Below are 144,179 nucleotides of genomic sequence, written 5' to 3' on the forward strand. Positions count from 1 at the left end.
CACACACACACACGCACACACATGCAGGCACGCACGCACGCACACACACACACACACACACGCACACACAGACACACAGACACACACAGGGCATCTGAGGTGCTCTGTATTTGCACTGAAATGATCCTTGAAACATCTGGTTTAAGGGTCTTACCCATCAAGGACTTGATTTGTGGCTGGACTTACTGCGTACTCCCCCCCAAAAAACCCCAGACATTAAGGAGGGAAGCTTGGAACTTAAACTTTATTAGTACTGTGAGGAAAAAAATCAATTCATGAACAAAGAGAAACTAAATATGTATTTCCATGTTTCTTGCAGTACTGTTGTTAATACATGTAAAATTATAGCAAATGTTTCTTTAGCATACCAGCAGAGGATTTCTGGAGATTTCTGGGCGTTACAGCTCCAAACAACCTCTTGTTAATCACCTTGAATCAAACAAATAGAGACAGGTACAAGGAACTAGTTAATACAAAAGGTTTATATAAAATGCACTGTGCCTTTAACTGCACCATCCCATTGACCCAGTGGGGTATTACTCCAAACCCATTACCTGCTTACACAAACGAAAGAAACCATCATTGGCACTATAGGTGGAACGTACATACAGTTTAGATACCATAGAGTTGTATTTGTGTTGACTGTACCAGTCAGAGAACAATGCGAGAGGGAAAATAAATGCATGCAAACCCCTTTCTGTGATCCCATAGAGCTGAACAGTGCTAGGATGTAACACAAAAAATATAACAAAATCCACATAATTGAAGTAAAGTAAATTACAAAAAAAAAACAAAGGTATAAAAAAAATCAAGGTAGAAAACATCTAGAAGGCACTGTTTTTGGTAACTGAGGTTAAATGGAATTTTTTTGGTCATCACATGCATAGTGTCCTGTAATACCAGAGGACACCTTGTCATATTCAAGTACCTTTCTGGTGACTTTGGGTTAATAAATTAGAAGCTGTGAACTGCCCTGCAGTTGCAATGTGTTTGCTGAATCAATTTGTAAAAAAAAGAAACCCATACACATTAAAATATAGCACAGTTGTGGAATACCAGAAATATGTTTTGAGAGACACTGACCTGACCATCTGTGAGTTAAAGTTGGGGGGGGGGGTTCACGTTACAAAAACAAACAAACAAACAAACAATCACATTAACCCATAGCTACTGCATTCAGTTTGCAAAATGTAGTCTTTGTTCCGTAACTTTCTACTTCTCTTAAAAAAAAAATTCACCCAACAAGTTATTCATTTTAAACTTGCTTCCTTTTTTCAGGGTATACCTAAAGCCTCATACATCGCAGCCAAAACATTCTTTAAAACTGTGAAATTTCACAATTACTGTACATACATTTCCTCTATACAATCTTTACTTACACGGGCCTTGATTCTCGGTGACATTTCATAATAGCTGTGGTGTTCTGTGCCCTTTTTTAGCGTAAGGTCAAAAACTAACCTGAGAGTATTAAACAAGGTAGGAGACAGAAAACTGCTTTACTGTATGAGTGTATGCTTAAAGGCTTAAAGATGAAGGCAGCTAGCCTGCAGCTAAAAGCTGCACACAGATCAAATCTGGACAAGGCTAACACCACCAGCTGGCAGGCGCATCCTGGCAGCTGCTGGGTGTTCCACGCCCTCGGCTTTAACTTAGCATCGGATTGGTCTGACGAGCCAAAAAGGACCAAATTACAGAGAACGACTCTACCTTAAAGATGTCGCCGAATGGTTCTACACCTGCTGTCTGGGTCACTTTGATTTTCTGATGGATGTCCCCACACCCTACTGCCAATTTCATATAAGAAGTAGTTCAGAATGACTGCTTTTAGATGCCCCTTTGTTCAGGCAGACAGTAGACTCCTCTCTTGTCATCTTTAGTATGAGGGAATTGAGCCCTTTGCTGCTATTTGTTGGCTGACTGTCAGCAGAAGCGAAAACAGTACTACACTATAGTACACGCTACACCTAAACTTAACTGCGAGGAAAGCCAGGAGGACAATCCCCACCCCTGAAATACAATTCGCTGCCACTTTTTGGGGACGCTCAGTAGTTGCTTTCATGTCCTTTTGAAATGGTAATTATTTCTTTTTTTTTTTGCTTTTTTATTTTTTGTATTTTTTTGCTGTCCAGCAACAAACCGCAAAACTCTTCAATGGAACCCCAATTTCAATAAATACTATTGTTTTTTTTTTTTGGTGTGAAAGATTTTTTTTCTTTTTTTGGGGAAGCCTACTATTCACTCATTGCGGTGGGGGGCTGTTTTGGCTCTCACGGCCTCTGCTCGAGGCAGGGCGGGGGGCGAGAGGGAGGGGGGACCGGGGGGCCCGGTGGGATGCGGGCAGGTGGGGGTCCATGAGGCGGTGGGCTAGTGGAGACTCCTCGAGAGGGCGGACAGCTCTGTGGAGGGGGCACAGTGGGCTTCTGGATCAGTGGCCGGTAGACGGGCGGGGGTGGGGGAGAGTTGGTGCGGGGGGGTGGAGCCCGTGCTGCCTCCTCCTTCACCCGGGTGAAGTTAATGCACCGACCCTGCAGGAGAGAGTCAGACAGCCAGAAAGTCAGAGTGCAAAGCCAATTATGAAAGACCCTTCATCTGACTGTGTGCTAAGAAAGTATAGTGGTTAAGGAGCAGGGTTTGTAACTGAAAGGTTGCTGGTTTGATTCCCAGCTAGGGCACTGTTGCTGTACCCTTTGGCTAGGTATGTAACCCACAACTGCCTCAGTAAATATCCAGCTGTATAAATGCGTAACATGTAGAAAAAAACTGTAACAGATATGAGTCTCTAGATAAGAGTGTCTCCTAAATGCCAACAATGTAATGTTAAAAAAAGGGCACATGCGCTCACTCACACCAGCAAAACTCCACAAATGCATAGAACAAGGAGCAGTGTAGAGTAGTGGTAAGGAGCAGGGCTCGTAACCAAAATGTTGCTGGTTCGATTCCCCACTGAGCACTGCTCTTATACCCTTGGGCAAGATACTTAAGCCACAATTGCCTCAGTGAATATCCATCTGCATAAATGGATACAACTGTAACCTACATGTATGTAAGCTGCTTTGGATAAAAGTGTCTGCTAAATAGCAATAATGTAATGTAATGACAACCACAAGGGCAACCAAAAAACTACCTCTAGATGCTGTAACTGTTTGTGTCTTATAGTGCCTTTTCAAACATTGTCTGCCCACCTCAATCCCAGCTGTTCCTGTGGGGAACTCTACAGGGATAATCCCTCAAGACACCTAGAATCCCAGCTGACACACAGAATCCCAGCTGGCATCAACATGCAGGGATGTTCATTAGATTACAGAGGAAATCGCCTCCTTAAAGGTAACTGTAAAGGTTTGAGAGATTCGGTACGGGGTACCCTGCCCTATGGGCTTTGGACTTTGGGACATTTCTCCCTCCAGCTTTGCCAAAATTTGTCATGTGACACTCTTAATGGAGTTGCATTAATTCCTACATAAGATGTTGCGGCATGACAATGTCATGTACCATACACCATGTATTATTAAGTACTTATGCTGTGCTGCACAGAAGTATCATTGTGTTGCTCATAAAAACACTCATTTTTCTGTGTGTTAATGCTGTGGCAACAAGACTTTTACCCAATCCAAACTCTGGTAAATAAATTACAACACTCTGTGTCCTCCCCTGCAATAGATCATGGTAGTAATGAACACGTCCCAGACTGTGAAGGGCTGTGTCTCTCAGGAGAGAGCTATCTAACGGGGCACTAAATCAGTCCAACAAGTGCAGGCGTCTTCATTCGCCTCCCGAGCTGAACACACACACACATGCACATACACACATACACACATACACACGTGCAGGCATGCACACCCACACACACACACACACACACACATACATGCACACACACCCACACACACACACACACACACACACACATACATGCACACACACACACACACACACACACAAGTATAATGAAATTTCCAGTTGAGCTGGATGCTAGTTTCTAGTTGAACAAATTCCACAGGTGCTTCAACATGGTACTCTGAGAACCTTTTAATATGCAGAACAAAAAACATTTCTCCTTTATCTCAAATAAATTGGAATGCTGTTTGACCTCCTGAGCTAAACACACGCACACACAGACACACAGACACACACACATTCTCTCTCTCTCTCTCTCTCTCTCTCTCTCTCTCTCTCTCTCTATTTCTGTCTGTCTCTCTCTCTCTCTCTCTCTCAAGCCACAGAGGAAGAAAATCAATGAGGAAAGACCGAAGACACATTCCATTTATGCTGACTTGTAAATTATGCAAGAAGAAAATAAAATCAAATCCCTCTGGTGACCATGGTCTTGTCTCTTGGAAACCGCTCCAACATTCCATGAAGTCATTAGAGGAAGGAAAGGAAAAACAGAAAACAAAAAATTCGGAGACACGGGTAACATTCTTCTGCCCTATCCTTCGGAGAAATACACACCCTCAGGACAAAGCAGGTCCTAGCAATAACCCGAGGAGCTTATGAAGTCAGAGACACTGACCAGAGGCTTCCTGTAAAATGACCGGATAAAAGCAAGATGCAGACGGCCCTCAGTTGGAGGGTTCTTTGATCAGCTACAATTAGAACTGGGGTCATAAAACCGACCTGTCACTGCTGTATGGCACTGTGTTTAATTTGTCCTTTTGGTCAACCCTGGTGGCTGTCTCTGTCCCTACAGTACCTCGTCCTGCCAGCAAATGGCGTGTCCTGGCGACCTCATTCTTGTCTCTCAAATTAAAACAACAACAAAAAAGACTGAGAATGCCAGCTGCTCCTCTCTGCATAGCTGAGGAATGGAGGAGTGGCCTAAGACTGAAAAAACAGCTGGGGGGGAGGGGGGCTGAAATGATGACCCTGTGCAAGAATCTGCCAGACCCCCATTTTTTTATTCCCATGTGTCACTCAAATCTGCAATCGCCCTAACTACGGGCACCTTCGCCCTAGATCAAATCTGGCCAGTTTTCCAACACTACCACTCAACACGAGAGCACCCCATCACCACCACTCAATACTGGAGCAGCCCATCACTGCCACTCCACAGGAGAGCACCCCATCACTACCACTCAACACTAGGGTAGCCCGTCACTACCACTCAACACTAGGGTACCCCATCACTACCACTCAACACTGCGGTAGCCCGTCACTACCACTCAACACTGCGGTAGCCCGTCACTACCACTCAACACTGCGGTAGCCCATCACTACCACTCAACACTGCGGTAGCCCGTCACTACCACTCAACACTAGGGTACCCCATCACTACCACTCAACACTGCGGTAGCCCGTCACTACCACTCAACACTGCGGTAGCCCATCACTACCACTCAACACTGCGGTAGCCCGTCACTACCACTCAACACTAGGGTACCCCATCACTACCACTCAACACTGCGGTAGCCCATCACTACCACTCAACACTGCGGTAGCCCATCACTGCTACACCAGAGAGAGACAGTAAGTGGAAGAGGGGTAAAACAGAGAGAGCATAAGAAAGAGGAGAGAGAGGGAAAAAGAGACACAGAGGCAGATGGGGTGAGAAAGACAGATAAAGAATAGAGAGAAAGCGAAATATGGATAAAAAATGAGAGAAAGAGAGAGAGAGAGAGACCCCATTTCTGAGGTGATTCTGCCGCACTTGCACAGCCACACCATTGATAGTGCCAATAAGTAAATCAGATCGCTTTCTCAGCTGCAGAGATGGAAGCAATACTTCTTTTTTATGGAAACAGACTTTCAGCGGTGTTCAGCGCCAGGACAAACTGAATAGTGTCATTCAGACAGTCGCAGACGCGTTACCATGGCGACCTCTGTGGTGATGAAACAACACACTGACACAAAGCGCTTATCTACGATGTGGACGGGAAAGACCAATGGCTGACCAGGCCACAATTCATAGACGACTGGGAGACAGCAAGACGAGGATGAGGAAACTGTACTCGGATCAGCGCAAAGGGAAAAAAACATGGAGTGTGAACTTCTGTAAATGCCCTTCTGTGACATTCCAAGTCTCGGGCTCAAAACAGCTATTGCCAAGTGCATTTGTTTTCTCCCTCTGAGAAACACCACATGTGGGTCAGGGGCATTTTTCTGTGTCGCCCTCCCCAGCCGCAGATTTTTAAGAGCCAGGTCTCATTCCAGACGAGGAGCGAAATGGAGACGTCCCCCCCCCCCCCCCGAAATGAGGCTCAGGGAACAAAGCAAGACAGAGGCATTGCGTCACGTAACCTTCAGCATGTGCGTGTTATTAAAAACTTCTCCCTGGTTAAAAGTTCAACAATTTCCATAAACTCAATCTAGCCGAAACGTTCAGAAACCAGATTTTGGCAATTACGTTCGTGATTTCCACATGCAAATATGTGCGACTGTGTTCATAGTTTGTGACTCGCGACGCTGCGTTTGACAGCACTCGCCTTGCTCGAAGCTGATTTGGCAGCACCCTGCTCTGTTGCTTCCCTTATGCAGAATGCTTCCCTCGTGCAAGGAATGCCAGTAAAAATGTAATTTTTTTCCACAAATTACACATGATTTCGACTGGCACCTGGACCACAGGAAGATGGCAGACGTGAGACTTTTCTCCTAGGAGGTCAGTATTTAAAACTGCGTTTTCTGTATTTCAGACTGCAGGAGTCTCCCATTTCTGCACACAGGGGAGGAAAGAAATAACAGATTATGTAGCCATTTTGTGAGACCGAGGGAGAACATGTTCTGCACTGTGAAGTCGTTACAAGTGCCAGACTGCCCTAACTAAAAAAAGGTGCTGTTGGAAACGCCGCTGATCCGTCTGGAGCACTTCCACTTCTCTCTTTCAGTTCAGCTTTCACTGCTTCTGATTGAGCAGTGAATAACATGGCTTACTTTGGCACTCCTCCACTGTTGGTCTTTTGAAGGCATTCTGAGATTGGGCTGGGCAATGAGGTCAGCCAGTCTGGGGGTGCGTGACTCACCTGATCTCCAGGCTTGGGCCTCATGAGGGACACCTGGTCGTACCCACGCCGAAACAGGGCCCACAGGGCATCCAGTTTCCCCTGCAGAGAGGAGAGGGGAGAGAATGTGAGACCGGGAAGTGGGGTGATAAAGAGAGCGAGAGGCAACGGCGAGCAGCATCAAATGGCTTTCACCTGGATGGGCGTGTACCACTTCCTGTTCTGGGCCTTCTTCCTGCTTTCAGACTTCTTGGGCTTGGGCTCGAATGGTTCAAACTCCTGCTCAGGCATCTTGACCACAGCGTTCTTGGGCTTTTCCAGCTTGGCTCCCTCCTCAGTGGAACCCTTTCCTCCCCAGCGTACCTGAGCATAGCGCAAACAATGAGCCCTGGCCCGCTTAACAGCCCGGCTTGTGGTGGGACACATTCTGATGAAATTAAATGAAAACTGTAACTGGGAACTGAAGTACTAGGCATTCCTCTGTGTGTGTGTCTGTGTTTATATCTGTGTGTATGGGTGTGTATGCATGTGTGCGTTGAGTGATGTATGACAGTCTACATCCCCTGCAGGCAGTCAAGGACTGGGGTATTTGTTTGCTGGTGGCTTCCTACAGGCACAGAGGAAACACTCATTTTCTCCCGTGATTCAGAAGTTAGATAAAATGCCAAAGGACTTCAATGGAGAGTGGGCTGCAGTCTGTTTCTTATCAAGGTAATTCTGGGATTTAAACGTTCCTTCTCTCACCAGCACCTCCACTCTCTCTGTAATTTGACTCCTACAGACTACAGTCTGTAGACAGTGGAGCACATGAGGCTACCTTACCTCCATTCTCTTGATGCCCCCAACTCCTCGCCCTCCGTAGTAGGATGCATCTACTGTGGGCCACTTCTTTTTGGGCAAGCCGTCCTCATCGTCCGATTCCTGAACACAGGCAGAGAGGTCACCATCAACACCACCAGTCAACACCAAAGTGCTAAGGCAACACGTCCTCTGGTGATCTACACATTATGGTACAACCAGTGCTGATGGCACCAGTACAGTTGTGAGAGTGCTGGACCTGGAGTTCATGGGTTCAAGTCCCGACCATGGCAATACACGCGGTCCCTGACTTATGATGGGGTTACGATAAACCTATTGTAAGTTGAAAATATCATAAGTCGAAAATGCATTTAATACATCTAATCTACTGAACATCATAGCTTAGCCTAGCCTACCTTAAACATGCTCAGAACACTTACATTAGCCTGCAGTTGGGAAAACTCATCTAACATAAAGCCGGTTTTATAATAAAGTGTTGAATGTCTCATGTAATTTATTAAATACTGTAATGAAAGTGAAAAACAGAAACACAATATCCAAAAAACGCTGACAACACAGTACAGTGTAGAGTATCAGTTGTTTACCCTCGTGATCGTGTGGGATCTGCCCAGAATGGCAAGAGAGTATCGTACCGCATATCGCTAGCCCGGGAAAAGATCAAAATTCAAAATTCAAAGTATGGTTTCTACTGAATGCGTATCGTAAAGTCAAAAAATCGAACCATCGTAAGTCGGGACCACCTGTACTGCTTCACACCGACAGCAATCTACTTCAGTTGCTCCAGCTGTACAAATGTACTTACAAAATGCAAGTGCCTCAGGTTTGCCCCTGGAACGTGGGTGTTTTCTAAGCAAATATGTGCTGTAATGTAACCCCCCATAAAAACACCTCTTAATGAACAGGCACATGGGAAAAGAGCGGCGTTAGTTGTGAAAGTGAACTCAGTGTAGGTGGCATTTGGTGCAAGCGTGTTGAATGGAGCAGCATTCTAACGCATAGCTTTGTGGCTAACGCACAATAAAAGGCCAGACAAACCCTTGAAGAGACGCATTCATACGCTTGGGCAGGGTGCTTATTCCCTATTGAAAAAGTAACACGATGAGGGAACTTAAGCCCATTCAAGCTCAGAGGGAGATTAAGAGCTCTTTCGTTCTGAGAGAGACAGTGTTTTCAGAGCCAGTCATACCCTCCGAGAAAGTGTGACAAAGCTCTTTTATTCGCAGTCTTGCTCTGGGGCCAGTCTGACTCTAACCTCCGGGAACGAATCGGACACAACGGCGCTATTATGGCACGGATCCTCTCGATGTGCACTGTAACGCCACATTCGACATGGGTGCAATCCCCGTGTCCGACACGTTCACTGGAGGAATCCGTGCAGCCATCACAACTCGCTTCAGCTCATCTCTTTGCACCCATTTTATGCAGGCCTAGCTGTTCCAGGACATTACATTACATTACCTTACATTATTGTCATTTAGCAGATGCTCTTATCCAGAGCGATGTATTTTATCCATTTATACAGCTATAGAGGAGTGTAGCTCATTGAGTGGCTGTGAAGGAAGAAAAAGTAGAAATAGGAGAGGAAAGGTAGAAATAGCACCTACAACAGGACACAGACTAAACAGACCTGACCTAATGAAGCACTTACATTACATTATTATCATTTAGCAGATACGCTTATAAAGAATGACTTGGTAGATCACAGTTTTATCCATTTATACAGCTGGATATTTACTGATGCAATTGTGGGTGAAGCACTTTGCCCAAGGCTACAACAGCAGTGCCCCAGAAGGGAATTGAACCAGCGACCTTTTTGTTATCTGCCCTGCTCCTTTACCGCTACACTACACTGACGTCTGCCTCTTTACAAAGTCTTTGATTCAGTTCACTTCCAATGCAGTCAACATAATTAAAGGAGCAAGACATTGGATCCTCCAAGAGGAGGAAAGGTTTCCTTGGGGGGGTGTATACATTAAGCTCACTAAATGCCCTGAGTACACTTTGATGGATGCACTGACAGACAGGTGAGGTAACAGTTTTTTGAGGGGGGAGGGACTTACTGGTTCCGGTGGAGGGGGTGGAGGGGGCTCTTTGATCACCTGCAGAAAGAAAATAAAGGGGAAGAGGGCATTATATTAGTACAGATTCAGCATAAGCGCCTGCTGTGCCTGCTTAAGCAAGCAGAGACTTGCTGTTTGTTTTCCTGAAGAACGTACTAGCGCTCCGAGTAAAGGAGGTCACTGAATGATTTTGTCAGCATCCTCCCATCCCTGAGCCGAATGTGCTGGCTCAGCTTCTCCACGTTCCGTGAGCTGTACACACACACACCTGCCGGTACCACCTTGTTCTGACAGGTACAGATAATTTGCATACAGGGTCACATACGAGCCAAAGAGAAAACTTTTCCTTCATTTTCTGAGCGCACTGCTGAATTTCTTTTTTGGCTGTCTCAGCAAAGTTTACCGCTGCACAAATAAAAGGTATCATTGGTATGTTTGTGTGTTTGCGCTTACATAGGTACTTCTCAGGAACTACTAGTAAGGACACAGTGCACACGCATTGCTGTTGATACACAAGTGTAATTATCCTGCATTCAGGTAACAACTGCGCAGCTATGTTTACCTACACAGTAGTGACAGTGTACTGAAGTAGGTACGTTGTAAACACACAGGAGTTAGGGCCAGAAAGTTATATTATCAAATGTAATATTGAATATACTTGAATATAAAAGCTATCACTAATATAAAATGATATTGTGACCTGACAGCTAGCTTTGAGCAAGCACAGATCTGTGTGAGCTTGTACAGAATCTCAGGTAACGTAAACTGACAGGTAGCGGGAACTGACACAGATGCCCCTGAGGGTCCTTTCTTTCTGCACTCCCGCAGTCTGTACATCGAGAGCTCACCTCTGCAGGAGCCAACAAAATGTGCTAAAACTCGAAAATGAGCAAAAGGAGGTGGAGGTGAGGTCACTTACCACAGTGCAGCACAGAGGCCAGAACCACCACATGAACAGGAGGGCCAGCAGGAGAAAGAGAACCAGCAGTGTGATGAGGAGGATGGTGCCATCGAACTGTGGAGGAGAGAGAAGAGCCACTGTGAGTGTAACCCCTCCCTGTCCCCTGGCCTGTCAATCATCCGTCACGCCGATGGGGCTGACAGCAGGGCCGGGGTGAGGTCAGCAGGGGTGAGTGAGGGGAGGGCCTGAGTGTCGCACGTAGTCCTTTTGATTCCTGATTTTTGTTGAGATATGGCCAATTTTTGGTCTTCTTCTCTGCGCCACAGGGGAGCAAAGCGCTGCTCAGAATTAGCATTGAAGCTGGGGGTTTTAGAGGGATTTGAGCCGATACTCCCGAAATCCCCTCCATTTGGCTGAGACGTTAAGGCTAAAGTTTCACGTGAAGAAAGGGGCCTATCTGACAACACTGAAAGCACAGGAAACCCTGGACAGGAAGAGGAAGAGGACGAGGAACAGGAAGAGATAGAGGAAGAAGGACAACAGGCGAAGGAGGAGAGGGCCTGACAAAAAGTAAAGAAAAAGTAAGAAACACAGGAACAACCTGGGTTCATACTCAAAGAAGCAGAGGGAAAAAAGACAGAAACAAAAAAGTCACAAAATTCATAAATTCCAGCAATGATAGAGCACGTTTGGCAACTGTACTATTATGCGGGCATACCAGAAAATTGAACTGGTACTTGACAACTGAATAGACATTAATTTCTTTCCCCTATATTTGAGGTAGTACATATTTAAGATCAAGCTCAATTAAGCGTTTACTGCAAGCTGATTAATTTAAGCACTTTACAACCCATCTGTCGCTTATCATTGTGGTTTAATACATATTCACCATTAATGGAAAGTGCTGTCATGCTAATATTGTTAATATTGTTAATATTGTTATTGTTAATATTGCTAATAACTGTTTGGGTAGCTTCAGTCATATAGCATGGCTGCCATTGTTGTAAAGCAGTTACAGTTTTACTGCAGATGAGCTGAACAGAAGCACAGCTGCCTGGTATTAACTTAATTGTCTCACTAGCCTGATCATCTGTCAGCACAGCAACAAGCTAAAATGAATCAGGGACAGATTCAGTGAAGAGGTACAGTTTGTGGCTCCTGAGAGCATGTGAAGCTGTGGCTCTATGTGTGTGTGTGTGTGTGTGTGTGTGTGTGTGTGTGTGAGACCCTGAAAGGCCTGCTGTGAGGTGTGATTAGGCTGTACTTACACACTCGGTGCTGGTGATGTGGACAGAGCTGGTGATGAAGGACAGGCCCTCATTCATGCTCACTTGCAGGTAGACCACCCTGAAATACAGAGACAGAGGACATCAGCAAACTCTGCATCACTGTGTCTGCGACCCAGAGACAGAGGTTATCAACACTGCATCGCTGCCTCTGAGACAGAAAGACAGAGGCCATGGATAATTCTGCATCCACTGCATGTGAAATACAGAGACAGAGGTCATCACCTAAACCACAGTGCTGCACCTGAGACAGAGAGATGCTGCATTTGAGACACAGAGACAGGGGCCTTAACCTACACCGTAGTGTTATGCCTGAGACAGAGACAGTGTATCACAGAGAGAGAGAGGCCATGAGGTGACCTCAGTGCTTAGCGTGAGCACTTTCAACGCTTGCCTGTCAGCCTGGGTAGCCTCCCATGCTGAAGGCCATGTTCCCTTGTGCTCTCCATCCCTCACTTAACAAGATGTGCTTTACTTTGCAGTTCAGAATAAAGGGGTAAAAGTAAAATAAAATATGGTAACACGGCAATGCTAACTTCCCCTAGAGTGTGTGGATCGTTACAGAGAAACAAGGAGGAGAAGCTACAATTGCACCAAGAGCCAGTGGTACGAGAGGTGTGAAGAGCTACCCTTTAACATGCTACCTGATCTTACAACTGGGGAGGGAAACTGTTTCAGCCAAGACGGGAAGTTGAGCTGAGTGCGGTTTGATGGTAACGGAGCAGGGCTTGTAACTCAGGAGCTGCGGGTTCAATTACCAGGTGGGGCACAGCCAAAGTGCATAAACAGCACTTATGTAAGTGGGTGGCCCAGGGTGTTTGCTAAGCAAATAAATAACTGGCAATTTACAAATCCCGTCCCATAGCGGTCGATGACTTTCCCTCCGCTGTAACCTCTCACTTTGGCGTGATTTCTGCCTCGGCACTCTACCAGGGTGGGAATCCATTTACCAGCCGCACGGGCCAACACCTTGGACCCACCCCAAAAATCGCGAGAGCCGTGCGATTCTGGTGTGGAAACCCAACTGCGGTTATCATGAAGCAATTTCCCTGACATGCCCTGCTTCAGTACAGCTGTTGGTGCAGTTGTTTGGCATGACATTAGAAGATAATTGTGCCCAAGACATGCCCTTGGTGGTGCCATTCACATTTTCCTCTCGGAATGCGCCAGCACATGTCTGAAATACAAGCATATTTGTACCGGCGCCCAAGGTGGTGTAACCCTCTGCAAGTCAAAACAAATGTCTTCTTGATCGATTTAACGGCATGCTGCAGGGTGGTCAAAAGATCATTCTGATTTAATCTGGATAAAGGAGATGTTTTTCATTTGGCTTTAAAATGGTTCTCAGAGTACACTGTTGGAGCACCTGGTGAATGTGTTAAACTGAAAACAAGCGACCAATACCACTACAAATCGTGGTATTTTTGTGTGCATGTGTGTGTGCCTGTGTGCATGTGCGTGTGTGTGTATACATGTGCACACATGTGTCCATGTACTTGGTATGCATATTTGCATGTGTGTTTGTAAGTGTGATTTTGATGTATGCAGTGTGTGTGTGTATGTTTATGTGGGAGGTTAACAGACAGGCATAGAAGGATCTCAGAAGTCATTTGGCTGATAAGCCTTATCTCGCCTGGCACAGGGAAGGAAAGTCTGAAAAAATTGTTTAGCTGATGCCACTGAGCCAGGAGACAGCTGCTGACCTCGAACTCCACCATGGCCCATGAAATGAGGGCTAGGTATGGAGGTATGCATGGATATGCAGGTACGCACAATACCAAAAATGCAGCCAGCAGTGCCACCAACACACACACACACACACACACACACACACACACACACACACACACACACACATGCATGCTCACACAGGGAGGGTGTTGGGCTGGGATAGTACAATAGATAGGAACAAAAATGAGGTGAGAAAAGAGACAGAGAGAGAGGGAGAGGGGAATGGATGTGGGAGAGACAGAAAGAGAGGGGAGAGAGGACAAAGGAGAGAGAGAAAGAAAAGGAGAGAGTGAGGAAGAGGGAAATGGAGGAGAGAGGCAGAGGGGAATGAAGGTGGGGAAGTGAGAGGGAGAAAAAAATGGATGAGAAACAGAGAAGGACAAAAGAATGGAGGAGGAAGAGAGAAGGAGAGAGAAAGAGAGAGAGACAGAGAGACACAGAGAGAAAGCTGGCATGCTGTAGGAGGACAGAGAGCAGTAATATTTGAGGCACAGTCAAAGAGGGAACAGAGTCCCGTTGTGGGATTGGGAGGGTAACTGCAGTGGTTTCCAGTTCTTATCTTAAATCTTTAATAGCACTGCTCCATGATAGATCATGTAAACAGTGTCTCAGTGATAAGCCTGCAGCTCCTATCTAACACAAAACTGTCATGCATGCAAAAAAGGAACACCCCCTTTGACCTCTTTGACCGATTGACCCACATGTTTTACCAAACAAAACTAAACAAAACTTAACAGGAGCCACACCAACATCTTAAGCACAGAATGGCAGCGCTATAATTGTATGGTGATAATTTGGTTCAGTTAGGATCGAGTCACTGATGCAGTTCTCACAGCAGCATCAGCAGAATCCTCTGCACACATGATAAAGATAACACAAATCCAGATAAAAATCTTTTTTTCTTTTTTTTTTTTTTGCGGAAACGCACACTCAGCATTTCTGGATGGTGACTGAAGAAACCAGGAATCCGGCAAATCTGCAGTTCTGGAAAGCTGCCTCTTTACCCAAAGTGGAAACGAAGGGGGTTAGCGAACGATAAAAAAAAGACAAAAAAAAAAAAAAAGAGCACACCGCAACATCTGAATCAGAAGCCACCAGCTGAACATTCTGATATCAGTGCCAAAAGGGATAAGTGATTCATGTTGGTGCGCAGACAGTGAAACAGATGCCTCGTAACTCGACGCACATGGACAGCTGGGAATAGGCAGCTCCGTCTCCGCTTACTGTCTCGGATTAGCCGATTTGATCCGCGGACCGGGTTTGTCTTCACAGCTGACTTTGGACCAAAGGTCCTCCTTGTGGGAGCTCTCGCAACGGCCCCCAGGCCACAGCTTGCTTGCGATAGCTGCAATTGGTGCGTTGTGTCTTCGTAGCAGAATGACAAGGCTCTTTGGATGGATGTACACCAGAGCAGAGAGCAAAGTGATGGAAATCAAAGCAAGCTGGGTGATCACACAGCAGAATGTGTGTGGTGACAGCTGAGAGGAAAGTAACTTCAGTTTTCCTTTAGAACAAAACGCAGCACAAAATACAGTGATTATTGACCTCATGTAAAGTGAGACCTGCAAAAAAGTGTGTAACTAAATCATACTAACACCACAGCTCAAAATTAACCACCAGGTCTGATGAAAGGTTAGAATTCAGCTGCAGGAGTGATGTTCCAGTTTTATCAGAGAAACAAAAGAGTGCAAAGAATCTAGAGAATTCTACCTCACAAGAACAAGATAGATGGATTCCTCAAGGTGTCTGCAGTTAGCCTAACAGATAGTCATGATTCTGGCCCTCACTGGATGGCCGTTGCTGGCTCAATGCTGTCAGAGCCAAGAGCCCACAACACAAGCCAGACACAAAGGTTTCTCCGGGGCAACGTAACACAAGCCAGAAACAAAGGTTTCTCCAGGGCAATGTATTTTGGACTGATACCACTGGTTGGTTTAAGTACAACTCCAACAGAACCACACTACTGCCAAACACCCATATGATGTGGATTCCATGTCAATACACAACTTGTGGACTCCTGTCAAAATGACTTTAGTTCCTCATAGTTAAATGCTAACAGAACAGCCATGTTTGGACACAGACTGCCCATCCAAGTTTGGAGGAACTTGCTGATTGAAACAAACACTAGCCAAGTGACATTTGCCCTAATTTATCCAGGAGGTTTTTTTTTTTTTTTTTTTTTTACAAAACTGAAAAGTGCTTGTCAAGGGCAAATTGAAAATTTTGTTATAAATCACACGTCATCACACGTGACACACTTACTTTCCAACCTCCTCTATGACTGGCGCTGGGCATAGTAAGTATGTGTCTTCAATGTCAGCAGGTTTTTTATCTGGAGACAGAAAGAAGCATTACACTTTATTAAGACTCATTACATTTTACATAGCAGACACCTTTTTCCAGAGTCACTTTTACTTTCCTGTTTTTTAAAATGATTTATATTTGTAAGTATTTTCCCTAAAGGGGATACTATGTAAATTACATTTTAATGCAGTGCATATGAACATAGCCAAATATTTTTTTTTTTATTTTCAGTGAATTCATGCCGTGTTTCCTGTTTTATTTGAGGGATTGGCCGTAGAATGAGTTCAGTGACCAGAGCAGGACCAGAGCAGGGCTGTATATGGTATGGGAATACTCACTTATTGTGACTGTGTCGTTCACCTTGAAGCTACACAGGACCTGGTCGATGTTCCTGGCGTGCAAAAACCCGTTGCCCCTCACCACCACTTGAAATGACTCTGAAAAGGTCAAACATAATATAACATAATGTCAAGAGACACTTCTATATGAAAAACACCTATTCATATATGGTCAAACATGTATTTAAATATAAAATTTATTACATGTCAGATATTAGAATTCTATTAATAACTGGTGTCTTCATTTGCATTTAAGCCTACAAAATATAAAATGTAAGCAGATTATATTTATATGAATCATAAATGTATTAATACATTATTAAATATCATTCCAGTGCACATTGAAAAACTGCCTGTGGAATCAATTAACAACTTTCACTTAACTTACAAACATATGCAGGTTTTGTGGTTGTGTACCAAAACTGAATATTTGCATCATGGACTAAAACAAACTGTGTCCTTAGATCAAATAATCAAAAGTAGATCAAAGTTCTAATAATTCTAAAAGTAAAGTATTGCACTGAGTCTCTCTGTATAAAATATTCATGAGAGCTAGAGACTATGCTTTTATAACTCTTGTCTGATGTAGGGGAAATGCTAAGCACTGCAGAGCATGTAGTCACAGGGGTTTTATTTATTTATAAAAAAAAAAAATATATTTTTTATTTTTTATTTATTATTATTATTTGTTCTGTGTTTAACCATTCAAGACAACTCAATTCACAAAGGAAAAATGATGCATTTAAAAAATCATGCATTTGGTTCCCATTTGGTGCACGCTGTAAGCAAGGCAATGCTCACACATTGTACCCCACAGTCCTGCAGCTGGAGTAGTGGCGGGATCCGTGACTTTTGACCTGACTCTGCCCTGGCGGAGCAGGAAGTGACATGACAGGCGGTAGCATTCTGCCTACTGCGGTGTTGCTGCCCGGTGCTGATCTGTGTGTGCATATTCAGGGTGGTAGTGTGCTGGGAGTGGCCAGGGAGGCAAGATTTGGCCTGGGTGGAAGCCTTACAGTTGTACCCTTTGAGTGAGGCACTTATCCTGAACTGCCTCACAAAGTATTCAGCTGTGTAAATGGATAAAATGTTGCCTGGCATAAGGGCGTCTGCTGAGCTAATGAGCAATAAAAATAACGATCCACACGTTGGCACTGGCAGGGCAGTTGGGATATAATGTACAGGAACGCCCTTCTGTTGGGAACGTGAAATCAGAACACAAAGCAACAATACTCCAGAGATGGAGATGAGCTTCCTGTGGTGGTCAGGACGTCTTCTGCAGCAGATTGAAGACACCCTTGGCTCCCCTAATAGTTATTACACTTAGTCAAGCAGGGAACATTTTGATTATGTTTAGGTTCGGTTAAGTTCGGTCAGGAGTCCTGAGCCTTACCCTACGTTATACTGCTGTTCAGTTGGTATTACTGCAGCTGTTGTTGTACTTTTCAGTGTAGCACTTCTGTATTCAGTATAGCACTGGTCATTACAGTACTATAGTACTATGCGACTGGCTGACACTGGCTGGACCTTTGCTTCTTAAGTCACTCTGAACAAAGAGGATCTGCCAAATGACTAAATGTAAGTCAAAGTTCTTTAGAGCCTGTCTTCAGTTCTGATACTGTTGGCCTGTTTATAACCTGTGTGGCCCACTGGCTTCAGAATGGTGTGATGGGGGGAGCAGCACACCCTGAACTCTGGGAAGGGTGACCAAAATACTGTGTATGGCTTCAGAGTGTCAGACAGAAGACGTGCAGTTGAAATAGCTGGGGCTAGGTGCACTAGAGTAATGCCAAAAATGTGGGTTCACAGCCAGCATGAAGTTAACTACCAACTTAGTGAGCCAATTCACTTCCTTTAATTTAGTAAGCCAATTTAAAGTTACGCGAAGCAAGTATCCTAATTATGGAATCACTCTAAAGCGGAACTCGCAGCGTCGCATTTGACAGCACACACCACCACCGCACAACGCGGAGTGTGTTACCTTGGCCAATGAGGGCGAAAGCGCGTATGTTTTCAGAGGGCAATTTGAAGAACATACTACAGTGCTGAAATATGAAAAATGAAATATGAGCCTGGAAAGTGGTCCCACACAAAGTAAATTTGCTAAGAGTCACAGAAAGAGCAGCTGAGTAAATGGAGAAAAGATGTTTCAGTATTTAGAGGGTCTAATCCTTTAATGTGGTGCAGGTGAAAAATACCGATGGCAATCCACCAGAAGAAATACTTTTGTCTTGAAAAGGATAACAGGTGCATACAGAACCAGTGGGATGTAGGTATATCGCTGGGTTGGTAACTAGGAACTCTACTAAGCATATAAGGAAAAGGTGTTTCACACAATCCAAGGTATATCATATCTGACACCAGTACACTAATTGTCTTCTATTTCATTGTAAGGGTATTTGTCAACCCACAATAAATTTAATTACAATACATTATTGGGGGGTTGTGGATAGTAAATAAATAATAAACAATTGTATGTTACTCGACAACACTTTGTATCTACACAACTAGTATCATCGGAAAGGGTAAGTTCTGCTGTTTATTTTGATATGTGGTATGTTGTGAAGCGATAGGGACTTCCTGACTTATTCAACCGAGAAGCAGGAGTGTGAAAATGGGTGAAGAAATTAGTAAAGATATTACTTTGCAGAAGTTTGATCTGTCTTCATAACGTGATTACTTCGGTATGTACAAATATGTGACTAGCATCACTACAAAGCTCCGGTTCTGCTCTTTCTTGTGATATGTGTTCCATATCTATGCAGTGACGAGTTCATGAGTAATTCAAACAAGAATAATGGGTGTAGAGATGGGCGCAGAGCTGTATGCAGATCGAAACTATGATTAAACTTGATGTAAATTCAAAATTATTTTTCTCGCCAACACTTCGTTGCATAGACAAGCAACTAGCATCGTTAGCGATGAATACTTTGCAAGCAATTCAACCGAGAAGAAGGGATGTGAATTTGGACGCAGGCTGTTGGGCTTTAAGGGTTAAAAGACATTTTTAGTTCCATTTTTATTGCAAGTGACAAATAATTTTTTAAAGATTTTTCCAGAGACCCCCCAAAATTTTGCTGTTGAGCCTTTCAGGGGGTCTCAAGTGTCAATCAAGGGGTCTCAGACCCCCCAAGATCCCCCGTATTTCGCACCCTGCTTGTCCCTGATGGACAGGAAAGTGAGCAGCAGGTTTATTCCTGACTGGACAGTTCTTATAGCTTCTAAAAACCATCCATATTAGGACAAATGGATTTCACCATTCCACTTCAGTTTCCATCCTTGGCACACTTTTAACAGGAAACCAGCTCCAATACTTATTGAATTATCTGCTCTACACTGCAGAGGAGCAAATAAATGTGGCTTGACGTGCCCTTATTGGCAGACGCGGCCAGGAGTGCACTCAGTGCGTTACTCCCTATGGAAACGAGCCTCTCAGGATTCCGCTTTTTCCAGACGCTATCAAATTTCATTACCAGCGGAGCTCCGGAGGGAACCCATCTGAGTCCCGGACCAGACGAGCACTGCTTCAAATGAAGCTGAACTGAGAGAGCTGAGGCCAAGAGCATTAATCACGCTACAGTTTGCTTCACTTTGTCTCAGTGTCTGAGTGGCATTTCCAATGGCTCCAAACATCCCGCCGTTGAGATGTTACCTTCTCAAGTGCACACTTTTCTTACAACTGTAGCGCCCTTGCTCCAACATCCCATATGCACATTTCAAGGCAGTTAACATAACATCCTTTGTATATACCAGCCGAATACAGAGCTCAGGGCTCCCTTCACCCGGACTACCAAACCTCTCTGTGCTTTGACTCAGTACTGACTGTTTGTGCTTCATTACAAGCCGGTCGCTACACAGATCATCTGGTTTGTATTTGAACCGGATGGGAAAGTGGATCATTACATTCCATCCATATAACAGTAAGACAAGTGGATCCATGCAGTGCCCGCTCTAAAATGAGTTCTACCATCAAGCAGTGAAGCCTGTAAGCCAGAGCTAGGCCTTAAAGTTTTCTGAACCCTTACCTCCCGCACAGACACTGGAGGGTTCAGCCGCTAAAATCTCAATGCAGGATTTCTTTATGATCTGAAAAACAGGAGAATGTGGAAAACCGGGGCTGAAACATAGACAGGACGCACACCCAAAAGGAGAGGTCACAGCCCAGCTCAGGTAGGCCTGGGAGGGTCCTATGCATGAGCAATGAGCTGAGCAGCGAAATGTATATCACATTTAAACATTAGGACTATTTTAATACACTTTAAAATATGTCAAATACATGAATTATACTGCATCCATATACGCAATGTTATGTTTACACAGTACAGTATAAAAAGATTTATGTAGATTTTATTTTATAGTACATGGTATATTATGTCCATAAAACATACATGACATGACTGCAGTAATTCACATGCTCACATATTTCTATTATATGCCTCATATTCTTGACATTCCTGGTATTTCTGATTTAAGATTTTTATATGTTATTGTCTGGTAAGTGGTGACAACCCCAGTGGCAGCACAGTTATACATGGGGACACAGTGAATATAATTACATACAATGTAGTGTATTAATGGATTATTTACCGAATCGATCATCCCTCTTAAGGCCTGGAATCCACCGATCACAGGAAACACATGCTCGATGGTGTCAGCAATAGTGGCCAGCTAGAAGGAAGATGAGCGAGATTATTTATTTAAAGAAGCTGACTGTTTCCTTATTTGCTTTTCTAGTCATGATTACATAAATGACTTCAGCATAAAAAAAACAGCAACATACAGTTCCCTTGCTCAAATTAGCAACAAACTTTTCCATGACTTACAGTTTATGGACACCCCCCCCAAGCCCAACATACACACAGACACACACACACATTAATGCTTTGAAAACTGTAGACCCATGTAAGTGTATTATATTCCATTCCTTATTCAATACTAATAACACACATCATATTTTAGGGTATAGTTCACGCTCTAGAACACAGTCTCTTTCACTGTGTCCTGATTGTGGATCCCAAGATCTATGTTGTAAACAAAGGAAGGAGGTATTTGTTATCTGAATCAGGAGACACACACGTTAGGCTTTCTTGTGTCTACTAGGCTTGTGTCTACTGTTTTAATCACCAAATGGAATTGCTATCATGATAATTACTTATTGATGTCTAGCGCCCCGCACCTTTGCAGGGGTTGATCTCGATGGCCAAACCAGGGAAGTGGAGTTGCAATCAGGGAATCATTTCTGTGATGGGCCATATGAGTGATATGATCTGATTGTACATGGTACTGTGCCAAAAACATACTAAATTGATTAATTAGTTGGTTGATTGATTGAATGATTGATTGATTGATCTTACCTGTGTCTCATTGAAGTCTTTCACTCCCACGCAGTACACAATGGCCCCTAAGGATCTAGCTCTCCTTGCCTGTATGTGGGTATATGGAAGCTGTTAGAATCTTTTGATAAGGACATATATTACATGATCATGACAATTTTACATTAACACTGTGAGATACATTCATAAGATGCATTGTATTAAAATGCTTTTATCCAGGATTAAACAACATTTATTCAAACACAGCATTGGAGCATTGGATGATGGCAGCTTTTATACAGACCTCTTGTTGTGCTGCTATGAGCTGATGTTCGTTCAGCTCTCCATCGGTCAATGCAATGATGACACTGGCTGTCCCTTTAAAGCAGATACCAGAGCGATATCAAATAATAAATGTTCTTCCCCTAGAAACCAACAGCAGTTCATGCTACTGAAGAACATTACCAAAGTGACACTTACCAAAATTTTCTCTATATATTTGCTCATTTGCCTGGAATGACATGTGTGGAAAAATATCAGTACAACAGATCACTAAAGAGCAAGAGTATTAACACTTAGAATGAAATGCAACAGAGACTCAACAATCTTCACCTTTTCCAACCCCAGATGCATGAAGGTATCTCCCCCTGGTATCTCCCGTCTCAAAACACTGAGTCCTTTTCTTATTTCATCCCTTGAAGACAACAGAAAAATCAATATCAACAAATTTGCTCTCTCAGTTTACAACACCAACAGGACGCATAAAAACTTTTGTTGACTAAGTCAACTGTATTTGAATACAGAATTCACTGATATCCAAAATGGATGACTGATCCATCTATGCTAGCCACTCAGGAAATGCCAGCACAGGACCAAATACTACTTTACCTGTTCTCCGTCAGTTTCATTATTGTGTTACCTCGAGACGAAAACACAATGAAGGACATTCTCAACATTGGACTGCAAGACAAAAACAACAGTACTTAGTAATGGTCTCCTATTGTCTCCAAACAGGTGTGGTACTACACTGAATTTATTTGTTGGCTCTCATAACACCTCCATATTGTTTGTTTTATTAATTAATACTGGAAAATTTAAAAATCAGCTCCACAGAGAAAACAGGTCCTCCAACTTTCATATGGAAACTTGTCCTGGGGGATATTTCTACCCTATTGCTGTGCATCACAGCCTGAGTTTTGATTATTATTACTTATAAATTTTGTGGACATTTTCATTCAGATCAACATACAAGGCTGTCATGGCCAGAGAGTGTAACCTAACAGCTGCAAGTAACTTATTGGCAAAGCACTGAGCTAAGAAACAGTGGAAAGACAACCAATCTGAGGCAAGTGCACATATACATTTACATTTAATTTATTTAGCAGACACTTTTATCCTAAGCGACGTACAAAAGTGCATACAGTAAGTATAGCGACAGTATGGGGACAGGATGTGCACAGTTCCACAATGAGACAGTAGTTCTCAGCTGAGAGCAAAGTCTGTTTGAGGACACAGTACTAGCTAAATGCTTAAAATGCTTTAATAATCAAAAAGAAAAAAACAAAGTGGAGCCTAAAGCAAATTAATGCATTAATACGACATGGCAAAGTGTGGGATTTAGAGAGCTGTTCATGTTGTCTGGCTTCTGGCATCATCTGAGCAGCACGATTCTGTTGACCTCCTGTCCAAAACATAGCCATGGCTTGGCCCTAGATAATGATCTCACCCTATTGGGTGATTTGATCCAGCTGGGGGTGAAAATTTTGTAATGCGGGAGGACTTTCCCATTGTCTGCATACTGTTGAAAAATGCTGGCTTCATGAAACCCATGCTGGGTGGAGCTACATTGTGCTGTCAATCTCTGACCAGTAGGAACCAATCAAAAGATTACACTTCCTGCAGAAAGGCATGATGATTGGTTCAGATCAATGAGCCACTGACAGCATCACCTCTATTGGGGTTCTTGAAACCTCACTCTCCCATCTCAGCACAACACACAACAGTAAGAGAGAATGACCAGGCATACAGCACCATCAAAAGACTTGATTATGCTAGGGAAAGAGTAATATTTTCTATGAGTAATGCTAACTGAACAATAATATTTGAGCAAGTTTCTTATTTCCACGTCAGTAATCTGAAAATTGTTATGATTAAGTCTAACTACAAAGTTATCTTACCTAATAAACTTCTCAGCCAGATGTTCAACAAAAGAGTAGATCTCTATCCAATGGTTTTTGACACTTCCAGACCTGTAAAGGAAAAAGTACAAAAAAATCTTAAATTTCATTTGGAGGGAGCACTTTAACCTTAATTCAATTACATTTTCTACATGGGAGATTATCTGATACAGGTTTAGCGAGAAATATATCAAAACAAAAGCATCGCTGCACTGTTTTTCCTAGCCGTTTGTAATCCAGTGTTCCCATCATTATGTGCTACAATATCCATTTCTTGTATTCTGTGTGTCTTGGAACAGCCTTTAAAATAAACACGGCCCCCGCTAATTAATTACAGGCCCGCGAGAGCTTTGGATGTAGGCTAATGGCTTTTTGTGTAAGACATATCTGCCTGCCTGCAGCCGGCGAGGCCTGACACCCTGTTGCTTTTTATTTCCTGGAGCAGGCAGTTTGAGCGTTTAAAAATGGCAGTGAACGAATTAACCGGTCAACACCCCCCCACACACACACAGTACCCAACACCCCAACAAATAAACTGTGACTACTGAGACTTCCGAGGGACAGGGAGGGTCCCTGTCGTCCCCAGGGAAGAGGGCAGGGGGAGAGTGGCCGAGAGCTTAACGACCTCCCCTGTCCTGATTTAACCCCCCCATCCCCCGGGAGGGAATGCATGAAGAGCCAGAGGAAGGGAGCCGCTCCACTTCCTTTCAGGGTAAAGAGACCTGTGATTGACTCAGGAGGAGAGGGGGCAGGCCAAAGGGGAATGATGTCATTTCCTGCCCCGAACCTGAGAGACTGTAGGAGGGCGGAAGGAGACAAAAATATAGTGCGGCGATGAAAGCTATCCTGCACCGAAGTAAAACATTTATACTGGAGAGCAGTTACAACATCCACCAGTATATTTACACTGGTATTTACACTGATGTCTGCACTGGTCTAAGATCCTTCAGGAGAAGCATTCCCAGCCTCTGCAATCCCACAAGCCACTTAAGCAGCAAATAAATGTATTATGACCCGCCACTGAGAAGAAACTCAGTTTCTTTCAAAAGGCTCAGCATGACACCAGTGGCAGATTCATTCATTTTGATGCCTATGTTCCCGCCACAACCGTCTTTGATTCCAAGCATTTAATATGGTTTTATTACGTATGATTCATAATAATCCAATTTGTGGTTCTTATCCAGCATCTTGTGACCCACCATGACCCCACTCATGACTCACGGGTGAGTCTAATCAAGAGATCGGCAACCAGCGCTTTGACCGTTCCAACTGATGGAATCTCAAGGATCTGGGGAGTGTTTACACTACCAAAAATGAAGATACCTATTATTCAGTTTACAGTTTTCTTTGTATCACAGAGAGAGAGAGAGAGGGGGGGGACAGAGAAAGAGAGAGGAGAGACAGAGAGAGAGAGAGAGAGAGAGAGAGAAAGAGAGACAGGGGAGAGAGACTTGCTTTTCAAAAAGAAAAAAGCACACTCCTACACAGCGCCAGCCCCCGCCACAGAGACTTTGAAACTTGATGCAAAAAACCCAAATTACACTTGTGGAGGCAGCCAGCGTTTTATTTGCGAGGACGGACGGTGAATGTGCTGAAAAGCTGTTCTGGAGCGGTGTGAACACACAGGGTCGGAATGCGGTGATCGGCCGCGGGAGGGACACGGGGCCGCCCCGAAAAGCTTCGCTGTGAAGTTCGCCTCTCTCCAGACCAAGTGGGCCCTGGGAGGTGCGCTTTGATGTACAGCCCCATTGGAAGAGAATTGTGCTTTCTTTTTTTCTGGGTTTCTAACAGAGGTCAACCTGAGGACTGGGGCCTCAGTTTTGAACTCCTGAGAGCTTTTGCATCACAATGGATTTCGGCGGTCTTGGGAAAGGGAGGTTCTGACGAGGGGCTGTCAGCCCGTGGGATTGCAGCCTTGCATTTTCCTCACCTGTCCAAACAGCCAAAGAGGAGGATGTGGGCACTCTTTTGGTTTAATACGCCATGAAAGTAATATAAACAGTGTTAGGGGATTTTTTATTTTGGTGGTGTTCTTTGTTTGATCTAATTTTGATACTCTAGCCTGTGTTTAAGTAGAAATTTCCATCTTAAGGTTTTCTCTCCCTGGAGAAAAAAGAATAGCTTTGAACAGTGCTTAACACATGTTAATCTGATTTATTTCAGCAGTGACAACACACGGGATTATGTCACATCAGAAAATGACAACGAGAAACTTGCTTTCGGACAAACAGCCAAACCTCTGAATACCAGTGCTGGCAAAGCACATGCACACTGAACAACATGAATTTTAAGTCATTTAAAAGCTAACTCTGCATTTCTTAACTTTCTCATGTTCATTCAAAAAGAGCAGAGTGGATGAAGTGGAAAGGTTCACATCATAACCACTCTGAATATATGTGCACAGATGTAAAGTATATATGGATGAAACTATGAATCTTATTTTGGTTTAATGCAACAATAGATAAGACAGTAGAACTAATTTCCGTGGGACCGCACAGATTAAGGTGATAAGCAGTGTGGACCTCTTGTATGAATACCAGTCAAGATAAAGTTAAGATTATAAGATTACAGTAAATGGGAGATGAATCTGTTTTGAACATGAGGATCAAATAATTTCAAAGCTTTATCTCTTCACCAGCAACATTCTCTCTCCCATCATCTCTCAAAGGAAAGATTTAATCAGCAACACTATCATATGTTAATAAAACAAGACAAAAAAGATCCTTCTGAATTATGCCAAGTCTTTTCAATTGTTTACCCCATTGCAACAGAGCATCCATCTGATTAATTTCAAACTTGCCTTTAATCCAGAGTGACATAAATTTCTTATTGTTAGTAACCCATTTATAATGCTGGGGTTACGTATGGAGGTAAAACTAATGGGATTCAAGTGAAGCCTTTTATAACTGTCAACCCATACAGCTGCCTTATGAATGAGAGTCTTTCTCCAGTATGATGTGTTGGATGGTTAGACAATTAGGTTTGGGTTTCACAAGCACTAGTCGCCAAATTCAATCCAGATGAATGCAAATAATTTTAGAAATACAAATATAGCTTTTAAAATCGACTAATGATAAGTGAACTGAATATGAAATGTGTCTGCAAAGAATAAGTGAGACCTCAATTTAGTCAGACTGCACAGGTTGTACAACTTATATCTAGTCAGGCTGCACAAGTAAACTTGTGGTAGGGCTTAAATAGTGTTATGCTTACACTCACTGGTCTGAGAGTGTTGTTAGCCTGGTCTGACACTGAGGCTCATTCAACTTGAATGGATACACTTATGTTCTATTGTGCTGGAAGTCACTCTGGATAAGAGCATCTGCTAAATGAATGTAACGTATTGCATTTAATTGTGGATCAGAGTTAAGGATGTGTGTAAACTGAATCCTAGGGTAGGCAACCTTGGGTAAGATAAATTCATGAACAGAATGAATGAAGCTGGTCTCCTGATTGTGAAAAGAGAGTACCATGACAGGCACAAACAACAGTAAACTTGAAGCATGCCTTCATTAGTTATGATAGTCTGGCATTTCGTGAACCCCAAAATCGATGGAGCTATCCTTTAGCTGAATGTTCACAGCAGACCTGAAGAAGGAGCAAACTTGCTTCTGTTAGCTTTCCTCACAACTGGCTATTCACTCCCGAGCCAGATCACACCAGCGGAGTGGGATGCAACATTTTCCAAAGTACCAGAGGAGTCTTTACCATGTGAGGCACGGCTGTCTGTTCGTCTCAGCACAATTGAAAGAGTGGAACACGCTCACACGGCCAAATGTGGAGGAAAAATATGCCCAACCCCATGCAGCCCTGGATCCTGTTCCAAACCCAGGCTGGCAAGCACCTCCCCAGCCTGCAACCAATAATGTTACTCCAATTTAAGCCAGTATGGGCTGGGATTTGCACTGAAACCACTAACCTACTTTTGCTTGAGGCCCCCTCTGCCTCCTTGACTCCATAAAGAACAAATGTCAGAATGTCTCTGACGCATGCTTTTATGAACTGATAGTCATGCACCCCCCCCATTGCCTACCCCCTCCCCTCATGTAAAGCAAAACATCTGATTCCCTTAAGATCAGGAGTTTTTCAAAAAATGGTGTGATTAACATTTAACAGAGATTTTTCTTTTGAGTGTTTAGTACCGAGGGGAAAGAAACGCACTGCTGAGCGTGCCAAAGGCTACTTTCTACTGCTGTACTGAGTTAAAAACCCAGTACACTACATCTCTGAAAGAAAAAAACACACATTCCATAGGGAGCAGGTTTTGGCATGTCCAAATTATTTATAGCGTGCAGCTGTATTTTAGGTTCTCTCAGCTGTCTTTAGAACCATGACTTAACGCCCAGGCCACGGTAAGTTAAATAATGGTTTTGAAAATACGGCAACATTTTGCAATCATTAACATTCTTGAGTGGCTGGCTAGCTTCATGGGGAAGGCACATGACTCCTCCAAACAGCTCCCGATGGACAGACAGAAAATGTTGGATTCGTGAATAAAACCCAGGGATTTCAGGTTCAGCACTTGACGTGGAACCTGGTAGCAAAAGACGCTCTGTGGGGTTAGAAGGCCCATCGGAAGAGAAAGACATGGCAATCTCACATGACGGGAAGCAGAGTTGGCCGAGAGAGACGAGTGCGTAGAGTGTGTAATATGTCTTAAGCTGGAGGGATACAGACTCTACCAAATTACCATGTATGGCATGCTAGGATGTTTCTTCACCAGCACACTCCCATTCAACCATCCTACACACACACACACACACACACACACACACACACACACACACACACACACACACACACACAAATAGTGTATATATACATGCATGCACACACACTAAGCTCAAACAGGATTCAGTTGAACAGAATGCGAACTATATCTACAGAAAGTCATGGAGTAACTTTGGAGAAGATGCATGTCAATATTTGTACACACCAAAAACTAATTTCAAATCATGCATATTTATTGAGGTGAAGGTGAGGTTAACAAAAAGTATATATAACATGCATGACATTTAGCACCTTTTTCACACATAGATTATACACACTGTGGTTTTCCATGCAACATTATCAGCCTATCACCTCATTTACTTGACCATAGACTAGTTCCGTGATGAATGTGAATTGGAAGTGAGAAATAAAAAGTAATTGGACCAATAACATTTTCCCTTTCCTTCCATGACCAAGGCAGGTCATTTTCAAACCACATCTAGGATTTCTGGCCTGGTAAACCTATGGGGTTTCACACACTGCAGCTTTTTATGATTGCCTGTGACTTACATCCACCATCTCCAGCTCAGACAGCTGAGGAAATCATGGGCTGCCAAACTACATGATATAGCACAGTTGGTTTCAGTAAAAACTAAACAAAACTAAAAAAAAAAAACACCGCTGAGTAGTTATGTGGTGAGTGCAAACAAGGTAAGAAACAATCCCTTTGTTTGGCTGAACATGTTAAACAGCAGGTATGGGCCTAGTCATCTGATCGAGCCCAACTGCCTGTCTAAGAATCCCTCTGGGTGTGGTGCAGCATTATGTGACTTTATATTTCGAGGTGCATGGCCCTGTAAGTCCTAAGAAAACAGCCAATCAAACTCATAGCTTGACAAGGGTCCTTCTTGAGAACAGCAGTCTTATTTGCAGGCTTCATTATTATTATTTATTTGCGGTAATAAACATCCAGCCCTGTGCTGTAACCCATTCAAAACACTGTGCCCTGCTACCCCACATGTATGTCGCCACAGCTTGGTGAATCATGGGTGGGGGACAATGCTGAAATGCAAACAGCGGTGCTGAAATCCCTGTGCTGACAAGGTTTTTGGGACCTGGCTGGACCATCTTCTTTCCCTTCCCCAATGAATGTTAAAATGCTTTTGAGAACACAGAGTAAGGCTGAGACATGTGGATGCATCTTATGTAGCAGTGTGATCTGTGGAAAGACCAAACCCACATACTGAAATTAAACACTGCATCAGTGGTCAGCCAGTGGGTCTCTCAGACACTGATCGGTCTGTGTTCAGCAGTCCATTGGTCATCCTTAATCATACACTTCCAATACACTACAATTTTATGTCTAATTGAATGGACAGACTGTAATTATTTTTAGACAAAAGCTTTTTTGTTGTGAAATGCTATGTATTGATTTCCTTGACCCAGTCACCTCAGTCTTCATCCTCCAAACTGAGCTGCACCACTCAGCAGATGAGCTAACTCTCCAGGGAGCTTTATATTTGGGCTAGAACGGGACATGCTCCAAGACATGGGTAGCTACCATTAACAAGAGGGATAGTATGTTAGGAAAGATTCTTGACTAAAGTATGAAAAAATATCAACATTGCACACTTGATGAAATTCCTTGGTTCTCCATTTCACTGACTTAATGCCCTTTCAATTACAATCAAAATCTTCTTCAAGTCCCATTTCAAAGACAAACAAGTTTTGTATGGCAGCCGCTTTTTAACTGATTACTCTCCGATACTCTAACCTGAAAAACATTGAATTCATACAGACATCAAAATTTGAGCTTTTCTTGAACAAATAAATGAGAGAAAGATATACTGACACTTTTCAGCTGAGAACAGTGTAGCTACCTTACCTCTTTTGCACATGTGAAGGGCCCTAATACAAGACAAAAACAAGAATCAGACTGGGCCTGCACTCATATTGGGTCAATCTGTATTACAAAACTCACTAGCTCTGCACACCGCCCCAAAATGACTTTGCAGTAAGACTGTCAAGTGTCACAGCAACAGAAGAGGGAGAGACTTGGCAGAATTTTCAGTGGCCTGAAACTCTGTATACACCCCATCAATGAAAGGCACATTCTTCTTTTCCAAACACTGAACCGTCAGGAGTGCTTCTAGTGCCCTTAGGGGAGAGTAAGTCAAAGCTTGTGTTTGTTCTCTCATGTGTGCTGTATGTACTGCAAGCTTGATGTTTACATTCATCACTAAGGTCTGAGGGCGTAAAACATCTTTCAAACCTGCACCCTGAAAGCCGTCAGGAGGCGCTCAGTTTCATTAGTGTCTATTTGTTTCTGATGTCTGCCATAGTTCAGGCTATTAGTATTTGCAAAAGCACAAGAAGGTGCTTAAAAATAGAGACATCAGAGATTTCTCAATAGCTCTAAATATTAAATATACGATCCCAAACGTTTAGTGACTATTTATTAACTGTTAACTGCATTTAGAAAACATCCCAGACATTAAAAAATGTCTGAGACATTCAGTAAATGCTTCAGACATTTCCTAATTGTATCCTTACTGAAATGTTTCATAGATTTAATAAATGTCAACAATAAATTATATTGCTTTCTTTTGCTATTCTGAGGCCAAAGAAAGCAATATAGCAATATTCAAAGGCAGTAACAGACCTCTAATGTGTACACTGTTTAAAGAAATAATGCTTATTTTAGCTTCTCATGCATCACATCTCCAGCAATCTACTTTAAAAGAAGTCATTTTCTTTGGATCCCCACTTCAAGCCAAACGTTGTTTCAGTGATCTAATCTCATTAAACAACAAGGGGCTTTGAACTTGGGCCAGCCTCTTCTGCTTGTCTGAAGCTGGAGCAGGAACCTCAAACAATGGAAGACAAAGACTATCATCATCCTCTGAATCATGTCACAAGAACCCTGGACCCCCCCTGGAACCCCCCCCCCCCCCCCCCCCCCCATTTGTTTTTTTTTTCAACTTCAGGAATCTTTTTGTATGAAGGTGTGACATACTTTGCCATGCAAGTCGCGGATGACACAATTTGTAACCGATGTAAGTCGCTCTGTATAAGAGCGTCTGCGAAATGTCAATAATGTAATGTAATGTAATTTCCTTAGGGAGACTATTCGCAAGATTATCTGCAAGAAAGGCTCATTTCAGCCAATGATGCCTATTTAGTTTATCGTGGATATCATGTTTTTTCAGAGTTTAGAATTGCCCGTGGGAATCGTCACATCCCGCTCAAAACGTATTATCCAGTTAGATGTTCAAGTCAATTACTCAGAAGTTTACCAGACTGTGGGCAGGTTTGCAATGCCCTACTTCTGTGGGAGTAAAAAGGATAAGAATAAATTTTGCTTCCACGAAGATACTGGAGTGTGAGAAAGGAAATGATTCCTTCTAGAACGTGGTAACATGTATTCCCATTAGTCTCAAAGGAGAAAAAAAGCGACCGCAAAGGAGCAAAGTCGCGATCTTTTAAAGCGCTTGGTCAGCTGGATTTATTCTCGGCGCTCCGCCCCATTCCCTATTACCACATATATACACGTATTACTTTTGTAGTTTTCTTACCGAGTCCTGTAAGATTAAACGTCTTGCCATCGTTACCTCTAGGCTGTCTGCCCATGTTTATCTTCGATCTCGAATGTGAAAAGTGCCCTTACAATGAATACACTGTATGAGCTCCTGTAATGGGGGGAAACTGCAAGCGAACCGTCTTGCGGTTGATGAACAAAAGACGTCACCCATTAGAAACTTAAAGCATCTGTGTGAAAAGGACAAGCTCGCACTCTGATGGGCGAGAACGGCCTAGACCGCTTCTTCTGCGTGAAATCGCGGCAGCGCTTTCCTGCTTGGGAGTCAGACAGCTGTAACAGCTGGAGTCCAGTGTAGCCCTGTGAACGCATCCTGTCTCCACTCTGTGGGGGATGTGCTGTTTTTCTTTGCTTTCTAGCAGAATGCCTCCAACAAAACACTAGATTCCTCCCATAATCCAAAACATTCAACCGTGACAGAAATTTATGCTTTGCTATCTGAGGGGTGATATTAGCGTGTAGGCTACTTCACAAGTCCAGTAACAACTTAAGGTAATGCAACTTAAACATTGTTAAGACAATCAGAACCATCTCACTTTTTGTTATCCTTAGCTCTCACATGCGAAGCTCATATTTTTATAACAAAACAGGGCTGTACAGACTATGAGTGAGTTTTACTGGTCTGACCTGTGAACAAAAGAAAAACGTGGATAGTCGTTACGCCCGGATCGCGTCTCTGGTCAACTTTACTTGTTATTTGGTTGGATGCAATGCAAGATGAATAATATCTCATCAATTTGACAGTCACTTACTTGTCGAGGACAAAGTACAAGTCGAATGCACCTTGACAAGACCGTTCCTGTTCTTCTTCTTGTTCCCCCGGCTCTGCCTTGACAGAGGGGAACGTGCACATCAAAAATCCAAGCAAAACCAGGGCAAGAGACACGTTAATCAAAGCACTCGCCATCTTTTTTTTCCAAATAGTTTGCTCGCGAGCTAGATCCCCTAAAAACTTGCAGAGAAGGTCAGCGGCGTTTCACATTCTCTCAAAATTCGTGGAAAGTGTTTTCTCCCGGCAGAGGGGTCCGGGAGGCGTCAGTCACAAAGGATGGTCACGGTTGTTGTCGGTGACGCTTTCTTTGCATCCGCTAAGAGGCTCTGTTCCTAAGCATTACTCAGACCGTCTTTCTTGCAGAGATGGAAGCAAGTATGCTTTAATAATGCTTGTGGTACAGGAAACAACTTCCCCTTTCCGAAAAAAAGAGTTAAAAATATGCAGCTGTCCAAAAATTTTCAACCTACGACGGTTTTCCCCCAAAATTCCACGAGTTCGGTTTAGAGAAGTTCTTACTGACGATGCTGTTGAAATGAGTTTGTTTTGTCTGCTTGTAGTTGTAAGGGGACGATGAGAACAACTTTTTTAGAACAAGATCAATCTCCTTGTTCAGATTAAAGCAAAAAAACAACATATACAGTCAGAACAACGTACAGCTAGAGAGGTGATTGCGTTGTAATCTCCAAAACAGATTTCTGAGAATTAATTGTTAAAAAAAAATAGAGGGATGTTGTGCAGAGTTGGCGAGCAATGAAATGAGAACAAATGCCTGGGGTTCACGACGACTTGGCGAAATGATCTGGTTTCATATTTCTGCTTTGAAAAAAAGGGTCAGATTCTCTTGCGCCACCTTGTTTTCAGCTTCTTGTGCGCAAATATAAATGGTGGACGGCGAATTCTTGGACTTTTCACGTGTTTTTCGAAAGATACCTCTTTTGGCCAAAACATACCCTCTATTATTGCGCAAGACTCCACAGTATCAGTGTGGTTACAAACAAGCAATAGCATCAGGCACCTTATTCACAAGAGTAGTGTATTGTCTAAATTCTGAGAAACCTATACTCTTTGATGTATACTTTTCAAACAACATATAGTTTCTCTGGGAATTCAGACTATTCTATATTCATAATTTTGATAACCAAATAAACAAAAACAAGAATTTAAGTCATAATTTCCAAATACCCCCTCCCATACCCTCGTTATCCATTGTTCACGCTTTTCTCTTTCATCTTGCAAGGTGTTTAGGCTACATCATGAATCCCTTCCGATCAAACAAACCTGTAAGCAAAGAAAGAGTCCATGTTTATCTGAAATACGGATCTAAATCTTCGTAATTAGTGAAAGACCGATATTTATTTGGTGAATTACGTTTTAAGAGCAAACAAGTTGTCAGAACGCTATGTCGTAAAAACAAAGCCGTGCAGCGGTAGACTGCCTGGACCTGAGGACCAAGACTACAGCCATGGGAAAGGACTGAAGCGCTCTAATGTCCATTGCACAATACAAGTGATCGCTTAACCCAGACCTCGCTGCAGTCACTCCCACTTTAAAAATCGATAAAAGGGGATCTTGAACTCCACACCTGCAGCGAGGAACATTGTCTCGTTCCTTCAGTTTGGTGAAGAAGCGGGCGGCACGTTATACTGTATTTTCGGTAAATTTAATACATTTACACGACAGAGGCTATCTGGTTTTACACCCTTCTCCCGAGAGGCTTACAAAAGTGCAGAGGTGCAGAGCAAGAAGCCGCAGAAATACTGAATCATTGCCATAAGGGGATTAGATGTTGTCATAGGGCGCACATCCTTCAACTGTTTCCGCGAATTTCCAGCCACCCAGGCTTGTACCGCCACAATTTTGTGTCTATCGCTGTGTTTTTCCTCGGGGCCGTAAAATGAAGGAGGGCATCCTGCAATACTGATATGAAACGGCATCTTAGAAGTGTGAGAACTCTGTCCTGCATTCCACTGATTAATCAACAACTCCCATCAATAGTGTTTTACTTTAAAAGAAACACGTTTGCACAGTGCATTGCTTGACATGGTTTACTATTACGTAAAAGTCATTCCTTCACTTAAACCCAGTCTATATCTAACAAAATCTCAACCATTTATGTAATTGCACAAGGTAAAGACATGTACATACATATGTTAAGCATATTTGAGCACCATGTAAAATATGTGGGTATATTTTGAGAGTAGATTTTAAAATCACCCTTTATACACGGGTGTGTACTCAAATTATCCATAAAATGCAAGTAGTCAAGGTAGAAAATCACACGTACTAGTACTCTCCCTTTCCAAACACTCATTGCAGTGCTATTTAGGATTGAATGACTTAATGAAATCTAAGCAAGAGGTTGACTGCCATTGCATGGAGGCCAAAGAATGTTTAATCTTGGATATTACTAAGTTTCTGTTGTTATAGTCAAAATACTCTTGTGGTTTATATTTATATTTGGGATGTTACCATATTTGAGCTCTGCTCCTGCATTTAGAGTTGCTTATGAACTTAAATATCTGGTAATATGAAATATCTTGTGGGCCTTGAAGAACAAATTTCCCTATTTTACACGTTACAGGTGTCTTTGAATCGTGATTCATACCAGAGAACTCAGTGGAAAATAAATAATGGGGACGTGAACTGGCAACATTGAGTCACTTATTTCCACAACATTACCAAAATCAGGGTGGCAGTGTAGCACAGTGGTTAAGGAGCAGAACCAAAAGGTTGCCAGTTTGATTCACTGGGGCAGTGCTGCTGTACCCATGGGCAAGGTACTTAATCCTCAGTAAATATCCAGCTGTATAAATGGATACCATTGTAAACAAACTGTAACAGATGTAAGTCGCACTGGATACAACCATCTGCTAAATGGCAATAATGTAATAATGTAAAAAAATTGTCAAATTGGAAAAGATACCAACTTTCTTTGAAAAAGGAATCTGAAAGGACCTGGGCCAGGAGGAATGTTTTGCTGCAACTCTGATGATAATAACATCTGCCCATAAACTTACATGTTCCAGTGCTACTTGCAGCCTCTGTTATCAGTCTAAATGCAGACAAGGTTCAGTCTAAGAAGATTCTCAAGGAGGAGTAACAGAGTGTGCTTGCTGAGGTCAAAAGGGAAAGGGGGGAAAGTGAGTGAGTGCTCTTCTGACAGAGACAACTGATGAGATAGACCCTAACTGAACCAGACTGCAATGCTTGGTGGAGGAAACAAGGCCTACCGTCAGAAGGCAGTCCCCTCTTGTTCATCATCTCCAAAGGAACCAGAGGCACTGGAAATTTCTAACAGTGATCCCATGCGGTACAGTAAGAGGTGCACTGTGGCACCCTGGAGATATGCCAGGCAAGATCACCACAGATATTCAGCATGATTTCCGGATAATCAGCTTGCTCATGCTTCAGCTTTAAAGTTCTGTCTCTGCCATTGTTGAAGCCTCAAGGGCTCTGATATGTTCTCTCCTCATGAACATTCTTGAAGAAGCGTGGTCAAAAACACAACATCTATAGCTAGCACAGCAATATGAGCAGCACTGGGACCATAGTCAATCTATTGTGACATGTTAATTATGATATTCAGCTCCTGTGCTACTTCCGTCCTCCATCTAGAAGGACCCATTTGGTAACGGGAGGTTCTGGGGCTGTGTTCCTGTGCTATCTACAGATGTTTCTATATTTTGGACCATGTTCCTTCAAGAATGTTCATAATGAGCCAGTGAATCATAACACTTGAACTCAGAGCACCATACCATCCAGATCACTAGCAGGGGTTCTGTTGCAAACACCCCCCTCTCCAACTCTGCTACCTCCATCTATGGTCTCTGAACAGGCCTATGTCATAAATCCCACACTTGTATACCAGCTAGTACCCATTAAAGTACTGAAGTTCATAGCTGGCCATATTAAGTACTGTCCCAAAACTTCTTATCCATAGTTCTCATTCCCACAAGTCCCATATGAATCCACTTCTTCAAAACCACACTAAGAGGAAGGCAGTGATGGGGGAATTTATGTGCAAGTTTTAGTGGTCAGCGAGTATATTGTTTTCTCAACATAAGTAAGAACTGTTACTTGGAATATCGATACAATAGCCACTTTAAATACATTATTGGATTTTATAACTTCATCTATGTAAAAGAGGTAAGGTTATGGTATAGTGAGCTCACAAGTGCTCCACATCAAACTATTTTTGCATACTGCGGACCCCCACACTGAGCTTTATATACTCAGATACATGATTGAAAGCATGTACTACTGAGATCCCAAGTACATGATTTGGTTCACAGCCCTAGGTGAACCAAGTGTTTCTCATGACCTCTGACCCGATCATTTGGATGTTGTCACGCCACAGGAAGTAGCCTGTGACAGATGTGAAGGGAAAGAGAGGACAAGCTCAATGCGTGGCATGTACATGTACCACTATGCTATGTTTCTAGGGCAGCAGTGTAGCTCATATGCAAAAGGCTGCTGGTACAACAGTATAACTGGGGCACTGCTGTTGTACCCTTTGGCCACATACTTAATGCAGAATTGCCTCAGTGAGTATCCAACTGTATAAATGGATAACATGTAAAATTGTAACCTATGTAAGTTGCTAAATGACAGTAATGTAATGCAATTTTCTGAGATTGCCACTACCTCTCCTACATGTCTTTTCAGTTAACCCATAGTCTCCAGAGTAGTTGGAACATAGCACAGTCTCCTTCTGTGATTTATATAAATGATCTCTCTCCATGTTATTCGGTAATTATGGTTGTTCATAACTCATGCTATGAAGGGTATACATCAATTTTATGTATTTTGGCCTTTTGGGGGAATACTATGGCCAGATTAAAAAAGAAGCAGAATGTGCTTCATCCGTAACTTTGATTCAGCAGAAATGGATTTCCATACAATCGAAGCATAAAGGTTCGTGACCAATATTGGAATAGAAGAACTGTTACTTTTACTTGGCTTGGAGTCTGTTAAAGGGATTGCACCTGGCCACGGGCCAAGGTTGTTGACCCCCTATGTGGCTATCATAAACAAGGAAAAGAGAGGGATGGGGTGGAGGAGGGAGGCTGTGAACAGCTGACACAGAAAGGAAGTGGTAAGTGTGATTTTTATAGTTGTGGATTGGACCATTTTGTCAAGGTTTGGTTAATTGCTTAGGGATTGTCTGAAAATTCTCCTGAGTCTGGGTTTGGAACTGCAAATAATGAATTTAGGCATGGGTTACTGTATTTTCAGTTCTTTATCTATATCATAAATATATGGATATGCTTATTTCTGTAACTGTGAAAGGGCCAAAAAGTACATCACATGCTTGCTAAATATTACTTGCAGCTAAGAACTGTTTATATTTTCTGTGGCAATAATTATTGAAAATGGGCACTCGTGCCAATACTTTGGACTCTGAGATGGCAACATTTCATTTTAAGGTTCAAATCCATAGTTGGTGATTAGCAGTGATGGTGTAAATCCTTTAGCATGACCTGACTCTTGGTGTGGTCCCAGTTTAGATACGTGTATGTCCTATTATTAGCTGTTAACTGGATTAAGTTTAATCCCCACAGGATAAAAACAGGACTGCTCTGGGAACATTTACTGTCTTCTATTTCCCGTGAGCTCTATTTGTATGGATACAACTCAAGAAAGTACTGGAAAGGATGTGGCTTGCGTTCGTAAGCCAAATATACTGTGCCATCTCTTGGCTGGAAAAGGAACTACAACCCTTGAATTTTAAGACTTGGAACAAAAGTACACTCGGGGCTGGGGGTGACAAGAAACATTTTGGCTTGCTTTATGGCATAACTATAATATCACTGTTATACACAATAAATTCATAAAAAGTTGTGTTCTGCTTGTCTTATTTGACACAGGCCTCTCTATCCTGCCACTCACACATTCATGGTTGCTAACGTCAGCGTGTATAGTGGATAAACACCGGAGCACCCTGCATATTGTGCACGTTAGCTTTATTGTGTTTTTACCACATTTGGAATTGATACAACTCAAACCGCTGGACTTTGGAAGTAACCCTGAACATATCCCTCCTCCCGTTCACCGGAAATACAGACACAAATATTGACATTCAAATATGCTCGTCAGCAAGGCAGGACAAAACGTTGGAACGGTCCCGATAAGTAATTTTTCAATGACATGATGACAACGTATTAAGTGGAAAAGCACGAACGCCATTAAATCAATTTGAAAAAAAGAGGCTGAACAATTTAAGATTAATTAATATGATACCAAACAGTTTCACTCATCATCACCCGTGGAATCAATTCCTGTCTATATCTTTCTTCAAAGCCAAATTAAGACACATTCCAGCTGTTTCTTATTAACAACAAAATAAACATGGTCAGATATCTATTAGTCTCTAGGCTACAGAATTACATAAAAAGCCAACACAGATACGACCAAAAGCACGAAACACATTCTTTATGCGTTTCGTTATTTTTGTGTACATCTAATTCACCTTCCATATCTACTGCAAGAACTGCCAGATCCCACACAAACGTACTTTGTGCTACATTTCTCATTATTTTTTTTCTACTGTCGTCACACTCAGATAGAAAGTTATGAAAACATTTTAGTAAAAATAAACACTGACGCAGGCAGAATTAGTTTACATGCGCTGGGTCAGGACGCTAAAGTATCTTCTAAAGAAAGGCTGAGAAGGGGGTGAGGCCGGCCACGCAGACTTGCACAAGACACGCTGCCCTACTCTCAACCACCTGAGAGATTCCACTCAAAACCCCGTCGGCAGCCCCCCACCCTGACTAGCGCAGTAAATTTCACTTCTGGCCAGTTAAGTGCTTGTTGAGGATCCCTTTGGCCGTTTCCAGGGCGTCGTCCGCGGCCACGGGGATGTGGGGGCTTATGCCCGCTCCTTCCCACGCGGGTCCCTGCGTGGTGTCCGAGTGGATGGTGGGAATGCTGACGAACACGTCGGTTTCGCCCAGGCGGAACTTCTCTGCCGGGTGGCTGCCCCCACTAGTCGTCTCGCCGATGATCATGGCCCGGCCGAGCTTCTTCATGATGTAGACGAACTCCTCTGCGGCGCCGGCGGTCACACCGCTAGTTAAAATGACCAGGCTCTTTTTGACGCCATATCGCTGACCTTGAGAAAAAGGTACAAGCAGGCAACGTCAGGTAATGACGTAAAAATACCTGAGTCTGAATGATTCCAACGTATTTTCTGAAGTCGAGGCAGACAAAACACAATTTGTTCAGAACACTGTACACGATCAGCCATGGTGTCACTGCGTAAAGACGACAACAGCCGTGCGAATTGAATAATTTGCATATGCTAATGCTAATGCTAATGCTGTTCTACAATGCCAACTTAAAACACAAAATTAAGAGTATCTGTGCATATATTGTAGGGATATGTTTGGGAACCAAAAAAGCAAAATCCATTTTTGGCCAAACTTATTTGTTCACTAAGCAGCGAGAGCAACTGATTAGTCAGGCAGGCAATAATGGGTGTACAAAAAATACTAATAAAGAACTGATTACCAGTCAGGTCAGACAGGGTCCACAGTTCAGTTGTGGTGGCAGAGGGTCTGTTGTACAGTTTGTCCAACAGGATGTGTTTATCCGCATCAAAGAAATAGGAACAGAAGCCGGCAATAGCGGTGGTGGGCCCTCCCACGTTATACCTGTTAAGAGGTTTGTGCAGTTATGTAAGCTTGGGAAAAAATAAACACCTGACTTTGTAATCACCCTGAGATGTTTCCTGAACTACAGATACCTTTACAAAACAACAGTTTTTGGCAACATGAAAGTGCAACTGAGTCACACAGGTGTGAGAGTCGAGGGAGAAGCTTACCTGAGATCCACGATCAAACCGTCTGTGTTCACCACTTTGCTCCAGACGTGCTCCACGATGATCTGGGCGATGGCAGCAACCTCCTCAAACTCCCCGAACATGTCAAAGCGAAGGTACCCAATGTTGTTCTCGAACACGTCCGTGTGGAAGGACAGCTTGATCAGCTCGACAAACATCTCAGGGGTTGGATTCTGAAAGAAAAAAAAAGAGGATGAAATAAATTCCATTTAAAATGACAGGAAACAGTGGCTGTGTGTGGCAACAGCTATTACTTTTTTCCATTAATGGAATTCCACGTAATTTTATGCAAATATTGTAGTATACTGTGAAACACATTCTGTATGATTGATTCTACAACATGTGCATAATTTTCTATTTATGGAAATGTGGCAATAATTTGTAGTATATTTAAGATAAACCTTATAGTTGTGATTTTATATTTTATGATTTTTAAAATATTTTAAATCTGTTGATAAGGGATGACTAACTTTGTGGTGATTTTCAACAAGTATATTTAAAATATTTCTGCCCTCCAAAAAATCAGTATTTTTATAATAATATAAATGCAAAACAAAATAGCAATAATAAGTCAGAGAGTCCTGCTAATTTTACCTCCATAGGGATCTGTGGTGGAGTTTTGCCCGCAGCCTTAAGGTTTTTGTCTCCAGACAGCTCGGCGAGGTCTGCAGAGAGCTTAGCCTTCAGCTCCTCCTCGGTGCTGACCATACCGTAGTGGCCCTTCTCCACCAGTCCCTTCAGCTTGGCTGCCACATCCGCCGCAACCGGCGCAAAGGCGTAGTTGTCGGCCACCAGGCCGGCTGCGGCCTGCACCAGGGTGGGGATCTGGGATCGGAACTTGATGATTTTCACTGCAGCGTCCAGGGCATCTGCAGCATCCACGGCGACACTCGGGGACACCCCGGTGACCTCCCAGCTCTTCCCTGTGATGGGGTTGGTCGACCTGGCCACTGGGACTGTGACGTAGAAGTCGGTCTCCCCGACCTTCATCTTGGAGATTTTCACCGACCCCCCAGCGGTCTTCTCCCCGACGATGGTGGCCCTGTTGAGACTCTTCAGGGCATAGGCCACATCCTCGGCCACGCCGGTGGTGTGCTTGCTGGTGAGGATGATCAGGTCCTTACCGGCGCCGTAGCGCTGCCCGAGGAGGTTGCTCAGGGACCAGAGCTCAGTGGTGGTGTCAGACGGGCGGTCATAGATGGTGTCAATGTGGATGAGCGGCTGGGCCTCTGTGAAGTAGGACACGATGTAGGGGATGCCAGACACCTCGCCTGTGGCTGTGTGCCGGAGGTCAAAGATGAGCGCTGACGTTGGCAGCACCTTGTTCCAGACGTTCTCCAGGAGGAGCGCGCCGATCTTGTCCGCCATCTCCTCGCCGATGATGTGGTCAATCCGCAGGTAGCCGATGTTGCCCTCCAGGACCTCCAGCTTGATCGAGTGTTTGACGATGTCGATCAGCTGCTCCGGCGGGAGCGGGGGGAGGGCAGGCGCGGTCACCGGCACGTAGTTGGGCTCGTAGGAGATGGCCAGCCGGGGGTCGTTGATGGTGCTCTGCACACCGGCCGTCAGCACGGTGGCCAGCGTGTTGGGGTCGGGAATGTTGAGGATTTCCGTGTTGCTGCTGGCCTGTGCTATGGCCTCCTCCATGCCGGCCAGCTTGTCCGGGTAGCAATAGTTATTCAGAAGAATCTGCGCCATGTCCACAATCAGCGACGGTGGGAAGGCGGAGTGGACCGTAAAAACATTGCTGAACACCACCAGTGACGCCAAGAAGAGCAGAACCTTGGCCATGTTGTTTGTCGTCCCGTGTCTCCTCGGTGCTGTCTCTTTAGAGCCGCTCTCCCAACGAACTTCCTTCTGGAGAGAGGTCCTTTGTGAAATGAGAATCTTTCCACTGCAAGGTTTCTGTTAACACACACGCATAAGAGGCTTTTCCTCTCAATAAACCTTTAATCGCATTATCTTTAGTGCATCGTAAGACAATAACAAGCTGATAATACAAGTGCAGCATGTTGCCCAAAATATAGATGTTATATATGTCCGTGATGCTATTCATTTAAGGTCACATGGGGCTAGGAGTGCATGGTTTGCATTGGAACTATATTTGGTGAAGCATAATTTTGCTTGTTTAGTTTGTGCATCATGTCGTAATTACTGTATATACTTGTTTGACCGTTGTACTCACTTTCTAGCAGATTTGCGACATTGTGACATTTCTGATATTGTAGGAAACGTAGCGTTAAGAACCAATACAACTATAAACCAGAACACATACTCCAAAGTGAATACATAGCTACATAGTTTTAAATGTAAACCTTTGCCAAATATATATATATATTTAAATGACATTTACCTCATATATTACATTATTTTTATATTTTTGTCTGTATCTACACTTTCAGACATAAATAATATCACAAATAAAAATAAAACAAGGCACAATGACATGTAAAAATAGCCCATGAACAAAAGGAAACTAGGGACCTTCCCGGCAACAGATTATGTTAGTAATCTACGGTGTGTGTCAGAGTCGGCTTTGTGGTAAAGAATTACATGTTACATGATCTCTTCAGTTTGTTTTCTACAGCTGGTGTTCCCAAATGCTAAGGTACAGTATGTTTTCACCATCATTAATATAATGTACCTACATTTAGATTTGACAGTTTTTTATTTAGCAAATTCTCCAGAGTGACTTACAAAGGAAGAGGACAAAGCACATCTAATAAAGTTTTTTGAAAGATGGTACATAAAGTACACAACTGATCACATTCAAACATGTTTCAGCCCCGTACACAGTGCTGTGATAACTAGTGAGTGCATGCTTCCATACACAAGTACAATACAACACACCTGACAGTAACACAGCACTTAGGGAAGATGAGCTATGCTTGGGCAGGGGAGCAGACGTGATATGAATGAGCCAATCCCAGATATGAATGGAGCAGATCCAAATCTGATTGGTCTGTATTATTTCAGTGTATAGCTACTGTGCAATATTCCACTCATCCAGGACACACTAAATCATAAATTGAAGTAAAAATGATGTTTTACAATATACCTCATTTTGTTTTTCTCTCAAAGGGATTAACACAATACAAACCAATAAACAGAAAGATATCACAATAGCTACAGTCATATACATCTTTATATCACATACTAACTCGATCTCAATTAAGACCTAAGGAAATTAATGTAACCGAAAATAGTGGTACACGAAGATCTACAACAGAGGTCAGTGCAAACCTAAAACAGAAACATGGTCAGTTTTAGAAGTCCTACACTGGGAAGTGCACATGCGCCAATCAGAGTTTGGCCCTGGTATTACCAAACGGATTACTCTCTGCAGCTTAGTTGCTGTACATATTACACCCCGAGTGCTTCTGATTGGTGCAGACTCTGTGATGCAGAACCATCGGTTCACAGGCAGTGAGCCAAGGCATTTGAGGAGGTACCAGCTGACTGTGTCCACTCAAGTGTAAATCAAGAGACAGCGATGAGATGCCTCTTCTCCATATAATTTCACTTGCAGACCGCACAATACACTGACTGCAAAAAGGGCAAAATGAATGGCCAAGGTAGCCATGTTTGATTGAAATATCTTCCCAAAATATTTAATCCAGTCATCATGTCGCTTAGGCTTTAAGAAACACACATGTTTAATTAAAGTGGGACTGTAAACAGGAAAGGGAAGGAATGGTAACATGCTTATAGTGATCATATGTATGCAGGAATGTTCTGGCAGTCATGGTAATATGCTAATAATATGAACAATCATAATGGTCAGTCTAATGCGCTAATAATGCTAATAGTCATATTTAAACGTATAATGTGACTGTTAGCACTGCTAATACATTACATTACATTACGTTACGTCATTTAGTAGACGCTCTTACCCAGAGAAACTTCCAAATAAGTGCAGCACTATGCTAAGAGTAGTTATCAAGAAGTATTACAAGAGGTCAGTAAGTTACTGAGTTAAGCACTAAACTAGTATAGAGTGCCTTTTTTGAATAGAAGATAGGGATAGATAGGATAGATGGAGAGATAGGTAGACTAGAGATACAGCTTGAAAAGATGAGTTTTCAGCTTTCTCTTGAAGGCACCCAGGGAGTCTGTTGTACGAGTCTCATTCTAATATGCTTATCATATTGTAAGCCGGGACAATAATTCATTGTTATTTATATAATTAACAATTAATTATTAAAAAGGAATAATGATCATAGTAAAATTGCTCAAACTCGGCAGGGCATCAAGCTTTGCTTTGCCAATCGACATGGTAGTTGCAGTCTGCAAAGAGCGGCCATCTACATTTAAAGTGCACAGTGGTGCTGGTTAGAATTCAACAGAAAATCCAGTGAGGTATCCATACTGTGTTACCAGTCTCCCTAAGATCTGGTGAGGTGATGTATCCCATAGACCTATGTAATGTGTCTGATGTCATCCAATAAAATTACATCTGGAATTTCATTCGTCCATGAAATTTTTCATGCATCAACTTTGGATTCATAAAATAGGTCTGACATACCAACATCATATCAGAATTAGTTCAAGATAAGAAGTGCTTTCATCCAAACTGAATTTTTAGTTATTAATGTTTTATTTCATTTTTGGTGAATGCACAGATACACAAATTCACACAACATTAACACAAACACAGTGTGAATAAACACATGTAAACAATAAAAAAGGAAGTGACTTCATAATACACATGACAATGACAAGCTCTGTAATAATATAAGATGTATGATAAGAAGTGAGTTAATAGTACACATTCACAGAATATAACACCTTTTTTGTCTTTCTCTTGATGAAGAATTATCCCATACACTTCAAATGTCAATTTTTTCAAACATGATCTCATCCATGATAAAACATAACCATCCTTTAAATAAAGGTTCTTTAGGACCTTTCCAGTATTTTAGTCCAGCCAGTGCCCATGGGCCCATTGTCAGTAAACCAAATTCAGACTCCTCATATTTGGGATCTGTCTCCTAATAAGTACAATTGTGGTGATACATTTTGGTGTATAGGTAACCATGCCACCAAATATTTTGGTGCTGTTTGCCATCAAGGTCACACCACTGGCCACAACCACATAAATATGTAAAATTGCTTCATGACATTCCTTACATTTCTAACACAAAGTCATCTTATGGAGTGTCAGTGGTGTGCAACAGCATTTATTTATTACTTGTAATACCAAACTTTTACTCTGGATTCTCTAATATTAGTCCCTGTTTTGCTACAACATTGAGCCATGCCCCATCATCTGTTACACATCTTTTCTGCAGCTTAGATCTCTTAGTAGTAGATCCCTTGCCATTTCAGGAAAATGAGCTTTAGGTTCATACATATATCACTGTTAATCTTTGTCACCATTTTACTACATGACAAAACAGATTGTGAAGTGGTCTATAACATAAAATATTGCTGAACTTACTGTTTTTGTCTGAAAATGAAGACCAAGAGTAGTAAATATGTAACTTCTAAGTTATACATATTCATACTTTTGCTTGTACAGTGAGGTTTTGATTCAATTTACATATTGCAAACCATACTTTTTAGAATGCTGTAAAATAAATACTTTTCTCCTCTTTTTCTGGAACACCTCCTTTGTGACTGTATGTTTACAGGTATAAAACAGCAGTCACCACAATTTAATCGCCTCACGGTGTTCACATTTTTCATGTAGACACCATTCATTAATAAGGGTTTTAGTATAAGCAATTTTGTTCTCAATGGTTTATTAGGAGTTGATTCTGAAATGTTATAAAAAAAATTCAGAGTAACGGAAAATCAAACTCTGCAGACCCGATGGATGCTAGAGGCAACAGTCTTCCTTCTTTGGAGAGGAACCAAGACCTACTGTTACACGTCTGACACCTCTGCAGCATAAAATTGATTATTATTCATTTATTGATTATTGTCTTTAATTAGAATTTACTGCCTCTTGCAGTGCCATCAAGTATTTTATCAGCACCATCTCACTGATACAAACTGTGCCCTAATGGGAGACAGTACAACCATCTACTGCCAAATTTTTTCCAATAAAACATCAGGATTTTACAGCAAATCCAAAGTGATGAAAAAAGTATCTTTTAAAAAGTAACAACAGGGTGCCTCTGCAACCACACCACTTGGCCCCTGTCATGATTCAAAGAATGACAATTATTCCTCGGCATCCCATCTCGGATGTGTTGCGCCAATGATTTTTTGGGCCACGTTCAGTGCCTCGCTGGCCTGGGCCACGACATGTGGCTCGACCCCGGACGCACTCCAGACTTTGCCGGTGACCGCGCTCAGGACAACCTGGTTGGGAATGGAGGCATACAGGACACTGTTCCCGACCTGATAGGTGCCGCTGGACAGGGAGCCCCCGACGGTCGGCTCTCCGATAACCAGTGCCCTGTTCAGGTCCTTCATGGTTCTCGTGAAGGCTTCCGCGGCCGACCCTGTCATATGGCTGGTGAGGATGTACACATCTTTCTCAGACCCATACCTGTCACCTGGAACCTCGGATAGGGTCATGACCTCGGTCATGGTCGTTGTGGAGCGGTCAAAAATGGTATAGAGGTGCCGCCGTGGCTCCGCGTTGAAAAAGTAGGTGCAGAGGAGGGGTACAGAGGTAGAGTAGCCCCCGGTGTTGTACCTCATGTCGATGATTAAAGAGGTGGTGTTGACCAGCTTGTTCCATACAAGGTCCAAAAGCTGAGGGCCGATTTCTTTCAGTATCTCAGCATCTGCCATCATGTCAAACCTCAGGTATCCAACATTTCCAGGTAGGACTTCCACCTTGAAGACGGCGTCAACGATGTGACGCACTTCTTCGGGCGTTGGGATTTTGGGCGACTCTTGTAAGGCCTCAGGTTCAGTGTCACTGGTGAAGATGTGCAGGCGGTGGTCGCCCGTCGTCTCCTGAAGGTCGGCCGTCAGGTGAGTGGCCAGCGACTTGTAGTCCACCACGGATCGGTATGAGCCCTCGTCCCACTTGGATTGCAGGACTCTGCGGACTTTCGTGGCAGCTTCCGGGATGGCGTAATGAACCTCCAGCAGCTCTCCTGTCCCCTCTACCAAGGAGTGGACCTCCCGGTGGAACTCTATAATCTTGTGAGCTTGGTCCATGGCCTCTTCAGCTGAAATGACGGAATCTGGGACAATGCCTCCCCCCAGCCAGCACTTCCCGTGATTGTCGATGAAGTTCATGAAGGGTACGGTGATGATGATGTTGGTGTCATCCACCTGGAATGAACTGGAGTGGAGCAGCGTCCCGGATGTGACCTCGCCGATGACGGTGCCTCGGTGCAGAGTCTGCATGAGGTAGGCGAACTCCTCCCCCGCCATGGCCGTGAGGTGGCTCGTCAACACGTAAACCCCTCGCTTCAAGCCATAGGCCATCCCCATGAGGTTGGGCAGGGTGTGAAACTCAGTGGTGGTGTTGCTCACTCTGTCGTAAATTGTGAAGAAGTGGACCGGCGGTGTTGCATCGTGGAGGTACGACAGCAAGATGGGTACGGCCGCTGAAGGTCCACCAGTGTTAAATCGCAGGTCTATGATGAGGTTGTCAGTGTCTTTAATTGGTTCCCACACCTTTTTAATGATCCACTTTTCCAGACTTACCAACATGGAGGCATCGCCAAACTCATCGAAACGGAGGTAACCAGTATTTCCCGGCAGGATGCTCACTTGGAAAAGGTTGTCCACCAGAGCCTGAAGGAATGCGGGGTCGTCTGGCATTTGGTCCGGGTCAGCATCCTCCTCAATAACCACTGGAGGCTCTTCCATCACTCTGATGACCAAACGTGAGTCCTCAGACGCTGCCTGCAGTTCATCATTCAGTTTAGCAGCTAAGTCTTCCTCTGACAAGATGGCAAAAAAATTTATGGATGAAAGGTGTTGAAGGAGGCCTGGGATCTTGTCTGTGAAGGAGTAGAATTCTTTGATAATGTCAGTGATGCCTTGGACTGCTTTTGGGATCACACCCCTGACCTCAATGAGGGATTTGGCTTCAGTAAGTGCCTCTTTGGCATCTACATTTACACTGGGCAATACGCCGCTTACTTCCCAGCTCTGTCCTGTGACCAAGTTAATCGCTCTGGCGACGGGGACAGTGATAAAAAAATCAGTCTCCCCGATCCTCAGCTTTTCAATTTTGACAGAGCCCCCAGCAGTCCTCTCCCCGACAATGATAGCCCTCCGCATGTGCTTAAGAGTGTAGGCAACACCCTCAGCAGCACCCATGGTACGCTTGCTGGTCAGAACGATTAAGTCCTTCCTCCTTCCATACCTTTCCCCCAGAAGCCTGGGTTTGGTCCACAGCTCAGTGGTGGTGTTGGAGGGTCGATCGTACACAGTGTCGATGTGAACGGGAGGTTCAGGGTCGCAGAAATAGGACACCATGTAAGGGATGCCGGACATCTCCCCACTGACAGAGTAGCGGAGGTCGAGAATCAGTGAGGAGGTGTGGACCACCTTCTCCCAGATGTCTTCCAGGAGGAGAGGGCCAATCTTCTCTGCCACTTCCTCACTGACCACACGGTCCACCCTCAGGTAACCGATGTTGTTCTCCAGAACCTCCACCCGTATGGAGCTGCTGACGGCCCTGAAGAGCTGCTCCGGCGAGAGAGGGGGGAGGGCAGATGACGGCGGGGGGGCGTAGTCAGGCTCGTAGGAGACGATGAGCCGGGGGTCATTGAGGGCACCCTGCACGCCGGTGGTCAGCACGGCTGCCAGGGTCTTCTTATCCGATATATGAAGGATTTCCCCACTGCTGATGGCTTGCTCGATGGCCTCCTCCATGCCGACCAGATTCTCTGGGAAGCAGTAGTTCTCCTGGAGAATTTTTGCCATGTCCATCACTAGGGCTGGCTGGAAAGCAGTGGTAATGGCGAAAAGGCGGCTGAGGAGTGCCAGCAATGTCAATGCAGTCACGGTCCTTGCCATTTTTTGTGGGTTTGGCGATTTTATTTTTTTCTTCACGCTGCTTTTTGCTCCATTCGCTCCTGGGCTCCTCTCAGCTCACAGCTCAGATAGGATTCATTCAGAGGACCGGTTCTTTGTTTGAAGAGATGGTGTTTTCACAGCATGGTTCTGGACAACAACAACATAAGAGGCTTTTACTCCTAATAAACCTTTAATCGCATTACCTTTAATGCATCAGTTAGACAATAAGAAACCAATAATGAAAGGTACAACATGTTGCCTGGAAGGTAACATTTAATGTGTGTGACATCACTGGGTTTACAAGGGAATTTGTTCAGTATAATATTTTGATGTTATTACTGGAATGAATGAATTTCATTTTTTATTTTTAGGCCGCAAGATGTATGCATAATGATAAACAACTATTTTTGCCAGGATTTAAATATAAAAGTTGAATCCTTTGAATACCACCTGTGTATGCTAACAGAAATAAGTATGAACCATAAGTATGATTTTAATTTTATAGACTATAAATACATTCCTTTAATGTATCATCATCTTTTCAAAGAAGAATCTTCATAAATAAATACCCTGGGTTCAGATCTAACCCTGTCTCAGTAGCATGGCAACAGAGCAGTTGTATCATGAGGTCAAGCTTTGCGAGGTCATGTCTGGGTTACCAAGAGTGCATGACATGATTACACAGTTTGTGGAGGCATGATAAGTCTTCTCGCTAAATAGTCTGTTGAGTGAAACGTGTAAAATCTCTCAAACGCCAGATGCGCACAGGAGGAAAATTTGCAGGAACAAATTTGACATTGTGCAGAGAAATCACCGAATTCTCGCATTCACAAATGTGTGTTTAAAAACTAATATAATCGTTTCACTTACATTAAAATTGTAATTGTGGAGACTGATGATTAACATTATGCAAAGGGAACACTCAAGGTATCAATGAAATAAAGTGGGAGAGATGCTTCCAGAAGACCCACCATTTCACATGAAAGTCTTTAAATGTACATGTGTATAAATGAAAGCTAATAATGGGTAAATTGCTAGTTGAACACTTCTGGTAATTATTGCTGTGTTACCACAGCAGTACTTTCCTCTTTGCTAAAAGTGTTCCTCTTGTTCTAATGAGGCCTGTGTCTCAAAAATGATTGAATTTTGTTGAACAACTTTGTTTACAAGATTACATTATTCAACCATGTCTTCCCTACGCTAATCGCTACGGTATACTGGTAATCGTGCTTAACTTTTAATACCATCTGGCTTACATAAGCCTGTCTGGCCACTTCCGAGTAGCCAATCGGAACCAAGTTTCTTATTCTAAGAATGGCACACCATTGTTCAGTGCGTCAGTCAGAGGAACGTTTGGCATTGCTGACCGAAAGAGGATCATCAGGTGGCAGCACCATTTAAGGCAATTGCACAGTAAGCAATTAGGCTAAAAGCTGGGCCCAACTGCTTCATCAACAATGCTTCCACATAGAAGTACCTGTTTTAGTTGGTCTGTGTTTGTTTTGAAGGTAGGTAGCTAGCGATGAAAGGGTGCTACAACCTGTTTTATATCTGGTCGCACAAAAAAAGTTCAAATGTGTGGAGGCAGCTTTGCGTGTTGTGTAAACTTGGGTAATCCACGCTCTTGGCTTGGAGCATGGGAGAAGACTCCAGACTCATCTGCGCAACAGCGCGGCATAGTAGTGAAGGAAGTGGAGGTGGCTGAAAGTATGATCGGGAGGTTTCTCGTACAAATCCCAGGTGGGGCACTTGGGGCAAACTGGAGGTTTGCTAATTAAATCAATAGTATTTGCAACATTTCTAAATATAAAGAAAGGATTTTAATGCGTGATTTTGCACGTACTTATGTGTCATGCATTCCATAATGAATTCTGGGAAATCTTGAGTCTTCAGCTGTATGTGCTCACTCCTACCAGTAGAGTGTGCTGTTTACACATTCTTTAGCTGACACCCCAGATGACCCACTCCAGTTAGGGAAATATACCGTGGTGTTGACCGCTAGTAAAGAAAAGATTTATACCATCTCTACAGCATTTATTTTCTAAAGAAAAATAAAATCTTGAAGTATAGCCTGCACAGCATATATTATACAATCTATATTACACACATATCTGTCTCGGGTGAACATTTTGAGTTTTTGATAACTTGATCTTATTCCTTCTTTGTGTATCATATTTTGTCATGTTACAGTTCGGTGTATGAAATACATGAATTGTTTGTGTCACTGTGGTAGATTTTTGAAGTGATCTCAAGGAAAAGGTTGTCTCCCTGCTCATTAAGTTTCTATAGTTTAATATGGGTGTATATTATTATTATTATTATTATTATTATTATTATTTTCCATTGTTGTTATATTTGCATTTGTTATTTAAAAATTTCCATGGAGCAATATAACATGTATCAATAAATGAAGTCCAAGGATGTTTTTGAATGAATGTGCAAAGAATGCATCCATAAATGCTTGGTATGTGCCACAAAACACTTTCCCCAACTGAGCTACAAATTATGACCAAAACACTACTGTTCGAGGAATACACGACACTCGTCTTATAATAATCACTAAATAATCACTATAATTAAAAAGCATGAATATGACTAATTAAGAAAGTATTTGTGACAAAACCAGTGCAAGTTCTCATAAGATACATCACCGGAATCAGGAACAGAAATAAATCACGTGGGTATTGGTGTGAGGCCTGAAATGGGAGTGAACCGTACACGAGACCTCATTGAATGTGAATTTGTGACTTGTCATGACTTTTGGTAAGCAAGGAACTCAGCATGCATTTAATGTGATCCATGTATTATTCTGGAATTATGAGCATTAGGCAGACCATTACCCTAAGATAAAATTACTTGATAGACTGATTGGTTGAATGAGGATGACATGCAAATTACTCCAACATCCATAAAGTGACTCTTCAGAAAGTCATTTTGTTGAAACTAAGCAATTAGGCAAAAAGAACTTCACTTTTTATTTGAAAAGCATAATAATATTGATATTGAATTGATCATGATATTGCCATATTAAAATGTAATAGATAATGTACTGTCAATTATTTTAAAGAAAAATTACAACATTTACTGATGCAGGACATCAATATTGTCTCTAAAGGCCAAATGTCTCAATATCATTATATACAACGTCTCATTAAAAAAATGAAAATAAAAAATATCTTATTTGCCTGATATGATTTAACAAACATGATTCAGCTGACAGGATTACATTTTAATTGTTGGTATCTTAGCATAAAACTGTTTATGGAGTTTTGTGGTCAGTGAAGTAGAATATTTATCTTTTTAAATACTGTTTGTCCATGATTGAAAAATGCATACGAATAAAACAACTTGTGGTCCTATCAGAACATCAACATTTTGTCACAGATATTATTCAGTCAGCATTCACTGTTGAATATTTGACAATTTTTGACAATATTTAAGAAAATTTTACATTTTAGCTATTTCACCATTCATTCCTACAAATCAAGCTACCATGAACATTCATACACCATATTTACTTCATTCTAATTGACCCAAATATCAGAACAATCCATCTCAGAAATAAGCTACAGAATTTGATATTCAGAATATTATTGGTAGTGAAATGTGAAATCTTTGTTGCAGCATAACAGTGCATATAGTTGAAAAAAGAATATATAATAGAAAATAAGAACAGAAATATTGTTCATTAATGCATAGCTATATAAGTGGTCAATGAAATCCCAAAGTCAAGTAGGCACATTCAAATTCAAGCCACCCCACCTCACCCCACCCTGCTATCATAGAAGCATCAAAGGCTTGCTGTAAATACATTTTGGAATATTTACATTTATACATGAATCCTAAGAGCAATTCTGTATTCACTCTAAACTGTGCATCTTATGTACATACATTAAATAAAGGGGGAAAAGGGCTGCCTCTTAAAGCAGGAATGTACAGATTTACAGGGGCCTATGGGAATGTTACCTCACTACCTGCACCCACACTGAGCTACCTTCATCTCCTCATACAGGTGTCGCACGGTGATGATACCGTTCTCCTGATACAGGACAGTAATGGGGTCCAGTTTGGTGGGCACACAGCACGCCATGTTGGCCTTTTTGGGATTGCTGAGGTTGACAAGCGTCTGAATGAGAGCGTGCTTGGACGGCGTGACGTCGTCGGTCAGGGGGAAGTAGCAGATGCCCCGGCACTCAAAGGCGTCGTACTCCACCGGTGCCACGATCCACTTGTCCCAGCCAATGTCCTTGAAGTTGACGCGCAGGGAGGTCCTCCGACAGTAGTCGGTGCGCGCCTGCCTCCTCCGCCTCGGATGGGCAGCAGCGGCAGCGTCGGCCTCGGTGTCAGCGGGGGCTAGGTCGCGGTTGGCCCCGGCGTCAGGTGTTCCCGAGAAGACGCTCTCCTCCTCGTGGAGGATCATATCCCTGAGCTCCTTCCGGGCCTCTCTCCTCCTGCTCCCCAGGTCGTCGGAGAAAATGATGAGGATCGCCGAGCTGTTCCCCCGCAGGCTAACGCTGACGTCCAGGCCGCCGCCGCCCCCTCCCCGTGGGGCCCGGCAGTCCCTCCGCTCCACCTGCACCTCCAGCTCGTGCGCGCCGTGGCCCAACCGCACCCAGGCCTGGATCGCCTCGGTGACGTCAAAGGCCTCCCAGGACTGGCGGGCCCCCTCTACATCCTTGCCACTGAGGAAGCGAAGCGTGGGTTTGCCGCCACTGTGCTCCACTTTATAGATTTTTATCGTTGCTCTGATGTCGCCGCAGGCTGCCGACCTCTTGTCAGGGAAGGAGAAGAGTCTCAGCTCTGCCATGGTGACTTCCTCATGGCCAGGAATAGAGACGTTGAACAGCAGTCTGTGTTTGGACCTGTTTCCGTTTTTTTCAGAGTGGATGACATCTGCAGTGAGAGTGAGACAGTGAGAGACATTGTGTGGCGTTTGTGACTTTGATCGAGATTTCACACCAATCACATGCTGTCGGTAACAAACAACCTTCAACGAACCAGGGAGCACATAGGCAAACATATACCCTCACATAGTCACACAAACAACATATACACATGTACACATACATACACGTGAACACTCAAATGTACTGTAAACGTACACAGATATACTATACTGCACATTTGTTGAGATCTCTATGACTGAATCTGCAAAATTCCAAAACTTTTCTACAAGAGTTTCCTGTGGTCTTAAAAGAGACCGCTGAATCAGATGGACCAAAATACATGATGCCACTTAGATACAGTATGTGGAGATATCTACATGGAAACTAGCTAAAAGGAACAATTCTAGAGTCTATACTGTGCTTGCTCATTTGACTTGTCTGCTATTGGTACGTCCAACGTAAGGCTTACTCTGGGGGATCATTATCAGGTGCTGACTCTTTAAACCTAAGTGAGATTCCGCCTCCTGTGACAGTGATAGGTGATAAGTGCTAGCTGTGAGATAGGAGAGCTCCTGTCGGTTCAGAGAGCTGTCCTGTTCCTTTTTGGGGTGCGTGACAGCTCCCCCCCCAGCTCCATCAGCTTACCTTGGATGAGGAAGCTGCGGACCACATCCGAGCGGGGCATGGTGGACTTGTCGCTGGCGTATCTGTTGTACAGCTCCACCATGAACTGAGGCGGGTCTATTTTGCTGTGCTCCTGGGGGACCCCTGATAGGTTCAGCTTGCGCAGGAACTCTTCCTTCATATTGCCCAAGAAACTCCTCTGCCTCCTCCTCATGTCCTCGTCCTCCACCCTGGTTAGGTCTCGTTCTGAGCTCCGGCGCAAGCCCTCCACCTCAGCCTCCTCTTTCTGAATCAAGCTGGTCAGCGGCTTGCACCTACAGTATCCGACGGACAACATCAGGCTGAAGCAGACGGGGAACAAGAGGCTCTTCAGCGACTGCATCTTAGGTTCAGGTCTGAGCCGTGAGTTTTTATTCTTTCCTCCCTCCCGCTTTAACTGATGAACACGCTCTTCCTGCGAGCAATAATCTGTAAAAATTCTGATTCTCAAATGCGGGAACCTCAGTCCTGGTTTCACTCTCATGGTCTGCAGTAAACAGCACCCGCCTGTCAACCCGGATGAGCCGTTCAGCTGTTCTTATCTCGGCCATTGATGTCTTTGCCTTAAGCTTCGTTATCGCTTGAGGGGGCCTTGCAGTTAATGAAGATACTGTAAACATGGACACTTGAGGATAATGAGGAGCGGACGCTGGAAATTGAGGAGCTATGCAAGGTCAGCGCCGACCAAATTTGTCTTCCCACTTCAGGGTCAACCATGAGGAAGCCCATGGTTGAAATCCAAATATGAATGTATAAATAGAACGAAGAGGTGTTGCTTGCAGTCTGCATCCTATTTTGTCCCAAATCCGCCCTTTCAAGATAATTGAATATTTTTTACCTGCAGGCTTATACAAATGCTTGTTTTTTCACCCCCTCTTAACAAACCAATTCAATGTAGGTTGAATTAAAAAAAACAAAAAACCACACATCACACATCAAAAATGGCTTTATTACACTTCCAAAGTAACCAAGGAGGTAAGAACCTGGCAGATACCAATGCATGAGTTTACAGTCGACCCCATTCGTCTTTCAACCAAAGGTCCAGACGTGACCCCACCATGTGGAGGGTAAGTCGCCCCATCCACCCCAGGGAAAAATGTCCCATTCCCCTGCATTCCTGCTCGCCCGGCAGCCAAAGCCCCATCCTGGGAAGCAGCCATAAAAGGTCAAGGGGCCCGAGGACGTTGCACCTCCTGTGTCATCGCTTTTGCTGTGCGCTTTCCGTGCTCTCACACGCTAAGGCTGTGCTCAGCGTGGGGCCTGCCCCGATCCCCCCAGCGCTCGCCAGCTAAAATAAACGAAGGCAATCCCTTTCACAAATTCTAATCTAAAAAAAGAAAAAAAAAACCCTGAATTGGCCTCTCTTTGTGGAAACACAAAGCAAAGACGTCCCCGCGAGCGGAAAGAGTGAGGACCAGGCTAGATCTTTCCGCCGTTGGAATTAACACTGGTACGTCACTAATAGTATACAGTACAATCCATCAAGAGAAGCCCTCTGCCCCTCAAAGAAAGGACATGGTGAGCAGAATGGAAACTTGGAACAGAAGGGCCTGAACATTGTGTTATAGAGTAACACCTGGGATGATATTATAATAATGATCCAGAAGGATAATGACATATGTGATTAAGTGTACAAAGACAATCAAAGGCAATGAGAAGATTTCCTACTGAAACATTCAGTTTATTTATTTAGCTTTTATTCTGGCGCTGCTTTTTTTGTTGCAATGTACATTTGCAAAATCAGGAAACAACTGCCGCTAAAATATAATTGTTAATAAAGGAAAATGCACATACACAGAAAAAAATATATATCTGGTATATCTGGTTTGTTTTAGGAAAAGAGCCAACCAAGACTACAGACTTTAAGACAGATAACTAAAATGCATGACTGTAGATATTTTGTCAGGTGAAACTGGCGAAATATGAAGTTTTATGAAAATGACAATCGTGGTGAAACACTTTTTACAACATGATACAACACACCCGAAAACAAATATATATTCTATATACATTGCATAGAAAGAGTACGGGTAACCTTAATTATCTAGTAACATACATTTTTTACATTTTGTAATAGCACAAATCATAGAACTGATTATTGATACCACCTATAAATATAAAATGATCACACTGTTAATCACAAAAAAGACATTCCCAGATGACATATAATATTCTCTTGACATTGCAGGCAAACTCATAACGTTATTGCAACACAGGAATGTTATGGGAACATTTTTAGAACGATATGCTGGGTTTACAGATCTAATTCAGGGCATTCAGGGCCATTCCTTTAAAACTGTGTATGGCCTGCCTCAGACTTGCTGGTTGAAGTTTAGGCACTTATGCACTACATCAAATACATTCAAGAGGAGGCATAAATTCACAACGGAACAAGTTAACTATAACATGTCACATTTAAAGTGTCTGATGTACTGTATTTAACTTATTATTCATATGATATACATTACTATTATTATTAGAACTTCTATAATATAACTAATTATGAGACATAACAATAACTAATAATGATAATAATAGCTGGATAAAATGCAACCAGATGAATTGAACTCAAGTTAAATACTTGCACATACTTGTTGACAGAAACTTGTAATGCATTAATGCACTTCTCATGACGTGTGAGAATACCAGCCACCAATGTCAGGAAGCTAGAAAGTATACGTCCTGTCTGGGAGAGGACAATCCTGTTGAACCTTGTTTATTGTCATACACAAATTAACGCAAAGGAGCGTATCCTTGAGGTAATGGAGTCTGATGTATTCAGCTTGATTCTGGCCGCATGTATGTAGAGACAGCTACAGCGTGTGACCTGAAGAAAAGGAGAAGCTAAGGGGCTGCATGTAATAGCCTGTGTAAATGACAAAAAAGGACTTTAGTCAAACTTTTTGCAGGTTAGAGGAGATACTAAGACAGAGGACAAATTGTCGATGATGGTCCATGTTGAGTCTTGGCTGAAAACAGTCCTGCAGTTAGATTCAATAAAAGTCATTGTTAACAGTGCGGCAGTCATGTGAAGCATGACCTTAAGCCTCGCTTCTGGGTTGGTGGATATGCTTTGCCAAGTCCAATGACGCTCATCCAAACATCAGACGACAGATCCCAGCGCAAAATATTACACATTTCTCCAAGGGGGGCAGGGAATCGGTCCAGCTGTCTCTCACTCCCACCCCCCCGCCCCCCAGCCTGGACCTCTCTATCGACAGGAGCAGGTCTGGACGGACATGCTGGGGTAAATTTTTAACACCACGTTCTTGGCCTCGTCCAGGAACAGGACGCTCTGCGAGCTCATTTTGTCGGGAACGCAGCAGGGCTCTGGGATTCCCGGAGTGATTCCCACCGCTTTCACGATGCTCTGGATGGTGGCGTGATTGGACGGCCGGACAACCTGGAGATCAGAGGAAACAGTAGGGGATGGGGGTCAGAGAGAACAAACCCTCACTCCCACAAACGTCCTGATCAAGAGGAATTTCCCATTAGGATCAATACGTAGCAACACCAGCTGAATGAATGACATCTACCTGAAGGAAGCTCCCTGTAGAATAATAATAATAATAACAACAACAATGACAATAATAATAAATTATTTCCACAAAATCATTTTTTCATTATCAAAAGGAGAAACACTTTAAATTATTCTTTTGTTATCTTCAGTTGTAAATGTTATTGTTAAATATAATGGCAACAAACACATCAAAATCTATTCACCAAACATTACTTTCTCATCTCTTTAGAAAGATATACATCGTAGCACCTACAATACATTCTGTTTGCAGGATCTCCCTAAAAAGGCATTGTCTTGCAAAGAATTGGTTTCTCACACCTCTCGCCATCCCTGTAACCTCTACGTTCAAAGCTGTGTGGTTGCGGTCCTGCTGACCTGACCGTGCTTTCTGACCTTGGGCAGAGGGAATCCACACGCGCCAGAGCAGTAGTAGGCATCGAACGATTTTGGGGAGAGGATCCACTCGCTCCAGCCAATGTCAGCGAAGTCCACCTTCAGGTACCTCCTGGCGCAGGCGCGGGGTTCACTCCACTGCCTCCTCCGCGCATTCTTCATGGTCTTCTCGTCAAAGCGGAGGACCTGGGGTTTGCTTAGCCCCTCTCCATCCCCCAGGTCTTTCCTGCCGGCCCCGTCTTTCAGTGGGTGCTTCGGCTTCAGCGGCAGGTAAGCGCTCTCCCAGAGCTCGTGGTTCTTCAGTGTGTTGTACTCCACCTCCGGGAGTTCGTTGTTTTCGATCGGGTCATGGGTGTGGGCGTCCCTCTTGACCCTGGTGTCAGGGGAGGCGTTGGGCGACCGGGTGGGGTCATCGCCAGGCGGGAAGGGGTCGTACCTCTGCAGGGTGGCAGCCACGCTGTTGGGCTCAGATATGGCCAGGTCGTCGGCGTAGACCAGCAGGTAGGGCAGGCCGGACAGCGGGAGACGGTCCTGGTGCCGGTGGTACCTGGCGCCGGAGTCGAACTCGGCCGTGATGAGGAGCTCTCCAGTGCTCCTAGCTTCTTTGATGACGTGCGACACATCTCGGGACTGCCACGCCCCTCTCCGGAGGGGGAAGAAGGTGACGTTCCCCAATAGCATCCCGGGGGTGTTGTTGAAGGAGGCGGCCCTGAAAAGAATCTGGACAGGGGGCAGCTGGTGCTGATGGAGGCGACAGGAGGGGTTCCTGAAGCGCTTGCAGGACCACGCCCTCTGCCGCGGGCGCTGATCAAACAGGAACTGGAACGTAGCCGACAGGATCACCTCTGACTCCGTGACAGAGGTCAAGTTGAAGTGGTACAAGTCCTTCTGGGCTGCAGTGTCTAAAATATGAAAAGAGAAAAGAGAAAAACAAAGTTCACATGATAAATATTCATCCTAACATCTTCTGGCTTCAAGAAAGGCGTTCTTTTTTCCTTGAGTGTAGCTCCTGGGAGGGGATGGGGATAGGAAAGATATTCGTTGATACATTTCTTTGGACTCAGCTTCAGCCATATGGAAATGCTTATCTGAAAGCACCTCATCGTTCTTTTCTTTCAGCCTTTACTAATATCTGGCTGCAAAACGGGGTCTAATCAAGTGCTTTCACATTACTCACAACCTTTGTGAAAGCCTGACAGTAGACTCTTTTGTATGCACGTGGTATAATTAAAATGCAATGATACTTGAAAATATAACAGGTCATTTATCAAAAAACTGACTTAGGTGATTGACGTGAACAGTATTTCCCACTAAAATTAAGAGGTATCCAGTTACTTTAAGCAGTAGCATCACTTTGCTCTAGCGATATTTGAAAAAAAAAAATCATACAGCACTGGAAATATACTGGGATACTTTTTTGAGCTTATTATGTTCATACGCCTCATCTTATGAACTCTGTTTGTTTCCTCCTCTTTCTGAAATGTGGCCTTGGCGCTTCTCGTTTGCGGTGAAATTCAATGCATTCCTCGTCGTTTTGACGAGCAGCTGCGGGGCGGGGGGTGAAGCAGACAGCTCCAGTAGCCGCAGCCGGTAGGACACCCAGACAGACGGATTTACTGCCGCGCCCGGGAGCGGTCGCAGTCGCGAGGATTCTCAGACGGTGGAAAAACAATCCGCCTCCCGATCGCGATTGATAAGCGCCGGTTGCGCTGCGGGGGCATTCCTAATTTCTGTCTGAATATGAACCTCGCAGGGAAAATATGGGCAGAGGTGTGAAAGATGTACTTTTCCTAGCCGCAGGCCTCTGGAGGTGGCGCTGTGCGATTTCAGAATGCTCTGAATTACTGAGCCGTCTATTGACTTTTTATATTTAATGAACCGTGACTATATCGTAGCTAGGGATTTAATAAATATATACATCCAATTTCATAAAAATTCATAAAAATACTTTTGGAAGTACACGTTTTGAAAAAAATGGAATACACACAGAAACACACAACTAATAGACTTTTCATTGAATAAATTAACAATGTGGTTAAATTGTAACCAGTTATTAAATTATACGAGACAATGCTACCATAACCTCTAATTTTATACAGAGATGTTTCGTTACATTGCATTTTCAATGTTATTTCTTTTAGTGCATCGTTAATTACTAAACGATAAGACTACAATAGAACTGACATGGGATCCCACCTGCTCTTGCCTTGAAACTTCGGACAGTATTTCCGTCTCTCGGGCGGTTGAGCTCCCGGCTGTATTTCTCATAAAGTTTGAACATATGTGTTGAAACCATGTCTAGGGCTGATCTGTCAGCTGCCGAGGCGTCCGAGGTTTGACCAGCTTGACCAACCGCTACATCAAAGACATTGCTATCTTTCCCATTCCTCACGGCATCCTCAGAGGCAGCTGTCTCCAGCGCAAAATTCAGAAAGATGAGCTGATGCAGCAGGAATAAGAATATAACCGCCATTCTAAATGTTTTCAAGGCGTTGAACCTCTTACCAAACAACTGGTAATCATAAAAAACGACAAACCAAAGTAACCTGTGGAAAACGTGAATAAACACAGGTCAAGGTGATTCAGGCGTAAACGAGTTCTTCTCAAAGTCGGTCAGTGTTATATCCGGTTTATTTTGAAATGCCGTCTTGCGATGCTCAACGTGCTGCAGAATCGTTCTCTGAAGGCTGTCTGATGCAGCTGTAGGGGCAGCTCCTGCACTTCACACACTTGTTTCTTCTTACCGCCAGAAGCCAAGGCGTAATGCCGAGGCGGTGAGAGATGCTGACGTCTTCGGCTACCAGCCAACGGGTGCCGTCGCTACTGCGCCGCGTCTCCGCTGGAACTCGCACGGAGACTACAGCATGTCATCGAATGTGCGGCACCTACACCGCAAGCCAAATGATAAACAAACGTTTTACCATAACCCAAATGCAACTGCTGTTCACGCTTATATCACCCACTAATAACATATGCGTCTTTAATAATAATAATAATAATAATAATAATAATAATAATAATAAGAAGAAGAAGAACAACAACAACAAAAGGATTCACTTTTAGTGGTCACCCAAATCAAAGCAATTATGGGGAGTGGTGTCAGCTGTCGTTGTAACTGCTTTTTGTATAACGTAACTACAATAAACACGTTTTTATTTAAAGAGTATCCCATACCACGATTTATATATTTTATTTCTCAAAATGTTTTTATTGTTGATATGTACGACGACGACGATGATGATGATTATAATTAGTGCTAGTAGTACACTCTTACGTTGAGGTTCAATTTGAAGAAACTTAACTTTTCAGATAAAGTGCTTTCAAAATGATGTCCCTTTTTATTTTTAGGCGTTCTGTTGTGTTAATAAAATTACACTGATGAGATGAAAGCAATAATGTAAATGTTGGATATTTGCTTTTCAATGTTTATTAGACAACAAACCATCCCACAACATTTTGCTTTGTAATTCTCTGTAACATATGTCTATATTTTTACTTGTTTTTAACTGCTGCAAATATATATTTTAACTAGTATGCAGCTGAATCTTATTCAGGCATACTTATGTATAATATAAAAAAGTATGAAAGTGTTACCAGCTCATTTTAACCTGATGCTTTTGAATGAGAGTCTTCTGTCATTCATTTGCCTCGCGTACCTGAAATGGTTAATATTCATTCAGATTCAGAAAGATTTATTACTTATTGTCTGAAACTCAAAGGAATATGCATTTAGCATGTGATCAGTTTTCTAAAATAACAGAAAGGTACTCTTGTAAATATTGTTATAATGACAGCTCTTCTACATGGATGCCCTGAGATTTCTGTCTTGTAACCCTTAGTAAAAGAAAAAACAGTATGTCTGGGTTGTGCATAAGGTCTTTGTAATCATTTTTTGTATTATCTAAGATGGGGCTGTTTTGGTTTTTTTTTTCCATGGCATTCTGTGTGCACCCTCAGCCAAGGGATAAGGGGGAATAAGATTCGGGGGGTTTTGGGGTGCGGGTGGTGTTTGAGAAGGAGAGGTGAGGGAGATGGGGGGTCAGAGGGGCAGTCTCATGAAAATTGGGTGTCTCCTGCAGGAGGTGGTAACAAGCAGGGCAGTTTGGGTCAGTGTGCCTTCAAATACCTTTCTCAGGCTGCCTGGCCCCCACCAGGGACCTCTTAATGTCTTAAATCTCTCTGTCTCTGCCCCCCCCCAACACACACACACACACACACCCCACCTGCCCCCGATGCATGCCCCCACCCAAGACCACACCACTTTCACTGCTACCAGCAAGATAAAAGAGAAAGGGAATTAAGCTGTATCCAAAAAGTGCTAAACAAATCAAAACTATATTATCTTTTTAGATTCTTCAAAGTAGTCATAACATTTTTTATTATAGAGAAATTCACTCACTCCTTCATCACGAGTCTTACTAAAAGTGGCATCACTGAGGCATCTTGGGAAAGAGGCATGCTGGTCCCCCCACCCCTTCCTGGAGGACTTTCTTTCTTTGATTGGTGTGAGGGGGTTTGCTACTGTTCTTGCCAAGAAATGATGTTAATAAATAGCAGAACTCTGGACTGGCCTGGGAGGCTGGGAGGAGAATCTCTGTGGGGTTCACACTTTCAGTGTGTTTGTTCCAAAATCGCTAAACAGTCAGCGGTCCGCTAGCTTGTAAACGGGATTATTATTTGCATTTCTGCATCCATTCAGATGCTCTGTGCCAGAGCCAGTTCAATTTCGCAAAACTCTGCCAGAAGTTTGGATGAGACAAACAAAAAAAAATCTAAAACTCATACAAAAGAATTTCTAATTTGTCTCAAAAGCACATCTTTTTGTCTGTGGCATATATGCAGAAATGAGCTCCTTCAGCATGCCTTGCTTACATTTTCATCAAACTCTGTACTTCAAGAAGAGCATTAAGAGATACAGTACAGTATGGTGAAATGCATGCTGCATTAGATGTAGCTAATAAGCTTAATTCCAGTGCTTCTCAGTCTATGACATCATATATGGACCCCAGTCAGTGCTCATATGAAGCCTGGATGAAGTTCTGTGCCAGCTGGCCAGCTGGTTTCCAGAGTGTCCAAAGGGAGGAGGAGGAGAAGAGATAACCCTCTTGATTTGGCTGGAGACCAATCTCCCCTGCAATGCTTTTCTTACTTGCGGTCCAGACAAAGGCTTTGGTTCAATCTAACCACAGTGTGCTATTTCGTCCACTTCAGTGCCAGGTTTGAAAATGGCTGCAAACTTGTTTTGAGCTTGACATATGCAGGTACACCACTGATGCTATACAGGTGAGTAACACATGTATCCCTGTTAGTTAACATTACTTAAAGATGGTTAACATTACAAAAGGATGGTGTCCCTTCTGTTTCATTCCTAGGCATAATTCTGCTCAATCCGTGCCCTTGAGTCACTATAAGACATGCATGAATATAAATTGTTCACTGTGGCGTTCCTAATTGGGTCAATTAGAATGATAAATTGCATTTGATTTTACAACACATTTGATTTGATCCCATTAGGAAGACACATTGCATTTGATTTAAGCTGAATGCTTGCGTGTGACACCTTAAAAACGAGGATGATGAATAGCGTGGAAACCTGCAGACAGAGCTGCTACCCCAGGCACTGGAACAGTCTTGGCAGTGGGATTAGTGAGAGCATCCGTCAATGTTAAGCACCTTCCTGCAGATTTGCTTTCTTTTTAAGTATGGCTTCAGCTAATGGAACAGATCTTTTGATCTATGACAAAACATACTGTACGCAGTTTAAATGGTTATAGTTAGTGGAGAATGGTTAATTTGATACGTTTTTTTTGGATTTATGAGTTTCCACTTTGAATGCCAAAGCTGTCACATTCTTAGAAGCACTCAAAGAGTGCTTCACAAAAATATTTATTTTTTTTAAAAAACATCTTCCGACAATGAAATGGAGGACTGTAAGCCTGCATACTGCATCAAAAAGGTGAAAGACTCTCTGTCACAAGGCCTGACTTTATGTAAAGCCTCAAAAAGTACTATATTTAACTATTCACAGTTTTCTTCTCACTCTCATAACCACTAGTAATTCCTCTAAGTGGCAAGTGAGGACATGTTTAGGAAAATATAACTATAGACAATCAATTGTCTCTCAGTCAACTATTTCTGAACCTGAAGCCCAGTACACTCACACACTGTGAGTAAACCTAACACATTTTAGAGGTGGGCTACTGTGGAATGGGCTCAGTTGGGTCTGACACACCTCATTTATGTTTTGAATGCAGTGATCTGTAGTACATGTCACAATCTGCAGGCCCAGCAAATATTCCCAAGCCTTAAGGGGCAACCCACTGGTCAGTGATGCTATAAGCACCAGGCACATTTCAGGATCTAAGGTGTTACAGATTTGTTTGCAAGTACAATTTCTGTGTACATAATGCCAAATATAAACCAGCCAACTCACAGCAAAAAACCTAACTGGTACCAAAAAAATTGAAGTGGGTATAAAATTGTGATGTGAGTGCTGGTCTTAAATGAATACATTGAAAAATTGTGTTGTCATTGTACTCAGAAGGTAAAAGTTGAATAACGTAGATTTAGGACCTTGTGTTTGTGACAAAGCCCCATTTGTAATCTAAAAAATGACAGACCCACTAAGTTATGAGCAGTTGAATGGATATGCAGAAATGCTTTTTGTGCACACAATGGTCAATCTGCAGGACTCCTTTCCAGGTTTGTGTTTCTTGGGAATCAGAACATTTTTCTTCCGCTTTAGACTCCCCATATATCGCCTGGTGTAGGAGAGAGCAGAAATCGGTAGTGTGTATATCTGAAAGACCTCTTTGGCCAAGAATATTGTTTTCTTTGGCTTCACAAGTCATGCAGCACAAAAATATGAAAGGCCTGTCTTAAGAGTAAGCTTTCAGGGATATATATTGGCATGCCATATTTTACTTTGGTTTTGAATATAACAACCCAATATCACAAGCGGCATGAATATGACAAGCATAACTATGTTATGCAAAAATGACATCTGGCATAAAATACTGACACTGAGGTGTGTGCATTATAGTGACACGGGGAAAAGCCTTCTCATTAATGGAGCACCCTGTAGACCCACTGTCTGGGGGAGGTGGGGGCGGGGGTGGTGCTGCTGACCCCCCTTTTAAGAAATGTAATAAAACTCATTTTGATGTAAACCAGGATTAAAGTGCTTTTTTGTAACTTTGTGAGGTGAGGCATGAATTTTGTAATCTTTGTATCAAAACAGGTATAAAAAGGTCTAAAATTTTAATGCCAAAAAATGAGACCGGGTTGGATATTTTGGACATTTTTAGATACCTGTTGTTAAAAAAAATACTAAATTAATAAAAATGTCATGCTCTTCTATCTTGATGCCTTTTGATTTTAGAGTATATGGTTTCCATTTATGTACTTTATTAATCTACTGGTATAAATTATTCAAAATTACTTGCTGGTCTTGGAATTTTTTCTGGTATGTCTGTCATATTTCCGTCAGGACATGATTTGTGCTTGGAACAGGAAATACCTCTCTCAAGATGTGAGATGCAGTCTAATGAGGTTTCGCACAGACCGCTGTGGAGGCTTCCACTGGGGACAGCAGTTCACTTCCTGGTTCCTGAAGTGGGTCAGTGGAGCTGGAGCAGATAAGAGGATTCTGGGAGGGGGTTGGGGGGTAGATGTAGGGGGGGGTGACCATGCAGTGATCCCAGTGGATGGCTCTGGATGGTAATGCCCGTCCACGCCCTACAGCCAGCCCAAGTCACAGCTCTGTGCATTTGTTACTGACGTGTCTTCGCTCCTGACAGCTGCGAGCCGCTGGAGTCTGGGACTGGCTGGCTTTGACCTCTGGCTCTCTGTCAGTCAGAATTAGTCACCATTGGTGATGGAGGCCTTTTGCCAGCATCAGACTCGCACATAAGGCACAAAACCCTGTGCCGTGACTATCGTTGTGGTGCGTGTGGTGCGTATGGTAAACATCTCCATCAAAGCAACCTAACTTTCACTTGTTGCTCATTTAACTTGAATGGATACACTTACACTAGTCTGGAAAATGCATGTAATGTAATGTAGTGTAACTGAGACAATGCATAGTGGTACACTAGAACATTCACATTTTGGCAGGAAAAAAACAGAGATCGTCTTTTCTGTTTTTTTTGTGTGTTTTGGATCACAACAAATATTCCACACACTCTCCAGGAAATTTTGATTGTTGTGAACAAACAGGAGGGCAGTGGAACACACATCCACATATCTGCCAAAGAGTCTCGGCACAGGGTCTGTAGACTCATTTATATACCAATTAAACCAATAATAATAAAAACAACAGAAGCACCTTTTGCCCACTATGAATTTAGGATCTTAATTAAGTAAAACTAAAGACAAAAGTCTCTATGCTGAAAGCTGGGTCTTATTAATTGAAAATTTGTAAGATTCATAGTGTGCAGATGCCTGTTCTATTACTGGTTTAAACAAATGTAATAAAAGTCTAATCTAATTCCTGCACGCACACTTACGGGATATGGCAACTTTAAGACCTTCAGCCTGGATTCAAGCTGTGTTATGCCTGCCAGTTTGTTATAAGCAGCACGAATGATGACTGCAGTGAATTGAATGGGAGAGCTGAGGTTCAGAGCCGAAATATTTGTGCACGTTGGTGGCAGGTGATGTGACAAAGGAAGAAAGCAGTACCTGGATCTGAGGGTCCCATTTCGGCAGTGTCGAAGGATTTGGGAGACCATGTGACGCCCCCACCCGCCTCTGCAGGCCCCAACCCCTGTGAACCCCCCTCCCTGCCCAAGAAGGGACATCATGACTTGGACATCCAGATTTCTCTGTAGGGAAACAACCCTGATGTGCAGAGAGCCCTGCCACTTCATCCCACAGATTCTGTAACTTAACACCTCAGCCTGCAAAATGAAGTCTGGGAAGTTTTCGGGCCCTCTTGAAGAAAGCATTTCACTGACATTTGTTGGAGTGCGTTATTTGGTCTGAACTGGGAGAATGACATGGCACACACCATTGGATTTGATCGAAACTGCCACTTGGTCCTAAGGGAAAGGGCTGTTCAATGAAAACCACCAAATCATCTTCACAGAAAGTGCTATTAAATAAAATAGGAAACCTTCCCTGGCTGTCCCACTGCTGCATTAAACCAAAGCCACTTCTTCCCTAAAGATGGCTTGGCAGTTTTGACTGAATCCAGGAGGCACTTTATTGTAACACAGCGCTTGACTCACTCAGCTGGATATATTTTTGTATATTTTTTTTTGATTGATTAGAACTTTGACTTGGCAGTTTTGACCGAGTCCAGGCGACAGCATCCACGTATCCCTTTTTCCATGACTCACCGATGGCAGTTTGACAGGATCACACCTGGCGAATCGAGAAGATAATCCGATACAACCGCAGCTGGTAATCAGGAATGTGAGACATACACAGAAGGATTGAGAGCTCTAGCAGCTAGCTCATTTTTTTTAAACGTTCATCAGAATGATTTCAGCAGTGACTTCTCTCACAGAATATCGCTCTCACTCCAGCCTCTTCTAATGGCCAAATATGACATCATCCGTCTCGAATTTGAACTTTTTCTCCGTTTTTTTTAAACGACAAATCGGAGGAGCGTTTCCTTTTGCAGTGCATCTGTAGGCAGCTGCTTCATTTGTCAAATTGCCGCAGTTTCCTCTGTCGTAGTCACAGGCTGCGCTGAGGTTCCGTGTGTTTTAGGCCCATGTCTCTCTGAGACCGGGTTGAGGAGCGAACACAGGGCTGGATATGGCCCGCCAAAGTGCCAGTCGCTCAGACATTCGATTCCTCCTCTGTTAGTGTTTCGGGTGGCTGGGATGGGGGACATAAGGGGGGCGGGGGGTTGGGGGTTGGGAGGGCCGGTTGACTCATTTCACATTTCGACATCAACTAATGCAACCAAAGGTTTCGGATTTACGGGCAGACTGGAATTTTTTACGGTTTGTGCTTGGCACATTTAACAGTTGACAAGTATTTATTTTTCATTTTCGGTTGTGGAACGAACAGAACGTGGGTTCAAACTGTCCTTGCACTGAAACCTAGGAGACGAGCGTGACGCCCCCCACCCCTGCCCCCCTGCCCCGATCACGCTAACCGGGCCGGTCGACTAGGGTCGCACCTCAGTGAGCGGCGGCGACTCTGGCGCACGGTAGGGGAGGGACACTGTGATGTTTTCATTGTCTGCCATGGAGAACGCGGTCATCTCCAATGAAAAAGGCCACAGGCCCAGACAATGGCTGTGGATTATACGCTCGTCTCCCACCTGTGTCACATTGTTTGTCTTTTGTTTGCCTTTCTTGGTTCTAAGTTCTTTTCGAGCCTGTCTTTTTGTAGCTCCGGGCCTCTCAGACACAAATAGCCGATCTTTATTATAGACCAAAGGCATGTGGTAGTGAAAATATCACGCAGACAGAAGACACAGTGGAATGGAATGAAGTTTTTGTGCTTATATGCCACAATCTCCTTCTGGGCACGCAAAAAGTATTTTCTTGGTTTAGCTGCTTTGTGTGCAGGTAAAATGGTACCGAGAGCTCTTCCTCATGATGAATGAACATCACTTGTCAGTCTTATCAAATGTAGATCGCTTACTCATCTTCGCCATCTGTTCTTTTTCATAAACCTGGACTCCATCCATTCTTATTGCTTCTGCCGAAATCACTGGCTGTAATGTGTTCCTTGCTGTTTTCTGCAGCTCACACGTTGCTTTTCATTCATGAAGAATCCACATGGCTGTTCCATGACCAACTGACACAGCCAAATTCCACTTCGAAGGTGTAGTAAGAATACGTTCACTCCTCTTCCAAAACTTCACAAACCTGCGACCTTGTGCCATGAGAACACAGTGCTTTCTACCCTTAATTAAAACCCGGAGCTTTCCTGGAGGCGATAAATTAGGCGAAGCACCAGATAACGCGGGGTGCCTCTCCGTATAACCTATCTCTCTCGCGGCTGGTCACCTCGCGCGTATAGATCCATTCGAAACACTCCCTCTATCCGTGTGCATTTCACCGAAGCCTTTTGAATCTCCAGCCAGTGAAAACACGCCGGCTGCCAGGCGGCCGAGGGGAGGGAGGAAGGGGCAGCAGCAGCCCTGAGCTATTCGGATTCATCGGGTCGGTTAAAATACAACCTGCAGCTGCGAGGGAGAAAGCCTAGCAGTTGATAAATTTGATTATTGCTATCTTGGGGACACCCCCAGACTGCAGGTTATGTTACAAACGTCACTGTTTGTTATTTATCCGCCTGGAGATGAAATATGTTGTCACTCTCTCATTTCCGAACAGATTCATCCTTTCGGCATGGTACATCTGATATTTATTTATCCGACTTTTTAACACTTACGTTCGGCGTTGACATAGGGTGAAATACTACTATTGCGCTTTATAAAAAGAAACTGATGGTTTTAACAGCGCGCAGAAAAGAAGGCCGTTTTAATCACCGAATCCAGAGTGCATGACTGCAGTTTATAACACTCATTGAACGCATTAATCACGTTCTGCGAATCCCTCATCTCCTGCATGCGTTAGCGAACTGCCTTATTTCATGCGTGGAAAAATAACACGATGGAAACTCAATTGCTCATTTGGTTTTCTTCTAAAAAAGGGGGAAGTTAACAAAAGGCTTCTGTTGATATTAAATCAATGTTGCCGAGCAATTTGGCAACCCCATACTTCGAGGAAGTATGTGGTTTAGGTGAATTAGGACGAACGTCTCTTCCACGCGGCAATCTTGTGTGCGTAATTGTATCCCACATCATCGCTTCAGCATGAAACCCGGACAAGCAAAATTCGATAATAATCCTATGGCAATTTTTTTAAATGCGTCATTGAGAAAACGTGGCAGTAGGTTTCATTAAACTGAATTGCAATAATAAGAGTTTGATATAGCTAAGCCTTCGTCTGGAGCTTATTGTACTGGATATTTCCATTGATACCAATGGGCAGATGAATTAGAGAATAAGCGCACTAGGAACCAAAAGACACAATTACTAGGATCACGCAGTGCGATTGACAGACCATGGTAACATTGTAGAATATTACCTGGATCGAAGAATGAGAAAGCAGGCGCTGACTATATTAGTTTATGAATTTCAGCTGAAAATAATATTTGGCAGCTCGAGACATGTCCCATGAATATCGGCCTGTTTTCATGGAGGGGATGAAATTAGAAGCAGATGAAGGCCTGGAATATGGCCCTGGGTTTTAGATATGTCAGGCAGGGTGAGCTGACATTGCGTTGACAGCACTATAAAAAGTAGAAATCGTTTTGCTATGTGACAAAAAATATATTGATTATATATATATATATATATATATATATATATATATATATATATATATATATATATATATATATATATAATCAACGACGTCACACTACATCAGAGTCCTGTGCGCGTGTTCAGGTTTGTAAAGAACAGCAACAGGTACTGTAGTTGAAGCGCACTGTCTGTGTTACTGTAGCTCTTGTGTTTAACTTTACGAGGCTTCAGGAATCGTGGCTGTTAAGTTTTCGAACACAAAATCACACTCACGTATTTGTGCAATACTGCCAGCTGTAGGTAGCAATAAACGTTTTAAAGAGTTTTAATTGTGTTACATGTGTTAATGATATGTGGGATACTTTGCCTTATTTTACTTCTGCTGATAAAACGATGTTGCAACGCCACATACCTAGCCACATCGACAAAGCAAGTGCTTTAACAAATACAGCCTGCAGTATCCACAATCAATGACAAAGGCAGAGGAGCTGTTTGCAGGACCCGCTCATCACAAAAGCATATCACCACAGAGCCCAAACGAACACCGGACCTTACTGTTTGCGCTCTCCTGAAAGCGTTACGGTAAAAACCGCGTCCTACAGCTGTGTAAGACTGTGTCCGTGTTCGTGAGAGAGACAGCGCGAAATAGAGGGATAAATGTTATGCTTTTCTTGATGCTCCAAAGAATGAGAGTATCACTGGCAGCATGTAATGCAATTTAAGATGAACCCACAGAGTCACACAGCCCCCTCATATTCTATCATCGTGACATCACCGCCGAAGCAGCTACTTCAAATTTAAAAAGTGTTGCTTGGAAGTGTTTACATGGGAAATAGATATATGGAAAATTATTGTTCCGCTAGGAGGGAAATTTTATTTGGAAGTCTCCCATGTCTTGTCCAGTTAAGCGTTGGAGGCAGACGCAATTCAACGCGAAGGCCGTTCAAAATGATCCATTAAAAATTGTTAAAAACGTACCTGCCAACAAAACCTCCCTTGCACATATGATATATTTGCTTTCATTAAGAAAACAAACTTTGAGGGATGACAAAGTCTCAGAAACCTTCGGGCTCGTCTGCATGTAGGCCCAACAGAAACAATCCCACCGAAATCTCCACAGAGTAGTATGTCAAATGTGTGCGGGCATATCACATTCTATTAAAACACCCCGATATTTCTGTCTCCCATTCGGTTAAAAAAAACGGGAGAGAGGAAAAATGGGTTTCGCTCAAAGATTCTACAAATAGATTTCTTTGATTCCACTCGACGCCTAAATCCAGCCTTGACTTGTGTTTTTCTTTCAGCGGCTATGAAGAGCTGGAATTCAGACAATTAAACGAAATCTTCCCGCATTCAAGTTAAACCTTCGACTTATTACATTAAAGTAATAGGAAATTTGTGTTTTATTATATTTTAACCGTGGGATATTGCTCTTTTTAAAAAAGTAACTAGTGGATCAACAGTCATTCCTTTGTTTGCGGTAAAGAGCGTGCAGACCGTGCTGGCGTTCTCTCACATTGTAAAATTTGAATAATTAAAGGATTTTTGCAGTCAATCTCGAAGTGTAATTTCCTCCACTGTTTGGTCCTTAGAGGGCTGAGGACTCACTGTAGGGGCAGAGGTCGCAGGGTTTTTGGATGCATTCAGGAAACAGCAGTACACAGCTTTAGCTTTTAATGAATCTTAACGGCGTCATTGTAAATATAACTGAGCTCTGGAGCCAGCCTGGTGGATTATTGTATCACGGATTTGGAAAATGGAGCGAAAGACAATAGTCTTAGAGTGCAATAGCGTAATTTCACTCAGTGGGGATGGTGGCGTTGTTGGTGTTGGGGGCATAAGAGACATTTTGATCTGGTATTGCGCAACCACAATTCAAACTGAAAATGCAAAACATTATATGGTAAGAGGATTCTACAGCACATTTCAATCTTTTTAAAAAATATATACACATATATAGCTGTTTAGAATCTCTTTTGGCAGTTAAAAAGATGACTCAAGCCTTTAAGAAGTGCTCTGAACACAAATCACAAAAAAGAATAAACGAAGCAGAATTTTAACAAGGCTTAACACTTCTCTGAACGTGCTTGCTCTACGTGGAATGGTAGCTGAGAGATGAAAGGGCTACCTGTATCATGTGTCAAACATGTCCAGAGGCATCACCCATGCAAGAACGCTGTGGTCCTTCCATACATTTCCCACAAACACCCTCCTGTGTACAGGGCTTTAAATTCAGAGCACTCCAAACAGACCTATGCATTAAAGGAGAAACCGCATAACTCCAGTCTGAGAAGTCAAGCTACACATAAGGACACTCCCTGGATTTTCTTACTCAAAGGTGGACTGTTATCAGATTCGACAAAATTATAATGTCAAGTGCCACTTTAAGGAAAGTAATACAAAGAGGCAGCTTCTGTGCTTAAAATTTTTGGACATCTCTGCTCATATGAAAGCCAGAAAACCATGTGAGCCAGGCCATCATAAAAGTTTGCAACTGAATGCCGAATCAACCCCCACCCCAGCAGCGGCTCCACCACCACCAGTGCAAGTACACAAGACCGATGATGCTGCACAGATAGACAGTTAAACCAATAGAATCGATCACATGGAATGAATGTGTCTGGAAGGGAGCGACTTGATTGGCCGGTGGGAGCGGTGAGGGCAGCCAGTCCCCGGAGTTCCATAAAGTGCGTGATAATATGGGGAGAACAGCAGCTCTTTGTCTGCAGACAGAATGGCGCTCTCCATGGAGACACTGCAGGCCCCTAAACATCACAGACAGAGGGGGAAACTATACGCTGAAATTCTCCCCCTTCTATCAACTTTTTATTAGCCATGTGAGCAGGTCAGAAAGCCGCCTCCCCAGCCCCCCACCCCCACACTGGTCACACAGTCACAGCATGATATGAGGGAGTTGTGTAACTGAGTACTTAAACTCAATCGTAGGGAGAGGCTATTAGTTGCACGGAGTGATTTGAATTCGGAGCTTTGCCACTGGCCTGGCTCTGCTACACCTGAAGCCCAAACAGTGAGGGCTGCTTCAGGATGTGGATTGATAATAATCATAACTTAAATTGAGTCTTCAGTGGAAGATAGAAGATAGTGAGTGCCAGTCAGTGTCCCTGCCAGCGCAGGCCCAAAGTGCTGGCTTCAGGACAGCTCCAGAGCTCTCAGGAACATCAATCTGCAGAGCACGGAGTGGACGCTGGCCCCATGTCATTGCCGAAATGTCCTCGGTTAACACGCTGACAGAGGATGAAATGGTTTAGCTTTCTTTTTTCTTTCCCCCCACTGCCCCTGATGATAGTCCAGCGATTAAAACGTCGAGCTTTTTTCACGGTACACTTCATCCACTTTAACACCGCTGCTCCTGCTCCCACAGCTTAAAATAAAAACATCTGTTTTGCATGAAGTCGACATTTATTAACCACAGGTTTCTGTGGTTTGTTACCTCTGCGTAGCTGAATATTTTATATAAAATGGCTTAAAAAACACCATCAGTGACCTGGCTAATGAGCTGCCTGTCTAATCATTACCTGGCAGTGAGCTGATGAATAAATTTGTTCAATAGTTAAGCAGCAGGCCTCTGTAATTGTGTTTAGCTTCTTATTTTATGTTTTTAAGAGTCCATAAGCTTGGACCATAACCCAGAACTGCCTGGATCACATGAATCTACACTGCATTTAACTGGAGTAAGGCATCGTTTGCCAAGCACACATGTACACACACACACACAAATACACACACGCGTGCTTGCACATACACATGCATGCACATACACGCACGCACACACACACACACACACACACTTGCACATCCACAGGCATGCACATATACAAACACAAATCCAATGTAACTTCTTTAAAGTGAGCTGAATATGAGTCTTTAAAATAGAATACATAAATAAGTAAAGGTACATTCTTAATGGTACTAGAAAGTATTAAAAAAGAGGGGAGAACGGTGGGATTTCAAAAGGGTCTGGATTCAGTTTTATCACAGACACACAGAGTTTTGTGGGGGACATTTTTTACAGTCCTTGTAAAAAAGGTAGTATTTTTCCTGCTGAAAATGGAATTTTCTTTGCTTGTTTAATTCTGCGCCCAGGCCCTCCCCTCTTTGTGTATTTTCCCGCACAGCGTTCTTCGGCCACATCCAGCCACGCCTGACTGACCTCACCTACACACAGGGTCAGACGTGGCCCCTGCTCAGGTGTGCCTCAGGTAAGGGGGAACCTGTGATGGAGGCACAGAGATATAGCTATGCTTGGCGTAGTGCAAACGAGCTTTAAGATGCAGCCTGTATATGTGACCCGATAACATTTTTTTATTGCTGTAACAGCAGCGCCTGGTCCTGGACCTTGTGCCATTAATGGAACGCACATGTGGGTGTGGGGGTGGTGGTGGAGAGGCGGGGGGGGGGGGGGGGGGGGGGGGGGGGGGGTGGTGGATACTAACATGGCAGCAATGCTTGCGGTTTGAGAAACAGTTACAGCTTGCTTGCGTCAATTACTGCTGAACCATAACAATGGGAGGGCGTGATTTGATGACTTGTTGGTGTCGGAGAAAGTGGACCTTCCAGTGACAACATTGCTAAGAAAACCAAACCCCTACCGTTAACTCCTGCTTCTTCTGTGCATCGGCAGGTCTTCTGTTTTTACCCACCTATTTGTGTGTCATCTTGCCCTCTAAGGAACATGCCAAGGCTTACCAATTACACATTCACCGACAAGCATGATACTAGCAGTAGGAACTTTGCTTTCCCTTCCTAGACAATTTCAATGAAATAAACATGCATGTGTACTTTTGTAGCTCTGTATGCAGATCCTTATCTATGGAGATCAGTCATAATGTGGGATGCACATACTTTAGTGTGGTAAAGTAGTAAGGAGATGAGCTCTAAACCCACATGTTGACAGTTTGAATCCTCTGTCAGGCACCTCTGTTGTACCCTTTTGGAAAGTGGTCATCCCCAAATCTCTTCAGTAAATATCCTGCTGTATATATGGATGTAAGGTATTCAAATGGCTCTGGAAAAGGGTGTCTGCTAAGGATGTAAGTAATGATGGGTAAAACATAGTTTAATATGCTGAAGCAAAGCATAACAGAAGAGCCCTCATTTTATATTCTGCACTAACCCTTTGTCTTGTAAAAGATTTGTTCATTTCATGAATGAAATGGATCACTGTGTCTGTCCCCGACTGGTCTGGTTAGCGTAGTTAAAGACATTGTGCATTGTTCGATGTTGCGGCTATTTTTGTGGAACTTGAAGGAATCTTGCAGCATGTTCTTTCAGCGGGAAAAACAAGAAGGAGATTACTGCTTTATCTCCTGGTGGCAATTTGTGTACCACCACACAGTTACCCAATACACCGGGGTGCTCTATCCTGGACCAAGAAGACAGTGGGACTTGAGCCAACTTCCCCCTTATGCCCCCCACCACCTCCTACCCCCACATACACACCCTGATCCAGATAGCCACCCCCATCCCAGTTCACAACCCATTAGCATAGTGTAGCTATACAGTTTGATCTGGGAAAGCACACAGACTATTCAGTAACCTTCTTCAGCAGTTAGACTTAACACTTACAAAATGTCTGAAACAAGCATGTGAATTGATACCCATCCCACCCAATACATGTCAAAGGAACGTCAAACAAAATTTGACAACTCAGGACCAAAAGTCCCGGTTGCTGAGGTTGGCTTTCCACCCTTGTTTTTATAGTGGTATTTGATGTTTGATGTAGTGATTTGAAATTTGATATAGTCATATCGTGACAGCATTAATATTTTTTCCATGGCTCTACCTGCTGTATCATGTTCTTCTGCTGTGTCTCATCAAACAGTTTTATCGGGATTACTATATGCTGAAAAAAGAACTGCCATTAAATATTTAAAAAAAACGGAGCGATAAAGACATGCCATAACGCCTGAGGTTTTGTTTTACGGTTTTCACAATGGTCTCGAAAACAGCGGCTCAACATCGCATGACTGGGGAGCCCCTTCGGCCTGTGACTGCACGCGTCAAAACCGCAAACGCAGGGAGCAGGCGTGCCCGAACCTCTCCGTCATCTTGGTAATCTCGTTCGATCGCGAAACCTTGAGCCGCATAGCTCAGAACTCATTTAAATCCAATCAGAGCGCAGATGCTGCTGTCGTACTGAGTTATACTTCGAAGCGCTGATCGAGGACCAGAATGCGTCGCCCTGTGCTTTTGTTGACAGAGGGATGTATTTCTGTGCGACGCGGTCGGCCCGGACAGTGAGAGCGCTGTCGGTGGAGACAAAGACCCCCGTCCCGCCAGCTGAGAAGTTGTCTAGGCAAGAGCAGGAATTCGTCTCGGATCGCTCGGTCAAAGCTGTCAGTTCTGCCTGGGACCAGGCAGAAAGCCGCTCTGCTACTGGGCTTGCTATGGTGTAAACAACACTATTTTGTTGCGCGATGATCTCCTTTTATCTCCGTTTAAAGGAATATGTTTATACAGTATTTACCCATAAATGTGGCTTGCGTGCGCACATACAGATGTTTGAATGGGTTTAAGTCGCTCACATAGATGTTTTAGGTTTAGTGTACACTACCTCATGTCAAACTGGAGTTTTTTTTTTCGAAGTTCATGGAACACTTTGTCAGGCAAAACTTTTTGACGGATACTCAAAACAGTAAGCAAAGAAAGGAAAGCACAGACAGACACGGGATATAGGGTGTGTCTTAAGTAGGCACTCTATTGACCTGATGTAATAGTGTAGAGGGTAAAGTTTAGGTAGACATGCTATCGACAAAATGTTACAGTCCAGATGTTTTTCTCAAACTGCAAGATTTCCAGAGATCCTGTGGGTGCAAAATATTTTAATATTGTTGCTATATGGTGTTTTAATGGCTTTACTTCATAGCTGAGACAAACTGTTGTTGCAATATATGGGTCCTCTTTATGTGAGGAGTGCAGTTCTTACTGTGTATTGTAGAACATGTCCTAGGTGCCACTTCCTAACAGCACGTCCACTTGGATCTGCACAGTCACAATGAGCAGCCGTCTGCGTTCGTCAGCTCAGGGGTAATTTCACCCCAGAAGTAGCACAATCGCAGTCGGTCTTGAGAAACTCTGGGTTTTATGTTTCAAACACACTGGCTTTGTTCACTGTGCAGTGGAGCAGAACTGTTCCCTAAATTACCTCTCAGTGTTTTTTTTTTTTTTTAACACTGTACCGTTCTCCAGACTGCCCTGAGTTATAAAGCTCTTTTTATAGGCCCCCTATGTCCACTACACTACTTCCCACAAACCTCTGCTCTGGTTACGGCTTGTCATGTGTCCTGCCACCACAGGTCAGTAGGTTGTTGTCATTGTCGCTCGGGCCCCTAACACACTTGCAGTGGCTGGCGCTCTCAGCCCTCAGATGAAGACGGCTTTGTGATCTCCCGGTGGCACGCTGGGATCTTTGAAAAGCTCCCCCTAGGGGCGAGAGGCTTGGAAAGGGAAGATGTTATGTACGAAAAAACAGAAAAGGGGGAGAAGCTACAGAAGAGGCTGTGAGCAAACTAGGGCAGTGTTGCGCTTCGACAGGAACGCATCCAAATCAAAACCCCCGCTGAAAAGGCTCAGTTCAGCAGCTCTAACCTCGGAATCAAACAGTTTGTTTGCTGGCTCTCCGAGTTAGCGGTCAAACGAGCGCTTGGGGGGTGCTAAGTCAACCCAGTGAAATTATCCTGTCCCGTTTCAGTTTGATAGCGGACAGACTCACGGAACTCCGGCTTCTCTGCCCCCGACATTAAGCAAGCAAACAGAACCAAAAGGTTTTTCATTGCAACGGCCTCATGAATATTTTCTGAATGGTAACTCCATGTACCTCTGTTTTTTTTTCACATACTGTACAAAACTGTCTTTAAGGTGCTGTCATGTTGATAAATATCTTTACAGCCATATTGAGAAGATTTCAGGTTTTAGTTGAGAGTGGCTAGACATCCTCTTGATTTGCCATGTTGATCTGACCAAGATGACAGTAATCTTTTCATGACCTTTCTCTGCGTACTGTACATATCAAAAAGCAATTCGTAGTTCATGTTCTCCCCCCCTTCATACCTGGGCCTCACCACTAAAATGTACATTTAACAGCCCGTTTCATTACCCATTACCATAATGTAAAATTTAACAGCAAGTCTCCTTCTCGTTAAAAATGCCATTCCTGTTTAAATTTCCATCTCATGCTCCCCTCAGGTCGTTACCTGGTAAGCAATCTCCTCAAGTACCAGAAGTGTCTATACAACTGGGGGAAAAAGAAAGCACATATTTTCTAAGGGGAGTAATGGCCCAGTACAGCAAGAACCTTGAGGCATTAGCGATAAAATACTGGGAAAAAGTTGATAAAAACATCACTGTGCAAGGCTAGGGCCGCTAAAGAAAGGTGACGCAGGGCGAAGTTTTAACGTGGATGTCGACTCTTTGGATAATGGTCAAGAATGTAACCACCACAACCCCTGCCAGCTCCCCCCGGTGTTTATGTGTTCCTCACTAAAATGTCTGTGCTTCAGGACCACAGGGTGACTAACAGGGCCGCTCTCACGGCACAATGCTTGTTAGGCGGCACCTCATGAATCCGAGAAATGTCATTTGTTCTGAATTCTTCTGTGTGTTGAATGGAATTCTTTTCTCACTCAATCTCTTTAACCCTCTCTCTCTCTGTCTCTAACTCTCTCTTCCTGGTCAGATGGGTTGCTGTCTAAGTAGAAGTTGTTTTTTAGTACATTAAAAGGTCTTGAGGGATATGAACCCTGTGATTTATATGATAGACATCCTCTTCCATATTTACAGTACGATCATGCAAAATTGCCCACTTTCAACCGTGCACAGAGCAACCCTGAAGCTCATTTCTTAAAAGCATATCAAAGGATTCAAAAGGACAACAACTACAAAAAAAAGATTATAAAAATAAACATCGAAGACCATTAAATGTTTCTCATGTTCTCGTCCAAACAGAAATCAAAGGGGGCAGCCCTGACAGGTCTTCAGCAGGACAGACCTGTGGTGGAAAATGCCAGAGCAGCCGGTCGGGCCCGACACGCTTCAAACAGGGGCTGGATCTCACATCAATGGGGCTTTTCTCCCAGGTGAAGTGCGGCCCCAGACATCGGCCAGCATAAATTCGAGGGCCCGCGTGCGAGTTTGTCTTGGAGCGGGGCTGTGTTTTTGCACCTCTTTTCACAGGCCCCCTCCGTCACGGGACGCCTCTCCTCTCTCCCCCGGGTGCTCCTCGTGCCTCGTCCCAGACTAATGACTGATCCCAGATCTGTCTGGGAGTCTGCAAGAGCCTGGCCTGAAACCACAGCCTCCCCAGTCCAAGTAAATGTTTGAATTGTTAATGATTTAATCTTTGGGAAATAGCTAATTATCGGAAAAGGAAGGCCGACTGAAACAGTTTGCTTTTGCAGATTGCCTTTTAATTTCCCTTTAGAGAAGAAAAAAAATGAGTTATGAAAATGAACAAAAATGAGAAACGGGAAAAGTAGCTTTAATCCACGTCCAGTTGGAAATGTATCCTCCATAATTTGAAAGTTTCATCGACATATATATGGAACTTAAACACAAAGAACAACAATTGCTTTGTGGAAATTGTGAAAGAGCAGGAAAGAGGCAAAATCTGGGCCTCAACTTCAACGCAGACATGCGAACTCACACATAAGCACGTAACATGCAAACAGGTATCCAGGTAACTGTGTAGACACACATACATAAACCCACAGCACATGCAAATGTGAAGATCGCTGTCCAGGTGATTGTGAAGACATACACGCATAAACCCATAGCACATGCAGCTGTGAGGATAGGCGTCCAGGTCATTGTGTAGACACACACATAAACCAACAGCACATGCAACTGTGAACACAGGTGTCCGGGTAATTCTGTAGACACAGACACATAAACCACACACCCCATACACCACAGCTGAAAAGTTCAAAATGACAAAGTGTGTTGAGCTTATTGTGTTTTGATCCTTAGTTCAAATCTCTTCCACACAGACATGGTCACTCATGGTTTTATTGCCATTGTCACATTTAGTAGAAGGAGTGAGCTGCACTGTAAGAACCCTCCATCAGTATTTACTGCCTGCTGGGGTCAAGGTCATTAAAATCATCATGTGTGCTTATTTTTCAGTTCAAGCCATTGTAAAATCAATATGAAATTCAAAGGATTGTGTCCTTATGTCATGACTAATACAATCTCTCTCTCCCTCTCTTTCTCTCTTTCTCTCTCTCTCTCTCACACACACACACACACACACACACGCGCACACATGCGCACACACACACACACACACACACACGCACACACACACACACACACACACACACACACACACACACACACACACACACACACACACACACACTTTGTACATTTTGAATGTTTATGGTCTACCCCTGCCTTTTACGTGTGCATGTTTGCAGGAGTGTGCATTTGCAAGTGTGACTGTATGTACGCGTGGGTTAGTTCATATTTGAAACGCCTGTGTGTAAAGTACAAAGCAAGTTTAAAAATAACTTTATAACCTGTAAATTACTCATTTCAAGTTTGAAAGAGTGACAGTGAAGTGAGCACTGTAGTATTTGGCTGAGGGAGAAAGGGGGAGAGAGAAGGAGAAGGGAGATGAGGACTCAGTCACTGTGTGGGCTCATTAGTGTTTTTTTCCCCTGTCGGCCAAACGCGGTTTTATTGAGATCCCATAATCCTGCTGTCTAAACAGTCCAGCTCGCTTTTCACTGTGAGTCACTTGCTATCTCTGCCACTGTTTCCAGCCTGGGCCTCCAGATATTGCACTATTTTTGATTACTTGGCCCCTCCAATTGGGCGGAGGACTCCCTTTTATTACAGCGAGGGCATAATTTTGTCTCGGGGAGAAACTGACGCTCAGAGCTGTTTTCTATGGCAGCAAAACCCCCTTCGACTTGTGTGTGACCTAACCGCCACTTGCATGCAAGTATTTCAGAGCTGTCATGTGTCAGAAGGTTTGAGGGCCTTCTGAGAAGGATTTGTCAAAAGTTGCGAGAACAAGTTCCCCAACTTTTTGCCTTTTTTCTTGTGTTATTGCTTGCCTGCTGTAGATTTTCTCCCACCTAATGTTTGCAGTTCATTGATCGGGGGGAAATCTCTGGTTGTTTATTTGGTCGAATCCCTCCTTTCTTGTGGGCAGAAACGTCGCATCCTTGACGATTCTGGCATTTGTTTTAACTGCCACCAGTGAATGGCAAGTGGAAATGGAGTGTGTAATCAAAAGGAAAAAAAAAAAGATTTTGAGCGTTTATTTTTCTCAGAAGCAGCGGGGTTAGGTTTTTGAATATCGGGGTTTGAGCGGTTGGGCAGTTGCCAGGTGTGTGCGGTTCTGGTCTTTTCTGTGGCCACCCAAGCTTTGGGAGGGAGCGGGGAGCAAGCTTTGGACCGAGGACCGTCCTCTTCCTGCTGAGCCACTCATGAGAGCAAATCGCTAATCGCCCTGCTGTCCGAGAATGCCATTATATGTGTAAATTAGTCACACTCTTGAGTGAAGGGGCTGTGTGTGTGTGTTTCAGGCCAAATACAGAGCTGTGTTTTTTTTAAATTATTTATTTTATTTTCTTCCAGAATTAATTAATGTCAGACAGTTGTATTGTTAGCAGCCTTTTGGAGCATTTTGCAGATGATTTTGGTACAAGGGCAGCCCAGATGGTGCCTGAGGGTTGATAAACTGGATATTTTTGTATGGTGTTCTCCAAGGTCTGGAAAATCACTAATGAAACAGATGAAAATGTATAATCAAAACCTGCTAATGAAACAGATGGGAAATAGTCAATCAAAGCTTCTGCACACATCAGACATACATATTTAAGCATTGTTTGTTTGAATGTAAATATGGACTTAATGACTGTAGGCTTAGTGATTATGAGGAGCGGTCACATGGGAGAAGTTTGCAGAAAGACAAGCAATTGAAAACAAACATGTATTTTGTTGTCTAATATTCACATTCAAGAGTGCAGCCTTATCTGCATCCACAACACTACCTGTACCCAAGAGAAAGGAATGCTTTTTTAACACTGATTTGAAAAGAGTGATGAGTCAGCAAACACTTTAAAATTAGAATTGAACAGAATTCAAGCTGTGAAACAATCAAAAACAAAAACAAACCAGATCAGTGGTGTGGGGCAGTAATGAGAAATAAGGTGTGGATGGCTGGAATTCAAAGGACACACAGGCACATCCTTTTTTCCCACATGCTAGTCAGAAAGAAGAATAACAGAAAGAGCCAACTGTACTCACACTGTCTGCTCCTCAAGGCAATGCATTTTTCATACTGCTGTGGCAGCGTGTGGACATATGACTCCTTCAAATAATGTGTCTTTCAAGAAGACTGGCTTTCATTTAAACTGATGGATTGTTGTTGACGCTGTTTTTGAGAGCTGTATAGTTGTGTAATTGTAAGGGATCTCTTCAGTGAGTTTGGACCCGGACGCATCTGCTTTACAGGTCTGTTGTAAAGAATAGGGATTTAGACATGGTACAGTACGCGAGCCCTGCCTGAAAAGCTGTGTCTGACCTCGCCGTGACTCCGAGGATTCGTTTCAGCCAATAAAGACGCCTCTGCCGGGAGACACAACACCACATCGAGCGGGAGACGGGCAGGTTTATTTTATGTTTTTGATCCCAAATTTATTTGACAGCGACGACAGGCGCGGCGCATGAAGGCCTTCTTGCGGTCCATTTCATATTCGGGGAGGATGATGAAAATACCAGCTACTGCAATTTCCTCTCCAGCCTCCAGTATCGCGGCGCTATTTGGACACTTTCACCACGGGATTCCGCAGGACTCATATGTAATGCCTTTGCAGCTGAGACTTTCGAGACTTGAAAGCAGAAAAGTGTTTTTTAAAACAAAGGAATTTGCAACGTGAGGATGTGAGGTTTATTTTTGGGGAACCCAAGGAAAAAAAAAAAAATAAATAAAATAAATAAATAAGAAATGAACCTCACATGAAATCTGTCTTTGTAGGAGCAACAGAAATTTGAAATGGTTTATGGTCTGAGATTAATAAAAATATGACCGGAGACCCAGTCACCTGGAGAAGCCACAACATTAATCATTATGTGAAAGGGGTGAAATTTACACTGAAACCTTAGCATTTTCTCTGTATTCAGTGCCTGTTCATTTTGAACAAATGAGATACCTCTTAAACCATGAAAAAAAGAACAATTGTCACCAGAGGAGTGCGTGGAGCCCAAGCTGATGAGGTTATTACAGCAGTTCCAGGAAAGGACAGTAAGAGGAGAAGACTGTTACTTTTTCCCTCAGACTCACACTGGTGTCCTGATTTCCACAGAGGCCTACCCAAAGAAACCTCAATCTGAATTCAGCCTGCAATTTGTGAACTTCGCACCTCGGTACAAAGGCAACCCGAGGGGTTCATTGTTGTCGGCTGTTTAGTCATGGCTTTGGCATCGCGTTAATCAAACTGAACAAAACAGTGACCCCTGTAAAGACACTGAGGAGCGCAAGTGGGGTGCCCTCGGTCTCTCTCTCTCTCGCTCTCAGCACCATATCTATGAGCATATCTATGATGCACCTTCTACTTAAGTTGTTCTGTGCATCTACCCCCACCCCAATGTGCTTTTTTGACATGCTTGATGGGACCCAGAGTGACATCAAAGTCACTCCCTGCGCCCCTTCTTTGACTCATATTCCACACGACTCAATCACTTCTAATCAAACCGAACTGGAAGGTGACGGTGTAGCACGGAGCAGGGCTTGTAATGGAAAGGTCACTGGTCTCTGCTGGGACAATGCTGCTGTAACCTTGGGCAAGGTACTTAACCCAGAATTGCCTCAGTAAATATCCAACTGTATAAATGGATAGCATATAAAATTCTAACCTATGTAAGAGGTAAGAGGTGTAAGAGGTAAACCTATATATGCTAAAATGGAAAATAAAGTGATGGAAGGCTCTCTCAGAATTGAGACAGCGTTTACTTGGCTGTGCACTGTGCTGTGTTTCAGTTGAGTATTGACTGAACCTTCAAGATTATTCTGGAAAGCCATTAACCGAAGAGAATGAAGTGGAGGAAGAATACAGTGTAACAATGCTGTGCATCATAAACATCTGAGGACAAACAAACAAAAGAAATATCAGATGGAAAGATCCATCTTTAGATTACATTCAGAATGAGAAAGAAAATGCCATTGGGAAGCTGAACCTCTTCTCCGCACAGCTGCAAGTAGGAAGTCGTAAAATACGGAAAATCTGGAATATTTCAGGAAATATGGCGCACTGGAGGGGGATGGGGGAGGACCCGCTGTGTATGAACAAATCACCTGATGTTCTCTTTCGCCATCTGTTCTTCTCTTTTCATCTTACAGCTGAATTGTGGGATTTGTGATTTTTTCTTTTTCTTTTTTCCCGAACAAAGCAAAGCTCACAAAAGAGTAAAAAAAGTTTCCTCGGAAGCAGAGGTCATCATTTACCCGTGGAGTCACTATTCACCTTCTACGTTTTTGTTGTTCCGTTCCCAGGTGTTGCCTACACTGGGAATCGGAGGAGAAGTGAGGACGCGCCTGTCGTGCGGCTGGTTCGCCGGCGGTATCCGGATCGGGGCGACAACTCCCACTTCTGTCGAGGTCCCTGATGAATTGCACCTGTGTGTATTTTTAGCCCGTTTCTAGCGTGTCGCCGGCGGGTGCAGCCAGTGCTGACGGAGATGCTCCCTCCGCGCCGGGTCTCTCTCCGCGGGTCCCGTACGCAGATCCACGCAGCCACAGAACAACGGCAACAAGGCTGAAAACAAACTCGCTTCTGTTTATATTTTATTTTTCACCTTGGCAGCGTGAGTCAAGGCACCCAAGGCGCGTTTCTCTGTGGGTGTTCACCTCATGAAACTAAGCTGGGGTGGTAAAGGATTGAGGAGTGATGGGTGGGGGGTGGGGGGTGTCCGCGACAACCGGTGCAGGCACCCAGCTACAGGAGAGAGAGCTGCGGGAAGTGCCCCCCTCAGGCACCTGGCCACCTGTCTGTATGCATGCAAGCAGCCGACCGCATCGTTTGGGGAGGAATGCTGGATATGAAACTCAGCACAGAAGTCTGACTCAAGGCCGAGTTGCGCCATCTGCTGGTAGCTTTTAATGACGTGACACAAGGGACATCACAGGAGATGTCAATGAGCAAAAAACAAAAAAGACAACAGATTTCATCCTGCAGTGAATATTTTTGCTTTTCTTAAGAAAATGATCACATCGTGACACTTGGAGAGGTAGATGAGCCATTCTTATCCTGTCCAGTTAAATAACTCTAGCTACATCTTGTATGTGAAAGCGAGCTCTGATTCACTGACTATAGAGCAGCAACTTGTATGCTCTGGGGACTACACAGACACCTGCCAAATACACCCATCAATGTGGATTCCTTACAGTTTCCAATTAGAGCTTTATACATCACCCTCCATTCACCTCGTCCCACACACACACACACACACACACACACAATTTTTGAGTGTGGTCTCATAATCATTGCGTTTAGTCCTGATATCTACAGCTGAGGCCCTGCTTAACTCAGTCGTCTTTACTGTGTGACATATGTGTGTGTGTGTGTGTGTATTGATGTCAGCACGTGAGGATGTTACTATCTGTATTTATGCACATGAGTGTGTTATGCATATGTATCGGTGTGTGTACATGCATGTATGTGTACATTCATGTGCATGTATGTGTATGTATGCATGCGCGAGTATACTTTCATGTGTACAGCACACTGTGCTAGGGAGGACATCCCGTGCAGCTGCTTTTGACTGATTTGCCTTGGCTTCCAGCATTGCCTCACCCTTGGGGCCGTGGACACCCTAACCCCAGTCCCTTTACTGTCATTCCTGTCTGCTTAGCCGGTGCTAACGAGATCTGAAACATCTCCCAAAATTACTCAAATGGGTTAGCCCCATATTTTGGCTGGACATTTCAAGGTGGTCCCTGTTAGACTATAATCCTTAATCCTTTTATGTGTGAGGATTGAGAGTCCCACGTCCCTCACAGAAGTGTAAGGAACATTTTTACTTTACCAGAACGGTCCTAATGAGATGTCCCTAGTGTTAAGCCACGATGGGAATGACCGCGAATGCGTCATTTGAGTGTGCGCAGCGACGCAGCTGACATCACACTGATCCAATGACGCATTAGCAACTTGGTGAGGATGTTCTTTGGTTGCTTTTGTGCAGATATCTGGTTATTATGTATACCCGCAGTGCAAAACTGTGGGATGTATCGAGTTGCACCTGATTTTAGTAATGCAGGGCATGCCAACACAAGGCCTGCAGAGATTCTCAGAGATTCTCAGCTGGCTACATTTGCCCTTTTAGAAGTGGAGATTAAATTATTTTCTTACTATTCCTTTTCATTTAATGGCCCCGAAAAGCTTGCTTCTCTCTTACAATTTCAATTGGGAAACTACTACAAGAAATCTGGGGAAAGGAGACACCCACAACTCCTGACCTCATGCTCTTCTTCAATTCTGCACATGAACAGCTGGTTTACGGATGACCATAGGTTACAATGCTCACCATTCATAGCCTGTCAAAATGTTACACATTTTTATGCCAAAGTAAGCTTTATCTAATCATGCATATTATTATTGGATTATATTACACATTATATAATGTGTATAGTGTTACATAACATATTATTTTATATGACATACTATGTAAGTGTGAGGCCTGTCACAGAATTACATTACTCTGATCTGATCCATGTCTCAGAGTAGGGCCCCGTCGTCGGCCGGCTCGCACATGCTCACCTGGACATCATAACTTGGATTTACATTCCCAAAAATATGCACTCCCCAGAGTTCCCCTGCGCCTGGTATGATAAATTATTACTCCTATTGCTCCCAGCCACCTTCCACTGTTGGGCTGCTCTCGGACAGTCCCATTTAACGAAGACATACTATCTCTCTGGCGAAGAGGTGCGACCGATACGGTATTAACTCATTTTCTATTTCAAGCATAAGCTATGATTTATTCCTCTCTTCTCACATCTTGGCACTGGAGCGCAGTAATTGGGAGCAGGTGCTACTGTAATGACTGACTTTGAGGAGAATTCTGAAATTAGGAGGGGAATGAGCAGACAGAAGGCTTCTCCCGTCATCTGTGAAAAACACCTCTATCATTTCTGTTATCCAGACTCAAGTAGTCTTTGCAAAGACTTTGAAGGAAGTGATTAACGTGGACTTTTACAGAGTACAGTCAGCATAAATAAAAGACTATTATGTAACAACTGTAGGAGGCACATAATGATGCCCACATACAATCCACAATGTAGTCCCCCTTTTGTAGGGATTAAAAGGCTGAAATACATGAGAAATAAACAGGCTCTGTGTCCAGACATGAATATACAGTTTAAAATTATTCTGACATCTATGTTCGCAGAAGATGCTTACCGCAGTTTGGCAGAGCTCAGAAGAGTGTCGTTATGTAAGAGTAAAATTCCATTGTGGCTTTGCATCCTAATTGCCCAGTGCAAATTCATGGCGTCTGGTCACCTCTGGGAGCGTTTTACACGGTGGCCGCAGGATGCTCTGTCTGAAGGGTGGTCCTGCTGTGGTCTGTGGTCACCCGGCTCTCTCTCTGATTGGGGCAGTAATCCAATAGAGGAGGCATGCTGGTTTATGCTACAGCCCATACCCCTAATTGCAGTGGTTCAGTTACTTTCATTAGTGTTATTTCATTATTTCATTGCAACCCACTCCAATCCCAAAATGCACTGCAGGAAAAAAACACTTCTTGCGTATAGGGCACAAGTATTTTCTTGTATCTAATTCCCAAGAATGTAAAAACAGAAAAGACATAGGTGAATAACAATTAAATAGTCCAATTAAGCTGTTAATAACAGAGGGTGAGGAACAAATTACTGTACTGCCCTGCAATCAATAATTCAATGAAAAGATATGCCTTTCAAAGCAATAAGGTGGAAGCAAGAATCAATAGTTATTACAGTAATAGTAATAGTCTTTCATAGCCTTGTCAGACATGGAGAAATAAATTCATTAATAACTTTATTCATATTAAACATCACTCTTACTAAATGGCACTTTCTAAAAAGTTGAACACAGAAGGTAAAAACTACAATCTCATTATTACAGCATGTAGCTCAGTACAGTTCTTCTCGTGTGTTCCTGCCTACACTTGGGGTCCTGTGTCTCGCGTTGCGGCAGCCAAAAAAGTTAAATTCTTCTCTTTTTACTTATTTGTTTGGATTTTCCGTGCGGTATTGACTTTGGGAAGGAGGACATCTTGTAAAGCGCAGTTCATGGAGCTGCGGACTCGTCATATGTCAGGGCCACTGACATTAACAAGACCCAGCGACAGGCCCGTCCCCTCCGTGTTTACTCTGGCCGGTTTTGTGGGTGGTCCACTTCGCGGGGCGACCAGAATGTGTGATATGCAGTAAAGCAGAAGCCAGGGGTGACAGGGGGTGAAGGAGGGTAAGGGGGGGGGGGGGGGGGGGGATGCTGGGGCTCGGTCCAGGCATCGTAACTCCAAAGGCTGACCCGAGTGATAATGACCTCCTGTCATTTCTCTGCGGTAAGTCTCATTACAGAGTCAGAGCAGGATAAGCATGGAGGGGTTGAATCAAATCAGGATCAATGCATCCCACAGTCATCTTCATGCCACTGCGTTGCTGTGTATGTTGTATGAGGGATGCACAGATATTTTGGAAAAGAAAAAAGTGTTTTTGGTCAATTTACAGCTGTTTCCAAAACTAAATTTTTATATGCTGCTTTGCTATACTGTTGCTCATTTAATGCTCAAATATTGTCACATACCTGAAATGGACATCTTTTTGGTAAACATTGATCTGATTTTCCAGGGCAAGTTATATACATTATCCATTCATACAGTTGGATATTTTACTGAAGCCATTCAGTTTTAGCACCTTCCACAGGATCAGTTCTTGTGCTTCAGTGACCCAGCATGCTTGAGTGTTCAAATCCCTGGGTGGGTGATATCAAGGCTTTAAAAATGTACCCACTGCCTGTCTGCTTGGAACTTAGAAATACAATAAATGGGCAGAGGGCAAGTGGCTTTGGGTAGGCTGATATCTTGTCTGGGGAGTGTACTTGTACCTCAAGTCACAGTACTTCACACCACAGAGCCTGGGAGAACCAGGGGCTTGGCTCTGGGCATGACTCTCTGCTTTTAGTTTTCATTGAAGGGGTCATCAGAAAAGAGGTTACCTGAGGTAACCTTGGTTCATGACATACCAAGCATACAGGTAAACTCAGGATAATGATGGCTCCACCATACACTGGGTCCTCTATATCTCAGAGTCTTCATTGAGTGCTACACTGACAGGAGCATAACATAACATAACCTAAATTCCAAAGGCCCCAGTATCCATTCTGCAGACCTCAGGGAGGGAGAGAAAGTATGTGCAGAAATCTCAGTAGTGAAATGATTTTCCAGTTGTGTTTCTCCGGGTCTGTGGAGAAGCCTCGAGCCCTGCATAGGCCCATTTTCAGAGAAAACACTGTACGAATCACATCTCTCTCTTTCCCCAGGGCCTTGCCGTTCTGCCGAGCAGGCTTCCTGGACCAGGTGTCTTTGTGTCTGGTTAAATGTGGATGAATGGGTATCCTTCAGGGCCAAGAACTTCAAGGCCCATCAGCTGCCACTAGCAACACGGCCCTCTGCTTTCCGCTATTCACAGTGATGAATGTACAGAGCAGTCAATCACACACCTGGAACACTGGTGCCCAGCCTACACTACCTCAACATCCACTCTACGGTGGAGAAATTCACTTCAGGAATACCAATCCAACAACAAAGAGGAGCAAAGGTCTCAAAGCTGTCTGAACAACGCCAGTAACAGATTCACTTCTGACATTCGTGTGTTCTTCTGTGTGTATTCTCAGTAGGGTTTTCCTCAAAGAATCTCTTCTGCTGGGTCATCTGTTGAAGGCAAACCAGGTGCAGATCACAGCTTTTTAAATTATCATAGAGGGATTGATCTTATATTACACATGTGATAGAAACAAGTCATGGGTCCTGTAGATAAGAACACAAATTATGCACTTTGGTTCAGGAGCATGGAAATTGGCATATTTGTATAACATATTGAGCTAAACAATATCTCAGTGCCACCTGAATAGGAGGTACATGCTACCTGGCAAACAGGTCCACTTAAAACATAAAACGTTGTGTGTCAATGCTTTACTTGAAGTGGGTCATTTGCAACATTCTTGATGCCATGATAAGCATTACATGATAATAATAACAACAACAACAACAACAACAACAACAATAATAATAATAATAATAATAATAATAATAGTCTTTATTATCAGCTTAGATAATCAATATAACCAGTTTTAACAACTAGTTTTCATAGGCACATGTGAAATGTTATGCTATGCCACTAGTGTCATAATGATTATTATTACATGTTATATAAGCTTCAGTTAGTTGTTATGAGATGATTCTAATATTTGTATATGTTGATAGGATTTGGAATTTTTCCCATTATTTTGCTGATGAAGCTATCACTGTGTGAATATTAAATAAGACCCACTTATGAGAAAGGTTGTAAAATTAAGTGTTACCAGTTGTTTTCCTTAACTCTGGCCAATGGCATAGTGACACTTTCACACTTAAAGTAAATTCTTAAACCCAAACACTTTGCACCTCAGACATAGTAGCTTCCAAACCAAGCATCTCTGCTGGCACCTGTGCCACAGCCCACATGGTTGTGTCTTTTGGCTGGAGGAGCCCTGGAAGCAGCCGTTTTCTTTTTGTGCTCACTGGCTGGCTGAGTGAGTCAGTGGCTCCCCCATTTGAACTGCAACACCTTTGTTTTACCCCTAGATGGCAAAAAGGGACTAATGAGGAGATCAACCAAAGTTGTCACAACCCCTGAACAGTGCCCATTCTAGCTTGCATTGTTTTTGCCCAGAAAAGAAACCACGCATGATGAGAAGAAATGTATTTTTCCTTCTCCAAACATCCCAGCAGTGGTGAATTAGGGGCTCTTATTGCAAAAACATGGCTGAAGTCAAACTACCTGCAGCTCCCATGTTAACATGACCACTTTTTCTGCAGAAATGGTGCTATAAGTGCCCTCAAATGGGTCTGCAAACTTTTTAAAATACATGTATGATGCAGAATCATACTTAATAACTGTGGAAAAAATGAATGTTTTGCTTCTTAATTTTTTTAGGAACCAAAAGTGATTGCAGCTGCCAGAGGGCAGTTTAGAGTAAATTATCTTTTTGTGTTGGTTTTTGAAGAAGGACCAGGGGGAGGAATGTGGAGGGCTGCATATTATGTGTAAGATATTTTAAAATAAATAGTCCCATCTACACTCTGTAGTGAATGCAAAATTCGGCCTGTTTCTACTCTTTCCACTGGTCTCTGAGTCGCAGACTTCCAGACCTCCGCTCCAAATGACTTTACGAGCAGATCCACCCTTGTGTTCAGCAGGCCCAACTCTGTGCTCCGTGAGTAGCTGAATGACTTGGTCCATTCCCTAGTCCAATCATGTTGCACTGACTGGCAGGCACAGTGGACAGTCTGACCTCAACAGCATGAGGATCACAGCTCTGCCTGATGGCTGTCCTTTTTCAGCAGTCAGTCTCCACACCAGCCATGTTCCTGACCACAGATAGTGGGTGAGTCACAGCAGTGATGTTTGGTAGAAAAAAAAGAGATCAATGCAGCATTTTTTCACATGGCATTGATGATCTAGGCTGGACATTGATCTACCCCTGATTTTCATGAAGACATACGAAATCATGAAGATTTTCATGGGAACATGAATGTAAAGTGGATGGCCAAATTGAGCATGCCATTTATTTTCTTAAGATTTGTCATGTAAACGTCTCTCACAATTAGTCTGTCTTACCTTAATAGTTAATATTCATTTGTAACTACAGGAACATTACTGTTTGCTTGTTTCTGTCTTTTGCACACCTTAAAATTTCAAATTTTCTCATTTTCCATATTTACATTTTCATCCCATTTACCTTATTTAAAGAACTTTGGATGACTGTATGTTTTTACAAAATAATAAAAACACATTGACACATGACCTCATTTTGTGCAACAATATGTGATACGACTGTGATGTGAGCTGCACTTGATGGATGACTTGGATGGATTTATTTATTTTCTTAAAAACCATGAAACCTTTGTACATATATACAAGCAGCATTCAGTTTATTGAGGTAGATACCAGTTAAAGGGCATGGGAGTTTACTGCCTTGTAGAACCTCGCCACATGAGGGCCCGCTGATCTCAAAACAAACAGTGAGCGTCTGGAGCCGAAACAGAATCAGTGGTCATGCTCTCCCCAGGGCTCTGACTTTTACTGCGATTTTGGAGAGGCGGGTGTCGGGCCCGGCAATTTCCATGCAGTCACAAACACTACTCAGAAACATGACGCTCACCCTGTGGTTAAAACAGGAGTGAATGCTCATTGGGGTGACCCGCAGCCTCTTGCACAGTTGTAGAACTTTGGCTGTAAAATCCCGGTAAAAACACAGCAACGGTGATTCAGAGGAGGAACACTGGCAGCTGTGACTGACAGCTCTGGCTGATAGGGCTGATGCAAAGAAATAACTGACAGGGATGACTCAGGGCAGAAATTGACAGGAATGACTGACTGGAATGATTGACAGGGATGACTCATAAGCATGACCGACACATGATTGACAGGGATGATGAACAGTACAGCTAGCGGAGATAACCGACAGGAATATGTGACAGCAGTTGCACATAGAATAACACATATAATATGACCTTGCACCCTTCAGGTCGTTTATGCGCAACAGCACAGGAACATTGCGTTCCAGCCGCGTGGCCATGTGTTAAGATATACAGAGAAACACAGCATTACAGTAGGTCAAAATACAGCACTGCACCCTTTCCACATGCGTTTCACATCAGGGATCCGTTCGCGATTTCTGGCACGCGGTCCGGGACGGGAGAGTCTCAGCGGAGGCACTGAGCGCATGATAAACCGCAAGGAAAGGGATAAATCAGAAAGGCAAAAACGCATAGGAGCGAATGCGTTACCTTGTAACTCAGCTCGGCAAGGCTTGCCAACAATGACAGCATTCACCGGGCCAAAATACCGCACGCTACTCAAGCATGGGGAGGAGGTCAGATTTCAGCCATTTAAAGGTCACTTATGACCGCTCTCTGACCAAAAAAACAGGACTTTACTGTATTATTTGACACATTATTTGTACTTAATATATATTATACACAACTAAATATCTGATAAAACGTACATGTGTATGTTTTGTGTTATTTTAGATTTTATTATTTGATTTTTTAAATTTCATGACATGTTATATATTATTATAGGTAAACACGTGTAAAATTCAACATCGAGTTTTATGTTACTGGAAGAAATATTTGAAAAGGAACTCCGGGGAAAGTGTTTTGGTGGACACGTCAAAGCACACACCACATCCATGAACATTGCAGTGCTGAATTATGACCGCACACTACATTCAGCTGAACACGATGTCAAATAAACGTAATGACTATGACCGACATTATTCAACATGGCAAGAAAACACGGCGTTTCCATTTTCCATTTCCAGTTTTTTTTTCGTACCAGAGTCAGCATGGAGTACAGTGCAGGGTTTAATACCAATTAGTACTGTATACTAGATACCTGCTTTTTTTCTTTTGTTTAGTCTTTTGGCCAGCTGCATTTAAGAACACTTATATGCATTCTGCAAAAGACACTTATTCGTTTGTTAAAAAATACACATTAGGACATGCATGATAGCAATGTGTCTCAGATGAAAAGAACGGTCTTGTGAGGGACTAATTTAATGTAATGGTAATGCCCTTGAATGTTGCCACTCAGAAACAGTAAGGGGATACTACTGAGCCCAACAGTCAGGAGTAGCATCTGTAGTGGAACTGTGTTCCAGTGTTAAACTAGAGTACACAACAAGCCAGCAGTCATTCCACTTAGCAGCACCCCCTGCCTGCTGGCTAAGGGTAAGTGGAGCTGGCCTTGGTAAGCACTTGGGTGGGAGACCTTGAGGGAAAACCAGTTTGCTGCTGGAAGTGCTGCTGCTGGGCAAGTAGGGGGGTGGTCTATCCTCTGGACCCATTAAGAAAACAACGCCACACAATGCTCTGATGGGGATGCTGTTCTGTATGAGATGCCTACATTTAGATGTGCCATTTAAAGACTACAGGGAGTCAAAGTCTTAAGTTAAAGATCCTATAGGGGTGTGTGTGTGTGTGCGCGCACATATATACACATATTCAGTAGATATGAATTTCCATACAATTTAACTGTGGAGGTTGCTCATGATGTGGTGATAGCAATACTTTTCTTTGACTTGTAGTCTGAAGAAGGGATTGCACCTGGCTGTAGGCCAAGGTTACTGACCCCTGTGTGGAAAAGAAAGGGGGGAGATTGGGTGGGGGAGGGATGTTGTGAACAGCTGATGTGGAAAGAACGTGGTGAGATTTTTATAGTCATGGATGGGATCGCTTTGTCTAGATTTAGTTAATTGCATATGGATTGTCTGAAAATTCTCCTCCAAATCTTTGGAATACCAATTATTGCTCTTTTAGGGGGACAGTATTACTTCTCATAGAAAGTAGGTATGTGACTTGTGAGGCTTTTTGTTGCCACCAGTTACCATGCTGTGTAGTGTTTGGACCTAGCCTTTATAAAAGAGAGAGAACAGTTACTAACAAGAGGGTACTTAGATCCCATTAAATTAAGCATTCAGTATTAGTGTTCTTCTGTCACTCAGAGGACCTGCCACCTATTCATCATGACCACTGGAAGGAGAACCCGACACCTTCTGGCTTGCAGCGAACATCTGTGTCCCTTTGGGCAACAAACCGCAGGGATATCTGAATAATGAATTAGGAGTTTCATTAGGAATTACTGGGGACACAAGTCTGGGTGGCAGATTCTCTGGCTCCACACAGCACTACTGTAAGTGTTCTGTAATTGAGAGGGACAGGAGTGGAGGGAATTGCTCAGCGTGAATTTATTTTCGCTCTCTGCACCCGATTCCCTCTTACTGGAAACCGGGGACTGTGAAGCAGGGCTTTGTCTGTGCCGTCCCGTATCTGCCCAGTCTTGTCTCCTTCCTCATGCTATCGCTCACGTTCATCTGCGGGAACACTGCAGCACCTCTGTTATGTCTGAGTGCAGTCCAGCAGCAAAGGGCGGCTCAGACAGACTGGAGCCTGTGGACAAAACTTTCAGGGCCAGGATAAAGGAAAGAGGGTTAGGATGGAGTGATAATGAGGAAGAGGTACAAGACAAGGTGAGGGCAGACAAGCTGGATGGATGGATGGATGGATGGATGATGTACGACAGAGATTTGAAGAGATGGAAGATGGAGTGACTATGAAGGAGTGATAGAAGACAAATTGAGGGACAACAGTGTCGAACTGGATGGATCAACAATGTAGAACAAAGAGTTAAAGAGATGAGGGATGAGGGCTTGGGAAACTGAAAGAGACAGGGAGGCTGGAATGAGAATGAAGGAGTGACGGAAGACAAGGTGAAGCAGGACAGTGTCAAACTGGATGGATGGATGATGTTTCAACAGAGTGTTGAAGAGGTGGAGGCTGGAGGGTATGGACAAAGGGGAAAAAAGATGTTGGACAGGGGTAAGATAAGACTGAGGTAGAGATAGAGAGAGCAGAGGTGAGGGTGAGACTGAGGGCAACATAGAGGAAATGGTGAGGGAAGGAGAACTGGGGTAACCCTATAGGAATGTCACTTAAGCTGCAGTTGAAGGAGATGGAAGGTGGGCAAAGACCAAAGGCTTGCTTACATTCAGGACATTTTCCTTAATAAGGCTGTGGGTGATATTAGTGCAGATTAAGACCACTAGTGTGGTGAAACAGGTCTCTGCAGTGAACAGTGATTAGTCACACAATGAACAGGGATTTGTCCCACTCTAAACGGTGATTAGTCCCACAGCGGTTGGTAATTAGTTCTGCAGCAGCTGACAATCAGTCCCTCAAAACCACGTTCTGATAGAGGCACCAGCTTCACTAGGGGTCCCGGGCATGCTTCAGAGGAAACTGCTGGTTTGCTTCAGGGTGATCCTGACTCCTGAAACAGTACAAAACAGTACAAAATCATGGCCTGTTTTTGAAAAATCCACTGATGTTTTTATGATTATATAAGAGAAATATAAGAAATATAAGGATTTCATGTTGGAGGCTACCATCAGGGATCTTTAAGAACTCATCATTAGGTTAACCCACAGGAGTGGGTATAGTGCTAACACTTTATGACACAGAAAATGACCTGTCACTGAGAAATTTTAATGATTTGCTTCACGCACCTCTTTTTCAACTAAGTGTATGATCTGCATATGGATACAGTTTTGGATCTGAAAGTGGTTTGTGGGGAGTTGGTGTCTGTCCATGTTCATGTTCACTCTCAGCTCGTCAGGCAGGTGCCATGTTGCACGTTTCTGGCTCTTCCCTCTGCCCAGCGCCACTTCCTGTGTCATCATGGTTACCGCATTCGCCTGGTTCTCCCGCGACATCGTCCAAGACGAGAGGCAGGCTGCAGGGCTCCCCCAACCCTGCCCAAATCCTGTGGTTGGCCCTACTCTCTTTTCCTTTGGGCCTGAAGATCACAGTCTGTGTGGGGAGGAGACAGGGGTCTGCATCAGGTCCCACTGGGGACTCACTCTCCAGGGCTCATCTGCTATGAGGGAAGCAGCTTCCTTACTTTTCACTTTACATTTCCCGGGCACAGGGCCAAAACTGATCTGGGGTCAGCGAGCAAAATGAACATTGTGTGCATTTCCAAGTTAAACAGCACGGACACGTGTTCATTCTCCACTGGCAAACAGAATGTAAACAACAAGTCGTGCACTGCGCTACTGCATGGATAAAGTAAGTAAGTGGATGCAGGAATCCCAGAATGCCTCTGGGCAGAAGGGGAGCTGACAAGCGCTTTGTGGAGGCGGAAGGGTGCGGGAATGAAGGTGTGGAGTGACTGACAGGGCTGAAAGGGCTCTGTTTCCTGGATCATGACGCTGTTGTTGTGAATCTGTACCATACATATACACAAAGGCGGGGATGCAACTGGAGGCAGAGTACAGCTGGGCTCTCACAGACGACCTCCACTTACTTCTTTTTAAATATCTCAAGATGCCTGCTGAGTGCTTAGGATCCACATGTAAAACACTGGAGGGGGTGCAGATCTGCCTTTAAAAGCCTGTCAGATGGCAGTGGAAGGCAGAACAGGAGCTCCTGCCGGGAGAGAGGTGCGTGCAGACGGCCATGCGTGATGGGTGGCACTTGGCCGCCTGCAGAACGCCCCACTCCTTGAAGGGCTTCCAGCAAAAACAGCAGTTAAGCCTGGGGGCCCTCGGCCTTCACCATCCCCCCATCCCCTGCGTTTCGTTTAGAACGGCAGGCCAGAGAGAGAGGGAGAGGGAGAGGGAGAGAGAGAGAGAGAGAGAGAGAGAGAGAGAGAGAGAGAGAGAGAGAGGGAAAGAGAGAGACCGCCATGGAAAAACAAACCACATGCTTGAGGGGGAGCAGTCTGCACCCTGCTGGCCTGTGAGTCCATGCACCATGGGTCTCCTGTCTGCACCGGCAGACAATATGTGTTTCGGTCTACAGACAAAATGGAGAAACAGCAGAACCCTAACAAACCCCTCACTGGTGGCGCATTGAATCACTGCCCTAAACATCGGTAACAAGACAGGCCCAACAGCCATTTGTGTTCTGCCGTTTCTTCTTACATCTCAGAACATGTTTGGACGTATCAGAACGGCAGCGCGTGTAGTCGATGGCAACAATCACGATCTCTTCCTCACCTGCTTCAGATTAAAGGCAAATGAGCAAGTGCAAACACGAGCGCCTCCTTGCAGTTTGAGTGAAGCGCATCTGCCAAACAACAAAGCAGAAAGCGACCTCAAATTCACACTTTGTCTACGGGCGCAAATGCCAGAGCACATATGGTAAAGGGGATGTGATGCTGTGCGTCTTTTCACAGTAACACAGTAACACAGGCTACGCCATGTAGCTGGAGGTCAGTTCTATTAACTGCAGAGCCATATTTTGCAGAGACCAACAACTGGTTTATCAACATGTGCAGTTCAGATCTTGTTCTTCTCACACCACTCTCACACTGCAAAACACAAAGCAGCTTCGTCTCATCCGTGCGCCCTGTCAGTGTTACAAAGGTGTTCTCATACGCTTAGCCTGCGCGAGAATCAGAGGCAGGCTTATGGCAAGACCGAGGTAGGAAAAATCTTAAATATGAGAACTCATAAAAGGAGGGATTAATGTTGAAGGTGGAATATTCTTGGCAGGCCCGCTGCTCAGCACCCGGATTATGCGGCCTTAAGGGTGTCTTGTGAGACCGCGTTTTCCGCTATCCTTTTCCCCTCATTCTCACATGCTCTTCCTATAAGAAAGCCACCAGAAGCCTGGAGAACGATACAAGACTTTCTGCCTTATTAAGTCACGATGTTACCTTTTTTATGCTAATCAATCACACATGGCCAGGGATTCACAAGGAATTCTCTTTCCCCGTGTCAAAAGGTGTTTGGGTTTGAGTGTATAGTGTGCAGCAGGAGGAACCGGCTTGTCTGAGATCCAGACTGTGTTCTGTAATGTGTTTCGGACGACCACAGGGTCAGAAAGGTGTCACACGCTTGCCAGACTACTGATCCAGCCTTCTGGGATTTTTGGAGGCAACTGCCACTGTTAGATAGACAGATAGAATCAACTTTACTATCCCCAAAGGGAAACTTGTCCTGGACATACAATCAAGTGCTGCTGTGTGGAGTAGTGGTACGAAGCAGGACTCGTAACTGAAAGGTTGCTGGTTTGAGTCCCCACTGGGGCACTGCTGTTGCACCCTTGGGAAAGGTACCTAACCCACAATTGCCTCAATAAATATCCAGGTGCATAGATGGATACAATTGTAAACCTGTGTAAAACAATGACAGTAATGTAATGCTGCTTGTACAAACATCTACATCAAAGAAGGTTAAAAAGTGAACTATGTAAGTAGCCACATACATAATGATCAACAGTTCACATGATACAGATAGTAGAGAGGTTGGAGAGCACACAATAGGCAGTTATTTATACACCATGTATGGGCACACACATCTTAAATGCTTAGCTTAAAGGCACTCTCCTTCCTTTCTCGCTGTGCTGGCTTTCAGAATAGAAAAGATGTTTTTTCTTTTGTTTTCAAGAAAAACACTAAGTATAACATTGAAAAGCATGTGAAAAAGCACTTCAAGCACCACAAAATTATAGCAAAATTTAACATAAAGCTAAATCAAAGGTAAAGCTAAACTGGCTTTGACTCTTAAACTCTTTGACTCTTAAAACTAATATGCAAATTTGTAAAGAATAATGACACATGAAAAAGCCATACAGGCTTTGTTTCATTCATGACTCTCTCCTGCCCCCTTGTGGTACGTATTAGTACATGAAAAAGCCATGTGCAGAATATGCACTTCAGGTCTGCAAAGTCAAGTCTGAATCAAGGTTCTGAATCAATGCTATTTCAGACTTGTCTTCACATTCATTGTGAATAGAATTACAGAGTGCATTTCCGTCAGTTCCCGTCCCACAAGAAGATAAGAAAAGATTTAGCAGTTTCAGCCATCCATGAAGCCAAGCCAAGCAAATGCACTCAGGTGAATCAAATGGATCTTTTGATCATGCTTCATCTCTATGCAGGAACGAAGTGGAGAAGATTTCTCTGATAGAAAATGGCACCAATGGCGTCTAAATGTCAGTGAAACTGATGAAGCTTTTACAGAGAAGGCCTGGATTTTACTGACAGGCACTATGGACTTTTGTCTCAGTAACTGGAGTGAAATAATTCATTTTCACACATTTATATTCACACATTCAAGTATAGAATGCTGCATGTTCAAATCATTTTATAAAAGGTTTTTGGTATCTGTGGTATTACAATGAATTCTACAATATATGCACATACAGTATATGCATATGTTAAACTGACACATTACGCAACACAACATTATACATTGTACATGCCATCTTTTGGTTTTTGATTATTTGAATGAGGAATTTCATAGGTTTTGATATTTCGTTATGTATTGAAATTTATGAATTACCATTTATATTTTGATACATACTGCTTTTTTGTCAGTAAGCTAACAAGGGGAGATTCTATCCTAAGGAAAACCACATACATCATGTATGTATTTGCTGTGCTTACTTACCTGGTAGCTCTAAACTTGAGACAGTTTCAATGAGTCCTCCAGGGTTGTTCCCATGATGCATTGCTACATTCGTGGAGGATTTTTGTCTTAAGGCTGCATGCTGTCCTCCTGAAGTGCTGTGGAGGCTGGCATCACTTTAGGACCATTAATGCACCTCACTGGTGATGGCCTTGCCAGCTTTGCACTGGACCTGGACCAGGCAGAAACCAGAGAGGAAATAACAAAGGAGGAGACATGGGTATCTCTCACATTCTCAGACCTGATGCTATTAAAACGACACCAAATACCCCACTAATATTTCAGTTCATTATTACATATTTTTTTACATTTCATTCACTTTAGACATGGATGTCAACTGAAGTATGGATGACTAGTGGGGAGGCAGTGGGGCATTGTGGTAAGCAGCAGGGCTTGTAACCAATGGGTTGCTGGTTCGCTGCAGCAATGCTGCTGTACCCAGGGGCAAGGCACCTAACCCAGAATTCTAGTCGTATAAATAGATAACATGTAAAAACTGTAACTTACGTAAGTCACTCTGGGTAAGAGCATCTGCTAAATGACAACAATGTAACGCAATGTAAATGCTCACTGGAGCTGTATAAGAACCGAAAGTCAGTTAAAAGTTTACATAGAGAGAGAATCATGACTGTCAAACATTGTCTGGAAGGCATTCAGACTCATCTGGGACTGAACTGAAGAGAGAGCTGTGCTTGAGTCCTGCCACTTCCTGGGCTGAATAATGGGCCTCTAATTCCCTGCTGCACCATGGTCAGTAATCTCCTGCATTTAGTTCCCCGCCCCCACCTTCCCCAATGTCTCCTTCAGCAGGATAATCCAGAACATCCTGAGCTCTACAGCAGCCTCCCAGTTTGCCTTCTGCACAGGAGCTGGGAGGCCAGAGCTGCCACTCTGTGAATCAGCCCAATGCCACAATGAGGCCCTCCACTACTGCATACAATGTACCATGGTGGAGTATTTTGCTATATTTTACATGGAACGTAACAAAGACAAGCATAAAAGAATAACAGAAAAATTGCAAAAAATGAACAAAGGACAGGGCTTCAATAACAGAGTCATACAGTCAAAAACAATAAATAATCAACGCAGGTGAAAGACATTAACTAAATGAGATAGAGAACACAGGAAGTTATGTGGCCATCTGGTGGCCAACCTGGGAAGCAGCAGCTGCATTCCCAACCATTTTAATTTATTTTACACAGAGCTTCAGGGAGAATGCTGCTCTGACTGACAGCTAGCAAGCATGTTATTAGAGGTGTGTGTTGAGAATTACTTCTATTTTAAGGAGAAAAAGGGAACTCTATACTGCAAATTATTTATTTACAAAATGTTTAAGTTAAAGTGATAAAATTTATAATATGTTTTGATCAAAATTATCATTTTTACTATGCACCGGGGAGATTCTGTCCTCACATTCATCATTATTTTTTTGCTCATTCAATGTTGCAATCATATCACTCCTTGACAGATCTGTACTTTCACAGAGACCTGGGTTGCCTGGATAACACGACTTCCTGCTAAAACCCCAGTCCCTGTTTGGCAGCTGCGCTTGCTGAGTTGCAAAGCCCTGGTATAGAAAGTGCTGAAGACGTGCTTTAGAGGTTAGTGCTGGCTCATGCTCCTGTGCTGATCGACTGATGGAACTGGGAAAAAGAAATGCAGCGTGACAAGGGCAGCTGTAAACATAGTGAGCCATCTTTTGTGGGTATTGGCTGGTCTTACACAAAGCAACCACCAGGGGGCCCACGGGAGACATACATGGCAAAGATGTAACAAGCATTGCCTGCCTTGTGAGGACCACTGTCTTTGTGAATACTGGGTAAATCAAGCTAAACACTTCCTGTGGGGTTCATTTTAAAAGACCAGTAATCCTAACGTAAACTTAAATGACACCATGTTAAATGCAAATATGAGGTAAAATGGCACCTGAGATTCTGTGTGTGGACCAGTTTGGCTTTGACGTCCGTAGTAGTGTGGGTCAGAATTGCTCACCTTCCTATGGTCTTCCCCCTCATCTTCCTCCTTCTCCTCCTCCTCTTCATTCTCCTCCTTATCCTCTGGCTCTTCAAAGCCACTGTGGCTGTTGTTAGAGGGCCTGGCACGGTGGTGCTAACTTGGGCTTCCCAAATCTGCAGCTGGGGGATTTAGCTCTCCAAGGTGGAGTCCACCCTCAGGCAGCGGTGGTCTTTACCCATGATGCCTTGGTGATGTCTATACCCACTGTGATGATACTGCAGACATTAACATAACATGTTTATTATGTTGGTTACACATCCATCCATCTTTAAAACATTACACATTGTGTGTGTTACATGCAGCAGTATTACGTTCCACACATGTGTATGACTTGTACTAGTATTACTTGTAGTATATACTTTTAGTATTACTAGTATTCGTGGTATCACTGTGTATTATGGATATTGTGATTTAGTGAGATTGTGATATAGGGTGGTGTATGTACTTGAATTCTCATTGTTTTCCATGGTTGTCTAGTTTAAGATTAGCACAAGTTGTAGTGGTAGTGCTTCAATGATATTGCATATGCACTGTTGCTCATATAATTTGGATGGATACACTTCCGTTCTCTTCATGTCTCTGTTGGTTAATGCAGGGTGCATTACCTTCGGCTTATTGTTACTTCATCTTACAGATGTCCTTCTGCCAGAAAGGAGTGCTCTGATGTGGTATGGCTATATTCTTTTCACAGTCAGTGCTGATGCACTGTGGAGACTCCTGTCTCCTAAAGAGGCTCTTGGAAGTTCTGGGGGTTCTTGGTAAGGTCATTGCTCATCTGGGAGCCGTGTCCTGGGCCCTCAGTGCTGGGGTTGCCCTGTTCTCACGCACCATGACGTTACTCTGCTGCACGTCAAATGACTTTGATCTCATTTCCCTCCTGAGGGACAGGGTGGGACTCTATCATGGAAAGAAAATTCCTGATGTTAAAGAGCCAATGTGCAACATGAATTCATACAAACAGCCAATGCAGATCCTTCAAATGAAACAATGAATGACTGAATCTCTGAACTAATGAAGAACCTACAATTACACTTTTATATCTCCTCCCCAGATGCTGCTCTTACTGTGAGTCATTGACACAATGACGCATGGTAGGTACAGATGCTTTCTGTGTAATGTAATGTTTACTTGTGCGATGTTTGACTTCTGGATACATTTAATAATTAATAATTTAATGAGTGTAGACACATTTCTGCACCATTCAGCAGTATGCAAATCAGATATTTCATGTCAATCCCACAGTGATTATTACAGCAATTACGTCAAGTCGATTTCTCTTGAAGTCAGAATGAATTACGTTACGTGCAATCATGAACAAATAAGTGTGAACACAGATAAGCGTGAGGATGTAGCCTTCCACTGTTTGGTGAAAAAAAAAACAAAACTCCACACTAGCCTAGCAATTAACTTGTGTATATTACTGACCTCTTGTAATACCTTACAATGTCTACTCTTAGCATGGTGATGCACTTATTTGTAAGTTGCTCTGGGTAAGAGCGTCTGCTAAATGATGTAATGTAATGTAATGTAAAAGTAAGGCAGAAATATGAGTAACTATGAACTAGGCCTTCACCCACAGCTATACAGTGCAGAGCAGCAGAGTTCTGTCTCGATTCTTACCCCGACGTGGTTGCTGTTTGTACGGCCACCCGGTGCAGGGCGACACAGGGTCAGCCTGACGTCACCCTTCACGCCCCGTAGCAGGTGGAGAACCCTCTGCAGGGGTGGGGTGGAGAGCATGGGTCAGGTGCAGTGCATTTTGGGCCGGGGTCTGCCCTTCAGGCTAAACTCATGAGTGGTTGTGTCTCCATGGAGATAAGCTCCACCTGTAACAGGTGACCCTGTCTGCACGTTCGATAAGCTGGCTTTGTTATCTAGAGGACAGAGAAAACTTTCCCTGGGTTTGCAGGAGTTAAAAAAGAAGACGTGCCAGGAGCTTTTTTATCCTTGCTTCACTGACAGCAATTTCTGCCTGATGGGAAAATAAGTCCCACTTGTTTCTGTTTCTGTGGTTATTTTGTGATGATAATGAACCTAAAGGTCAGGAACGCTTAACATTTTATTTTATTCATATGTATGTTTTTCTTTCTATCAACCGCTGTGACTCATCCTGCCGTGCTGAAGTAATGATCTGTCTCAGCAATCAAAACCTTTGCACAATGGAAGGGGTCCAGAAAGGCACAGTTCTGAGTGATTGACACACAATGCAATATAACAGAATTGCTGTCATTGGGGGTTTCAAAAAAAACTTACAGGCGATGAGCGATTTTTTTTCCTGACAGTAATAATAGGCCCAGTCCAGCTGTATGCATTATAGAAAATGGCAAAAGTGTCTTCATCTTAGAATGAAAAAAAATCAACTAAAAATGACAGAGACAGCTTATTTTGGGGTGGCTATGTAGCACAGAGGTAAGGAGCAGGGCTCATAACCGTAAGGTTGCTGGTTTGATTCCCTGGCAGGGCACTGCTGCCATACCCTTAGGTGAGGTATTTAATCCACAAATGCACCAGTAAATATCCAGCTGTATAAATGGATAACATGTAAACTTGTAACCTACACTATATGGACAAAAGTATTTGGATGCCTGACCATTACACCAACAGGGACTATAATGACATTGTATTCAAATACATATACTTTAATATGGAGTTGGTCCCCCTTTTGCAGCTATAACAGCTTCCACTCTTCTTGGAAGGCTTTCCACAAGATTTTGGAGTGTTTCTGTGGGAATATGTGCCCATTCATTTATGAGGTCAGGCACTAATGTTGAACGAGAAGGCCTAGCTCGCAATCTCCGTTCCAGTTCATCCCAAAGGTGCTCGATGGGGTTGAGGTCAGGGCTCTGTGCGAGCCAGTCAAGTTCTTCCACACCAAACTCATCAAACCATGTCTTTATAGTCCTTGCTTTGTGCACTGGGGCACAGTCATGTTGGAATAGAAAAGGGCCTTCCTCAAACTGTTGCCACAAAGTTGGAAGCATAGCATTGTCCAAAATGTCTTGGTATGCTGACGCATTAAGATTGCCCTTTACTGGAGATAAGGGGCCTAGCCCAAACCCTGAAAAACAGGTGTGGCCAAATACCTTTGTCCATACAGTGTATGTAAGTTGCTCTGTATGAGAGCATATGCTAAATGACAATAATGTAGTGTCACATAATGTAATCTTGGGGTCTGAGCAGGTGAAAGTGCACATATATATAATTCATAAGATGGAAGGAGAAACCCCTCCCCCCTCGTTACCTGATAGGACAGCCCCCTAAGCGGATGGCCGTTGACGGCCAGGATGACATCTCCTTCCTGGATCAGCCCACACTCCTGCGCTGGCTGGCCCGGGAAAAGTCTCTTGATCTTGACAATGCTCCCAGAATCCCCTGCTATGTCCAGCGGTGTTATCATGAAGCTGAACCCGAGGCCGTTGGCGTTCTTCCTCAGCGTCACTTCCTGTGTGTTTTCTACAGGTGAACAAAGTCCACAACATGAATACGCAGCAAGGGCTGCTTCACAGCACAATGATATAACTCACTACAACTTGTCATTTCAATAACGTGAGTGAATGCCCTCTATTTTCTGTTGTGAAGCATCATTAGTTATCCTCCGTAGCCAACAACATCTGCACTGCAACATGGATTGTGGATCTCAAGATTAATATTACAATGACAGAACACAAACATACCTTGCAATGAGCGGTACATTGCATTATGATAACAAGTAGCAGTATGCAACACCACAGTATGCATAAAATTATTCAATACCACAATGCTACACATCACTCAGATGTGGTGTTGTGTTATTCATTTATAAGTTACTCTATTTAAAGCACTCGCCATCATGTGCACAAATAGACATTCTTCATGAGTTTTTTAATATTCATATATTCATACTTTTTTTACATTCACACTTTCACTTACTGTAAACCATAAATGTGCTTTCTAATTGTAATTGAGAATGTTATTTTAATGTAAATTTACTGTAAACGGAGGCAAGTGAAGTTAATATAAGAGTGTTTAAAATGCTGGAAGATTCGCAGTGGAAAGGGGGCTGTGGGAGAGCTCGGGTTCAGAGCCATAATGCAGTAAGATAATGGTGCACTTTTTGGTTTCCTCCACTCAGCACATTGGTACGCCTGCACTGTGATGATGGACACGAAGCCGGCGGCAGAGCTCAGCAGAGGTGCCTCTCCGTTACCCGCCGTGAGGAAGCTGTAGTCCTGGTAGGCGTTCATGGAAAAGGGCGTCGTCATGGGAACGGCAGGGCAGCTGATCTTCCTGATCTGGATGGTTCTGGCGGTTCTCGGGCTGGGCGGGGTGTTCTGTGTGTTGGGGCTGGGACACTGCTCTGCCAGGGGCTCCCTCTCCAGGACCAGATTCACCACCTGAAGAACATGCAGCCCATACACGCACACACACACACACACACACACACACACACACACACACAGACACGCACACAAACAACCACACAGACACAAACACACACACACACACACGCACACAAACACAGACACACACACACACACACGAAATGGGCAACGCTGACAGCGTTCACAATGCACCCACACAGGCCGCAAACATGCCATGTCAGCCTGTGTAATGTGAGCGTTCCCTGGTGCAGCTGCACTCTCCCCTCTGGCTGAGACGCGCTGGAGGAGGGCATTACAGTAAACCCCTTCTCCTGGCTGGGTCTGCAGCATCTGTCAGAGCAAGGCTGCGCTAACGCGACCGTTAGCCAAGCCTTAGCTGCCCCAAATCTAATTAGCCACAGTAAAAATAACAACAAATGTAAACTTATGCTCTCCTGCTGTGTGTCAGATTAAAGCTCGGCCTTCCCTGCAGCGTGACAGCGGCGTCACGGTCTGCGGAGATCCAGCGCTGGGCCCGTCAGCCAAAATCTGCCTCTGTGGCTGACGCACTGCTGGCCTGGCTTTTCCAGCCTGTCACTGAGAATGTCACGGTGGATCACATTCAGAGGAGGGCTCTGTGTCAGCCAGCGCGTGCAACGGATTCACAGCTCTGCGGTGCCCGCGGTGACACCTGCACCGAGTAGCCAATTAACCCCCGTCAGTGCCACTTCCGAAACATGGGCCCCCCTCCATGAGTAATCTATGGGTGATTACTTTCACAGAGGGCGAACTGCCGGGAAGGGGCCATGTGTGACCAAGATGGCACTGGGGTTTCAAGATTAGGGGGACAGGGCTGCAACCAGCGGGTCATGTGTTTGCATCTCAGTTGTGACACTGCTGTACTTAGCCTGCATTGCTCCATGTGTATGAAGCGGACAATGGTTAGTTTTTTCGGCTGAGAGTTAGCATTGAGTAGACAAATATCCTGTGCGGGAAAATTGGTTGCTGTGGCGTTGAGCATACCTCTCCAGTCCTGGTCAGACACTCCACAGCCTGCTGGTGCGTGACGCTCCTCAAGCAGATGTCGTTCACCTCCAGCAGCCTGTCACCTGTCACAGAACATGGGGCCCTGGTGTCACCACACTTCTCTCATTATCTGTCTCACGCCCACAGCCAATTATCAGCTCATACATTCCGAGTATGCCACCTCTCCCCTCCTCCATGCGCGTGAACACAAACACAAACACACAAACACACAAACACACACACACACACACACACACACACACACACACACACACAAACACAAACACACATACACAGACATCACGTGAGCGAGAACTAAACCTCTTGATAAAAAAAGGAACTCTGATTCTTGCAGTGTGTCTACACTGAGTCATCATGTACAGACTGTTATAACACCTGCCTGCTGTTCTTTAGTTAGTGGTGACAGCAATTATGACTTCTGTTGCAGTTTTCAGAGTTTGGGACTTTTGTTTTAATGCTATGACATTAACCAAGGCTCTGCTGTCAGGAAAACATGTGATAGGGACAGTGCAGTGCTTATTCAGGTACTCTTTAAACCTCTGTAAATTGCCCCTTTTTGGTATCTGCCAATTAATAAAGATTGAAAATGAGGTCAAATTTACTGTATTTTTACCACAATGGAAAATGATTCAAAGATTGCATGAGTAGTGCTCTAAACAAAAAACTCTGTTGTGTGTAATGACTAAGAAATCATAGTACAGAATCTGAGGCATGCTATTATCCTTATACTATTAAACTGGATACATTACATTACAGGCATTTAGCGGATGCTCTTATCCAGAGCAACTTTCATAGGTTATAATTTTTACATTTTATACATTCACACAGCTGGATTTTTTCTGAAGCAATTCCAGGTTAAGTACCTTGCCCAAGGGTACAACAGCAGTACCCCAGTGGGGAATCCAACCAGCAGCCTTTCAGTTATTAGCGCTGCTCCCTACCACTCAGCTACACCACTGCCCCTATGTGGCTTTATAGCTGAAGTAGCCAACTGTCTGCAGGCACAGGTGTTGGGTGGTGTGTTACCCTGTTATTTGGCAGCCATCGCTCCAGCTGCGGAGCTGAGTACAGGACCTACCTATCTGGATTCGGCCATCTTGTTCAGCAGCCCCTCCGGGAGTCAGACTCTTGATGTAGATCCCACCATGGCGGACACTGGTATTGACGCCTCCCTGAAAGACACATGGACAGCGTTTACAGACCTCCAGTACTGTGAGCTGTATTACAGAGGTTAATAATTACAGGGTAGAATAAATAAGAGACTAATGTTCCATTCTGGATCCAAGATGCAGTTTCACTCTGTGTCCATTAAATGTGGCCACATCAAAGAACTACGGTTAAGCATGTGGATATACAGACTCAGGGAAAACACAAACAGTCACCAGATGTTCCCACGAAATCTGTTGGTTTGCTAAAACAGTAAAGGCACAAAATATGACCAAAATCTGTATCTCCCAGCATGCACTGCCTTATCCAACCTCTCAAACTCTATTGGTCATTTAACCATTGCTCTCCTAGAGTCCCAGCCCCAACACTGCCCCCTCCTTATCTGCAGGTGAAATTATGGGACTGACTTGATTTAATACTTTTTAAAAACTTTTTACAGATGCAATGAAATGTCATTACTTGCAAATGCAATGCACAGAGTTTATGGTAATTTGTTTTATTCGAGGTGTCAGGCTGGTGCTGTGGCTGTAGGCTGAAAAGCTTGAGTGAAGTGCTTAACCCAAATTTTCTCTGTAAATATTAAGTGGATAATGTATACAATATGCTAAAATATAGTAAATGTGCTATTTAAATCTTCCTAGTTAAGGGTTTTTGTGACACAGATAAATAAGTCTCAACCATATAGGATGTGGGTAAATAAGGTGTTGAGCACCGACAGTATAGAAGCCTCATTCATCGACTCACAGTGACATTCATCCCTAGACTGTCATCGGTCTTCTTCAGCTCCACGGAGATCACCTCTGCTCCTCCCAGGCTGGACAAAGACAACGACCTGGAGTAGCACTCCTGTGAGACACAAAGTTGCTCAGAGCATCTGTTGCTCTGCACTACTTCCTGCATGCATCTGAGCATAAAGTTACTAACAAGAGCTGCCACTCTGGATTACCGCTTGCAATATTACATTCTCGTTTTAGCAAACAAAACCATCCTCTGCCGCGAGGTGGAGGAGGTACCTGTTCATCCATAATTCGAACCACGGGCACAGGCAGGAGACTCCCGGGTTTTGGGGTCACGACCTCGGACGGGATATCCTCCGCTTCCTCCTCGCCCGGGCGGCAGTCCGCTGTCAGGGTGGTCTGGGAGTCGTAGTTTCTCTCCAACACCAATCCCACGTTGCTTTGCACCTGGAGGCCTAGAACACAGAATAAAACACTGAGTCTGCATATTGTTTGCGTTGTGATTCTGAATGCCGACAAATACTCAGACCCATTCTTTTTACTGCTTTTTTAGTACATTTTAAAAAGAACTGGAGCAAGAAAGCAGCACTGTTTTGGTAGCGTAGTGCTCATTTATTGTTACTGGCTGTACTGCTGCCATGTTTCTGCTGTTCTTGTTGTTGCTCTTTTGATGGATATTTGTGATAGCAGCAGCACTAAGAGGCAGTTCATAAAGGAAATTGGTGGATATTGCCTTGAAGCCTCTGCTCATCTAGGACTGGATCAGGCTGCAGTACTCTAAAGATGAGCACTTGTGTCAGTTTGGAGGAAAGCAGAGCGTACGTTTGGGCTGGGAAATGATTAGCTCCACCTCTTCGGGGCTGCTCTGCATGATGTCCGCCGCGGCGCTGAAGGTCACCCCCTCCAGGCTGATCTTGTTGAGAGAGATGAGCCGCCCGCCTGGAGGTCATGAACCAGAGAGAGAGGAAGTGGGCTGCCAGGGGAGTTTGTCTGAATCTGAAGCCCTTTGCAGGCCTACAAAGCCACCTTAAAGCCAGCTCAGATAAGCTGCATTGACCCTCTGGTCACCATGTAGATGGGGGCTATTCTCCACCAATCTGCCAGCTCTGTGCTGGTGCAAGTGCCTTTCACACTGCAAAGCCACCAATGTAATGTAAATTATATTGAATGTAAATAAGTTACATTAAATGTAAATTACATTAATGTAATGGTAAATTACATTAATTTAATTTACTATTAATGTAAACGTCTATTGGATCTTGAACATGATGAGACACCTCTGTAGGTTGAGCAAGCACACTTTTTCAGCTACCTTATGCATTTCAAACGAGACCATAAACATGTCTAATAATAACAGTAGTTCTGATGGAAGGGGGCGTGCGTGTGTGTGGAGGGACAGGAAGTTGCCTTTTTGATTGACAGTCCATTACCTGGTGCAATACGCCCATCCTTATCTGCTGGCCCGTCAGGTATGATGGAGGCAATGAAAATACCAAGGTCTAGATTTTCCGTGTTTTCTTCTCCGACGATAACAATGCCTTCATGTAAGGATAGAAGGGGATTCAGACACTAATTTTATTTTGTTTTTTTTTTCATGAGAAATTACTAATTTCCTCTGGGACATTAGAGAAACATTAGAGAGAATTTGTGGACATGCATGGATTAGCACATGGTGAAATAAATCACTCTGTGAGTAGATGCGATGTGTAAACACTTTAAATTACGTACCCTGCTCAAATTAAAACAAATGGTTATTTATAAAATTTGCATGGTGCATATTCACATGTCTGGAAGTAATACAGCAAAAGAAGGTCATATTCAAACCAAGCTGAAGGAGCTCTCCTTTACAGTTCACCCACCAAGGCCAACTTTAGGGTCCTTCTTCAGGGTCACACAGACGATTTCCCTCTCTGGCAAAGCAAACTTTGTTGGGGTATCTGCTGCATGAGGTACACAAAAATCAATGACTAAACATTCTTAAAAACAGTTCATGATGTCTGTTGGGCATTGTCTCTGGGTCTAATGTATTGGTCCTGCAAACTGATGACAAAAATACAACAAACTGATAATAAGATAAATACACCCATGAGACAAGGCTTCTCATTTTATTCTGTGCAAATTACAACGACAAAGTATATTTAACATGAGCAAAAGGATCTGGTGGAACTAGTGTTTGTGACTGACGCTTAGAGGTCAGTGGGGTTGGTGAGCATGGCATTTCTCGGTAGATGTCAATAACTTTCTGCTGAATGAGATGCTATCTGCTGCTGACTCAGACCTTTCCAAGATTTTAACACTGATCCGTTTCCTGATCACGCCTTGTTAAGAGGTTAATTATCTTAAGACACGTTAATCTGTTCGTACCTGAGACGGACGGACCCTCAGAATCTTGATTGACCAAGGACATGGTGGATTCCTCGTGAGTGCCTCTGTCTGGGGCCCTGGGAGAAATACAGCAATGTTGTACTCATACACTAATGCACATGCACTAATTACCCAAATCTTATCACAGTATCCTTCAATCAGCAGCTTTGAATGAGAACCAGCCAAATGTCCCATTATAACCGTTTATGGATCACAAATGTCATTTTAAGTAACAACAATATATAAGCAGTGGATGCTTCTACATTAGTAATGCTTTAGCTTGATGCTTATTTGCTTTTACTGGCTGTACTTGGATGGATATTTGTAATAGCAGCAACACTGCATGAATCATACAGACTTCAACATTCGCAAGAAGATTTCCATCACATTCTCCTCTCTGTGGAAACTGTAGTTATACTTCAAACTGCTGTCTTGCTTATTCTGTATCTCCCTACCTGCTGCTTCCCTCAGCATGCACTGATCTGTGGTCAGGAAACAACACTGTTGGAAGCATCCATTAATGAGCACTGCTTTCTAAGAGCTCATCTGGGAGCAGCATAACCTACTGAATTTGAAGGAGAGCGCTGTACCTCCAGGCCGGCTGCTCGCCCTCGTCCTCCCTCTGTTCTCGATGCTCCCGCTGCTGTTTGATTCGCTCCTCCATCCTGGACGCCATGTCCTCGTGGGGCTTGGCAGCAGAGTCACAGCGCGAGGTGTTCCCTGAGAACGGCCCGCCCCCGTTCAGGATGACGTTGGAGCGGGATAACGCCTTGGCTTGACTGCACCGCGCCCTGCAGACAACCGCGTACTGGACGATGCTCTCCTCTGAGGCGATAGCAGGGAGGGGTTTCATGAGCAGGGTTGCCAGTTTGACAATAGCTTCGATCTATTGTAATGAGTTAGTCATGCAGCAAACAGTTACTAATATCAACAACATCTAGTATATGAAACTGGTGGAGGACGTGGACTTCCTTCTCATTTAAAATGAATTTGTCTAATTACAAAGCCATTTGCAGTGTTAACACAAGTATCTGCAGCTGAGAAGCGAGTAACATCAATCTTTGTGTTTGTTGTCATATTAATATTCATCGTAATAGAAGCACTGGTAGCAGTTGCAGTATTAATGGTGTAGTACCAGCAGTAGTAGTTGTAGTAGTGCTAAAACCAGTTACGTTAGCAGTACATATTTTAGTAGCAGTAGTTGTATGGTGCCAGTAGCAGTTATAATAGTAGTAGTGATATTAGTATTACTGGCAGTAGTAGTAAACTAGTAGTTATAGTAGCCGTTATAATATCAGTAGATATACTACCAGTAATAGCAGAAGTAGTCATAGCAGGGTGATAAGCAGTTATAATAGCAGTAAGTACATCGGTAGTTGAAGCAGTAGTCGTATTACTTCTTGTAGCAGTTGTAATAACAGGAGATATATTAGTAGCAGTAGCAACAGCAGTGAAATTCACATTAACACTAGCTCCATCTGACCTGAGGCCAGGCTGTGGCTGAGCTCTCTGGAGTTCATCTCTATGTGAAACTTGTGCTGGGCGCAGCAGAGGTTGAGGAGGTATTTTGAGATCCTTGAGCTCTCGGTGAGAAAGGTATGCTTTCTCCGACTGACGCTATTCTGCAGAGTGAACTTGCGACGCTGTGAAAGAGAGCATGAAGTGGTGAGAAGAAGCTATTGTTTGCAGTGTGAAGGTGTCAGCACATCACCCATTTTAATCAAAGCACTGTTCAACGCACAGATTATTTTTAAGTCACACTGATCATGTTGCAAACAACGTTGCATGCCTTTTTAGTGAACTGAACTCATTTAAATGCACTGCAGTGTACAGTATGCCTCCCCTTAATATTGTTTGTAAGTTACACCCTGTCTTATAACAAAAAAGTTTGTATTTTATTTTAATCATGAGCATATATGACAATAGACACACTCATACACACACATACAAAAAATACATACAAACTAAATAGACATTTGCTCTAGAAATGTAAACAAGGTAGCCTCATTAATTCATTATCTCCTCTGCAATGAAAATAATAAAACTGTGGGTACTCACAGTAGAGGAAATGCAGTCCGTTTCATGCCACTGCAACCTGAGATAGCTGACGCGGGAGTCGTCTTTGACTTCATAGACCATGATTCCTCTGGCACATATACCCAGGACCAGCTCTCCCATGACTGGCTTCTTCTCCCGGGCGACTCGGTGGAACAGCACTCCGTACTCTGGGAGCTGCTGGGCAACCTGGGAGGTGGGCAGAGGAGCCGTGGGAGGGGGAGGGGACAGGGGAGGGGGGATGGTATGTGGGGTGCATGAGAGGGGGAGTGGGAGTGGGAAAGTGGGCGGGTTAGAGGAGGGACGGGGGAGGTGTTAGGGGAGCGGCTTATCAGATCTGAACTGTATTTCCAAGTACCAGTGGACACCACATGGATCCTGAACATGCTATGCATTGTTGACCTCCTTTGATAGCAAATCTTTATTGCTGTTTTAAAGTATTTATTGTCATACATCACATAAAGATGGCTGCTGTGGTGTCTCTATGCTACAAAACATGACATCTTTCCTTCCTTAATAGCCACACCTTTATAGTCAGCGACTCTCCCCCCAACCAATCAAAACCCACAGAGGCCTAACCGTCCAATAAAACTTCGGATGAAACTGACAGACAGTGAGAGTTTCAAATTGTCCTTCATCTCAAGGAGTCTAAGGACAGGTAGAGTTACCTTTAGGAACTCCATCTCGGCTTCCTCGGGGAGCATGCGGGTACTCAGAGCATGCAGTCTGGGTAATTCCTCTCTTATAAAGGGCAAGGCAATCTTCTCCAGCAGCCTCTTAGAGATGTAATGCTCTGGCTGATAGTACTTCTTTCCATACACCTGTAGGAGGAATAGTATAGGACACAAACTTTATATTCCCATACAGATTTTGGATGAATAGCGCAGTACACAAATTTATACTTGTATACATATTTAGGATGAATGGTACAGGGCACAAACTTTATATAATCATACATAAGGAGATTGAGAAATCATACAGATGCATTACAGCCCCTTATGAATACATGCTGTATTCCCATTGAACCAACTGACATTATCTTACATTAGGAGAATTATGGGTACATAATAATATGTGTAATAATTATTGGATCCTTTCTTTAAACAATGTATTTCAGTTCATCATTTCAGTCATTATGCAGTAGGTCACAGTACATATTGACCATGTGAATATTTCAGCGTCAGAGACTGTTAATCACTACAGAGGCTAGAAACTCGATAATCCTGCCTAGTCCAGATACTGAGTTCTAGGCACTATTTAAGCCACTCAGTCAAAGCAACTGTGATATCAAGCCCTTTGTTCAACAGTGCAGGGAACCGTCAGGTGTAGGCAATCTGCCATCTTCCTATACCACTAATAGAGTGTCTTTGTCAGAATACCTCAGGTATGTAGTCCCCGAATTCAGCTTGAAGTGCCAGAGCACCAAGGAGCAAGCCTGTCTCCTCATCACACTGCACCCGGTCTTCCAAAATATCCTTCCTCAACTGCAGATAGTACTGGTGTTGAGTGAGTCTGTGTCTTTCAAAAGCAGCAAACAAAACCAAAATTAAATTTCTGACCACAGTCAAATAGTATTGGTAAAAATAATTCACATTTGCAATAATTATAACTGGCTTAGTTGCCTGGATTGTTTTGTATTTATACACATTTCTGACACATGCAAAGATAAATGTAAAAGACACTAAAATAAACAGACTGAAAAGATGTGGAACATACAAAATGAAACTGATGTCATCCACGAAAAACTTAACTCGAAGGAAAAGGACAAAGCTTGCAGTGGGTGCTTTCTTCCAGCATTCAGGTGCAACTTTGGAGATTTTTGTCTCATGATCAAGAAAAAAAAATTCATCATCTACAAAAACACAAAAATTGATGATGAGATAAAAATATGAAAATGATAATCATTGCCATAATAATTATCATCAGCAAAAGAATACGTAAAACTTTTCTTGTAGCTGCCATCAAACACAGAGTAAACAGAATAGTTTCAATGTCAAACACAAACCAAGGGAAAGTACCTGGCTGGCCATACCAAACAGTTATTGAAAAATATTTCAAGGTGTGGATAGATGAATACTTGTTACACACAACCAAAGACTTTCCCTGGCTTCGATTTCAAACGCTTCCTACTCCTATAGAGTGAGAGTTTCACATACATGGTATGCTGTATGGTATCAGATCAGATATAGTATGTCTTAAATGATAGCACAGAGATGAAGTCACATAATGAAAGAATTCAAATAATGACTACAACACATGCATTGCAATCCAGAGGGATTTATGTTTTAAAAGAGAAGGTAACGTAAGGATGTCAACTTAAATGCACATAAGCAGAATAGTTGGCAAAATGCTAACAGGTGTTTGGGATGCATGGTGGTATTACCATCCAAGAAAGCGAGGCTGAAGTAGAAGTGCTCCACCAGGTTGGCGTGAGCCACCACCATGTCGAAAACGTCCCCTCCTTTGGACTTGACGTCACACTTGACCAGGATACGCTGACCATTTGGCATGACCGCAGTCAGCTCTCTCTGTGTTGAATAAGACTTCCCTTTCTTAGACTGCGGGAAGACCCAGAGAGAGAGAAAGGGAGAGAGAGGTAGATAGAGGGGAGGAGAGAGACAGAGAGATAGGAGAAGGAGAGGCAGTGAGAGAGAGTAAGAGAATAGTGTAGAGTATTTGAGAGAACAGAGGGAGGAGGGAGGCAAAGATAGAGAAGACAGGGGTTAAAATGAATGAGAGGTTAAAAGAGAGAGAGAAACAGAATGAGGAGTGAGATAGCAAGGGGAGAGAGGATTATGGCAGGAGGGAATGGAAGAGATAAAGAGTATGAAAGGCGGGGGGGGGGGGGGGGGGGGCACAGGAAAGACAAAGACAAACATTCTTTTCTCTTTACTCTTCTTGAACACAGAAAAGGCAGTGACTTTTGTATGGTAGCACACACACACACACACACACGCCCAGCTGAGAGATGACTGATATTGATTTCATATTTACCACTATGGATCCAGGCAGCTCCAGCACAATCTGAGGCTCCTGGCTTCTGATAAACTCTGGTCCCTGAATGAAGAAAAAAATTATGTCGGCTCAGTAAGATCTTAAATGTGTTGGTCATTATCACTGGACACACATTTTGTATTCAACCCACTGCTTCCTGCAGAGAGATTCTGTGACATAGAGGACTCTGTATTTTTATTCACTGCTGTTTGACATTCCTTATCATTCATGCTCAGACGCAGAGCTTTTCCAAAAAAATATACGATGTAAATACACTATGAATTCTATTACAGGTCTCTATCTAAATAAAGTTAAACACACAGGTAAAAATATAGATTTTTCGAATAACATTCTAATAACATTGAAAATATTTACATGTTACATGGTTATGATACATGTGGTACATACATACAGCTACATTAGAAACACATTGTTCCTGGCTTTTTCCTCATGTAATATAAACAAAATATAAATGAATAAAAGACATTTTTTTTTACTTCAGATTACTTGTGTGGACATTCATTCAAAGGATTCCTCAGGAACAGATAATACCTTGGCTCTTTTTTGGATGAGACTGGTATTGGAGTCAGAGAGGTGTGGTGGTCTGGTGTCACTGTTTTGAGGGGTGTAAGGACTAGGGGTGTGCCAGGTGTGGTCACTGCCTCTTTGACATGGCTCCTTGTGCATTCTGGGTAGGGAACACAAACATGATATATGTCTTCTCTTGGTGCAAAAGCACTCACTGATCGCTCTCTTTAAAATGAGCTGTCAATTCCAGTTCTTACGATCAGGAACACCTAGGTGGCAGCATTGAGACTAAATTGTGTCAGAAATAGGCAACATCTTCAAGGGTTGCAGGGTCAGTTGGTATTTGCCCTGTGAAACTCAGTGAATTGCAAAAAGGAAAGGTGCTGCGTGCAGAACTTTATCTGTTTAACTGTCACGAGCATGCTTTTGATTGGTTTTCATGATTAATACATGATTAAAACATGGATATATTAGTAATGTCCACCCACTGGCAACTCATTCCCTTTTTTTTTGATATTACTAAATGTGGTCAATCTGCCTTTGTATGTTCCATCTGAAATCACTTTGGAGTCGAAGAACAAAACAAACCAAAACAACGAAAAAATAAAATTAGCTTATTAATTAAGTAATTAATAAAACTGACCTCAGACCTAACTGACTAAAACTGGCAAGACTGTTCAATCAGGAAGCACCATTACCAGTCAGGACCATTACCAGTCTAAGAGCGAGTTTCCTTCCTCCCTCACTCTGCTTGCAGATCACTGGCTGCCACTGATTCGTCAAATCCCTCTCTCTTATCTCTGACATGTTTAATTGGACTCATTATTTGGATAGGATGTCACTTCCCTATCTTGCCACACACTGGCACTGCCAATCTCAGCCTTGGCTCCATGCAGGCCCCACAGTAATTAGTTTGCAGTGTGCTGTCAGGATTATCCAATGCTTTCGACTTGCTGCAGCTGATCCTCACTTTTGGAAAGGTGAGCCGATGGGCACTTACCGGTTGCTGCGAGTCTGATAAGTGTGGGCAGGCGAGCTCTTCACTTTCTGTATCCAAGGTGGTTTCTGATGAACGCCTCCTTTCAAACACAGGCGAGACCCTCATTAGCACTGTCAATAACAGTACACCGCCATGCAGGCAAACAGAGTGTGCATATTTTACACGTTTTAATGTCAGGAATTGTGACATTGAATCCATTAAATATTATGAATCAACCTGAATGGATATGCTTCTGTTCTTTCTTGCTGGAAGGTGCTCTCAATAACAGTGTCTGTTATATGAATATGATGAGTTACATTACATAATGAATGTAATGTAATGTAATGAATCAAGAAATGATTTGAACATTTCCATTTAATTTCATTTCATTATGTACCCACACACTTCTTGTTTTTGCTTTGTTTTCATTCTTATTGACATATTTTTTTCTAGAATATTTCTCTACTATACTTTGTGTCAGACCAGATCTCACTGGCTTTGAATTTAAATTTCAACAAAGCTATGAAGATCTGGATGAGCAACACACATACAGATGAAACACTTGTGATATCTCCATTGGACAGGTCAGCCCCAGGAAATGACTGAAATCTCTAAAAGTCAAAATAAATGAAAATTCTGAAGACAAGCATTATTTATATCAGCAAAAATGCACTACCTACACCCTACAACCCAACAAAACTGTGGAAAAAGGTTTGGGGAGTGAAATGCCGGAAAAATTCTCTCCGTGAACTGTAATGATAAGCCCGAAAGAAGAACTTTATATGTTTGAACATTTTATCATAACATTCCACTACCATCTTTTCTGCATAATCACTGCTGTAAGTACATTTGTTGGAAAGGGCACCGAGGACTGTTCTTTGATAATGATCAATCCTTCATCTTTTAATTATCATTTAACATTTGCATCGGACGGGATATTTTTCAACTTTCTGAGCAATTTGAATAAACTTTAATCATGAATCAACCTCAGCATTTACCTTGACGTTCAAATCACACAATTTATCACACAAGTTATCTTTCATACAAAATTGGAAATTACGCTGTTAAACACTACTCATAAAGGCTCCTAATAGTGCTGTTGTTTTGGGTCAAATGAGAGCAAATGTGTGTATCTCTGAGAACGGCCTTACCGTGCAGCCTCTCTCTGATAATCTGGCTGCGATCAGTCAGGAGAGATGCACTCTCTGACACACGTTCCACCTGCCAAACAACAACATCCATCATACTAGTGCATCATCAAACCTTCGTGACATATTATTAACGTGTCAAAAAACATGGTCCAAACCTCTCCAAAATGGACTGGGTTACACCAGTTTTAATACTAATTCTTGTAGGATAAACACAGCCCTTCAAATATGAATGCTGACAATGGCACTTGTTCCCTTGTAAAAATGGGACACTGCTGCTGCACCCTTGGGCAAAGTACTGAACCCACAGGTGCCTCAGTGAATATCCAGCTGTATAAATGGATAACATTGTAAAGAACTGTAACCTATGTAAGTCGCTTTGGATAAAAGCGTCTGCCAAATGAATAAATGTAAATGTAATAATGATTGAAATGATTAATAGATGGATAAAGTAGTTGAAGTGTTCAACTATTGTTTTGTTGCTCCCACAGCACAAATTCAATAAGCATATTAGAATAGAGACATGAAACCCAGGGAACGTATTTGGTTAGATGAGCCATGCTTTTACCAATCAGCATTGTTAAGGCAATCTACTTGTTGTGCCAAAACAGACAACGCTCCTGGTTGTCCAAAACAGCTCTTTGTTCAGGGCTCATTTTTCAAAATGCATTCATTAAAAAAAGTGTCAGAACCTAACAGCTTTTCACAATGGTATATTATATGAAGTGACCAAAGTAGGTGACCAAAGCGATGAAAAAACAGAAAAGCGGGTGGCAGTGTAGCACAATGGTTAAGGAGCAGGGCTCGTAACCGAAAGGTTGCCAGTTCGATCCCTGCTGGGACACTGCTGCTGTACCCTTGGGCAAGGTACTTAACCCACAATTGCCTCAGCTGTATAAATGGATAACATTGTAAAGCACTGCAACCTATGTCAGTTGCTTTGGATAAAAGCATCTGCCAACTGAATAAATGTAAAACCCAACTGGGTTTTCAGTTTTTTGTCACTTTATGACAGCGCAATTCTTAAAAAATGCACAATTTTACAGAAAGGCATTATTATAATCATAATAATCATCATTATTAAGTGACTTACTGACACCTGGAAGACATCCTCCACCAGCTGTTTGATGACAGTGGGGGGAGGTGCGAGGATGGCTGATTTGTGGCGCGTGTCACACGTCTCCAGGATGGCCAGGAGATTGGCCCGTCTGTGGGGCATGTCTTCGCACATGCTCAGTAAGAGGTGGTTCAGATGGTCACTCAGCTGGACAGGCTGGGAGGCAGGAAATGCACAGGCCCGTGTCACCAAGTCGAATCGCAGTCCTGCCTTGTCAGCACACTGGGCTTCCTCTCACAACACTCCTAAAATAATACAGGCATGACCTACCTGGTTTTGAGGAAGATGATAGTCAACAGACCAGTAGAGGGTCATTCCCAGGGAATAAATCATCATCTGAGGGAGACAGAAAACAAATCAGAACAGTATTTGCTCATTGGGGTATGCAGACTCACAAGCTATATGTGAAGCATAGGACTAGCACTAAGACTTCACTACAATGCTTCACAAGTGGAGAAAAAACATTCAGGCCTTAAAATTGCACAAAAAACTGACATTTAATGTCATTAGAAGATCCATAATACCAAGGACACTCAGAACAAAAATTTTGGGTACAGAAACGTATGTTTATATTGCACTAATTAATTCAATGATCACAAGGACAAATTAATAAACTATTATTCTTCCAAATGCCTATCTTGATAAATGTATGCTGGAAACAGCAGTGATCATTTCTAGTGCCCAAGCCCAGAAAACACAATGGAAAGACACGTTTGGGGAAAAAAAGCGGTTTATCTTGACTATTTTGACATGCAATTTCTGATTGGAGTATTGGCTGATAAAAAAAAATTGGTAGATAAAAAAACTGGCAAAACATGCACCTCCTGTGCTGAAAGAAAAATCACCAGTGCTTTTTGTTGATTTAGTTTGCACTTCCAATACCCAAAAGGCAGAACAAGACACAGAAAAAGGTTTAGTGTAATTCCTCTAGGTGGCACAGTCATCGGTTTCTCCTCCTCAGAACAGCTGATTTTCCAGTGCCTTAGGTCCACACCTGAGCATGGTGCTCACATTTAATCTGACACATTTTTTCTTACTCATTTTTTTTTCACTAATTTCAGAAATTTCCACACTAATAATGCTGTATGGGTAGTACAGAAAAGTATCACTTGCTTAATATCATTATCCATTGTGATGGACAAGCACTGCCGTGAGAATCTCGGTGTCTGGCGTGTATTAATGGTCAGTCCCTTGGGCGTTTGTAAAGTATAGTTGTGGGTGTGCCTGGTGTTGGAGTGCCTCTGATTTACGATAATGGTCAGAGCATAGTGCCCAGCAAATTCTACAGAAATCTTTAGTATTATTTCTTTCTACTAAACACCTGCAGGTTGGCAGTGAATAGTAATGTGGCACTGCATGACATTCCAAGACACTTGCATGCATTGAGATGCATCTCATCCAGACATTGTGCCGATACAATACTTTTGTGCCGGCATATCTTAATTATTCATTCGTTTCAGTGACAGCAATCAGACGGGAGATGCAAACTGTCCTCTAAAGAGAGGCTTACACAATGGTCTATTGATTTTATGGATCCAACGTTGGCATCTGCCACTGAGGCCATCTGGCACCGCGCTTTGAGGTGCAAACTCACCACTAACTGACTAGCGTGTGTGAGGACTTATTTTCATAACGTTAACTAGCATTAGTCTGTCATTCTCAAGAAAAAAAAAGTAATAATATAATAAAAATGAGTGTAAATGAATTGCTCATTTCTTACATAATGAAGCATGTCCAGTGAGCCTCACAGAGGCTTTAGCACCTCACATAAGCTAAGCCATGGCTATCTGTGCATCCTCAAAGCACCAAACATACACCCCCAAAACGACACACGGTGAAAACCTTGATGATTAACTGGAATTCAAAACAAACAGGTCATTTTGCAAGATGCATGTTCATAAAGTACTGTTACACTTTTCCCCTTATAGCTTGCAATGCATATAATTTCATCACAGCTTACAGCCTTCATACTTCCATCTTAACATGCACTGTGCACATGCGTCCATAAGAACACACATAGTCTTTACACAGCACACAACGTCCTGTACACATTTCCTTTATGATATCTGGTGTGCACATTTACATTACAGCACACAGAAAAAGAAAAAGAAAAGAAAAATACATAAAAAGAACACCTCTCCATCTTAGCATACTCTACAGAATACACATTCCCTCATGGCACACACAGCCTAAGCATTCCCCTCATGTACTCTAATATACTGAGAAATACATTGCTCAGCCAAACGTTATATTGCAAATATATTTAAAACATACAAAACAGAACTAAAGCAGAAACACATTGCAATATACCAAAATGACAATGATTTACATATTTTCAATATATTGGTTTATATTGATTGCAATTTAAGCGTTGCCCGCGTGGCACACAGGACACACCTTCTCCGTGGCCAGCCTGGTGGTGATGGCCCGACCCTGCAGTGTCTCAGGGGCTGTGAAAGACCCCACATCCTCTGAGCGAGAGCAGTTCTTAAAGGCCAGGTGACCGGAGGCGGACAGCAGGAGCGATCCAGGACTGATGATATTACACATGCTGGAACCTTGAAAAAATCAGAAAGCTCATTATATTACAGTTAAGAAGGTAGATCTAATGTTCCTAAACAATGATGGCATATGAAAACCATAGTCAAGCAAGTTCTGAAGCTCACAGTGAAGGCATTTGATTTAAAGGCCATTGATGTAAAACTCCTGACTAATTTTCAGACCATAAATTCCTTCTTAATGGGGCCTTAAAGAGTAGAAATAACCATTTTAGAACAGATTTGGAACAAAATTTGAAATATGATTATTTTATTAAAGGATGCTGTTTTAATGCTATGCAGAGACAGACTGTATCTATCTCTAAGTGCTGAATAGATTCTAAGGGAAAAACCATGATTGGGGGGGGGGGGCTATTTCTTTCACCCAATCAGAATCTCTGCATGGAGGGGCTTGATGATGTCTGCATGACCTGAGAGACAGATTGCTTCCTCCTAGGCAAGGAGCACTTTCATGCTGTTTGACTCTGCTTAAGCTTTCAGTAAATATGATTTCACAGCTCTTAAAAACATTTAGCGACCTTCTGAGTTATTGCAAAACATACACATGGGTAAACTTCAAGACCTTAAGTTTAAATGCACTTTTATTCTTCTCATCAGGCTTTTTTACCAGTAAGAACGTGGAAACATACAAAAAAGACTCTAGTGATCAGGTATTATGACACTTCGAGACAAGCACCTTAATCCACTCAATGGAGTCTCTCTACATAAACTGATGGGTTTGTTTGAATCCTGCTCCATCACTGGACACCTGGTTTAATCCAGGCGTCCTCCTCTTCAGATACCTTTTAGAGGCACCACAGCCCTGTTCCAAAGCATAAGTGATCAGGGAATGTATCTGGGCTTCACCCAAGAAGTGGCTGGGGAATTGGGCTTTTAATCAGAAGCTCTTGTGCTTTAAACATTGGATTTACCCTGAACTGCTCTGGTAAACATTTAGCTGCATAACTGGATAATGTGTAACATTATCTATATAAGCATCCTAGATAAAGGTAATCTGCTAAAAAAACCTATACATATCCTCAGGTCAATATCCAGTCCTAGTCTAGCTCTAGCCCAAACACTACACACATCCAGACATGGCACAATGTTTTTTTCATAATCAAGTTATGTAAATATTTCCTTGCTTATAAATAGAATAAAAAACATTTGGAGGCATGTCATGTTAGACGCTGTAATATTTGCCTTGATAACAGCAAATGCTGTTGCATATACAACTAAAAATAAAAGCCTGGAAGGAATATATAGTCAGGAAATGTGCTTCAATAGCAAAAGAGAAAATCTGTTTTCTTCCTCTCATTTCACCAGGAGAAATGCGCGGACCTAAGGCTGGGTCACAGACCAAGGGTGAAAAGGAGTTAATATGGCCGCCGACAAGAAACATCTGAAAGAAGCTGCACCTTTGTAGGAGGAGTCCAGCAGCATCTCCACGGTAACCTGGAGGAGGGACCACACCTCGTCTTCCTCCAGAGGCACTCCTCTGGCCTCCAGCACTTCTGCCAGTGTCACAAACGTGTCCATCCTGGGAGAGAGAGAGAGAGAGAGAGAGAGAGAGAGAGAGAGAGAGAGAGAGAGAGAGACAGCAGACGATCCCATCCTTAATACGCTCAGGGTTTAAAAAACATTTCCGGGAAAGCTAAATCACAACTCCGAAAGTCTCACACAGCGCGTATGCTTGCTGTCACGGTTGATGGCTGGCAACCCACTTTACAGATCCTCCTACTTCCCTCTACACCCCCAGCGATAGCTACTGCCCAAGGCTGGTTACCAGCAACCGTGCTCTTTGCTGTGTGGAATAGGAATTGGTGTGTTCAGACGGCACCCCCCTGCCCCAGGCCCAAAGCCTTCACACACCCACGCTGTGCTCTCAGTTTGCTCTGTAATTGGCTTTCGCAGAGCTGGCTGGATTTGCCATAATGTGCCTCTCCCTAACCTCTGTAACTCCTTGTCCACCCACTGCCAAGGTGAGAGAGCAGCAGTAAGGGCAATGGGAAGAGACTCTAAGAGCATCAAGAGGAGTATTTAAAAGCATCAAACCAATTCACTGGCTAGGAGAAAATTCTGCCCACAGCAACCAAAAAGGTTTGGTGCATGTTTTGTACAAATGTTTTTACAGCCTAGTTTAGGCCAAGGGTTTCCTTTCCTTTTTTGCAGGCTTAGAGGGTCAGACTTATTACAAACCTATGTTTCAAATAATAATTTGCAAATTCATTTGGGTTTTTTGGACAATGAATGTCCTCATACCCCAAACACTTCTTTAACAGTTAATACACATATACAGTACAAAACGCCTACCATATGTGCTTGTTTAGAAATTGCCTTTGCTCACAATGTATATTAACCAAACTACACCAATCTGAGACTGACAGCACAGCAATGCTATTTTTTTTTATATAAAGTGACTTGAGGAATCGTTTGTGATGTTTTCCAGTGTTGTAGCTGAACCGCAGGAAGACAGAGGGAGATTCTGTGACTGCAGATAGCTTAAGTGAATTACATCTGTCTGACCACTAAGTCCATCTCACATGCTACTTTTGAATGAATGACAGCAAAGTCCAGAAATATAATGGGATCACAGCAATGCAACCACATCCAACAGCCAGTTTTCATTGAATGAGACAGAGCTGTCTCATCTGACACATGTGTGATGGTGACACTTTTGGACTTCCAAGCAAATGACCTCTCTGTAATGTCCCTTCTTGGAGCCTTTCCTTCTATGTGAACATGAGTTTCTAATGAAGGAATGTGGCTTGTTACAGAAATACTTCACCACTAGCTGATACTCTTTGGAGAACCTCTCACAGAGTGATGCAAGAAACACCGCATTGTCGTAAATCTAACAAACACAGTAAGTGATTAAAACATATTCTTCCCTTCAATAAGTGTGAGGAGGCTAGCCTTTTATAAGTAAGTCTAAAAACTCAGTCAGCAGCCATCAAGTGCTGTTATTTCAGACCATTATAACTCTTGAGTGAATATTTAGGTCAGGTCCACTTAATCTTACACTGTTCATGAAAATAACAGTACTCATGTCATGAACACAGAAAAACATGTCGTGAAGCACTTGCTTGCCAGCACTTTGAGAGTTATAGAGAATATAAGAGCCCCAGTTTGGGTTTAATAGCAATATAGCTAATACTGGCGGCAGTGTAGCATAGTGGTTAAGGAGCCGGACTCGTAACCAAAAGGTTGCTGGTTCAAGACACTGCTGCTGTACCCTTGGGCAAGGTACTTAACCCACAATTGCCTCAGAAAATATCCAGCTGTATAAATGGATAACATTGTAAAGAACTGTAACCTATGTAAGTCGCTTTGGATAAAAGCGTCTGCCAAATGAATAAATGTAAAAATCTGTGTTTGAGAACATACCTGTACTGAACTGAATGCACTCTTGGTTTCTGGGACAAATCAGACAAAAAAAAATCAGTTTAATGCAACTGTAAAAACCAAAGAGGTGATAAAGTAACTAGAATTACAATTCATTCTTTGGTATGCAGGAGGGAAGGGAAGCTACATCCTTGATTTCTGGAGATATTTCTGGGTTTTGTTCCATCTATAGCCTCCTTTACTGGAGTAGAATCTTTTATTAGGCCAAATTAATGCAGAAATTAATGAGAAAATCTGCAGAATCTCTTGTTTTAGTAAAAAACATTTAGTCTCATGTAAACAGCTCGGTTACATGAGAAACATGGCAAGAGTCTTAACCAGCCAGGTTTTGACATTGCAATGCAAATGTTGTATTCATCCTTTATTTGGAAAATTCAGCAAATTGCTACAGTGTGGAGACAGGTGGAGTCCCTGCCTAGCCAGAGGAAGAGTTACATGCTGTTTTGCAGAATCTCACACCAGAAAGGCGAGATCCCCTAGGGCACTGCTTTCCGAATTTTTCTGGAAGGCCCTGTCACATCAAAATATCCCTACCAGTGACCCAGTTATTTGGCATTGCCCTTTAAAATGTCCCGAAGAGTTCCGTTTTGATTAAGTGATGCATGTATCTCAGAGGATCACACTCATTTTGGCAGTCATTTTCAAAGGTGACTCATGAGTACTGAAAAATGGTAATGGTGATGTTACACCACTAGGTCTTCAGTTTTCCACCTCCAGTTTATTTAACTGACATTTTTACAGTATTACACATATTCACTGGATATATTCATATATTGCGAAAGAGGATTTTATTCCTGTCCAGTGACTGACACCTTCTGGGCCTGTCCTGTCTTTGAAAAAGCCTAATATGAAGCCATCTGCATTCCTAGTTATCTCTTGCTGTTTAAACTATTCACGAAGTAATCAGGAAGAAGCGCCATAATGTTGTCCTATTATCTCGCTCCCAAAGAGACGTCACCATTTAAATAATTGTAAAAGCTTGGTTGCGTTTTGATACCTCCGGTATAAACAAGGGCGTAATTTTGCATATGGACAGTAGGGACATGTCCCTACCAATATTTGAGCGAACTCGTTCGCATCATGTTTGGAGTGAAGTCATATTACGTAATTCCAATGTCCCCTCGGTTGTTGTGTCCCTACCAATGTTGAGACCAAAACTACGCCCTTCGGTATAAAGCAACGGTAATTTTCATCTATACGCAAAGATCATGGCTAGGCACAGGCGGTCAATTGTGCATTTAGTGACGGCCTAATCACCAGAAGGTCATGTGATGGATTTCACAGTATGTAGAAATCACATAATACTTACCTTTACCTCTTTACTGCCTTTGTCACGCATGCTCACGCATTCTTTCGAGTGCACTTTTTTCATGCTTGTCACTGATCTCACTAAAGTTAAAGTTTCAGATGTCTCGTTCAAGTACGGCGATACGGGAAAATGCAGTTCATTTTGAAAATATTTTTTGCTGCAAACACCAAAAAGCGTTCAATTCAATAACTTCAATATTTAGAGGATAAATAAAAATAGTTGATTGAAGAAAGATCCCTGAATCGATACTCCAGGCAAAGAGTGTGGACTGGTCGGCATATAATAGATTTAAAATAGCCGATCTGACATACATTCGACAGCAATTTCCCACGGCAATAGTAAACTTCGAATTACATTTATTAACTTTGTAGTGACATTGCTGTATGTACTTAACAGCACGGCTTTTGTTGCAAAACCGGGTCCAGGATCTAGCCCAATCAGCCATGCAAGTGAAAGCTTGGAAACCATCCACCCGAAAGTGTCACCGAGTTAATTGCTGCATGACGTGCGCTTTCTTGGTCATTGATGAACAGTTCGTGCCAAATCACATATGAATAGTCTACATATCAGGCAAACTCGATAAAACATCAGTCATGTCTTGCGCCTAGGACAAAAAATGTAACAATGTAGGCTGCCACTACTTAACCAGGTGTCATTACATCATTCAAAATAAAGCCACACTTGAAATATGCAATAGTATGCCTAAATTATGAACAGTATACATCGCTTTTTTTCAATACGCGCTGTGCAGTAAGAAGTATTTTGAAAGTAAGATGCAATTGAAACTGAACGAGGAGAGCAACGGATGCACTGCAGCAAATCAACAGGATAAAATGTATGCATCGATACACAACAAAACATAAATCTCTGCAGTATTACATTCGATACCTGATGAATTTCTGTTTTATCCTCAAAATCTCAGCGACTATAAAACAATCTTCTCCATCATCGTATACTTTCTTCAGTTACGCACCACCGGTTCCAGCAGGTAGCTGACTTCCCACCCGGCATATCTCCTCTGGCATGTCCATCAAGAGACACCGCACAAACTCACTCACAAGTTAATTTTCTCCATAGCCTAATACTTACTCTGTTCGATTGTAACTGCTTTGCGATACCCTGTTTTTTTGCAAATAACTCCTATTTTTAGACGCCTGCTATAAGAACACTATTGGATTACAAGCTTCAAGTCAAAGCGATCAACCAATCGGCGTGGCTAAAATTCTGATCAGCGCTTCACTTAATCTGACTAAGGTCTGAGTTTTTGAGACTTGACCGCTTAAAAGCCGTGGTCAGCTCTGCCCAACCGGAAGCGGTGGGAAAGTGGCTGAGCACTCTGGATTTAAGTACTTTACCCAAGCGTACAGCAGCAGCGGTCCATGTGGAAACAGAATTTATAACCACGGGGTTCGGAGCCCTTCTCCTTACCACTACACCACACATGTGTCCAGTATAAAATACATATCTTGCCATGACATACTACACTGCCCGTTGTAAGAGTGTCTGCCAAATAAATACATAATCATATTTAAAGAAGAATTGCTCAGGATATGTCAGCAATGTCCCGTCTGAGATTTGAACCTGCCTTCTTCTGGTTTCAAGCTAGGTTAGCTCATGTTTCCATGACTACTGCTTCACATGTCCATATGAACAACACATATTAACATATTAGCTGCACATAATTTTAAGGGTTTTTTTCTATGGTCGCGCTGTTATGGTGTTATTGTTGCTGCTGGAGTTGGGAGCTGGGGCGAGCAGGGAAATCTTTAAAGAACAGCCAAAACTGAAGCTTTCTAGTATGTAGCACGACAGCCTACACAGTAGGCTAATGTATCTAAAGACTTATTGGGCAACGCATCTGTCACTGTCACTGTCACACACCACACACCCCTTGCCCACTTCTTGCTGCAACCAGATGGTCGTGCAAAATTTAAGAAGCAAAGACAGATACATATGAAGCAGTCACACTCACACACCTGACAAATAAATAGACAGACAGACAGACAGATAGATAGATAGATAGATAGATAGATAGATAGATAGATAGATAGATGGATGGATAGACATCACAGTGAGACTAAAAAGGCACAGGACTTTTTCGTGATAGCAGTGAGGCAGAAATACGGGGAAAATGCTTATCCGTGATTCTTAGTAGTTTCAGGATTGCAACATCATCACTCGCAAAGGTCCTTGACGACGAACGTGTAAAATGGCAGAGAGCGCTCGTCACAGGAGCGCAGAGATTAAGTGACGTAGAACGCAAGTCTTCTGCAGTGGAAAAGGCCTGCCAGTGAGAAGGAACGCAGTGAATTCAGAGGTTGTGTTTCATACAAGAAATTATTGGTAGGAATAATCCTCAAATACTCTGTGGTTGATTCGAATAGTGGGTTGCTTGAAGCGGATTGAGAGCAAAACAATATCGTATTTCGTCGGAGGAGGTAAGAAAACGTTAGATTTTTTTTTAAAGACATGTTATTGTTAGCAGTGGGGGAGGGTTCTGCTGTGGAGTCGTACACAACACTGAAAATACAGTAGCTAGCTGGCTGATCGTGTTTTTATTCGGCTCTCTTTTTTACGTGTGGTATACTTAAACGCATTTAATTACTTTCAAATGGTAAACCTATTGTCACATACCGACGCTAGCTGTTGTTTCTGGTTCACGCGATTTGTCGTTGCGCTTCACAATATCCTGTAGTGTTCAGGACAACACAGTATCGGTAGCAAACTAGCTCGGAGTTTGCTACATAGTAATCAGCTAGCAACATTTCCAGTGATATAACAATACCGCAACTCGCTAGTTAAGTGTTGGCAGCTTTCTCCGAATGGCACTGCAGCGAATGCGTGTTGATTTTAATAGAATATTTTGATATCAAAATAACAAGCTGATTCTTATGTCAGGGTTATCATTTTGCTAGCCCGCTAGTCTTTAACTGTCACTCATTTGACATGATCTTCTCGGGGTTTATGATTGTGCGTAAATGCCACCGATGGTATTAGCTAAATATTGTTCCGTATTATCAAACAAGGTCAGAGCACTTTCCTTCTTACCTTTAATCGATTTCTGTTTGCTTAGTACCTTTTTGTCGTGTTGTATGTAGCTGTTGAAATGATTGCACCTGCACAATGTCGATACTGAATGATGTATTCTTCATTTTGACATTGTGAGCGAGTCCATCATATCTTAGCCGCAAGCAAAACTGGTTTATCCGAAACCGTTCATTATTAATACACGGAAACAAAACGAATATTGAGAAATAATATCAAGGACAGAAGTGGTTAGATTATGTTGAGAAAACCCGCACTTTAATTCATTGTCAAAAGCTGTAGTTTGATTGTCGTTATAATGTATAAATAAAACTGTATACCATGAAAGAATGTGTTTGGATCTTCTGATCTGTGGATTTACCGAGGAGTTTTAACAGTTATTGATAGCAGAACATGTCATCAATAATGTCATACACGTTCCTCCAGTGTAACGTCAGTAGCCAGTGTTTTTTCAAGGGAACGTAACTGAATGGCATTGGAACATTTGAAACGTGGCCCTCGTCCATCCACAGTCGCTGTCATCTGGCGCCTTGCTAAGAAAATGTGTCTTGTTTTGGAGAAATCGTTGGGTGCTTTTTTCCTGTCCCTAGGAATGAGAAGAGTTAATCAAGAATTTTGGTTCAAATACCCAACGGGTTCGTTTAAACGATGCTGTGATAGATGATGAACACGAATAGTGCTGATAACTGGTATCTTTGATTATTTTTCTCTTCCGATGCCTTGAGAGAATTAAACTGGATGTTTTCTATTATGTTGTGTGATTGCCTTTGAAATAGGGTTCACACTGGCAGCTGTTAATTAGGTTAGGTATTTGGACAACCTGTTTTCTGATGTTTTGATTGATTTCTGGTCTCACAAGACAGTAATATCCACCAGATTGGCCCTTATATTGTATTTATTTGTTATTATGCAATGAATATTGTTGTAAAACAGATCTTCAATATTTTCGACACAATGTATATTTTTACTCCCGTAGATCAAGTTTATACCTGCCAGAGTAAATGCAAACGGAGTCGCACCTTGTTTCGGTTTTCACATTCAAACATGAATTACATTGGTTTATATATTCCCTACATAAAAACACTTAAGTTTTTTGACTCCGTTTTCCTTGGGGACATCCAGCCAGAGATTCTTGTTTCCTTGCAGTATATTTTTTGTAAGCAGTGACAAGCAGCTATCCTTTTTGGAAAGGCAGTTCACAAACACTGCTGTGGTGTACAGGTGGACAGAGGTATCCTGACCGCATGATATGGCAGTTTCTGAATTACTCCAGTCTGTCAGTTTTACATGAGGAGTGTTTCCTTGTCCATTGATTTCCACTGTTGGTCAAGGTGTTCTGAAGGCCACAGAGCAGCATATTGCTGCTGATGAATATTTGAATGCAGTTCAGGAGTGAGCCAAAATATTTCTCAAATTTTGAGCATGGCAGCAGCATGGCATAGTGGCTTGTAACTGAAAGGTTGCTGGTTTGATTCCCCTCTGGGATACTGCTGTTGTACTCTTGGGCAACATAATGTAATGTAATGTAATGAATAATTTTGCTGTGTGGTGTACATTTAAGCTACAGGCAGTCCTCCTGTTTGGGGGAACTAACGCTTCTGCCAACCAGGTTTAGACGATAAGGACACACTGTGCTTGGACCCACAAAAATTGATCATTGGTCTTGAAATATGTACATTTCTTTAGCTTGGCAAGCTGTTATGTCAGATGACAAATCTGAGATGGCAGGAAGTCAGGGGTTGGCCTGCTTTCGTGGTCATGTTGTGCTGGTGAATGGTAAGTCCTTGTGCCGTTTTCGGATGCCAATATAGCATAGTGATAAGGAGCAAGAGCTTGCAACCAAAAGGTTGCTGGTTTGATTCACCGCTGGGGCAGTGCTGCTGTACCCTTGGGCAAGGTATTTAACCCACAATTGCCTCAGTAAATGTCTAGCTGTATAAATGGATAACATTTTAAAACTGTCTGTCTAAATGACAGTAATGTAGTATTTCTTAACAGAGTTTCTGCCCAGAAGTCATTCACTGTGCGGGTACAACAGTGTACACTTGCTGCTCGTGTGTGATTTTCACAGCTCCTTATTGGCCGTCCTTCAACAGATCACCGATTCTTTGGAAATCGGATGAGCTTGACTTGCCTACAAGTCACTCTTCGCACGTCACTGTGGTTCTGCTTATTTTATTTATATTTGGGCTTCAGGGAGTTTTTTTTTTATGCAAGTGAGAGAGCTCAGCACTGAAACTGCTTCAGCAGCCAGCTGTATGTGGGTGAAAGATTAACTGTGGAGCCCAGAGTTTCTTCATCTTATTGACTTTTGTTAGGGGGATTAATGACTCTGATTTGCAGTCAATTAGCATTTGTAATTGTATTGATATCTTATGACCTTTTTTTGTGGAAGATGACATCACTTTTGAAGGAGAGTGTCAAAATGCATTTTGGTCATTGTAGCATAGTTTTTTGTGTTTGTATGGTTTTGCTGCTGTCAGCTAGAGAGAGGTATTCTTCTCAACAAGTACAAGTACAGGGTTTTTTTTTCCTCCCCATGTAATACACTTTGTAAAGCTTCGGCCTTTTTTTAGCCTCTCCGACTCATATTAGGCCTTGAGGCTTGTGCCATCTCGTACATTTTGAATGAAAAAATAATGCTGTTCCTACATGGAGTTGGGGGGGGGTGCTGTGTGATGGAAGCATACAGAGGTCAGGATACGGTCTGTTTACCGCGCATCCATCAGCCTGAACCAGCATCTTCAATACACTCTTCTCAAATTGGGATAATGATTCGTCTCCTGGCTCCTGATAGGATGAATTGTTCTCTGTTTTGCCTTGGTGAGTTTCTCTAATTGCTGGCGCGGCGTCTTTCTCCCTCTGAAACAGTGGATTGCCCTTGTGAGATTTTCCATGTAGATGTCTGTGGAGCAGTAAAACATCCCTCTCCTACTCCCTTTGAAATAATGCTCTTAAGGACAGCGTCAAACATCCATCGAGCGTGGCACTGTCAGATGTGTATTATACACACTATTTTCTGATTGCAGTATATGCCCCTAAGCTTTAATCCGCATAATACTTTTGTCAGAGATATAGCCTAAGCCTTTTCTGGCATTGAGTAATGTGTTCCCATCCTGGTAAGCAGTGTTAGCATGTGTATAGATATGTATGCAGGTTTGGATTCTTGCACCACCATCACTAGCTATGATCATTATAAGTAAGCACTCTCCATGTCCTTTCTGTGTAGGCGTTTGCCCATATTGTCTGACAGTGCCTCCTAACAGAATGTAATCCTTTACAGAATGAATTGTACAGAATATGTGTGATGCAGACAGTCGTGCGATGCACGTTTGGGCCTAGTTCTGGACATTTAATTCTTTATCACAAATGCAAAAGCGCACAAATATTATGTGGAAGTTTGAAGACATGAAGAATGTTTGGATCTCTGCACCTGCTGTAATTTGAATGTGTTGAAAACATCTCTATAATACATGCCATTGTAGTTTCTCTCAGATCCCGTGATTCTGTGATTCTGCTTGTCTTATTTTGCACACAATGTCATTCTCCCTTCCAGGCCCTGAGACGGAAGTTTCATTTGGATGCCCACATCAGAGCTCAACCAGGTTTCAGCATGAACAGGAACAAGCGGGAAAAGGAGTACTACAGTTTAGATGTCGGTGATTCAACATTCACGGTGCTGAAGCGCTACCAGAACCTACGGCCCATTGGGTCCGGAGCGCAGGGGATCGTATGGTGAGCCAGACCTCAGCAGAATACAACCAGAATCAAAGGGAGGCAACCAAACTCCTTATGTGGCTTTTTGCTTGTGTTGTACTCTGCCTCACTTGTAAGGTGCTTTGGATAAAAGCATCTGCCAAGTGGATAAATGTAAATGTAAATGCGAAGAGACAGTGTCTCCAAAGGGAAAGTGTCACCAGTCTCTCAGGACCATGTGAAAATATGAAACATTCTGAAACTGTAGGACTTTTAATGTCGCATATCTAGAAATATTGAGATACCTTATATTGATCTTTAGTGAGAACTGTCACATGAACAGAACTGCGAAGGAAAATAAACATTTGATTTGATTTCTTTGCCATCAATCCCTGTAGAATTTTAATGTTATAAAAATGAGTTGGATGTTTTTAGTCCTCCCACATTAGCTTGCTGACTGTGTGGTTGTGTAGTAGAGCTGAACATAAGCACAGCTGAGCCTCAGTCCTCCAGAAAATAATCTTTCTGAGTATTAGTTGAGGTAATCGATCATGTTCCTTTTATTTTTCAGCTCAGCGTATGACCACAACCTTGAACGAAATGTGGCGATCAAGAAACTCAGCCGGCCTTTTCAGAATCAAACCCATGCCAAAAGAGCTTACAGAGAACTGGTGCTCATGAAGTGTGTAAACCACAAAAATGTAAGTGCCTTTCTCTCCTGGTCTGGGCAGCTGTGTATCTGCACATGTAGGGTATGTCTCTCGTGTGCTGTGTTATCACTTTTTTTTGTAATGTAGGGGAAGTAGTGAATAGGTATACTGTAACAGAATTTCAGTATTTTTGTGTGTGTGTGTGTGTGTGTGGGTGTGTGAGTAAAATTGTGGGTGTCTGTGTGAGGGTGTGTGTGTGTGTGTGTGTGTGTGTGTTCATTCTTTCTGTGTGAGTGTGTGCTCTCTCTCTCTGTCTGCTTTCTCAGTGTTATGTCTTTGTGCATATCTGCAGTGCATGCTGTTCTGAAACTAAGAAGGAATCGGGTTGAGTTCTGTGGGAGTGCTAAGTTAAATACTCAGCAAACAAACCAATGTAATGAACTGAATTTATTTTTTTAATGGGAAAGTCAGGGCACTGTTAGCTGTAAGCGCTCTAGTTCTGCAGTCTTATCAAAGGCAATCTGTAAATTGCTCAAGTATAAATTCATAATGGCAGGTGTACAAAATCAAACAAGTAAGACTATAACATTAACTTTGAACTTTCTTTTTCACCTTCACAGATTATTGGCCTACTAAATGTATTTACACCACAGAAAACACTTGAAGAATTCCAAGATGTGTGAGTAATGGATTCTCCATGTGGGGAAGATGCATGTTAACTAATGATTTATGTTTATGATTTATTTTGTCATAACACACCTGTACACAACCTTGGAGTAAATAGGTATCATTGTCAAGCTTCGCTAGTGTTGAAGTCATTAAATTTCATTTGCAGAAAATCTAAATAGAGGGCAGCAGTGTCCATAGGCTGCATGCCCAACGGACTCTCTGATTGGATTAGTTACGTGACTGACAGTTGGAGGATTGATGCAATTGGTCCCAAGCTTGTTGCTGCAGACAAAGCTGAGTGCTTGTCACATGAAGTGAAATGGAAAGCACACTTGTCAAATGCAGAGAAAAATACTCTGCTGTTAAGAGCAGTTGCTTTTGTCTGAACAGAGCAGTCATTGAAGCCCAGTCTGTGACAATCACAGTCCATTGTCAGGCATGTAGTCATTGCACATAGCTAATGTGTAAAGTGTCATGGTTATTAATCATTACATTACATTATGGTCATTTAGCAGATGCGCTTATCCAGAGCAGCGTACATAGGTCACAACTTTACATGTTACCCATTTATACAGCCGCATATGTACTGAGGCAATTCTGGGCTAAGTACCTTGCCCAAGGGTACAGTGGCATTTCATTATTACATTACATTCATGCCTAAGTGGGGGAATGAAACCAGCAACCTTTCAGTTATGAGCCCTGCACCTTAACACTACGCCACACTGCTGCCTAATAAATATGAATAATCCAAAAAAATAAATAATACAAACCATTTCCAGTTTAAACAGATCTGTGAAATGCATCTGGTTTGTGCTGGTTCCAGTATTGCGGAATGGGGCTGTTTTGCGTGGTGGAATATTGAGTAAGATTTGTATCATCACAGGAGAAACTGTGACTAATTCTCAGTTCCACCGAAGCAGCAAAATTCTTGGCTCTGGGCTTTGTCTGGAGAAAAAAAAAAAAAAAAGCATGTGTAAGTAAGTGTGTGTGTGTGTGTGTGTGCGCATGTATGTACTGTATACCCCTATGAGTGTCTCTCATCCCGTGGGGGTAAACAGAGTGTCACTCGTACGTGTGCTTACCTTGTTTTTGTCCGCGTTTGTGTGCTTTTGCGCCAACAGTTACCTTGTAATGGAGCTGATGGATGCCAACCTGTGCCAGGTGATTCAGATGGAGCTGGATCACGAGCGGCTGTCCTACCTGCTGTACCAGATGCTGTGTGGCATCAAACACCTCCATGCGGCCGGGATCATTCACAGGGTGGGTGCCCTCTCCGCCCCCTCCCCGCTAGGGACTGGCAGGGTGCACCGCCGACACCTGCTAACCCTTTAACCCAATAGCCATTCACCGTTAGGGGAATAAGTTTGGGGAAGGGGCTAGAGCAAGGGTGCAGAGGTGCTTCTGGATTGGGCCATTGAGAAGAAGGACCTCCCAAGGCACCTAGGCCCTTCTCTGAGGAATTATGGGTAGTGCAACCCAGACATATTTGTCATATCTCTCTAGCTGGAGCTGGAGACAAATGTTGAACCTTCTGGGGATAACGTTTGAGGAGTGCTTTTTGCTGGACGTGCCAAATACATCCCAAGATGGTCATCCATACTAATGGACCTCTTTTGTTAGCACTTGACATGTCCAACAAAATAGTTTCCCTGGGTTTTATTGCCATTTTTATAGCTCTACCCGGGGTGCTTTCTAAATTAGACCTAATTTACTATAGCAGTTTTTCAGTTCTTTCTCTCTTGGAAGTGAGTGTGGTATTTTATGATGCATGGCAGATAGAAGAACAGCCTTCTGGGTCCTCATATGGATACTATGTGTGCTGGTCTTAGTTCCAACTGGGCCCCGTCTATCAGTGGTTGATTAAACAACAAATCTGAGAGTTTTTTTGAGAGGTTGTGACTTGAAAACTGATCAAGACATCCGTTTCAAGCCATTTGTTGAAGAAATGTGTAGTTATGGGTTTTTTTGTGCTGCTGAAAAGATAAAGATTTAAGATGAATCTTAAATAGGCAGCACAGATTCCAGGGGGATTGATTAGGATTAATCAACTGTTTTGATATTTTTGTGGGACCTTTAACAGTGAATTTAAACTAATCAACCGAGACCACTAATTTTTTTGTGGTGCACATGCTAAAAATAAATACGAAATCCCTTCAGTGTTATCCTTATAGCGGCACAAACATGCCACTGAGGGAAGCAGGTAACTGTAAAATCCAGATCAGGATTCATTGCAAAGCTCAATTAAACCTGATTAATTGATCCCCATTTAAACTCAAACCTGTCAACACAGTGGTCTATCAGGACAAGTTCTGAGAGACACTGCAGTGGAGTATTCACAAATTAAGAAAATAAGCTGTGGGTTGTGAAGTTTCTAAACTGAAAGACAAATGTTGGGTATTGCAGGAAGTCCAACTGTAACACTCAAGGAAGATTTTATTGGTTTTGGTATCAGTAGTTTCTCTCACTCATTCACAAGTCTTGCAGTTTAACTGTGTCATTCTTGCTCCAGGTTTGATTTAAGAGCAGAATCAAAAGAGAGATAGCTGAATAGAATCAGTCGTAGATTTATTTAAACCTCATTAATTGATCCCCAATTAACCTTAAACCCGTTTACAAAGTGGTCCTTCAGGAGAAGTGATGAGAGACACTGCAGTGGAGCATTCACTAGTAAGGAAAGTAACCTGTGGGCTATGATGTTGCTGTATTGAAGGACAAATGTTAGGTGGTGCAGTCCCTATGTGGTAAGTCCAGTTGTAATACTCATGGAAAAAGCTGATTACCAGTTTTACCAGTAAGTTTCAATTTTTTGTCCACAAGTCATGCAGTTTACCTGTGTGGTTTACACTCCAGGTTTGCTGTAAGAGTGGAATCCAAATAGAGGTAGCTGAATAGAATCAGTCACAGATTTAAAAGGCCTTTTTGCAATACGTAATCTTCCACCCCACACTCCAGTCTTTTGACATCCAAAGCCATTTAAAATGTGCTCCGAAGGCACAGCTGAATGAAGATTGCCGTTGATTTAATGAATTATTTAAGGAAAGGCTGAATGCTCCCCCCCGGGGGTTTGATTCAGACATTCGTGTTAACGCCCCCCCCATCCCTACTCTGGCTAGGATTTGAAACCCAGCAACATTGTGGTGAAGTCGGACTGTACGCTGAAGATCCTGGACTTTGGACTGGCCAGGACAGCAGCCACGGGCCTGCTCATGACCCCGTACGTGGTGACGCGCTACTACCGAGCCCCAGAGGTCATCCTCGGGATGGGTTACCAAGCCAACGGTCAGTGTCCCTCAACAGGTTGTGGAATGCTCCACCCCGACCTCTCTGACTTGCGCATGCTTTTATCCAAATACACATCCTCTGACTTCTCTTGCGGTGTTGAGGAAAGGAGCATTAGCATGCCCCCGTTCAGTTTGTGTGTTTCAGAAACCTCCAATAGCATTCTCCATGCAGCCGCTCTGAAGCTTGAATTTGCAGATGTCTTCTAAATATAGTCGCTCTGGAATAAATGTCAGCATTAATACAATCATTTTTGCATGCCCCAGCTCACCTAATGTGCCTGCCTTTTTAACATGTGTAACATCTCCTGCAAGAACGTTTTCTGCACGGATGTAATCAGCTTTGGACTTTGAGATCCTCTCATGCTGTTGCCATTAAGAGAAATTGAACCTTTAATTCCAAATTGACAATCAGTGAGCAATGAGAAGAACAAAGTTGAAATACCTGAGAAATGGGCTTCATACGAAATGGCCACAAAAACCTTCCTGCTGACTTGTCGCTTGTGCTTATGTTTTCTCCTTCCTCCTATGCTACACACCTTTAGTGGATATTTGGTCTGTGGGATGCATTATGGCAGAAATGGTTCGCCACAAAATCCTTTTCCCAGGAAGGGACTGTATCCTTGTGCTGCTCGCAGCTGCTTCTCTGCTTCTTCCTCATGCTCGCCATGGCTGAGATTAGGTTAAAGAGCAATAATCTTCAAATTTTATTTCACTGACTTGTGAAATATTTGAGACGCCCCAAACTGTGGCCGAGGTACATGTCCTTTTTCGAGATATGTGCTCTGTGGCTCCATGAGTGAGCACCAGCAAATGAGGTGATTTTCAGCACTTTGGAAGTAAAATTTGAAATTGATTGTTCTTTAATATTTATTTTGATAACTGAGAGGCAAGCTGAAAAAAAGAGAATTCTGTATCTCAGGTAAGTTGATTAAGAAACCATGCAGGCTTCTGAAGAGGGGGGACATACAGTCTCTGATGGAGTGTATGGCGAGGTGCTGAAAAGTTACACAGGGTGATGTGAAATGGCTACCGTGCGCTGCCCTGTAAGACATGGACCTGACACAGGGGCCTGAATTGGTGGGTGGGTGGGGGGAGAGGTGATCTGACAGTCAGTGGGGGCTGACCAAAAGCATTATCATTGTTCATATCCGAGCCTGATTGTGTGACTGTTAGCCAGAGCAACTTATACAGGTTACAACTTTACATGTTACCCATTTAAACAGCTGGATACTTGAGACAATTCTGGGTTAAATACCTTGCCCAAGGGTACAGCAGCAGTGTCCCAAAAGACAATCAAACCTGCAACCTTGCGGTTACAAGCATTGCTCTTTACCACCATGCCACACTGCCATGCATCCAGCCGTGTAAAACTATACTCTAAAAAGATCAACAGTGCACAGTGATCAGTTCACCCCTGTGTAAAAACCTTATATATTCATGCATAATTTATCTGTGGTTGGAAATTATTGCGTACGTTTGAACAATTTGCCCTATTTATTTTGCAAATACCCCATTTGCAACATCATAAAATGACCTGTCGTAAGTATATAATAGGCTTTTTATGCATTTCTGTGACCATAATGTGACCATATTGTCAGTGTCTTGCAAGCACACAAGGTTTCTTCATTTTTCTAATTCATATTCCACACCAGTATACCATATCCATTCCAGTGTTTACTCATAAAAGCAGTTATTATTGCCAGACTGCATATTAAAAAAGCAATTTAATATCAGATTGACCTTGTGCCTGGACACTGACAGAGATTGCATGGTGTTCATTTCCTCTGTTTTATTCACTAGATATCCATTGCCATGTGTGCGTCTGTTTATTTTTCCCTTTTTTTTTCGTTCTGCATGGTAATTTCATGTCATTTCATTTTTTCAGTTGATGTCTGGTCAGTTGGCTGCATCATGGCTGAAATGGTCAGAGGCAGCGTGTTGTTTCCTGGCACAGATCGTATCCTTGCCTGTGTTTCATCGTCTCCTCATGGTGTGCGTTTGTGTGGCAGACCTCTCACCTCTCACCCCTGCCCCTGACCCTGACCCTTCTGTGTCAGACCGACTGTGTTTGTTTTAAGGTTTCCTCATGGATAGGCCATATGTCCCCGGTTCATAGTTGTGGGAAGGCATTAACAAAACACTCAGCTTCTAATGTAACATAATAGGGCTGTCTCCTTAGCCTGAACCAATGGCTGGTGATCACTTGGTCTCTGAATGTACTTTCAAAGCCTGATACTGTGAAACACCACACGGTGACTCATCCAAATCACATCAGGAGACTACCTATGCTTTCAACAGCTCTCCGTAACTGTTATTATTGTTATTATAAATACTCCAGCTCAGATTTATGGCGTGACGAGTGAGAAAATCACAGAGCTGTTTATTATTCCAGACACTTTCTCATTCTTTTGGTCTTGTCGTTCATGTAGAAGAATCTCATTTGGTTCTTTAGGTTTCAGATAAATTAAACTGAGGTCGAGGCACGTGCATCGTCTGACGATGAGGAAGTGTACTTTCTGTGATGCACATGCAAAAAAGGATTAGCCGTTTTTATTTGAGTAGTTGTGGTAAATGAAAATGAAGACTCCTAGGCTGATGGCACTAGGAAAAATCACGAGTTAAACCCCCTTTGTTTGGTACAAGCACCCGTAGTCAGACCATTGATTGGAAAATGGCAGTAGCTTATCAGTGTTGAGAGAATGGAGAGGAACTTAAATGGGGTTTCCATCACGTGTTGCCCACCAGTATCTCGGCAGATACTGCTGAAGCAGAAATGGGGTTCCTTTTAATTTGCCCTTCCATCATTGAAATGTGGATGTAGTGCCCATCGTTTTGTTAATTTGTTTCTGAGTCCTGCCACAGCGGATAATTAGCTTTTGAACTGTTACCTGTCCACCTGCAGTGAAGGAGGCAGGCTTTCCCTTGCTCTTATAAACGCCTGTGCAGTGTTTTTTCTTACATGTGTGAATGTAGATATTGATCAGTGGAATAAGGTTATAGAGCAGTTAGGAACCCCGTCCCAGGAGTTTCTGATGAAGCTCAACCAGTCCGTCAGGACCTATGTGGAGAACAGGCCCAGGTATGCTGGGTACAGCTTCGAGAAGCTTTTCCCTGATGTCCTTTTCCCTGCCGACTCAGAGCACAACAAGCTGAAAGGTAAGATTTTACAGACTCAGTCTTAAAAACACTAAAAGAGCCCTGCACATTGGTTATATTCCCTGGCCTAAATACAGAACTGAAGTATTTCACCATACCCAAGTATTTTACTGAACCTTACCCTAAATAATTTTCTTACTTTTTTCTTGTTTTATTTTCTTATATATTTTTTTAAACATTTAACTATACTCAGATGTAAAGTATTTTCTTATGCCTAAGGATCAAA

At 43.0% G+C, this 144,179-nt stretch overlaps 7 protein-coding genes across 11 annotated transcripts in view; 1 reads left to right on the plus strand and 6 right to left on the minus strand.

The window, feature by feature from the left end:
- Positions 1-235: 235 nt before the first annotated feature.
- On the minus strand, positions 236-33,553 carry antxr1c (ANTXR cell adhesion molecule 1c). The gene is made up of 18 exons (XM_036542851.1): positions 32,921-33,553; positions 23,861-23,932; positions 22,572-22,643; positions 22,296-22,377; positions 22,164-22,194; positions 21,988-22,061; positions 21,726-21,794; positions 20,959-21,039; positions 20,397-20,457; positions 16,372-16,470; positions 15,992-16,061; positions 11,981-12,059; positions 10,731-10,826; positions 9,812-9,850; positions 7,755-7,853; positions 7,128-7,295; positions 6,954-7,034; positions 236-2,525 (listed from the first exon to the last, which is right to left on the minus strand). The coding sequence occupies exons 1-18, from the start codon at positions 33,073-33,075 to the stop codon at positions 2,268-2,270; spliced, it is 1,686 nt and encodes a 561-aa protein (XP_036398744.1). The 5' UTR covers positions 33,076-33,553; the 3' UTR covers positions 236-2,267.
- A 6,178-nt stretch (positions 33,554-39,731) lies between these two features.
- Positions 39,732-42,577, minus strand: rbp3 (retinol binding protein 3). Its single transcript, XM_036520643.1, has 4 exons — positions 41,381-42,577; positions 40,769-40,959; positions 40,456-40,598; positions 39,732-40,057 (listed from the first exon to the last, which is right to left on the minus strand). The coding sequence occupies exons 1-4, from the start codon at positions 42,575-42,577 to the stop codon at positions 39,732-39,734; spliced, it is 1,857 nt and encodes a 618-aa protein (XP_036376536.1).
- A 4,377-nt stretch (positions 42,578-46,954) lies between these two features.
- LOC118790809 (retinol-binding protein 3-like) lies at positions 46,955-49,639 on the minus strand. Its single transcript, XM_036547914.1, has one exon. It carries the CDS (start codon positions 49,637-49,639, stop codon positions 46,955-46,957), a length of 2,685 nt encoding a protein of 894 aa, XP_036403807.1.
- A 3,961-nt stretch (positions 49,640-53,600) lies between these two features.
- On the minus strand, positions 53,601-55,650 carry gdf2 (growth differentiation factor 2). The gene is made up of 2 exons (XM_036545240.1): positions 55,258-55,650; positions 53,601-54,619 (listed from the first exon to the last, which is right to left on the minus strand). The coding sequence occupies exons 1-2, from the start codon at positions 55,616-55,618 to the stop codon at positions 53,697-53,699; spliced, it is 1,284 nt and encodes a 427-aa protein (XP_036401133.1). The 5' UTR covers positions 55,619-55,650; the 3' UTR covers positions 53,601-53,696.
- Positions 55,651-58,486: 2,836 nt separating this feature from the next.
- Positions 58,487-61,896, minus strand: gdf10b (growth differentiation factor 10b). The gene is made up of 3 exons (XM_036545296.1): positions 61,385-61,896; positions 59,189-60,090; positions 58,487-58,678 (listed from the first exon to the last, which is right to left on the minus strand). The coding sequence occupies exons 1-3, from the start codon at positions 61,659-61,661 to the stop codon at positions 58,487-58,489; spliced, it is 1,371 nt and encodes a 456-aa protein (XP_036401189.1). The 5' UTR covers positions 61,662-61,896.
- A 42,498-nt stretch (positions 61,897-104,394) lies between these two features.
- Positions 104,395-126,281, minus strand: frmpd2 (FERM and PDZ domain containing 2). Its single transcript, XM_036548043.1, has 27 exons — positions 126,161-126,281; positions 124,603-124,763; positions 122,476-122,541; positions 122,182-122,361; positions 121,092-121,161; positions 119,962-120,040; positions 118,986-119,121; positions 118,434-118,496; positions 117,823-117,997; positions 117,156-117,291; positions 116,819-116,957; positions 116,108-116,260; positions 115,443-115,628; positions 114,868-115,027; positions 113,975-114,209; positions 113,385-113,461; positions 112,880-112,960; positions 112,451-112,558; positions 111,843-111,959; positions 111,297-111,475; positions 111,028-111,129; positions 110,195-110,288; positions 109,093-109,178; positions 107,916-108,102; positions 106,971-107,182; positions 105,350-105,445; positions 104,395-104,626 (listed from the first exon to the last, which is right to left on the minus strand). Exons 1-27 carry the CDS (start codon positions 126,279-126,281, stop codon positions 104,501-104,503), a joined length of 3,525 nt encoding a protein of 1,174 aa, XP_036403936.1. The 3' UTR covers positions 104,395-104,500.
- A 5,456-nt stretch (positions 126,282-131,737) lies between these two features.
- mapk8b (mitogen-activated protein kinase 8b) overlaps positions 131,738-144,179 on the plus strand; it is a 15,820-nt gene continuing 3,378 nt past the window's right edge. For 4 of the 5 annotated variants that reach the window (XM_036522401.1, XM_036522417.1, XM_036522426.1 and 1 more), the window contains exons 1-8: positions 131,738-131,894; positions 136,058-136,236; positions 136,769-136,898; positions 137,468-137,526; positions 138,638-138,776; positions 140,630-140,795; positions 142,683-142,754; positions 143,771-143,953. In XM_036522401.1, coding sequence (XP_036378294.1) covers positions 136,115-136,236; positions 136,769-136,898; positions 137,468-137,526; positions 138,638-138,776; positions 140,630-140,795; positions 142,683-142,754; positions 143,771-143,953 — 871 coding nt within the window. In that variant the 5' untranslated portion in view covers positions 131,738-131,894; positions 136,058-136,114. Of the gene's footprint in view, positions 131,895-136,057; positions 136,237-136,768; positions 136,899-137,467; positions 137,527-138,637; positions 138,777-140,629; positions 140,796-141,339; positions 141,412-142,682; positions 142,755-143,770; positions 143,954-144,179 lie in introns of all 5 variants that reach the window. The other variant, XM_036522409.1, reaches the window with a different exon arrangement.

Source organism: Megalops cyprinoides, chromosome 1 (assembly GCF_013368585.1).
Source record: "Megalops cyprinoides isolate fMegCyp1 chromosome 1, fMegCyp1.pri, whole genome shotgun sequence".
Classification (NCBI taxonomy): domain Eukaryota; kingdom Metazoa; phylum Chordata; class Actinopteri; order Elopiformes; family Megalopidae; genus Megalops; species Megalops cyprinoides.

What these genes read in the sequence shown, in the direction of transcription:
- gdf10b (XM_036545296.1), bottom strand. Translation starts at nt 61,661, where the DNA reads ATGGCGGTTATATTCTTATTCCTGCTGCATCAGCTCATCTTTCTGAAT. An exon ending in AAGTTTCAAGGCAAGAGCAG is followed by an intron (nt 60,091 to 61,384) that starts GTGGGATCCCAT and finishes TTCATATTTTAG; the next exon opens with ACACTGCAGCCCAGAAGGAC. An exon ending in GTGGATTCCCTCTGCCCAAG is followed by an intron (nt 58,679 to 59,188) that starts GTCAGAAAGCAC and finishes TCTGATCTCCAG; the next exon opens with GTTGTCCGGCCGTCCAATCA.
- rbp3 (XM_036520643.1), bottom strand. Translation starts at nt 42,577, where the DNA reads ATGGCCAAGGTTCTGCTCTTCTTGGCGTCACTGGTGGTGTTCAGCAAT. An exon ending in CACCACAGATCCCTATGGAG is followed by an intron (nt 40,960 to 41,380) that starts GTAAAATTAGCA and finishes TTTTTCTTTCAG; the next exon opens with AATCCAACCCCTGAGATGTT. An exon ending in GGTTTGATCGTGGATCTCAG is followed by an intron (nt 40,599 to 40,768) that starts GTAAGCTTCTCC and finishes ACCTCTTAACAG; the next exon opens with GTATAACGTGGGAGGGCCCA.
- LOC118790809 (XM_036547914.1), bottom strand. Translation starts at nt 49,639, where the DNA reads ATGGACATGGCAAAAATTCTCCAGGAGAACTACTGCTTCCCAGAGAAT.
- frmpd2 (XM_036548043.1), bottom strand. Translation starts at nt 126,281, where the DNA reads ATGGACACGTTTGTGACACTGGCAGAAGTGCTGGAGGCCAGAGGAGTG. An exon ending in TATCAGAGAGAGGCTGCACG is followed by an intron (nt 120,041 to 121,091) that starts GTAAGGCCGTTC and finishes TGTGTTTGAAAG; the next exon opens with GAGGCGTTCATCAGAAACCA. An exon ending in TTCGAATTATGGATGAACAG is followed by an intron (nt 111,130 to 111,296) that starts GTACCTCCTCCA and finishes TGTGTCTCACAG; the next exon opens with GAGTGCTACTCCAGGTCGTT.
- antxr1c (XM_036542851.1), bottom strand. Translation starts at nt 33,075, where the DNA reads ATGGCGAGTGCTTTGATTAACGTGTCTCTTGCCCTGGTTTTGCTTGGA. An exon ending in AATATATAGAGAAAATTTTG is followed by an intron (nt 22,062 to 22,163) that starts GTAAGTGTCACT and finishes TCTGCTTTAAAG; the next exon opens with GGACAGCCAGTGTCATCATT. An exon ending in GTCATAGAGGAGGTTGGAAA is followed by an intron (nt 12,060 to 15,991) that starts GTAAGTGTGTCA and finishes TCTGTATTTCAG; the next exon opens with GGTGGTCTACCTGCAAGTGA.
- gdf2 (XM_036545240.1), bottom strand. Translation starts at nt 55,618, where the DNA reads ATGCAGTCGCTGAAGAGCCTCTTGTTCCCCGTCTGCTTCAGCCTGATG. An exon ending in CCGCAGCTTCCTCATCCAAG is followed by an intron (nt 54,620 to 55,257) that starts GTAAGCTGATGG and finishes CTCTCACTGCAG; the next exon opens with ATGTCATCCACTCTGAAAAA.